The sequence below is a fragment of the Varanus komodoensis genome, unplaced genomic scaffold (genome assembly GCF_004798865.1).
Source record: "Varanus komodoensis strain SLA01 unplaced genomic scaffold, ASM479886v1 scaffold1, whole genome shotgun sequence".
Classification (NCBI taxonomy): domain Eukaryota; kingdom Metazoa; phylum Chordata; class Lepidosauria; order Squamata; family Varanidae; genus Varanus; species Varanus komodoensis.
In genome coordinates, this window is record NW_025335268.1 from 39,302,165 (window position 1) to 39,446,343 (window position 144,179).

The 144,179-nt window shown below is 39.7% G+C and overlaps 3 protein-coding genes across 6 annotated transcripts; 2 read left to right on the forward strand and 1 right to left on the reverse strand.

Moving 5' to 3' along the window:
• The first annotated feature begins 223 nt into the window (after positions 1-223).
• On the forward strand, positions 224-21,473 carry PPIL4 (peptidylprolyl isomerase like 4). 3 transcript variants are annotated; one of them, XR_006413976.1, is made up of 13 exons: positions 224-347; positions 1,900-1,967; positions 2,385-2,449; positions 2,960-3,077; positions 3,732-3,874; positions 4,617-4,713; positions 6,518-6,634; positions 8,289-8,413; positions 10,113-10,179; positions 10,690-10,801; positions 13,398-13,517; positions 14,055-14,156; positions 14,668-14,745. XR_006413976.1 is itself a non-coding variant. In XM_044422974.1 (13 exons), the coding sequence occupies exons 1-13, from the start codon at positions 278-280 to the stop codon at positions 20,682-20,684; spliced, it is 1,440 nt and encodes a 479-aa protein (XP_044278909.1). In that variant the 5' UTR covers positions 224-277; the 3' UTR covers positions 20,685-21,473. The 3 variants fall into 3 exon arrangements, 1 of the variants encoding a protein (XP_044278909.1); XM_044422974.1 differs by lacking the exon at positions 14,055-14,156 and adding an exon at positions 20,460-21,473 and having other exon boundaries at positions 13,398-13,494; positions 14,668-14,803; XR_006413974.1 differs by having other exon boundaries at positions 13,398-14,156.
• A 7,122-nt stretch (positions 21,474-28,595) lies between these two features.
• ZC3H12D (zinc finger CCCH-type containing 12D) lies at positions 28,596-40,921 on the forward strand. The gene is made up of 6 exons (XM_044422962.1): positions 28,596-28,620; positions 29,497-29,800; positions 34,041-34,180; positions 35,821-36,055; positions 37,184-37,290; positions 38,825-40,921. Exons 2-6 carry the CDS (start codon positions 29,499-29,501, stop codon positions 39,838-39,840), a joined length of 1,800 nt encoding a protein of 599 aa, XP_044278897.1. The 5' UTR covers positions 28,596-28,620; positions 29,497-29,498; the 3' UTR covers positions 39,841-40,921.
• Positions 40,922-47,344: 6,423 nt separating this feature from the next.
• TAB2 (TGF-beta activated kinase 1 (MAP3K7) binding protein 2) lies at positions 47,345-111,599 on the reverse strand. 2 transcript variants are annotated; one of them, XM_044423006.1, is made up of 7 exons: positions 111,317-111,599; positions 74,701-74,886; positions 63,634-65,134; positions 51,200-51,360; positions 50,591-50,684; positions 49,862-49,942; positions 47,345-49,416 (listed from the first exon to the last, which is right to left on the reverse strand). In XM_044423006.1, the coding sequence occupies exons 2-7, from the start codon at positions 74,800-74,802 to the stop codon at positions 49,271-49,273; spliced, it is 2,085 nt and encodes a 694-aa protein (XP_044278941.1). In that variant the 5' UTR covers positions 74,803-74,886; positions 111,317-111,599; the 3' UTR covers positions 47,345-49,270. The 2 variants fall into 2 exon arrangements, with proteins under 2 accessions (XP_044278941.1, XP_044278931.1); XM_044422996.1 differs by having other exon boundaries at positions 47,345-49,419.
• Between the last annotated feature and the right edge of the window lie 32,580 nt (positions 111,600-144,179).

A 144,179-nucleotide genomic window follows, 5' to 3' on the forward strand; every position in this document is an offset into this window, starting at 1 on the left:
TTATCTCCTGTCTTGGCTGCTACCATTTAGAGCCGTTGTCCAATCAGACTTAATGCTTAAGAAATCCTCGATTTCTCCATTGCTTGCGGGACGCTACTAAAGGTCCCAAGTCGACCCGGAAACTCAACACTGCGCTTATATCTAACGAGTGAGTCTATGCCAAGCGTATGGCCGCGGGGGTGGGAACTACGGCGGCGCACAGCGTGTCGGGAGTGTAGCTCTTCCTTCCGGTGCACGCCAGCACTGACGGAGGCGGCTGGAGGAGTGTAGGGGCGTCATGGCTGTGCTGTTGGAAACCACGCTGGGCGATCTGGTGGTCGACTTGTACACAGAGGAGAGGCCGAGAGGTGAGGGAGGGACCTGGGGGCATGTGGGCGCGCTCCGGCCAGGAAACATCTGAGCAGCTTCTGCGAAAGTATTTCGTTCCAGCTTTCTCTCTCTGACAGAGTTCCTGAGTTTTTAAGAGCCGCAAGGCAGGGAGAAATTGAGGTGGCTATGGTCCCCCCATCACCAGTAGAGAAGGGAGACCCTAAAGGTTATGAGTTGGATTGTACAACCTGAGAGGTTCTCCTCCCTCCCAGGATCTTTGACAATGTTGCATTGGATGCTAAGAACAATTGTGGCACATGTGTCTTTACAGATACGGCTTCCCTCATGAGACTGCATAGGTTGATCATGCAGGAGCCTTATTCAGATCTTAATAATGCACTATAACATTGCCACTCTCCTTGCTTTTGTTGTTCCTTTAGCAGCACTTTGCTGTCCATGGATTAAGCAACTGACATTTTCCTCACCACTAACTTACAGAACAAGAAGAATGTTAAATCTGTATGTTGGGGTCCAATTAAAGGAACCAAGAAGAGTCAGTTGCAAAAGGTGACAACTTTAATACAACAGATTGGATTCAGGATCTACCTTACAAGGAGGGAAGGACTCCACTCACTGCAACTGATCTTAGGGGATCCATGTACACTTCAGCTTACTCTGCTAAGCATGATCTCCCACCATTGCAGCCTTTTCAGAGGGCTGTAGACCTACTGGCACAGGGATGAGGTGGCAAGGTCAGCTTTCATTAGCTCAATTGTATGTTCCTAAACCTGGATCTAATCCAGTATCTCCCAATGCTCTCAGAAAGGGAGAATATTGAACTACAACTCTAGTAAATCATAGCCAGCATAAGCACTGGTGAGGAAAGATGGGAGTTGTAGTCCAGAAGCATCTGGAGAGCCACAAGTTGCCCATCTCTGTTTTCAGTTGAAGAGAGCTGAAGCGCAAACATGTCAGAAAGTTGCAGTACATCACCTGAAAATCATCTTTAGCCTTACCTATCTGAAGTAATTATCTAGTCAGGCTCCATTTTCCTCTCCTCCTTTGATAGTTTCTACTGCATTAGACTGTAAACTCCTCAAAGTAGGGACAGGACTTCTTGTACTCTTTAAAGCATCACAATGAAAACAGTCATATAGGAATGGACTGTAGTCATTTTTTAAAACTAAAGGGAAAGTATTCTGTATATGCTCTAATGTGCCCCCCTGTATCAACATAACATATTTGTGGTTTGCATTAAGGGAAGAATAGTTTCATATCAAGCTTTGCTCATAGCTTCTTTTATGTTCATACTCTGAGCATCATACTTGAACTATTATTTCATTCAAATGAGTTTTTTATGTTGGCATTTGAATTCAAGGTTATCACTCTAGCCTGGATGTTCATTTTCCATAATCTTCCTGGAAAATTTAATAGTATCACATTTGTTTCCAAAGGCTATTCTTCAGGCTGTTTTAGGTTAACTTTTAAAAATGGATTAGGCTTCATTTTTAATAAAAATATTAAAAATAATAAAAATTATTAAAAATAAAAAATGCGCAATCTGTTTCAATTGTCTTAAATTTCTTGCAGCGTGTCTGAATTTTCTAAAGCTCTGCAAAATCAAGTACTATAATTACTGCCTTATACATAATATACAGGTAAGACTTTGTGGCCAGTTTTTTCTCTAAATGTTTTCTTCTTGAGCATTTAAAGTACAGCTTTAGAAGTGTACGTTGTATGTTAGATAAGTAAGTAAATCTTCCGTCCAGCCATATGCATTGTCTGCTCCATTCAGTTCATAACCTCATCTGTAAAAGGGGAATCGTGGCAGTACAAACCTGTTCATACAGTTGTAAGGACAAATAATTCTGTTAAACCCTTTACAAAATGCTATCTAAGGGCACAACACTATGCAAGTTTAGATAGAACAAACACCCTACAGTTCAGCATCCCTCCAGCCAGCATGCTGAGAATTGTAGGAGTTTGTTTTGTCTACACCTTCTTAGGATTGCTGCCTAAATAATTAGAATGATAAGAAAGATTAAACTTTTTATATGTGTTTTGCATTGGTTCAGAGAGATTTTATCATACAAACTGGAGACCCCCAGGGGACTGGCCGTGGAGGTGAATCCATTTTTTGGTGAGTATTATTAGGTTTCAGTCCTATGTACACTTATCAGAAAGTGAATTCCTTGAAACAGTGGGATGTCTACCCAAATAAACATGAGTTGGATTGAGCTGGTGTATTTAGAAAAAGCTCCAGTTGGAAGACTAATATATCTCATCTTGCCTGCTTCATGATCAGTTATTTCTATACTAACTTGTTTAGTTTAGTCAACTAGCCACTGGTTCTGCACAAGCTGGTTTTCTTTGTGAGAAACTTTTAGGAGCAATTGTGTCCTATACTATAACGTTATTTTAGATCCTTTAAATTAGCAACAAGGCCATGCATTAGAACATTTGTAGACTGGCTTCTTGTTTTTAGTAGTACAGTCATTAAGAAATAAATTGAACAGATTGCTGATGCAGCTGTTGTTCACAAACATGTAGCTATAAATGTTCTTATTAAGTCACTTCATTTTGTATCTCATAGAGACAGAATATTTCTTTTGTGAAATTTTATAACTATTTGATTACTTGTTTGTTTCAGCAAATTGTATGGTGATCAGGCTAGATTTTTTGAAGCAGAAAAAGTACCAAGAATTAAACACAAGAAAAAGGGGACAGTGTCACTGGTGAACAATGGCAGTGATCAACATGGTTCTCAGGTTAGTTATCATCGGAAAAGTTTTGACAACACTTTGGGATAGGGGTGAGATAAACATTTTATTTCATTGTACTGTAATATTTTGTTGTAATGGCTGCCCAGAGAGCATTGTGCTAATGGACAGCTTTTATACAAATTTAATAAATAAACATTTTCCATTGGTGCCACAGAGAATGAAAATACTGGTCTGAAAGGCTATAACTTATGCATGTGGCGAACTTTCAAGAGATTAAAGTGCCTGATTATACAGTCAGTGATCATATTCTTTGTGGCTTTTCTGGTAACTTATGATGATACTCCTCCTTATCATCATCATCTCATTTCTGTACCACCCCATAACCAACTTTCTGGCAAGTTTACAACAAGTATTTACAAATATTTGAGGTTGATTAGACTGAGGGATAATGACTGAACCAAGACCAGTCAGTGAGCTCTATGGCTGAGAGGAGATTTGAGGAATTCAAAGAATACTTCTCCGGAAAAAACAGCAGCCTCTCACTAGCAGCTTCTGGAACTTGCCCTCCAGGGAAGAGTGTATCAGCCACAATGTGGACAGCAAACCAATCCATATAAACCATATAAAACAGATCCTAAAATAGACGAATATCTCCATCATGGTATTAATTATAAATGATTTTACTCTCTTGTCTTTTAGTTTCTAATTACTACAGGAGAGAACTTGGATTACCTGGATGGTGTGCATACGGTGTTTGGTGAAGTTACAGAAGGCATGGATGTATTGGGGAAAATCAATGAAGCTTTTGTTGACAAAGATTTTGTTCCATATCAGGATATCAGGTTTGACTGTCTTGCTTTTCTGTTTTACAGTAAGAAGTAGCATGATGTTAGACGATCTTTGCTGGGTCATATGAAAGGTCCAGCATGCTGTTCCCAACAGAAACCTGCTAGATGTCTCTGGGAAGCCCACAAACAGGCAGTTGAAAGCTCTTCTCTCCCAGCAAAACACGCTCAGTACCAGAATGCCTCTCCCACTAGGCATGCATCCTGCATCACGGCTAATGCATTTTGACATATCCATGAAAATGTCTTTCATAGCTTTTTAAACAAGTGGCTGTGACCTTATTCTATGGCAGTGAAAGCTATAAAAGAATTTTCCATTGCTGCATGAAGTACTTTCTTTTGTCTATCTTGAAATTACTATAAAACAATTTAATAGGATATTTCTTTGTTAGGGCTACATCTGTAGAGGAACAATCAAATGAATGGGATAGGAAAAGAAGTTTTAGCCAAAATAATTTTGAACTCTGTACTAGGATTTGGACTTTCTTCCAAAAGTTGCCAGCTTGCATGGTCCATGGGAACATACAGCAGTTCTAGATGGTACAACAGCATTCTGTGCGCTGCCTGCTCTGACATGCATCCCTGGCAACAAATCTGATTCAGTCCATAGACCCTAGAAGTAATTTACCTGATTGTGAGCGGGTGTGTTTTTCAACAAATGCCTATGGTTGAAAAATTAAATGTCACATGATAGTAACGTGATGAAATACACGCTTGACATACTGCATTTCTTATTTAGGATAAACCATACGGTAATCTTAGATGATCCATTTGATGACCCCCCTGGTTTAGTGATACCAGATCATTCACCAGAGCCTACGAAGGAACAATTGGATGTGAGTGTTGCTTTCAACTTTTTGGATGTTGAAAGAGGGTGGGGTATAGGAGGGAAATCAGGAAATATAAGAATAACCCCAATGTGCATACACAAGTTCTTCTCTTGATGTCTGTTCAACAGATGCAAAAACAAAAGGGGGCTACCACCAAAAAATGGGAGGAGATCAAAATGAGGCGATCCATTTAATGAGTAGCAGGTAGAAAATGTACTGCCAAATAAATGGTTTGAGCTGCAGTTTAACATTTAGCTACAGTAATACTTTTTTCCACTTTCCACAGAGAAGTTTTTGAAAGGAGGGGTGTTTCCTAGAGAGAAACTCATTGTTTTCTCTATCTTCCTCCCTGTTCAACAAGTAATATGACAAAAACAAATCACAACACTTTAGTTAGAGATTAGTGAATACCCCTGATGGATTGGAAATAACAAATTGTGATGTGTAAGAATTCATATTTTCAAGAAGAAGAATGTTAGCGCTGACATAAGTGTCATTTTTGACAATTTCTTCCATTTGTTTTTGGAACACATGGCAACCCACACCCCATCTGCCAAAATATGAAGATATGATACACATACCTGTGTTTTTCCACAGAAGGCACATGTTTGACTAAACCTCAGAATCAGTTTCAAAGAGCAAGTATCTTCACTGGGAAAGATGCTGTTCAAGCCACATTGAACGGGCTCACATGTCACAGCAAGCAACACTGCTCTGTTTCTGTGGTGCACAGATTTTTCCCTCAACCAGCTGGTCAGATGTTTGTATGAGTCCCACAGGAAAGTGATTTCTGTGCTCACCCTCCCACTCTTGTCATGCATCTCAACAAAATGCCCTTCTGCACTGTTCCTCATGAACCTCAGCTGCTGCTGCTTGATTGGTCCACTGAGGTTTTGAAGTGGGTTCTTCCTCTTCTGCCTCCCCAGTGTACCTCTATCTCTGTAATAGGTCCTAGCCACTCCAGCCCTCAAAATGTTTTTTAATTAAACACTTTTGCCACAATTTCCCTCTCTGCATTCATCTACTTTCTCCTTGTTTCAGAGCATAAATAAGGTGATGGCACATTGCTTAGCCAGTAGCAAGCCAATGTAGTGTTCAGGGTGTTAGACTGGGGACTTGGTAGATCCAGATTCTAGTCGCCACTTGGCCATGGAGCTAACTGGGTGACTTTGGCCCAGTCACAGACTCAGCCCAACCTACCTCACAGGGTTGTCGTAAAGTTAAAATGGAGTGCTTTGGATTCTGCACAGGCCGAAAAAAGGTGGCATATAAATGCAGTGTGATAAGAATGCAATGTAATAAGAACAAAAGGAGTTATGATTTGAGTTTTGCTAGGGAGCTATGAGTAGTAGAGATTGCATGGCTAGGCCTCCATTGCTACTCTTTACACAGGACTCTATGGTAGTAAATAGTGCTATTGATAGTAAATAGTGCTTCCAGGTCCAGGCGTGCTAAAGCATGGAAACCTTCAGAGAAACTGTTGCATTTCTCCCTGGTTTCAGGAAACCCAACATACTGTACTAAAATGCTGAGACCACTGTCTGATGATTTGCCAGATCAACAACAGTAAAATTCACCATGGCTTCTTGTGATGTGCAGCTTGGCATGTATACAAGTGCACATCTTAAATTAGAGATGTATTTGCATAAACCTGCTAAAATTCACATACCACCTTGGTGTTAGAGATATCTTTGCACCTGGTTACCAGAACTCTTCTAATCCTGTTTGAGGTTGTAGAATGGTATTTTTGGATACTGCCCAAGGTATGGTCACTGACTAAATATTAAATAATTATTTTTATATAAGACAGAGTGGAAGAATAGGAGCTGATGAGGAAATTGATGACTTCAAAGGAAGGTCCGCTGATGAAGTGGAAGAAATTTTGGCAGAAAAAGAGGCAAAAACTAAGGCTATTCTTCTGGAAATGGTAAGTATGGCTTACTTGATTGAAGTAATACTTTCAGATGTTCATTGGCTTTAGATGAAAATAAATAATGCAGATGCTACACTGGATCTGTGCTCAGGACTGCATGCAAAGATTCAAATTCTGACTCAGTGCGAAAGCTTTGGCAGCTCTTTTGTCTCTTGAAAACAAGAGACATTATCCTGTAATGAGAAGCAAAGACAAATGAGAGCTTTTATGCATGCTAAAAATATTGCATGCGTCATACTTACAACTTCCTGCCCAGATCCGATTAATGAGATACACATAAATCAATAAGCTTCAGTGTGTCTATCACTTGCTGGATCAGGTACCCTGATCCACTTGAAAGTACTTTATGTTTGCAGGCGTAAATCAAATGCCCCCCTGAATCTTTCACTTTACTGGGTGGCCTGTCTGAGGTGGAGTGATAATGTGGGCTCTGATCCAAGTTCTCTGCTCTGATCCCAAAGTAGATTGCTGGCAAGTCCCATGCTGCAGCCCTGAAGTCTCCAGCAATGGTGCTCATGGATAGCAGTGTGCCCATAGATGCTTTTCTCTGTGCCAGCCAATTGCCCCTTCAGATTTTGAGTTTATTCCTGAAGCTGTTTAAGTGATTTTATTTTTAACCATGGTTTTGTTAAGCTGCAAATAAGTGTTGCCCTTTAGCACAGTCTTTATTTTAGTTTAAAAGAGTGGCTTTGAATTTTTGAGCTCAGACCACATTTCTGCCTTTCAGTTAGGCTACTGGGCAGGTTACTTTCCTTCTGCTCTCACTACTTGTCTTCTGGGAAATTAGTGTTCGTTGACCAGCCGTGCCTACAAGACAGTCATTTTATCAGTGGGCAAGTCCTTATGACAGGCATTTTGTGAGAGCACTCAAAAAATCCTTTCTTTGTACCACTCTTACTTTAGAATGGCAACTTGTAAGGCCAGTTTTTAGTCAAAATGCGGCTGTTTTCCATCTCTAGTTTAGTGTAACAACTTGGATTGTACTTTTAGAGTAAGGAGAAGAAACTGAACACCATGACTTTCAACTCTGGCGCTAAGCATTTTATATGGACTTGCACTAGTTGACTGTTGGTTATTTATACCACGGGACAGTAGCTTTCTTTGCATGATAGGTTTGTTGCATGGCTTCCATGTGCCTTTTCTGTTGAGCAGACAAATTTGAGATGTAGCTCCACCAATGTAGCTCCACCACTCTACCACTGATGGCCCAGCATCCAGCTTCAAGGAAGTGGAGAATCTGGAACTAGCCCCTTTATGCATGTAGCCTAAAGATGACTGTTAAGGCAGCAGACCTTAATGGCTAAACATCCTGGTATTTTGGAGCTTAAATGAAGGCCCTTAACATAGTATGTTAAACTGAAAGTGTTTCTGTTAATTAATGAACTTTAAGATGACAGTAGCCTTCCACTGTTTGTCAGTTGGAATCAAAAAGCATTGAAAGCTAAGAGGGTATAAACTATTGATTTTTTACCTTTTTCAAACTTCTGAATAATTATGGGCAATTTCATGTGTGGTTTACATTTTCCCTAACCTTTCCTGTAAAAACATGTTTTGTATGTGGTGGAAACACATCATGTCTTCATGTGAATGGTTAGAGAATCTGTATAAGGTAGAACTATGGTCTTCTCATATCACTTTTCTACTTCAGGTTGGAGACTTGCCCGATGCAGATATCAAGCCGCCTGAAAATGTTCTTTTTGTCTGCAAGCTTAATCCTGTGACAACTGATGAAGACCTTGAAATTATATTTTCCCGCTTTGGGTCAATAAAAAGGTAATTGTAGAACGTCTGTGCAAGAAAAATAAGTTAGCCAATCTTATACAAATCCTTCTATCCCTGAAATGCTATTTACATTTCTTTCAGTCATACTTCTTAAGCCTACAAATTAAGAAGCCTTAGCAGAAAAAAATGGTGCTAGTAGCTTGAAGTGGGGAAGTTGCCATGAAAGCTACCTATCTTTTAGCATCTCAAGCAAAAGCTGTATGTCAAAGACATGGACTTGCATGTTTTTCTACAATGACATTTTTGTTCACTTTATGCTGGATGCCCGTCCATCTGTCCGTCCGTCCGTCCTTCCTTCCCCTTTTCTTGCCTACTTTTAAAATTATTTGTTACTTCTTTCAGTATGTTCAATTTCAGTGTGAAATGTAGCTCATTCTATGAGACAAGAGTTCATAAGTCACCTCTTGCTGGTAAAGAATTTGACATAATTCAACCTCCAGTATGAAATACCTGGTGAAAGACCCTCATTAGACAAATAACATGGTCTTTTTGGTTTTTTAGTTGGGTCAAAGTATTGTGTCCCACTTCATTATGTTGCAATTATATTATTGGAACGATCTGTAAAGTGTAACACACCTTTCTTTTGCATCCCAAATAGTTGTGCTCATGAGGCAGGAAGTACTGTACTGTTATTTATTGGCATATGTACCAATGTGGAGATATATTTAAAGTTTAGTATGCTTTCTTTTCAGGTATATTTGGCTAATCCCAGTAATGTTTGCTGACTCTGCTCGTTCTGCTTAACTAATTCCTATTAGTTTCCCAACCCACAAGACATTCATTTGTATGAAAAAGTACTGATTATATACAACTTCCACTCTTAAGAGGCCTGGATAATATCTGGAGCTGTTTAACACCCATATTTGTAAATTTGTTTTATGCAAGTTTTTATTTTATTTATTTATTGCATTCCACCCAATAGCCCAGTGGGCTCTCTGAGCAGTTTATAATTCTTTAAAAAATATATAACAACCATACAACAATACATTTAAATAAACAAAAATGATAAAACCAGTGCAACAAAAATGGTCAACCTACACCGATTAAGATAAATTGAATACACAGCATAGCAGTGACATAATAAAAACAGTTCTTATCTATTGAAATAGCTAGCAAATTAAAAGATATTCACATGGTGCTGAAAAGAAAACGATGGCGCCAGGCGCATCTCCTTAAACCATGTTCCAAAGAGAGGGTGTAACTGCTGAGAATACCCTTCTCCTGGTTATCACCCCCCCCCCTTCCTTACTTCTTTTGAGGGTGGTTTCCTGAGAAGGACCTCTGCAAATCATCTTAGGGTCTGGGTAGGAATGTATGGCGCTAGGTGTTCTTTCAGAAGTTGAGCTTCTCTACTGCATCTTTTGTGGTTTATTAAAGAGCTCCATATTCCTTTTTTAGACCTTGGTGAGACCACTAATATGAAAGTGATCTGTGTGAGTGGATCTTTTCCTGAAGTGTTATTTGGGTGCAGTTCTATGCATGTTCAGGAAGAAAAAAGTTGATCAGCTCAGAGAAGGCTGCAGCCAGGCATGCTGGGAATTGTAGGACTTTTTTTTTTTTTTGGTCTAAGCACGCACAGGATTACTAAAGAGGTTTCTTATCCATTTCCATTTTAAATGTTAACAGTGTCTGCCAAACAGTTGTTGTTGCCCTGCTAATTCCAGAACAAATTGTTGTGCTAATCTTTCAGCTGTGAAGTGATTCGAGATTGGAAGACTGGTGAATCTCTCTGCTATGCTTTTATTGAGTTTGAAAAGGTATGTGGGTTTGGAAATACGCTGTAACTTGATTGTATTCTAGCTGTGTAAGGAGATTTATCAAATATGTTTACAATCCGTTTTTCTTTAAATCTTTTGATATGCTACCTTACCCAAAAGAAGTAAAGTTGTTTATAACATTCAAAACATTAATTCAAAATCTCCACAGTATTTTAAATCGAAACATCCTTTGTTATGATGTTTAGTCAGAATGACTAAATTCAGATATTTTCAGAATGAAAGTGTAACCTGATACTGAATGTTACGTTTATTTCAGTGTAAATATCTGCAGTGATAGACAGAACATCAGAAGAGCTGTGTTGGATTAGACCAAAAGCCAGTCTAGTCAAGCTGGTTCCAGCAGTAGCTAAAGATAGGTCTCATGTGTTTGGTAGCCTGGGAAGTTCTACTACTTCGTGCTATTGACAGTTATTCCTATTTATGTGCTGATGTGAGATGATGCTTATTAAAATTAATTTTATTTTACCTTTCCTTAAAAATGTGCATCAGGAGGAAGACTGTGAGAAAGCTTACTTTAAGATGGATAATGTGTTAATAGATGACAGGCGGATACATGTGGATTTTAGCCAGTCTGTTGCAAAGGTTAAATGGAAAGGAAAAGGTAATTTTACACTTCATAGCTGTCATTTTTTTATTTTAACGTCTTGTTTGATCGATGTTGTCAGTTATGCCTTAGAAAAAGCACACAGACATCTGCTTTTAATATAGATGGTGTTCATACCTAATTAGAAATGGGTTCTCTTTGCTGTCAGTGTTCTATAAAGGCACATGCCATATTTTCCAAGTAGGTAGTATCTCATATATGTGCTTGTGCAGAATATTAAGCTGGCTAGATAAAATGCCTGCTATGTTTGAAACCGCTTCTCTCAGAGCAGGACCAGAGATGGAGCTGACAAGCAACTGGCATGGGGCAGAGGTACTACTATCTCAGTCTTTTAAGGCTCCTCTGTCAATCTCATTGCCTGAGTTTCTTTCAGGATTTTGAAGGACAACGTACATCATAAGTGAAATGGCCAAAGGACACATGGATGTCCTCAACAGTTCAGACTGCTGTTAGGGTGGTGAACATACAGAAGAGTTCTGTATGCACCTGAGTGTATTCTTCTGCTGTGCTTAAGAATCCAAGCAAAAAGAGATGAAAGACTTCTATAAAAGGAGTTTCTTCCTGATTTTAGTTGAAGATTGGAAACCTTAACAGTAAGCTGTTTGGCTGTATAATAAACAGGTTCTGGAGGTGGCAGGTTCTCCTTTGTTGCAGGTATTTAAGCAAAGACCACATGGCCATTTGTCATGTATGCTATAACTGCATAATGCATTAGGCAGGGTGATCTCTAAGATCCCTTTCAACCCTATTACTCTTTCACTTTTCCCACTTTATTTGGCAAGGCCTGTCTCACTCGTTCCTCTTACTAGTTAGTGTGAAACACTGGATTTACTAAATATTTAGCCACTAGTATTGGCATTCCAGCTTGAACCATAAGATGGCAGTGCATACTTAAAGGTACCCACTCCTAGGTTTTTAGCAGTGTGTGTTTGCTTGTTTTTTGAATGTGTATACTGAAATGAGTTAACTGTTGCTATTACAAAATTAGAAAATGAAATTATTCTGGTGTCAAATGCATATTATAAAGTATAGAGGGTTTGTTAGTGAGGTTTCAGCTCACCTGTACCCCTACCACACTGGTATTACATGGCCATACTCTTCTAGAAAGTGAGCAATGTTCTGCCCAGTAGCAATTGAGTTGGAGAAAATGTGCATGGCATCTATTTTAATACTTTATGGTGTGGACTGGAAACTGATTTTACTGGAAGAAAAGCAAAAACAAAAAATGAAATGCTAAAGCCCACATTCATAGCCAGACTGGTTGCATCCTCCTTCTGAAACTGCTAAACTCCCCATCCCACTCCTCTTCTAGGTAAGAAAAAAGGAGAGGCGAGAAGGCAGGCCTGTTTCTCATTTTGCCTCCATGGGGAGATACCAGAGAAGCAGACATAGAACGTAAGAGAAAGTTAAAGGCAAAACTCTTACTGCCTTCCAAACATTTAGTCTCTTTGTTGGTAGGGAGGAAGTTGCAGCAGGAATCCAAGTGAATTAAGTAATTAAGGTAACTGTACTACTGCCCTCTAGCAGAAGAAGCAAGGTCCTTGATATTCCTGAATTAGGATCACTAATTAGGATATCTAATTAGGATCACCCATTAAATGCCTAGAAGAGTGATATTCAACCTGTTCTGGAGAAGGTTATGTTTCTACTCATTCTTGATCCTGCATTGTCACTAGAGGCACAGATGAACCTGGTGGCACAGAGCACCTAATGCATCCTTTTTTTGGACAGGGATAACCTAGTTCAGGCTATCCATGCTCTAGTAACCTCTTATGTGGATTACTGCGGTGTATGGGGCAGCCTTTGAAAATGGTCTGGGAACTTCAGCTGTTTGCAAATAGGATAGCAGGAGTGCTAACAGACCTGTATGATATTATGCCATGGCTTTACCATCTGCACTGGCTGCCAGTCCAGACCTAATTTAAAGTGCTGGCATTAACATTCAAAGCCATACATGATTTTAGGCCAGGTTATCAGAAGGCTATCTTTTCCCATAAATACCTATCTGGAGCCTAGGAGTGACCTCTGTGGTCCTTCTCTAAGAGGTGCTGCCAAAGGAGGATGGCTCCTGAGAAGAGAGCCTTTTCTGTTATGCCACCCCAGTTATGGAATGAGCTTTCTAGAGAGGCTTGCCTAGAACCTATGTCGTGCTGTTTCCAGTGCCAGGTAAAATCCTTCCTGTTTCCCCAGGTATTTTAGTCTTTCAGTTTCTGCTTGAAATTTGTTACCATACTTTAAATATTTGCTCCTAAACATTGCTTTGATTTTTAGTTCTGTTTTATGCTGTAGTTTTAAACTTTCGAATATATCTTATGTTTTATTTATTATTTGAAAATGTTGTGAACCACTTTGGGAGTGTTGGCATTAGTTGGTATATAAATGTATTAAATAAAATTAAATATATTTAAAATTGTAATTGTAAGGTGTTTTTGTTAGTGTTGATTTACAGAAATAGCTAGTATGTCAGATCTGGCTGGCAAGACAGATGGACTCTTGTCATTGTTCCAAGTTCATGTTGGATTTTCTCTAATATGTTATATTAGGTTTCTCTAATAAGTTTCTCTTGCAAACATATCTCTATTCTCGTAAACAGGTGGGAAGTACACCAAAGATGATTTCAGAGAATATGAAAAGGATCATGAGGGAACTTCTAAGTTAAGTCTGAAGGAGAAGGCAAAGCCAAAACAAGAGTATCCATAGCACCTTAAGAATTGTGCGTTACACTTGAAAAATGTGATTGCTATGCTATAATTTGTGAAGAAAAGCATTCGGGACATTTAGCATATATTTCTAGTTCATTGGAATAATTTTATCTGTCAATTTAAACATAAAATATTTTTAAAATCCATATAGTTTCCGATAAACCTGACAACTTGATTATAAAGGTATTTTATTTTTATGTCAGTGAGTAGATCTTGTAAATATTTACATTCAATCATATAAGCTCAGTAACTTTTTTGGAAGGGCTGGTTGTACTGATATATATATATTCCCTTATTCCCTACATAATTGTGCATGTGTGACCATGCAGGCACATATACATATGTACAAAGTAGTGCTGACTTAAGTCTGACTTGGATTTAAAAATTGCATATAATGCACTGGAAAATTTCTACAAGTGAAAATTTCTACATATTCTACAGACCTTTCTTACTTTTTGTCCAAAACACAAGAAGCACAGTTTAATGTTTGTTAGCGCAGATGGAAGTTTTATGGGATGAGAAAAAATGAGCAATTTCTTTCTTTCCAGCTGTGATTGGAAACACAGTAGTTGACACTAGAAAAAAGGCTTCCACACCAAAACTCCTAATATTTGTATTCTATTTCCCATATGGACTGAGCAGATCATATGGTAAGTATTCCCACCAATGCTGCATCTCCTTGAAGTCTGGTCATACTCTGTGTGGATAGTCTTACTGTACAACCTGGCTGAACCATGTAGGAGAACAATGTTAAATGCTGTTACATGGGCTCAGTGCCATCATCAAGCAGAAACATCTTTTAGCAGCTATTGTGCTCTGTTCGTTATGTTCTATTAGATACAAAATAGAAAATTTGGGATTATTTCTGATTGTGCATGTATGTATGAACAGGATAGATTAAATACTGTCCAGTTAGAATTATATAAATTTAACCTAATTACACAGATGGACTAAAGTAGTTAGTAGTTCAATTCAGTTTCATTCTCCAGGTTCTAATCACTCATATTTATCCTTGATAGTACTGCAAAGTTATTAATTCTTTTGGACTGTACTTGCCATCCTGTTGAAACACCATTTCTGTGCTGATGCGGCCCTCCTCCCTGCTGTCACCTCTCATATGATATAACTAAATTCCAGTTGTTCCTTAACTGTCTGCTATAGCTCAAAATATGATCTTGTGTTGGAGGACAAACTAGAAAAGACCAAAATAAGTCACAGGCACTCTAGCAAAAAGAAGAAGAAACGCCACCATTCAGATGACACTGATGAAGATGAGAAGAGGACCAAAAAATCTAAGGTACTGGACTCACCCTTTCAATTTAACAGCATGTTTTAATGCGTCATTGCTGTTTGAAGGAAAAATAAGGTAAATTAGAGCAGCTCTTTTTAATCTTGCTTAATAATATCTTGTAGTTAGGAAATGCTCTAACAAACATTTCCATGTTGACCTTTTCTTATCCTGCTGCACTCTAGTGCCATTGTATCTTGATGGGGGCACTTATCCCCCATCTCTCTGTTCATTCTTTTTCTGTTTGGCTCGGTATGCTGTGCAAGGAAAAACTGCCCCAGGCTATAACTACCCACCATATTAATTTCCCCAGAGATGTCTGAATCCCATGGATCCTCTAGAATTTGCATGATTTTTATATGCTCCTCACTCCAAACTACTATCATGTTAGAGTTTTCATTGATGTCCATAGCTAGAAAATAGAAATTACATATCTAGAATTTGCCAGTGTGACCATGCCACAAAAACATGGATACAAAGCATGGTTATTATTCCTTATTCATGGGACACTTTATTTAAAACTGTGGCAGTGAGTTCATTCATTAGACAGTGAGATAATCCATGTATATGTGATGACAATGGGTTTCTGTTGTATGTGATAACAAAGGCTTTGAGAACTACATTCATTGCTACAACATCTAACCAGAAAAAAGCCAGAACACAGGACTCTGTACAACAAACCGCAACCTTAAAATGCACATTTTCTTCACGTAATGATATGGTGTGTCTAGTCACTTGCTGGAAAACTGAGGATTTCAGGAAAAGAAACTGTAAAGCAGTTTCTTTACAGCCACCACAATTCTTTCTGCCTCGGCTACGAGGAAGGAGGGGAGGGCACTCTAGGGTTGGAGTCAGGCTTTCTAGGTTAAAACTGAAACTTCAACCTCTCCGGCAGCCTTCTAGACTGTCTAGTGGTCATGATTGCATTTCTATTCTTCTTTTCAGAAGAAAATAGTTCATAATCAAAATAATTAAGTTTTCCTATCTTTTAGGGGAAAAGAGCCCTTGGAGGTCTTTTTCCTAATTACTATATCCCCTCCAGGCTTTAACATCTGTAATGTGGGAAGGAGCAGCATTAATGAAATAATGCCATACTATGAAATACAAAAGATAAGACAAGACAGGTATATTATAGTAGTGAGAGTGCACATTTAGTTGGAAGGAAGGCTTACCTGGACTGAAGATTCCAAGTAAAGAGTTAAACAAAAGAGAAGATAGCTGGTAGATGGTATACTACTAATTCTCCAGTTTTGTCTTCATTAAGTTTCTTTCCACTTGTTTTGTTTCTGATGGTTTTGATATTTCTGTGCTATACCATGTACTTTTCTTTTTCAGCTTTTGACAGTTTCAAATACGTAACTTAAAAATCACCAGTCTGTGATTCTGCTAATCTCCCATTTTTAACTTGTGACTAATATAAGTTACTTTGATTTAACACCAGATTTTTATTTTTATGTTGTTAAAAGGAGAACTACATTTTATAACCATTTTTTGTGTATTTTTGCTTGTTGAGTACAGGCAGTATTTTTGGTCTAAGAAATTTGACTTGAATACTTACAGAACAAGTTTGTGTGTATGTATGTGTTTCTTTTCTTTTTTTTAGTATTGTTTAGGAACTTTGTATGTAAACTGCTGCCATTTTTTACTTAGTCCCATGTACAGCAGAAGTGAAAATCTAAACCTGCTTTAAAAGTGTACATAAACGTGGAAAGAGATTGCATAAAAGTAGAATTAGATTGCGTAAGTACAGTGATGTGCACTGTACTGTGATGTGTATACATCTCACAAAAGATAAAGAGATGGAGAAATTATGATAGGGAAAACCCATGACACACTAAGGAAAGGGTAAGTTTAATATTTTGATCTTTTGGAAAATTACCATAATACCACTTTACTTCTCTATTCTCTTGCCACACCAGGTGGCCTTTGTACCTGTAGTCTAATTATATAGAGTTCAAAAATGAATGATGTAAGCAATTCAGTTCAGTTATAAATTGATGATAATGGGTCTGTTTTGGATCAAGAATAAGCAGAGAATAGGCTATCATGGATTTATTTTTAGGTGAGATTGCCCAGAACATAGTATGGAATGGAAATGTTGTTGAATCACTTGGAAACAGTGACCAGTCTATTAGATTTAATATACAGATAGGTGGAAGATTGCTAAAGAAATCCAACACCGTTGCATTGGCCTTCAAAAGAGGGCAGTTGTCTAAAACAAGGGAGCTGTTAAAAAGGAGTTGAATTGGGGATCCAAGAAGGTTTAAGCCATGGGTCCTCAGACTACGGCCCGCAGGACAGATCTGGCCCACGCAGCTGTTCGCCACACGCGCTTGCTGCACGGCCGGGGAGGTGGTGGCTTGCTCGCTCGCAGTTGGTCTCTGAGCGAGCAAGCTGCTGCCGCCGCCTGCCTCCTGTATGCATGCGCTTGCCGCTGCCTCGCAGTGTGGGCGGGGAGGTGGTGGCTTCCTCACTTGGAGATGGTTTTGGACTCACTGGGAGATCCCCAAGCGAGCGAGCCACCGCTGCGTGTGCCCGATGCCGCCTCACGTGTGCCTGATGGCACCTCACCGGCCTGCGCCCCCAGGCATCCCCACCTCCCTGGCCCATGGCGGTCACCACAGCCTTTCAACTGGCCCCCTATTCAAACAGTGTGAGGACCCCTGGTTTAAGCCTTTGAAATAAAAGAGGCACACTTATTGTGCAAACAAAAAGTGAGGAAAGGTAGCACAAAGTCCAAGAGGTCACCAGCATGGTTACCAAGTAGAGACAAGGCAACTATTAGCAGGAAGAAAACTTCCTTTAAATTTTAGAATTTGTGAAATCTTGCCCAAATCCAGGAAACAAAAGGGGGCACAAGTTTGTGCAATGGGGAAGGTAGCAGACAATACGAGAAGCAAAGAAACATTGCGAAGAGCATATCGCTGAAGAGCCTGGGCACGGAGATCTCTTGTACCCATCCTTCTTGAGAGATACTATGCTCAGCTGGTTTTCCATTGTACAAACAGAGCACCAGACTATATAGCCCATTGGTCTAATTCAGCATGTCCTTATGTTTCTGGAGCTGGTCCCTTCCCTCCTTCCATCTGATTCCAAAAGTCAAAAACAATCCTTTGTTCTTTCATTGTAATTGCACAGATAACAGTTTGGGTTCTAAACCGCCTTCTACCAAAGCTCAAAAGAGAAGCCTCTGCTCATGTAAAGAGGTAAATCCAAAATGGAAGCTTTCCCACAGTCCCTCCCTTTCAGTGAAGCTTCTGGCTCTACCTTGAAGGTGGCTCTTCCTGCTGAATAGTAAGAGGAGTGAACAGAGTAACCCCTCCAGTTGAGCAGCTCATTTCTTGCAGTTTCTTGCATATCTCTTCACTGGGTCAAGGACTGCATCTTGCACCTGCTCCACCTCCCCTCCTGAAAACCCTCCCCACCTTGGCCTGAGAAACTTCACTCAGGCACATACACACCTGAAACTTCACTCAGGGAGACCTTGCTAAGTGGAAGGCTGCTTGTGCACCTGAGCTTTTCCTGCACTCCGCAAAAACCTGGCTGAACAGCATGGTCAGCATTGCACAGGGAGAGGGAATTGCTCCAGATAGGAAAACTCTTGAACTAGTGACACCCCCTGCACAGTCCCCTGCAAAGCAACAAAATCTGTTCAGAAAAGCCCCTCAGCCCCTGCCCCCATAACGGGTATGTGGGAGCTGGAGAAGGAAGCTAGGCTGCCCTCCAACCAATTACAGAAAATGAATGCCATCTTACTACATCTTACAATGGAACCTCTATTCTTTACATTCCTCTTGAAAAGAATTCTGTAAAAAACATTAAGTATATCAGAAGAGCAAAACCAGTTAGAGAGGCAGTTGATTGAAGAATTAAAGGAAAAAAGGAGATAGCAGAGATGCTGAATGAACAGCTACTTGTTTTTGAATTCATGTATTCAGAAGGGCATGATATTAAGCAGATAGATGGTAGCAATTCTCAGCCTCATTGACGAACTGAAAGTAAATTAATCAAAGTGCCCAGATGGTAACTATCACAGAGTTCCTAAAGGGCTCAAATAGGAAATTGCTGACCTTACAAAAATAGGTAGTATATCACTAAGATCAGCTTCTATATCAGAGGTCTGAAGAATGGCCAATGTGAAACCAATTTTTAAAAAAGGATCAGGGAGCAGAGGTTGTGGGAAATCATGGACTGGTTAGCTTAACATCTGTTCTGGATAAATTGTTGAAAGCATTATTGGTCTATTCCAGAATGGCTCTTCTTATGTCTTTAAAATCTCTGTTACACAGAAGAACACAATAGTTTTGAGTGATGAGAATCCACAAGTAGGACATGGATGCCGCAGTGCCGTCCTGCCAGGTGGACCTGCAACTGGTGCATGCAGACATACTGCCACCAACAGGGCAATTTCATTGAGTGGTTTGAACATTGCTCCTCTTTTTCATTTTGAAATTGGATAGGACTCCTCCCATTGCTTCCATGGTTGGAGATGTGTGACATATGTCCATTAGTTCTCGATCATGTTCTCAAAATGCATTGACTTTATGGAAGAACCATATATAAAATTTGTAAAATGCTTTTGAGGCTGACAGAGGCATATAAAATAATGGGTGGGTTTTCATTATGAGTTTTTGTTATATTTTCTGCCAGATAGAATTTTCCAGCTATGGCTGAATGGAATTACTTGCAGCTGCCCTATTTGTAGGTATTTAACTTTGGCCCTGCCACTTTCACAACATCAGAGTCTCGATCATTATTACCGGGACAGGTCAGGCAAAGGAACTAACTATCCAAGTCTTTCAATATCTGCTATTGGTTAATAAACACAATATAAAGCAAGAATGGAATAGGAAACTCGATTGTCCCATTTGGTGTCATCTGTGGATTGTCACATTGGGACCTATGCCAGTTGTGTCCATAGCTCTAAGGCTGTGTCTCATTCAGCAATTTTTTTGTTTTATGTCTATTGAATGCCAAAACATCTCGGCTAATTGCTGGTGATGCAGCACAGCTAATGCTTCTTTTATGTTTTGGCAACATCCAGTACTTGTCTTTTTTGGGGAAGTTATGGCTTGGATCCATTTTGTATTGGAACCATCTTCAATATTCACTGATGTACTTGCTTTTTTAAATTATCTATCTGCTACTTGAGCATTAAGGAATGGTCAGTGTAAATGGAGTTTCTGTGCACTTTTGGCAGCATTAAACAGCATCTGTCCATAATGCAATGTATTAAAGACCTTATAATATTTGAACAGATGATATATGGTTTCACAAGAATATTTTTGACATCTCATCTGCTTTTGTTAAGGCTTATGTATAATTAGTATAAATTAGTCATAATACTTGCATTTCACACACACACACACACACACACACACACACAATTTTGGAACACACAAGTTTGAAGGATTTTTATTTTGTTTAAAAGTGTCACATAACTAATAAAAACTTTCTATATATTTATGTAGAATTAACTGTTAATGCAAGGAAACTGTGAAACCTGTAAGCTTTCTTATTGCTTTCCAGTTGATTGGTAGGTGGAACCAACATGGAAGCAACTTGTCATGCCCAGAATTAAGTACCATTCCTACCACCATACTTATCCTTGTAAACCTGTGCATAATCCATCAGTCACTATATTTCTTTACAATTTGTATAACAGGACCCAGACCGAAGGCACAAAGAAGGCAGCCAAGAGAAAAGAAAAAGCAACAAGCATGACAGACACCAGAGCCGCAGTCGTAGTCGGTCTCAGGACAGAGACAGCCGCTACAGAAAGTCTAAAGACAAGCAGCACGAGGGGCTTGGGGAAAGGGAACATGAAGAGAAGAGGAAAGCCAGAAGCCCTAAGAAGGCCAAGGATAAGGAAAAGTCCAAATACAGGTGAACAAGGACTCTGCCAGCGAGAAGCCCTGCAGCAGGCTTCAAGGCTCCATGTCAGACTGCTTGTCCTGGAAATCCATAAGAGGACATCTTACAGCAGCGTTGTCCCTCTTCATATTCTCCAGATGTGTTGGGCTATAAATCCCTTCATCCCCAGTCAGCATATTGGCGTGGGGGTGATGGGGATTGTAGTTTAGCATCTCTGAAGGGTACCAGCTTGGGGAAAGCTGTCTTGTATTGTGGAATCTATCAGAATTCTGTCTATTCAAAGTTAAAACTTTTGGTTTTTGATGTGAAAATTTATTGAGGCCAAGTGGAAGGTTTCAGGCCACAGCAAAACACTGTTTACAGATCTGCAGCATTTTCATGATGAACACCACCCACCACAACCACAGAAAAGAGCTTTACGTAATGCCATCCCTTAACTGTAGAAAGTACAGTGTAGGCATTATTCTGGAACTAGTAAGGGCTATTTCTCACATGCTGAATTTAATTTTTTCATATAAATTGAAGATTGGAGGTTGCATATAGCCCAATTACATTCATGATTACCTATCATAAAAGATCTTTTTATTTTCTCATGGGAACTTGCTACCAGTTGGGGCTTCCTGTTGCATGTGTTGAAATGTTACAGGTATTCATCACATATAGCATTGTAATGTGGACAGATTTGATTTCCTGTACAAAACTGATAGCTAAGATTTTATTCTGTATGATATAGCTGTAAATCCTGTTGCTTTTGAGAGGCTTTCTAGTACAGGCAGTTATTTTATAATAAAAAATTCACACTTCAGAATCAGGTTTGTGTTTTTATAATATGGGCTCCTTCCTGGAAGTGTTTTCTGTATAAAAACGGGTCTCTGTAATCCCGGCAATGTTAGTAATATCTCCAAACGGTGCAAGAGCTTGAAGTGCCATTGTCACTTCACATAGCAGTGAAATAGAATCCTTTTGAGACAAAATCATATCCTATGGGTGGTTGGATTGATGCAAGAAGAATTAAACACAGCACAAGTTTGTGTGTCTTGTTAATGTTGTAAACTTTTAATGTAAAAATAATCAGACAAGAGTGTTGGAATATGCATTGATTTAGGGAATTTAGTTTTCTGATCTTCCCTTTGTAATTTACTGATGCCTATTTTGCTGAAGAGCAGTGATGTGGTGCTATAGGCAAAAAGCAATACATCGTGAGTTGGAAGAACTGCTCATTCATGTTTGCAAGGAAGCATGCACAGCGCTAACAGAGAAAGGAAATGGCTATTAAACTACAACCTTAGAAATAATGGTTGGAGTGATGGGTTTATTTTAGTTTTGCTATGTCTTAAGATTTTTAAAACTAGATTCTGTGTTATTCACTTGACTTTATAATTAGAATGCAGTTATTATACAGATGATCCCCTAAAATGGTTGATTTCCACTTAAGAACATAAGGAGTTCCTTGTTGGATCAGGCTGAGATCCAGATCGTCCAGCTTCTGTTTCTAACTTCCAGCAACTAGTAGGCAGCTACTGCCTGTGCTTGAAAAACTCTACTGTTCTATATAATGTTAGGAAAGATATTTTGTCCTTTTTGTGTGAAAAATGCTTCTGTTGTTTTTCAACTGAAAGTCATTCCTTTATATGAATTGTTATATGGGCAAGTCTTTCACATTAAAGGAATGAAAGAAAAGTTTTAATGATGCAGAAGTCATCAACCTTAGCTATGCCAGGAACATATCATTCATCCATATATTCTCCACTAAGCATCTGGATTGCTTTAAATTCTCAAGTTGCTGATTCTGAAAGTATAGGAGAATCTAATTTAATTACTAAATTTATACTGCACCTTTCAGCCTAGCAAACTCACAAAAGAGCTTACAGCAAGATATAATATTGTTTTAGAATGATTATCATTTAACAACAAAAGCCTTCTTAACAAACTGGTTTTTGCCATATGCTCAAATACTGGTTGCAAAGGGACCTATACAACACCTTTTAGAGAGATTTCCAAATCACAGAAAATTACATGGTTCTAATAGCAAAACACCTTGATTCTTATGGGATAAGAGAGATTTTTGCCTCCAATTACGTAATGTTCACATTTTCATTTCCATGTATCTGATACAGTTCATCCATTCTCGGTTTGCAGCCTATAAATCTTGAGTTCATCTTTGATGGCTTCTACTATGTGCACCCTTAAGCTACCATGTTTCTGACATTTATTTTTCTAACTGCTTCCTAGTTGAGAAGTCTGAAAAGTGGATTGTAGCCAGCACAAAAAAGACACATGCAAAAAGCTGCACATTTCTAATTCTGCACAGCGCCCTTGGAGACAAAAGAGAAGTGTAGCAGCACCTCCACAAATTAATTGAACACTGGAACATGCTATAAAGAGTTCTCTGCGCCATTAAAGTTTGAACATGCCTACACTAACAAATGTTCCATTAAAAGATAAAAATGCTTCTATAAATGTTATCTGAACTTACCTAAGTCTGTTTTTATGCTGATACTTTCCCTCCTCCTCTTTTTGAGTCAAAGGCTAATGAGTTAAATTATAGGAGCTGCCCAATTAGGGAAGTAAAAACCTTCCTATGGAATGAGCTGTAACTTGCACATTGCACTTTGGCTGATGTCACAGCAATAACAACGTGCCTTTAAAAATAGACTGTACTTCCTTGAGTGAATAAAATCGCAAATGTCCTACTCTGTGAACTGCTGGATACCAGAGATGGCCCAGGCAGTCCAGCATTTTTCTGGTTACTAAAGGAAGGCATATTTTCTGTGAGTACAGACAATTTGTTTTAACTCATTTCAGAAACACACTTGGGTGGGTGAGGAAAAGCAGGGTTTAACCTGCCTGAGGCGGTTACTCCATTTCCCCCCTCCACTTGCTATATTGTACTATGCTGGTGCCCCAGCCTCCCTCAAGGAGAATGCCTTTGAGCATGGGCAGAGTGCTCTGTACTACTAAGCACTTTCTGGAATGCAGGAAGGAACCCAAAGCCAGCTGGTGTTGCTTAACCATGTTCAAGCCAGTCCTTGACCTTGCAGGAATCAAGCTTTCTGATACCAGTTCGTTTTTCCATCCTTGTGTAACAAACTAAAACAATATCCCCCATGTACAAAGTGTTTTAAAATAATTGTAGGCTGGCACATCCCTTCCCCCCTCCCCAAAACAATCTCAGCAATAATTCAGAGGCACAATGATGACAGGCTTGAGAAAGGAGGGGGAAAGTGATGGCTGGAAGGGAACATTGCTGGACTTGTTGGCTGCCATATGTACAGGAAGGTCTTATTTCTCATTCATATTCATATACGTGCACCTAATAAGAAAAGGAACAAGTGAGAAAAGCACACTGCAGTGGTTTTCAACCTGAATTCAGAAAATTGCATTGATTTCCCTGTCTGGGATCAGCTAAGTTTTGCCTCAGAAACTTTGGATGGTGTCAAACTGCCTTTCCCCAACCAGAGTGTCCTCCGGATGTGTTGGAGTAGAAATCGTTATTTTGACACAATCCTCTTGTCAAAAACATGTCATCTTGAAGAAGACCTACAAGAAGTACCTTGCACATCCTGATGGAAAGTGAAGTCAGACTTTGAGTCTCTCTCATTGCCTTGCTCCCTCTGCCTTGTACTTTGCAACTTGCATAGCAGCTGTGCTGCAAAACAAGCACCCAGCTTCTTCTCAGGGTCCTGTTCTGCTTCTATCTCTCTTGCAGCAACATTTCACAGAGTAACATAACCACATGTGGGCACTCAACATTTTGAGTTTCAGAAGCAGCAGAGAAGCGACTGAATAGCACAGAACAGATGGGAGGAAATTGAAAGCTAAAGGGAGCAGCAAATGCAGTTACATGACTTTAGTGTTGGCATTAGAGGGGTGAAATTAAGGGCCTAGAGAGAGTTTTGTAGAGATTATAATCAATGTTTCCAACTTTTTCTTAGTATAGTATTGGGATTGGTTACTGGTTGCACTTTCCAAAATGGAGTGATACATGGGACACTCTAATACAAACAAACCTTACAAAGAACAAAAGTATCTGATATCACATCAAATCAGTCATGTACATGCAGCAAAAGATAAAAATACTAAGTTACTCATAATGGTTTCAGTTCATCCCCTGCCGAAGGTAAGTTAGCCAGCCAGCTGCAAGACAGAGGGCTTTCTCAGTTGTGGCACTCACTGAAGGAATTAACTGCCTAAAAAGGTTCACCTGGCATCTATACTATTATCTTTCAGGAAACAGGAAAAGACCTTTCTTTTCTCCCAGGTATTTTAGAGACTTAGTTCTAGATTTTGATTGATTCCAGTGCTGTTTATTGTACTGAATTTCATTCTTTAATACATTTACATTGTATTTTGTTAACTCGTCTGTGGCAGCTTAGTCATTTGACTTTCTGTAATACACTCAAAGAATATTAGGTATAGCGTGGTGGGAAAATGTAATAGATAAATCTGTTCTTTCCCTCACTTTACAGCCAGAGTTGTCGCCAATTTTCATTGTTGCGTGTCACAAAGTTGTCTCCAAGTTATGGTAACCCAATGACTGTCCTGCAGAATGTCTTATCCTTCAACAGGCATGCTCAAATCTTGTAAATTCATCACTGTGGCCTCCTTTCGGAATTTGATTCATCTCATATTTGGTCTTCTTTTTCTGCATTCAATTTTTCCCAACACAATTGTTTTCTCCAGTGAGTCCTGTCTTCCCATGAAGTGTGCAAAGTATGAGAACATCAAGTCTTGTCATTCTTGTTTCTAGGGAAAGTTGTGGCTTGATTTGATCCAGGACCCAATTTTCCCTAAGCTTTCCTTCAGCACAGTGTTTCAAACACATCAGTTTTCTTAATGGTTCAGCTTAAGCGATCATCCCCACACAGTGATCGGGAATACAATAGTGTGGATGATCTTGCCCTTGGTCTCTAGTGAAACTTTAGACTTCATGATCATTTCTTGTTCCTTCATTGTTGCCTTTCCAAAGCTTCAAATTTTCCTCAAATTTCCTGCCTGTAATCTCCCTTTGAATGATAATAGTGTGAAGGTATGCAAACACTATCACAACTTCAAATTCTTCATTGTTCACCGTAAAGTTGGGTAATTCTTCTGTAGTCATGATTTTTCTTAATATTTAGCAACTGTCCTGCTTTAGAACGTTCTTCTTTCATTTTCTTCAGACGCTGTTTCAATTCATTGTTGTTTATGATGGTATCATCTGTATATCTTAAATTATTGAGTATTTTCCATCAATTTTCAACTTTTCCTTTGATCCTTATGTTCAGCATCCAGATTAACTTCTTTGTCTGATGCCTTCACCAATGAGAAACCATTCTGTTTTTCTTAATTCTGTCCTAACAGTACCTTCTTGTCCACGCCTCAAGACAGTCAACCCTAAGGCACACCCATTTATTTCAGGATCATCCATAACTTTTCATGATCCACAGTGTCTAATGCTTTGCTGTAGTCTATAAAACATAGACTAACCTTGTTCTGAAATTCTTTGGTCTGCTCCTGAGTGACCCTGCTAGGAGACCAGCCTAGTGCTTAGCTGATCCTCCTGGGAGGGAAGGAAGAGCAGGAGATACCTTAGCAGGGAAAACACTACCTTGCTTAGCTAAGAGATAGGCTCTGTTTTCTAGATACATGAACACCATTTTGGTTCACCCCCTACCCATGTGCAGTCCTTATGCCTACAGTCCAGAGATTCTAGCTGCTCCCTGTTTTGGAAATCGTAGAATTGTTTACTTCCTTAGCCTAGCAGCCGAGCTTGCTATATCTCAAAATCTGGCAATACGTCCTCTGTTTATATAACCACAGGACCACAGAATAAATTAAATAAAGAATAGGGTGCTGGGTGTCCAGTTCCTATTATACCTCCAAGGATGGTGATGCATCAGATGGAAGCACTTTTGTTTTGACTGCTCTTTACCTATTAGCACTTTCACCTATTAGCACTAGAGCAAAGCTAACAACTTTAATCAGTTCTCAGTAAGGCAGAGTACGGACCTGCAGACATTGCTATTAGATGCTTCTAAAACAGAAGCTAGTACAGTGCTCAGTAGTAGCTTCCATTTCAGAGGCATCAACTAGCAGCTCTCCCTACTGCTATACACACTGAAAACAAATACAGAGCAAAAGGAAACCACAGCACATGAACAGCAAATGAGCTCATTCTTTCTGCACCATTCTTGCAGTTGCTGTCTCTAAAAGTTGCTTTTTGTCCTCCACTGTTAGAATCAGCCCCCCCCCCCCAAAAAGAAAAGAAAAGAAAAAAAAAACCAAAACCAAAAACACAACAACCCTGTAGCATTTGGTGTGAGGAGGTTGACAGACAGGGAAAAAACTCTTTAAATTATGCTGAGAAAAGAACAGTTTGCACTAAACTGACTGATTTGCTGTGCCCCAAATAAATGACTAATACAGATTTCTTTTCTTTCCCTTGGCCTAAAAGGGGGAAAAAAACCCTCAATCTACATTAGGACAACTCAAAGATTATAAAATAGCATGCAAACGTTTAGGCTCTGCAAAACTCTTCATCAGGCAAGATAGTAAAGCAAAAGGGGAGGAGGAGTCTGTATTTAATCCAGTCTGTATTTAATCACATTCTTAAGAAGGCTTGTGGGAGCATGTTTGCAGACATTCAAGGTAAGCTCTGCCATAGGGGAAGGTCATCCCAAGTCCCTTTACAAATAATTTTGCCTCTGTGGGGTGGATGACCTCAGGGCCATGGCCATCCCATCCACTGGCAAAAAAGTCCAGCCACATCCTGGACATAGTCTTCTCCTTGGCTGAATGCGGCATCTAGAGCGCTGCCCCTCCACTGGCACCACTTTGCCTGCACTGCGTCCTCCTTGGTGAATAATGGTGTGGCACCGAGATAGCAGCTGGGTTTGTGTACTGAAGCCCTCTTCTGCCTGGTCTGTACCTTCTTCTGCCAGTTACTTTACTTTTACTCTCATTTTATTTTGCCTCCTGGGAAATTAGGGTCTTTTGCGAATGGCCATGCCCATCATGAGAGCCATTTTATAAATGAGCAAGATCCATCTCCCCATGAGACCCACTCGGTGACATCAGCTGTGATACTCAAAATTCCAACTACTTATTTATTTAAAGCCTTTATATACCGTCCCATTACTGGTGTCTCAGGACGGTTTACAACAAGCACAAATAAAATAAGATAAAAATGGTACAGCATCCAGGGATAAATATAAAAACCACAATTAAGACCAATTAACAATTAAAATAATGGGAAAATAAAAAATAAACTATGCCCTCCATTTCAAAAAAAGACCAGGGACCCCTGCTAAAGCCACTGTTTCATTCTTTTCTTCAAAGGCTATATGCAATCAGCATGCTCCATAACCTCCTCGCAGTCATAAAGCACTCATGAGTGAGATTAGGGTACATGGCAGCATTGCTTAGAAGAAAGAGACTGCCTTCAAATGGTGCCATGAACAGTAAGGTCTCTACTCTGGCTCATAATCAGGTCCCTCTCAATTCTACCAGCGGTGATTGTATCAGAAAGATTTCCTTTTTTAAATCCAGCACAGACCAGCAACACTCGCTGAACATCCTGTGCAGAATTTTGTTTTATCTTAGAAAGAAGAACAAGAAGAAAAAAGTCATGAGTTGTTTTCATGGGTTGCCAATAACACATTTCTCCAGGATCTCTGGGTAACGTCTGCTCATTGCTAGGCATGTGTAGCATGTCAGAGATGGTATCTGTGCCTCACTAACCACAGTGCACAAACGCAATCCCTTGTCTGGACTGTTTTCAGATGTTCTAACCAGAGATAAGCCTGAAGTGCCTGTTTGCATATGCGTGTGCGTGGCTTGTGCATACCTATCTTCAGTACCTATCTAGGCACACCTGATGTTCTGACGAAAATTGGCTGCCCTGAGGGTATATTTAAAAGCCAGGGGCTTCTTTGTGCTCAGAATATCTGCAGAAAGGCTGGAGTTCTCTGGTAAGTCAGAAGGCAGCTAGTGAGTTCTGATATACTTAGAGCAAGGATTCTCAAATATCTTCAGGAGCTTTGCTTACTCAATAGAAAACTAAAACTCTTTGAGCCTCAGCCAGTGTAAATAAAGCTTGCATTAGAAGGCAACTTGGTGCTCATTCTTCTCAAAGGACAAATTATAGCTTCTCAATCCTAGGAAGCAAAAATCTGCACAGATAGGAGGTCTCTGGAGCCTGTTGGCCCTCAGTTTCATTGGTCAACAGAGAATATACATCATTCCACAGGCTGGGTTGGATCCAGATATAGTCATACTTGGAATGGGACCATTGAAATAAATGGGACTACTTCATTGCCTTAAATGCAATTGATTTCTATAGGTCTACTCTAAGTAGTACTAAATCTGGGTCCAACCCATTGGGAAGAATACATCTCTGCAACATGCTAGGGATTGAAGGCATACACACAAGATTTCCTTTTTAAATGTTAATATATAACAGTTAATATATGACTTTGCAATTTATTGTGGTATTATGCTGACATATTAGCATATCTGCTTATTTTATTAATGATATTTCTATCTTATAAAATTTGTAAAAAAAAAGTCTACAAAATGGATGGGGAGTCTCAACATATGCCCTCACATTCCATGGCAACTACTTAATTTGCATTATACATTGAGGACCCTGAAGGATTGTTGGGTCCTTCAGTATTTGCATTTCCTTGGTGTATCAGCATAATTAAATAGTGGCTTTCTTTGCTTCTCTTGAAAGTGGATGCTAAAAGAGGCCACATTGGATCAACTCTGTTGACTGGAAACATCCCACCGGACATTTCCATTTTCTGAAATACTTATTCTGACAGGCTTTTCATCTCCTTGTACAGAAATGGAAGCACAACAGAGCAAGCTGGAATTTTTCCACAAGCTGGGTTATAGTAAGGAAGAAGTGTGTGAAGTGCTGGAGAAGCTAGGACAAGAAGCTTCAGAAAATGATTTGCTGCAGGAGCTGATTCAGATGGGGACCAGAACCCAAGAGCCCGAGAACCGGACACAAGCTTTTCAATTCAGTCCTACAGCCCATGCGCCATGCGGGGTCTTGCCAGTTTCCCACAGGTCTACCAAGAAAACCAGCGATCCCTCCAGCAATTTGAGACCCATTGTGATCGATGGCAGCAACGTTGCAATGAGGCAAGCATTTTTCCATTTTCTTCTTTATGTTTTAGCTTGCATTGTGATCCACAACTGACCCTACTCTCAATTTAGCAGATTTAAGATGAAACATCTGAACTGTGGGGGATGCTCTGTTTGGTTCAGATTATAATTCCCAATGTTGGTGTGGCATTTCATTAAGCTGAATAAACGAATAGCACTGTGCTTGAAATGATGCTGATGAGATAGAATTTTTTTCTTTGAGGTGTCACACCTGTAATGACATAGTCGCATAAACATTTCATCAAACTAGAGAATCTAGCATGTGTGAATTAGCTTTGCATAAATAATATATAGCAGCACAGATATAAAGAAGATATACCTCACAAGAGAAGTTATATTTTATACAGACAAGAGTGCTTCTCTTTTCTGCCTTCAGTGCTTGGCACTTTTCACTTCTCAAATGCATGAATTCAATTTTCCTACACCAACATCCTGCCTGTCACTTTTTAAAAAGCCACAGAACCTGCCCAGTAGGAAATGACGGTTTTTCGATCTCCCACTTCAGTGCAAAATTGCACACTTCTCAAGAAGATGAGAATTCTTCTTCAGGCAAAGAGGTCTACACATACCGCAGGCTTCCTGCTGAAGAGATGTCAGAGGCTGGCACACGCCCCAGGGAGCGGTGCAGGACCCCCCCCCCCCCCGGCTTCTGTTGTAAGGGAAATAGGAACAAAACGGTTCCGCAGGTATACATACAATAAAGCACTTTAGACCGCTTGGATAGCCATTCCCAGAGGGAAGCTTCCCAGGAGGCATGTCCTTGTGCATGTCCAGACAGAGAAAGCTGACTGGGGCATGCTGGGAATTGTAGGCCTTTGTTTCTGTCCAACCTTGTATAGGGTCGATTCTCCAAAGTTGCCAACTGCATAGTAAGGACTTCCAGACATTTAAAAGGGATAGAATGCCTCTTTCCAAGGAAAACCTGAGCATTTATAGGCCTGTAAAGGAGGATTCCAGTGCAAGAATCCTCAAGAATGCCACCAAAGTTACTTTGGAAAACCCATGATAGTATGTGATATACAATGGATAGATATTCATGCTGTGAATTTACCCCCAGTAGACTATAACTTGGTCTGTTTTGATTGAACTTTTCTGCTTTGTGTTTTACTATGCAGCCAGCAGATTAAATGGTGGCAAAAACTGCTTGGCACTTCTTTAGCAGCCATTTAATTAGGTTTTATTTTATCATTTCTAAGCCTAGGTCTTCACTCTCATTTTCCTGCATTATATAGTACCAGCAATCTGCACTCAGTTAGATGTTAGGTGCACTCAATGATTTGCTCTCCACTATTCATCTTGTGTATATAGCACATTGCATTTTCTGTTTTCTTTTATTCCTGACATTTGTAAATGACTCACTAAATAAAGTTTCCTGAATGGTGTGCAACAGAAAAGCATAGCATAACAGCATTGTACTTTCTACTGCTTATAATTTCCATCACTCCATCAGTTAAAGAGTTACTTCATATATTACTGGCTCCTTCCCGCTCCTTGCCCACAAGATCCTGTCATTAGCATTTCATGATTAGTCCCCTCTGATAAGAAGCATAAAACTAAGGTCAACCTTTTTGTTTACATATTCAAAGAGTTGAAAGTTGTGACAACTGCCTGCAAGTGCAAGAGCTAATGACTCATACAATTTTATTTTGGATAAGCGGTTGTGTAAACAAACGCAAATTTGCCAGTGGCCTGCATGTGACCTGCAGCAAAGGGTTTATAACTGCAGACAAGAGTGACTTTCTAGCACAACAGCTCTGGGTGTGGGCGTGGGAACTCCAATGTAATGTAACTCAGAATATTTTTGATGTGGTGCTTCTAAGGGTACCGGTCCAGAATAGCTTTTATGTTTGGTGGTTGGAAAGGTCCATGGCTATTTGTGAAAGTACAAAGTATATTTTATGTAGAGAAAAGAGTAGAAAACATCATACTGCAGAACGTTGTCTTTATACTGTAAGATGGCCTGGCTGATCGGATTCTCCTTCAGGCAAGGATGAGCAATTTGTGGCTCTCCAGTTTCCAAAACTGGCTAAGCTGGAACAGGCTGAGGGGAGCGCTAGGCCAAAACACCTGGAAGTCTACCAGATGCTTGCCCACCCCTGCCTTAAGGAGACATCCATTTACCTATGCATGGAAGCTTGCAGTCACCTTTAGATCTTAGTATAAATAAACAAACCAAAACAGGATATCCAATCTCCTGATAGCAGAGTCTCATTCACTATCAATCTGTGCAGACTTTGTTTTCTGACTAACTTAGCTCATTGCCTCAATAAAACACTACCCACACACAGTGAGTGGCCCACCTGGGGCACTCATTCACATCAAAATATGTATCCAGTTAGTCCAATTTAATATATTGGACATAAATGGAAGTAAATGTTGTAACATGTTTGGTGCATTGATCTGTTTTACCAGATCGGGTCAAGTGTATTAGCAAAGAGTCTCAGCCATGGCTTGTGAATTAGATGTTCGTTAAGATGGCCATGTATATGTTAAGAACTGCCATGGACATCTCAGTTACACACTTTTCAGAGTTGATGGATAGATGAGCACAATAAAAATAACAAAGAGTATTGTAGCACTTAAAGACTAACACATTCATTCCAGCATAAGCTTTGTAAACACTGCTCACTTGAAGTATGAATACATGAAGTATAGATCGCAAACTGGCAGAGATACATACTTAACCTAGTGTGTGGAGGGCAATGAAAGCTACTGTCAGGAGGAACTGAAATGCAGTGATAATTCTCTTACTCCTTATAATAATGCAGACCGACTGTGATCATTCCTTTACCATTTGCCATTGGCAAACATTGTTGAGTGATAACACAGACAGAATTTCGATGGTGACCTGGTTAACAAATAGATAATGTGATGAAAATACAAACCAACTAAAGATAAAAAAAGAAATACACTTTTCTTCCCAGGCTGCCACTCTGAAAATTGCTCTTAATTTTTCCTGACACCAGCTGACTAGCTTACACCAAAAAAACATGTTGCATGCTTTGCCCCCTTCTACCTGAATCTTAGGCCCAATTTTGCAATGGTTAGACCATAACACTAATATGTGAACTGAAATATACATACTATTGGGATGTTTACAAATTAAATTGTGCTTATAAATTTGTGGGATAATTTAAAGGCCTAGATTATAGAGTAAGACGGAAAAGGAAAAACAAATAAAAACATTCTAAACACCAAAATTTGTAAACATTGTTTGAAATAGTGTGCTGTAATTTTGAACTTAACCATTTTACTTACAGTTTTTGAAGTGTGCATTTTTTTCTTCTGTGCTTTAAAATTATTGTATGCACTTACGGAATAAAGCTCCAATGTAGGAAATGGATATGACAAAATATAACAAAAATCAGCACAGATCCACACTAAATATCAACAGCAGATCCCTGGACTGATGAACTGAATCTACTTTGAATTTGAAACCCAATATTAATTGAATGAACCTAATTCAGATGAGCTGAAATTAAGCTTTCCCTTAGAAATTTTATTCATACTTATATGTCTGGTTCCACACCTTGCTTATAATTCTCCTGAAAGCTGGTCATCCATCAATGAATATTTCTGGGTTGCTGTAATGTGCAAAAATATTGAGCCATAATTCATAATTTCTTAAGGACGCTTCTGATTTACAGGGATATGGAAGCAAAGAGGAAATGGCCAAGATAACTGCCTTCTTCCATTTTCAGACAATAAGCCTATAAAACATCACAGAAAAGAGATGGGTGGGCAAGATTCAGATCTGTTGGGTATATTTTGTTTCTTCCTAGAATAGCCAAGGCCCATCAGTCAGAACCAGGTACAAAGGACAAACATTTAGAATTTAAAGAACAGGGTACCTCTTGGCACATTTGGAAACAGAAAAATTGGTTTCATTACCAAAAGTGAACCAACTACAGAATCCTTTCACATAAATTATTCTTTTCAGAAACCTACTTTAGGGCAAGAAAAGATTTTTAGTTGTTGTTTTAGACAACAGGGTATCAGAAACTCTTCTTAATCTACTGCAAATCACATAGAAATCTATTAATTGATCCTGATCTATCATGTAGATATTGTAGACAGAAATGCTTAGAAAAATGACTTTATAGCAGAAAAAACTTTATAGCAGTAACCCGCAAACATTGGGACGATTGTCGTAAAGGACAGCATACAAATGTTTTAAATAAATAAACAAACATTCTTTTATATTCTTTTTTTGCAGCCATGGAAATAAGGAAGTGTTTTCATGCTTGGGAATTCAGCTGGTAGTGGACTGGTTCACACAGAGAGGTCACCAATATATCAAAGTCTTTGTTCCATCTTGGAGAAAGGAACCAAGCCGATTTGATACCCCCATTAAAGGTAGGCATCTGTATCTGACAGATTTTACATATGAAGTTACATAGTTTTCATGCTCCTGGAAAAAGTGATTTTAAATGCACTCTGGAAAATTATCACTATGCTGCTCCAGAAAGAGAAGATAAACAAAACTGACCAGCTACACCTGAAAGATTTTGTATTATAAAGCACAGGCTGGCAAATACACACATATTCTTCCTTCAAGCTTCTGTTATTTTGCCCAAATAACAGAAGGGGCCTATCTGCTTATTTATTTATTTAAAACTTTTATATGCCATCACCATATGCCTTGGCATCTCAGGACGGCCTGCTTCACCAACAGACACGCTTCTACCCACAAACTATCTTTTCTGCTTCGTATTTATATCAGTAATAGCCAGGTGTCAAAAGGTGCAACACAATGCAGATAGTTAGAGGAGGTTTAGACAGGAAAAAATCTGGCATCTCCTATCATGTCCCAACCTGCATAGGATTACATCCTAAGACTTGGCCAGCAGCTCCTGTCCACTTGCTACTTTCCATTTGCCACTGATAAAAAGAAAAAAACAGGATATAGCCTTTCATTAATTCTCATGCAAGTTAAAGGGATACACATTAATGCAGCTACATTTGGAGTATACCATGGAGGATGTGATTTGAAAATTACATCCGTCACTGTAAGTTGCATTAATTCCCATCTGTCCACCTTATCGGTGATCTTATGCTTCTCAAAGGGCAGGTCTATTCTGCTGCATTTCAGTTGGCATCTCCGTGGACAAAGAGCTGTGTAGATGTCCTGAACTACACCACGGTACATCTCATCTGGTTGTCTCTCCCTTCTGTACCATGCTGTAGTGACCTCTTTCATTGTCATGGGATCCCAAGCCAACTTGTGTTCCCCACTCCATGTTTACATAGTGAATTGTTCCAATTCATAAAGCACTGAGTATGTACTCTTTCAGCATGTAACACCCTTTGATAGCTTATTTCCTATGGGGAAAAATTTCAGGTCTTGGTATTGGTGTGTAAAGCCCTAAACAACTTGAGACCAGGATGCTCAATATTGGAGAGTGCTTCTGTGTAATCCCATTTTTTTCTGCTTAACTGGAATGTGTGCAACTCTAAATTACCTCATAATTTTAAAGATTACAGTAAAGTTTACAGTAGAATATTTATTCTATTTTTCAAAAATGTTTCATGAGCAGTGAATAGCAAAGAAAAAGAAGAATTTTGAAAAATTAAAATCAAGTTACATCAGGAAAACCATGGCTACTCATTCAGGAAAACCATGTTAGATTAAAACATGTCTTTACCAAAGACTGATAACCACTCAGTGATGCTGCTTGCCTAACATCAAAGGACAAGTAATTCTACAGAGAATCAGTAAAAACTTTTCTCTGAATGGATACCAAACAGACCTCAAGTGCATCCGGAATCACCAGGTGCACCCCATCCAACCTGCGATTAAGAGAGATTCAATCCAAATACTTCAAATGTTGCATGAAGTGTAGATTGGACTGTTAATTATCAATAGGTAACTTGATGACAACTTAATTCAAGCAAATTTTTGGGGATTCCTTGCATGAGATGTGTGTGCGTGCACACTTGGAAACTGCAGTTTTCTTCTTGGTTGTTCATTTGCCTCTCTTCCTTTTCACTTTTAGACCAGTATGTCCTTGAGAAACTTGCAAAAGAAGCAATACTTGTGTACACCCCATCCCGCAAAATGAAGGGCAAAAGGATGGTGTGCTATGACGACCGCTACATCGTTAAACTGGCCTATGAGCAGGATGGGGTCATTGTTTCCAATGACAACTTTAGGGACTTGCAAAACGAAAACCCTGAGTGGAAGTGGTTCATCGAGCAACGCCTACTGATGTATTCTTTTGTCAATGACAAGTAAGAGGTTACGTATATGCAAATATCATCCACCATGGGTCACTTCAGTAGTCCAACTAAATGCTAGCATGATCAAATACAGTATTCACTGCAGTCGAATACAGACTTTTTATTCTGCTGGCAGGAGTATCTCCAAGCAGAGATCTGCTCAGAATGTTTCCCCTTCCCTCTACGCCCCTAGCACCACTTACCCCACTGTTTGGGATAAGTGGAGTAACTCACAATCTTCCGTAAGAGATTTTCAGGGACAGAAAGGAATATAGGATGGAGAGAAGACTTGGCACAGATCACTTCCTCCTCCTCCATTCAGCCGGTGGAAATGTCTACTGGATCAAAAGCCTTCTCTAGATAGGAGGAGTCTGTGCAGCTACAGGAGGCTTTTGCTGGATTCCAACTGTTAATTTTAGGGGGAAGTATTCAGATTTTTAAAAGGATGTTCTTTGGCATCTTTTTTTTTGCATTTGTTAATACTAAGTTCTTTTATAACATTCTACTATAACAAAACAGTTGATTTAATTGTATAGATATTGCCTTTTTGACATTTGACAAGTCTGACATTGCTAGACTTGTCATCCTCCTGGAAGGCCTTATTTTCATTCATGTGCACATACATGCACCTAAATAAGAAACAGAGCAAGTGAAAGTATAGAAAAATATGTTAGAACATCTTAAAATGTCTCACTTTGAAATGGGATTTGTAAGTGTTTAACTTTGATTGGATCTTCCTTATTGCTGTTAAGAGAAAGATGCTGAGTTAACCAGAGGAATGGTTGATAGGTAACTGGCTTTGTTATAAAAGTATATTATCCTGTACTATGGTTTCAGAGTACCTGCTTCATCAAGGATTTGTTTTCTGTTTCCAGAGTAGCAGCTGCCTGGTACATCTGCAGACTATTTCTGGCCATGTTTTGCTCTTTTTAAAAGAGGTTTTAAAAAATTCTGGTATGTTCACACCTCTTCCCACCAGTGGAGAAGTTGCACACATACTGGAAATCTTTTTCTGCTAAGGTTTTTGCCTGAATATCATGCTAAAGTTATGCCAAGAATCTCTAATGTGAACTTGAATGCCATTCAGAAGAAAGTGTGGGGATAGCTGTATAGTAAACTCCGATCATTTTATTTTTTTAGATTTATGCCTCCTGATGATCCATTAGGCCGACATGGACCTTCTCTTGACAGCTTTCTCAGCAAAACGCCACTTCTGCCTGAGCCAAAATGGCAGCTTTGCCCTTATGGTTGGTTTTATTCAATGCTAGGCACAGCTGCTAATCTATGTGTCTTTGGGAGCCACATTGAGAGCAATTTCAGGCATTATATCCACCTTAGGACTATCACCAAGTGCGGCCTCCTTGGCTTTCACATCAGCTGCTTTTTCCTACCCCCTTTTTTGTCTTGTTTATCTGTCTTGAGTGATGAATTAGTTCAGGGCAGGGTCACAGAGATGGTAGCCGGATTCGGGGGATGACATATGAGACAAGATTGAGGGAGCTGGGTTTTTCAGTCTGGGGAAGAGAAGATACAGAGGATCTTATGGCAACATATATGTATGTGAAAGGACACAGTCCAGTGGGGCAAAGCTCAAGAAACTGGGTTTCAGGTTGGGTACTTCCTGATGGTTAGGACCCCCAGGATATGGAATAGGCTTCCATGGGAGATGCAGGCGGGACGGGGGGCATCAGTGAGGATGTTCAAGGAAAGATTGGACAACTACATGTTGGGTATTACATAAGTGTTGCTGGCTGGAGCCGGGGGTCAGACTAGATGGCCCGGGAGGCCATTTCTGACTTGCTGTGCTGCTATCAAGGGTTCTGGAGAGCTCAAAAGCTTGCACAGTATTTTGTGATATTTGAGTTGGTCTAATAAATGTGTTATGCTAATATAGATTTTAGCTAAGACTGGCGCCTGCCTTTCATGCTTTGAGTCCAAAGTCAAAATAGGCAAGTGTGCATCACTTGCATGCAGAGATGCTCCACAGCAACTGTGGCCTACAAATCTTGCCAGAGAGGAATTGTCTGCAGTTCCTTTTCTACATCACCACACAAGTATATAAAGCAAGTGCCTGAGTCATTACTCCTCACCAAAGCCTGCAAACATTCAAAGCTACACTTAAGCTCTGCTGCAATGGCCTACAGCAGATGCTGCTTTTGCCCTGCCTGGTGAACCTCATCAGACAGAGACAAAACTTGGATGCTGCTGCTGATAATTAAGCAAGGCATGAGCATATACTTTGCATATCTTGTCACTGAAGGAGTGGCCTGTGGTAGCAGGATTCTGTCCTGGACATGTATTGGCAACTGATTAGATAGTTGCTTTCTCACTGAACTTGCTGACCTACCTTCAGTTACTACAGCCTCACATAGGAGCAGCTTTTGTTTCTGAGAGTGACCAGAAAGAAGCTAAACAGGTTCTCTTTTCTTTTCTGATACTATAGCACAGTAACAGCCCTAAGGCTGCCAAAGATGTGAGTTTCTGAAAAATGCCACATTCTCCTTTTGCATTAGTTGTTCTATAGATGCATTTTAAAAAATAACTAGCAAGATCTCTTTCTCTGCTATACATGAGTACATCCGAAGTATGCTAACCTGATCATCTTTCGATAACCTACTGATGGATTCCAATTAATGTACTTGCTATCGCTTAGCAAATTGCTATCACTTAGTTCATTGTATTTTGATTTTAATGATTCTAAGTCATCCTGAGATGCCATGGATAAGGGATGACATATAAAAGGTTTAAATAAATAAATATCTACTCCTTTCCGTCCCTCAGACAAAAAATGCACATATGGCATCAAGTGCAAATTTTACCACCGAGAGAGACTGAACTGGGACCATCTCTCTGTAGCTGATGAGCTCCGAGCCAAGACAAAGTCCTTCTCATTTGCTCAGAAAATAGAAGACAAGAGGATGGGGACAATCTCCGTAAAGATGCAGGATGGATATATGTCAAATTTAGCTGGTCCTAGAGGCACTGGCATTATTGGCAGTGGGGGCAGCTCAGCAATATTCTACACTAATCCCCCAAATCAGGAAGAAGAAGATACCAGAGGTTCAACAAGTGACTGGCCAAACATAAATCAAGGCAACTGGCAACCTGAATTACAACAAGGCCAGCCAAGCCATGCAGAAGCCATGTCAAAGCAACCCACTGCCTTCTCCATCAGTGCCAGGACCCATTCTGGAAATGCTCCTTCAGGACTCAGTAAATATGAAGACCTGGTGGGTGATCCACGTGAGGATCACCATCTCAGATACAGCATGAGTTCGTCTCTGTCTCAACATGCCCTATGCTGGGACTGTCCTTGCTTACAACTGTGCAATTTTCAAGGTTGTTACAGGATGCAAACACCAGCAGTACAGACTTCACAAACACTTTCCTGCTCGGTAAGGCAGGACTTGAAAGCCCAGCCCGGAGAAGAACATTTCTCTATAGTGCCTTCAGCTGTGCCATTTCCATATGGCAAGCCTGGAGAGATGCAGTATGCTGAAAATTTGCAAGCCAGCTCTTATGACCAGGTACTTCTCTTGGATTCCAGCTCACTTAGAGCAGTAGATCCTTACACATGTCCTTCTGGTGCTGGCTCCCAGCAGAACTTAGCTCTAAATCCACCTTTTCAAAAGCAAGTAAACGTTCAACAAACTGTATGCTTTGGCTTCCCATACACTGGGACAGACCAGTCTGTGTCACCTGCCTGCACTGATGTTATCGACATGGGGAATTCAATGCCATTAGTTCAAAGGTATTGGAACTTACACAGCAGACCCTCCAGCAGAAAGCCAGAGTAGACAGAGAAGTGGGGCCCCGTGTTATTGTAACATTCCGACAACCGCTCAACTTGTATAAGTCATTTGGTGGGAAATGAAGCAACATTTATACAGCTTGACTGAGCTTTAAATGTATTCCTCACATCTCCCCTTGTCCCATCTCTCTCTTCTGACCTGCTGTCCCTGGGAACAGCTTCTTTACTGTCAATCCATCAACCATTTTGAATTTTCCTTTCAGTCCTTCTCACCTGGCCACGTTTACTACGAAGCCTTCCCCAGACCCTGACAGCTTCATATTTTATTATGTAATTCCAGTAAACCTCCTTCTACAGCACTGCTATTCCTTTATCAAACCCTGAAACATTCCTTCAGAGTTTTATTATGTGTGTTAAGCTTTTATAGAGATTTATGTTCACTGCTTTAACAGTAGTGTGAGAAAAGCCATGAATTGCAAAGGTGGATGACAAAGGCTGAGGAACAACCACCAAGGGCTTCTAGCAGGGCTCCACGGCACATCTCCATTTCCCCAACAGCAACATGAGCAACTTGCCTATGGCTGCTTAAGAAGTTGTGAAGCACCTTTTTCTAACTTTGGCTAGTGCACGAGTTGTGATGCCTCTTAGACAACTATGACCTTGGCACAGTTGGTAAGGCCAGGTAAGGTAACTAAGTTATGCATTATACGTTGGGTTGCTTCTGAAAAACCTCAGAAACTGCAACTGGTCCAGAAGGGGGAGGCAAACAGGCCTCACTGCAGCCCTCTATACAGATCATACTGTTCCTTTAATGTATGAATCAGGAGGAGAACTTTTTCTGGATGATGCCCCAGTCGTATTCTTCCCAAACATATATTTTACCTGGTGCCTTAATTTTGCCATCTTGTAGGCACTAAGGTGAATTTTTCTGTATTCTCAAGTGTTGCATGGGAGAAAAAAATAGTACCACTTTTATTTAGCTGCCACCTTTTTGGCAATTTTGTCTGTGTATGTTTCTTTACTGTGTGTTAAAACCTCTCTATATCATTCATGCATTGGTTTAATAATGTACATATCTGTTGGTTCCAGTGAAAAGCCTGAGAAAACTCTTTTCAATAAAATGCAAATAAAGAAATAACCTACACCCCCCCAAAAGCATCTCATTTGTCCAAACAAATACGTCAGGGAAGAATACATGCTATGACAGAAACATATGACTCTAACCTCATTTTTTAAAGCTTCTGCACCAAGACTGGGCAGTGGGAGGTGGAGGGTCTAGTTCAAAATGGGACTGAGGTATGACCCTTTCCCCAAATGTTCTGCCCACAATAAAAACTGCCCCTCTGCAGATGGCAAACAGAAGAAGGATCTTCTTGGTGTCTGTCCTTAAGGTGTGGAATAAGCTTCCCGGAGAAATTTGCCCGGCACCAACTTTGCTCTCATTTCAGCACCAGGCAAACTTCTCCAGATCTTTTAAAAGTTAATTTCAAATGTGCCTCCCCATCCGCCTTCTGGAATAACTAGTCAGGTTTTAATGCATTTTCTTACAGCACAACTAGAGTTAGATCAAGACACTGTATATGTCTGCACATTCAATAACAGCAAATGCATTTACATGTTTTTTCTTACAAGGAATCCAAGGTAGTTTCCATGATCCTACTAGTCAGGTCACAATGGCACTGTGGGGTAAGGTTATACTGTGAATCAGTGGCCGGACCGAAATCACCCAGTCAGGTTCATGGCTGAGCGGAGACCAAGATCCAAATCTCTGAGCCCCAGCCCAACACTCCGACCACTACACCGCATTGACTCTTTACTTGAACTTCCTTTAGACTGCACTGATGCAGGGAAATGAAAGGGGCCCATTCAACATGACACCTCTTTCCAGTCATGCACTGCAGGTCTGAGAGCACCGAGGTGAAGGTTCAGAATTGGAAAACAAGAATATAAACATTCTGATACTATTGAGCGTCAACTCAGCAAAGGGCCTCTTTTCCAGAACTCACACACATATGCACATACACAGAGCTACAGAGCATAAACTGAATGTTATATATTTGCTGTCTTTTTTGTGTGATGCTACTGGAATGGAATTCTAAGCTTACTTTCTGCAACCCACCCCCAGTAGCTGCATGCAATTTGGTTTAAAATAGAAAGTGCAGTACCCATCTTCAGCCACCTGGTGTCACTCTAGTTATTCTGCAAATAAACTTTGCATATCTAGAGTGACATTCGGTGGATGATGTTGCAGGGCTGAGGCCTCTTGTACAGTCAAAGGCTGGTCCTAAACTTTAATACATGTGCAAAATTGCAGACTTGTTTGTGTGGGGTGAGGGCACACAGTAATGGGTCTGATGGGGGGGTGGGGAGCAACTATTGTTGAAAGCTGAAATCACAATGAAATATTAATACAGTATTATACACTATTGCAATATAAATGCTTTAAGATGCGCTCTCTCTCTCTCTCTCTCTCTCTCTCTCTCTCTCTCTCTCTCTCTCTCTCTCTCTCACACACACACACACACGAGAGAGAGAGAGAGAGAGAGAGAGAGAGAGAGAGAGAGAGAGAGAGAGAGAGCACGCGCGCGCGCGAGCAGGTCCAGTCCGATGATTAGGCGGACAGGGATGATATATGCTCAGAGGAAGCTGCAAGGTTTGGAAGGTAGAACTAGTGCCAAGCAGCCTCCCATGTGCCCTGAATCTATCAGCTGCTTTGCTACAGTGGAACATGTTAGTAACTAGTGAGGGGAGAGTCCAGCCTGCTTTTGCAGGTGAATAGGAAAGGGAGGGTGAATAGGAAGGGAGGCATCTTGAGCTCCATCTGCAAAATGTCGGGACTTGGCCTGCTTTTGCTAGTGCTGTGCCGATCTTATTTTTTACAATTCTTGTTCAATATGAAAGAAAATAGATTGCTTTCAAAACAAACTTTAATAGTAAGCAAAATTTCAGAGAAATTCTCGTGTTTTACATTGAGTTTCACATGCTTACCTTACTTGGGACATAAGGACAAGTGTCCTGCTCTTTCTTCATTTTACAATCCTCTGTTTATGCTTCCATTAAAGCTCAGGGGAAAGCACCATGAGATAATCCTCACTTTCCAATCAGGAAGCACAAGCAGCTTCTGAGGCTGCAAAACAATGGAGAGATGTGTAATAAACACACTCACACAAAGTATCCTCAATTACCTGACAGTTACCTAATAACACACCAAAATAAACTCTGAAGCACCTGGAAAAGCAGCAGAGAAACAGAAGCTCCTTGCATAGGGAAGAAAACCTTAGGGAAAGTGGAGGATTATTCACAGGTTTACACCACTGGCTCCACCTGCATTGTGGTGGATGCAAGACAAGGCTCAGCCTGACCACATCGGTGATACTGTGGCCACTTGCTGGGACAGCACAAAAGCACCACCACCAGCACAAACCTTACACAAACAAGAGGAAGCTGTGCTACAGCCTGTGCCAGTGGTGAGCCCTACCTGTGAGAAATGGTTGCCTGGAGAATTTGCCTGAATTGTCCCCCCAGCTGCTTTGCCCACAGACAGGGTGGAGAATTTCCAAGAACCATCTGTGCCAAGCAAAGGGGAAATTCTACTCAAACAACCAAGTGGCTATATTTTACACACCAGAAATATATCTTTGTGTTATTGCAAGAGATACAGATGGGGCATCACCATAGAGAAATAAGCTCTTAAACTAGACAGAGAGAATACAGACTGCATTCCTTCCATTTTAAGTGAGAAGGGTGTCTGTGATGAAGTCAGTTTCCCCTACAACTGCAGATCTGGGGCCCAAATGTTCCTTCAGTCCAGACCTGCCTGAGAAGAACCAGCGCTGGCTCTGACCAAGATCAGTCAGCCACTAGAGCAGTGGTCCCCACACTTTTCCACACTGCCATCCTCTCTTGGGCGACAACCCTGGCATCCCCATGCCTCTTTCTTTATTGCATCTACTGCAAATTTAAAACAACCAACCCCCCGCCCCAGGTCTTTCCAGTGCTCCCAAGGGGGTGGAACTGCCCACTTTGGGAATCATGGCACTGGAGTATGCAGGACCTTCAGATCCCTTAATACTCGTATTCCTGATGCACGGAGTTTTCCCTAGGCCACATCCTTCCAGTTTGCAGCACTGCAGGAGCAAAGAGTCGCTCTATGCATTCAAGTATTTGAAAAACCAGCTTCCAATCATATTCTCAGTGTGGTTCACAAAAGGAATAACATCATTTAAAATAATGTAAATATGAACACATAGCTACATAAACAAATACAACAGTCAGCAGGAATCTTTTTTTTTTTTAAAGCTTGGTGTTTTGTTTTGTATTTGCCTACTGTCAAACGGTATTCCACTGTAGCCAGTGGGCTCCATATGGTGCTTGAATCAGCAGCTGCAGAGCAACCTAGACAAGGTCAAGGACTCCAGTGCTGACCCCCCAAGGTGTGACCAGTTGAATCTGTGCCATCCTCGCTTTGTCAGTTCAGTTCCTGCATTTACCCTCACAGAAGCCTATTTCCTGGGCAAGAGACGAGCTGGTCTTGCAGCTGCTGTTCTTTTTACCAACAGAAACATACCCAGAGCTTGCAAGAAATCCCCCCCCCCCCCCCAGAATTCCAAGCAGACCAAGCAAATGCTGAAGCTGGTCATCAGGTGAAGGCAGCACCAGGTGCACTGCCAGGTAATAAAGAACACAGTGTTCTGTTGCTACACTGGAGGGGCAATACAAAGCTGATCTACCCGAACACTTGTGTTTGCTCCACTATTCCCAAATAGGAAAGAAATCTATCTGGAAACTTGCACGTTGATCTTGAGTGAAACAGGGCTGCAGCTTTATTGATGCAGCCAAACCAACCAAGTGACCCTGTTTTAAAATGGCACAAAAAGCCTTATCACATCGAGCAAGTCCCATTTGCTTGCTTAGTTTTTCTGCAAAATGGATGGCCCTCATGCTAACCCGTGCCAGTCTTTCAGCTGGGACTGCAGGTTATAGCTTTAATGGGTGAACCAAAGGTTCTGTATCTAGGTTCTGTAAGTTCATATATTTTATATTGCTCAAGTTAGGGATGGGGAACACCTCTTTTCCAAGTTTCTGAAATGGCTGACCAAGCAGCATGGACATACAAATTCAGGATCTCCTTGGTGGCCTAATTTAATCTGTGGCACTTCGCATTAATGTGAGTTGGAAGTACAGAATCCTTTTTTGCACTCTGCAGACAAACATCATAGTCCTACACATCAGGAAAATATCTTGATGTTTTGCACAAGCATTACCAAGGCCTCAACCAGATATGGGATCCTCCAAATAATTGGAGGCTTAATTTAATACAATATTAAAATGTATTTCAAATTCTATGAGTAAGACGCACATCTCTTTTGAGAGTAAAGGAAGAGGCTACAATCCTAGAGGTATGTACATTGAAGTAGACTCCACTGAACCAACCATAGCTTACCCTTCAGTGAACAGTAAGAGCCTAAACTAAATTTGTTTGTAAATTCTAGCAATTCACAAGCTTTGGGTTGCATCCAATGTTGGTCTAACTTGTATCCCATTTATTTCAGTGAGTCTACTCTAAGGACTAAAATGATATTCAGTCCTTGACCATTGCGGTCCATGTACTGAAGTTGCCAGCAATGTGCTTTATGTGGGATTGCCCCTAAGATTAATCTGGAAGCTACAGTTGGTGCAAAACACAATCAGGTTAGTAATAGAAGCTTATCACCAGCATACTACACTTACGCTAAGAAAATGGAAGTTGCTGCCTAAATAGCACCAGGTCAGGTTTTGGTACATGTTTACAAAGCCCGACACAGTTTTAAGGCCAGAATATTTAAAAGATCATCCACTTGGTTGCTGCGTGTCTCTGGGCACATCCTATTCATGGTACCCAAGAATTCAAAAATTCTAGTCAATTATAGTTCAAATAGAGCATTTAGCATCATGACACCAACTCTCTTGAACTTCCATTGTAAATTAGGCAGGTGCCAACCCTTCTGGGTTTTGGTATCTACTAAAAACTTACCTTTCCCAGGATGGTCATCTTTCCTTCTGTATATTGCTTAGAAAGTTCTTTAATATAAACCATGTGCACACGTTAATACATTCAGTCTACAAATTATAATTGCATTTCAAAATACCAGCACAAACAGGCAATCTAAATGATGGTATAATAGAAAAATCTCACAGTGCTCCCCTCTCAAATATGTAAAAGAAATGCCAAGGGAGGGGCACATATATTGTTGTGGGTCACAAATTAGTAGAGTTTCCATTAAAAGACCAATTCCAAAGTAGAGTGCATTGCACTAGAAGACTGTTGGCTCTTTTCTTCCTTTTCAGTATTTTAAGTTCAGAATGACATTAGGGTTGCTGAGGGTACAGCCTGCTCTACAGCAAGACATTGAACTAAACCACAGACCTCAACCCTATTAGATGTAGGACAGCCCTTTATAATGAGACTCACTTCCAATTCATAACCATGTGTTTTTCTTTTCCTTATTCTACCCTTCCCATCATCATCATCATCAACAACAATAATAATAGGTACAACCCACATCAGGTTAGGATGTGGGTCTAGGGCCAGTTCAAACCCCACACATTAGAGCCTTTCCCAACTCAGATTCCAGCACAGAACATCAAAACTATTATGGATTGTACTTAGTTACATCAATGTCAATGGTCTATAGAAGGCTCTGGTACCACAAGGTACTTTTATAACCATTTGATCTACAGTCCCTGCTGAAGTATTTCCATCTGAAGCTTAAGATTCAATGCAATACCAATTTCATTTCTCTTCTATAGATACTGCTTGAAGACATGATGGTATCAATTGCTTCAGCTGAAGAAAGAGCAGAAAGAGAATGCTTCTATATGTAATGGGAGAAATGGGCTCTCCTCCCATAGTAACCTGAACCGCAGCTACAGGACACACCAGTAAATCCTAAATATATGTTTTAGATTCTTTCAGAATGCTAATGTGGGTACAAGTGGTGCCTTCCATTTGAACTGGAAGCACTTTACCTTATAGTGAGCAACTTGTGGCCTTCCCGAAGTTTGGCCTACAACTACCATGATCCCTCAACTATTGCCTGTGCCAACTAGGGATTTTGGAAGTTGTAGGTCAGAGCATCTGGAGGACTATAAATTGCCCACCACTATAATGATAAGATGGCATCCACCCCACTGCTTCAACGTACTATTGTTCTGCTCCCATATTCCCCTCATGAAGGGCTTAATTGTTCAACCCTCTCCAACCTGATGCTCTCCTGATGCTTTGGACTTCCACAGGCCTAGCCAGGATAGCTGATGATCTGGAATTGTCACCCAAATCATTTGGAGGCCATCAGGCTGGGAAAACAGCTGTAGACAAACTGGAGCAAATAATTTCGCCAAGGGAAAGAAAAGCCCCAAGACTGTCCATGCAATCCCATTCTCAGAAAAAAGTCTAAAGACCAATTCAAAACATTGTATTTACAACATTTTGGAGCACAGACAAGTCAGTTTACATTCTTCTAATATAAATGGCTGAATGTATAGTTGCTACTAAGTTAAAAAGACACAAATCCAAGTGTTACAATATATTTTTTAATTTTTATAAATAACTTATCTGTTACAAAGACAGTTTTACCCAGCTAAATCACAAAACCATCAACTCAAGATATCCAAATTAGGTTTTATTAATAAAACAGGTAAAAATTGATTTGTCAATCTTCACATAGAACTGCAGATGAAGCTGAAAAACAATGCTTCTTTTTTATAAACAAAATGCATTCAATGCAAGAACTTTGCATCTACAGTCTAATTACTTGGGTCATTTAATTCCCACATTTAAAAATGCAAAGTCTTTAAAATAAAGGCCTTTGTGTATTCACATAGATCACTTGTAAAATTCCTGTTAGAAGTGTCCACTGGCATTTATATTTACAGTGGGTGACAGTCTACTTTCTCTCTTGCTACATTTAGGCTGCAATCCCAAACTCACTTCCTTAGAAGTCCCATCGACATCAATGGAACTTGCTTCTGAGTAGACATGTATAGGATTGCACTGTTGATCACTCCCTTCTGCTTCATCCTAAGAGATGCTACATTATCTTGTAGTATGCAAGAGAACATATGTAAAACACATATTGGCTTCAGTTATGTTTTTCTGACCACTTGAATGCTTAAAACACAGAGGCCTATGGAAATAAAGAGATGCTTGGTATTGCTTCAGTATTCAAGTCTGCTTGGTTTCTCTCTCCCTGCCTGTATTTCAGTTTGTTCTAATTATTGCTATTCTCCACCAATTCAGATTTAGAAACAGGCTGTCAATTACTGACAGCATTACTATGTTATGCCACTGCTGCTGTTTTGTGTACTGTAGGTACTTCCCCAGCAATTACCTCCTGAAGAGTTTTGCAAGATATCCAGCAAATGAAGCAAGCATATTCAGATGCTGATCTGCTGGTGGGCTAAACATATTTTAACTTTGGTTTTCTTGTGTCAGGCAAAATATTATGTCACCCACCGTAAAAATCAGGGTACCGAGTGAACTATACGCATAAACTCCAACTTTTCCTGCATTTTGCAGTGCTGCATCTGCAGGTCTTCACAGATTATCAGCATTTACAAGAGCAACATACAGAATAGGCAGTGGAGAGCTATTTTGTGCATTGTTTATCTTTAATGCTCCTATTTTAAGGCACTGCTTCTTTCAGATCAAAACTTTAAAAAAGGGGGTCATGATCGTGCGTAATCACTTAAAAGGAAAAAGAAAGTTAACAAAGACCATTACACTATACATTAAGAGGTACAAGAAATAATAAAAGGTGAAGAAAAGTAAGTCACTTAAAGCAGGCTCTAGAGCTATGTACAGTAGGAAAAGTTTTGGGGGTATTTCACTGTGAATATTGTACAGACAAAGCATGCAGTTTTCTTTTTCATCTTCAGACGATTGTACTAATTTGCATCTTCACAGAGCAGAACTGTTTTCCAGGAAGACAAGGTGAAGAGTACCACTAATTTGAGAAGTTCTACAATCCACGGGCCCTACGTGGCAGCAAACAGTTAAACACACCTTCAATTTCTTTCATTCCATTTCCACCGTGAATGTAGTGTTTCACTGAAAGCTTTACAAACAACAACAAAAAAGCTATCAATCTAATTCCTTCCCTTGTCAAAATTCAGTAGTGACATTTGTGGAGAAAGGCAGTTGGGGAATACCCAAGCACGGAAAATGGTGAGAGTTACTGGGGTTCTGGTAATACTGTACATGATTCAGGCAGCTGGCTACTGAGTCTTTCAAGGAGATTACCTTCCAGCCAATGAATTTCAGCTGCCTGCAGCACAACACTGAGGTATTATCTCTGTAGCATGACATTTAACATTAGTAATAAAACTTGTCACACATTCAATTTTACAAAATCCTATGCATAAATGATTATTTATCCCAAGGAAATGACACAATAGTCAAAGGTTGGATTTACAGAAGATAAGTGAGCCTCCCTGGCTCAAAAATGCCTTGGCATTTCACACTGTTCACAACGGTTTAAAGCGGGATGATTTAAAAAAGTACAAGCAGTACAACTCCACTGAGCTCCCTCATCTTCCTCTGTATCTGGTACAGTCTTTGGTGTTTTGACAATGGACCTTTGATCTGCTGGGGTGAAAAGAACAATGATTATTAGGAACAGCAGAAGAGACTGAATTCTATGCACTCTTTCCCAGCTTTGTATGTAGCAAAATTGTGTATTAAATGTTGGAACAGTATGCTAATTCTTTCAATGGTTATGTTTTTAAAATGACAGTTCACCTGAAAAATGATTCTTACCCCTACACTTTAGTCTAAGATAACCCCTCAGTCCCTATGTTTCAAAAGTGAGCAGAAATTAAGTGATCCAGGAGGTACAAAGGACAACTCCCTCATGTGTCCATGTGTAAGTGACAAACAAGAGAGACAATGAACACATACAGTAAATGGATACTAGTTACTTGCATACTACAGAGCTTTGATAACTTGATGAAGTGATGCTAAATAGGTTCAAATAATGCTTTAATTCCAGAGATAAGTTAACTCGGAGAGTAAAAAATTCCAGTAGTACCTTTGGGCTTTGGTGGCACAGGACCTAGAAATCCAATATTGTCATAAAAATTATGAATGGCACTGGGATTAAAATGTGGTCCTGAAAAAAAAGGAAACAGCACAATGAAAGGAAAAGTTAGTGCAAAAGCTACATTTGGAGTGGGAAAACAAGCCAATTTTACATTACCACCTTGCTGCCAACTCCTTCACTAGCTTGTAGCATTTGTGGTGGTGAGAGAAGAGTAACATTAAAATGTATTTTTCCTATCCCAATTCTGAAGCTGCTTCAGAAGAAAGGGCACTTTCTCTTCACACAGGGTCCCTTTTGATGGTGGCTAGTATCTATAATGAACAGTCACAGCTTTGCTTCCAAGTAAAGGCATTTTAGCAAGGCATCCTCATGAGCATAAGCCCTGCCCTAAGCTTTGTTTTGTTAGTCATCTTAGCATGCGACTGCATCGTGTGAACTATACTCTTAAGTTTCTCTTAGTCCTCAACTGATTTTCTTCCTTACCCATATTTGTAGTCTTGATCTTTTAGACACAAAGATTCCCAAAATTAACAGAGACCAGGGAAACATGCATCCCCACAACACCTGAAGCTTGGGTGTTTTGGTTGTTGTCATGAAAATTGTCAACAAAATCAAACCAATAAATTAGCCATCACACTCTGTATTCTATAATCCTCAAACCTTCAATGTTATTTACCTGAATAGGCAAAAACATTATTCATACTGAAAGTACAGTACCTCTAGCTTGAAATAGATCAATCTCTTTGGTTAGGCAATCTATGTCTATCTGAAGCTGTCTGTTACAACTTCTTAACTGCTGCATTTCTTCAAGCTGGAAAACATAGAACAATGCTGTCTATTAGATTATTAATTTAAGGTCTAGGACAACAAAACTTAGGAACAGGTTGAAAATGGTATGCCACTCATGCCATCATCACATCCCCTAAAGGCACAAGAAAAGGCTATTAATTCACATAAGGTGGCTCCTCTAGACTAATTAAGTATTTTGGAATTTAAACCAGTTACTAGACTGACCAGAAAACTATCTCCTGATATAAGGAAAATAACATTAATTTCTCCTAGTTGACAGACTTAGAAGATATAGATCTCTGAAGATAATGTGCTGCATTTCTTTTTCCTCCTTTTCCTAGCTGACTGACCTAAGAATAGTCAAATGCAGACTAGGCTTGATAATACCAAAGATGGCAGTTGTCTGTGAAACTTTTGAAACTAACAATTGAAAATATTATTATTTGAGTTTCTAATTATTCTCACAGTTTTAAGAATGCCCTTTCTTTGTGTGTATAGGGTACCTGGCAAACAAAGTGTATTTTCAATATGACTTACTGACGGAATTTGGGAAATAGAATTTGATCTTTTCAGCCGCCTTCGTGTTAGATTATTCTCCATTTCATTGACCTCCGATTTTAGTTTATCCAGCTTTTTCTTCTGAACCTCAAGTTCTCGTTGAAGCCGTTCCATCCTTGCCTTCTGATGTACTAATAAGGCTGTAACATATTAGAAGAACACTTTAACCAATTTAGTGTTCTCTTCGCAACTTCATTTAACAAACTGCAGTTCTAAGATAAACAATTCCATGAGAATTTTGTCCCATATTAAACTTTGAATGACAAAGATCCCATATGTTTTTGTTAGAGTACACAGTTATCAATGATATGATATCCTATAAGAGACAACCCCATATAATACTTACACATGTACAACTAATGATTTGGTTGGTGGTTTAAAATCAGCAGATAAAGTCTAAACACTTCCTACTTTTACTTCCCTAGTTAACTTCCTTGTTAACAGTTACTATAACTTCCTACTTCCCCGATCTGCCTTCTGATGAACCATCAGAACTAGCAATGACTGATCAAGAAGGGGATTGCGGGGTGGTCGTTGGACAGCTTAGTGAAAATGGCAGCCAGTGCACATCTGCTTATGCCAGTGGAAAACTCCATGTTGGCCATAATTAGGAAAGGAACTGAAAATAAAACCACCAAGACCATACCCTCCTTATACAAACCCTTGCTGCAAATGTTCTTGGAATATTGTGTGCAGTTCTGGTTGCTGCACCTGAGAAAGGACATTACTGAATTGTACAAACTGCAGAGAAGATCAGATACAGTGATGAACGGATTGGAGCAACTACTCTATGAGGAATGGTTACCAAAACTGAGATTCTTCAGCTTAGAAAAAAAAAAGTTAGCAAAGGAAGATATTCTAGAGGTACCTAAAGTCATGCATGCTGTGGAGAAAGTGGAGGAGGAGACATTTCTCTCCCTCTCTTCCATAATAATAGAACCCAGGGTCATCCCATGAAGCTTATGGGCAGGAAGTTCAGGACAGATAAAATGTACTTCATACAGTGCTGGAATTCACTGCCACAGGAAGTAGTGATAGCCCTCAATCTGGATGAAAGGGGATTGGGCATATTCATGGAGAAATCTATCAATGGTTACTAGTCTTGTTGACTATGTGCTACCTCCGTTATCAGAGGTAATATGCCTGTGTACACCAGTTGTTTAGGAGTTGAGGCAGGCAGAACACTTCTACCCATTCTGCTTGAAAGATCAGGCAGTTGTTTTGCCACCCTGTGAATTCAGTGCTAGATTGGGTGAACCACTGATCCATGTTCTTATTCTTATCCTCTGACTGAGGCTCTACCAGCCTATTTCCTTCACCTCTTGTCTCTTCATATCAACTTTCTTCACTTTTTTGCCCATCATTTTCCAATGCACTGCCTAGTTCTCAGTATACTGCCTTACTCTTCCTTGGTACAATGTTCCTTAACTATACTACCTCATGCATTTTCCACTAACCATTTCAGGTCACAGCTTTCTTGTTCAACTACCCAATCCCAGTTCCTATCAAGAGTGCACAGTTAATCTGGCTCTAACTGCTGTCCAAGTCTCTCTCAGTTAAAATAAATATTGAAAATACTGATTTCCAGCACTGCTTCTCAGACTCTTTCCTATTAGCAATGAAAATATCAGTCACAGCCATATGTGGTGTTGGGTGGGGAGCTTGCCAGGGAAAGACTACTTTTTGCTTAACTGTATATACAAAGTATTTTCTTACATGATCCTTCGCTTATTTATGCTAAATATTTAGCAAGTTCTTTCATTTGGTACAACTGATGTAAAATCCAAACAACTTTTTGGAACTATTAAATTGTTTTCAAATAAATTTGTTGTTGCTACTGTTTAAATTTAAGCTGTCTCTGCTTCAAACCAACAACACAAGCCTTATTGTTACTGTGAACAACTTATTTGAAAACCATATCCTGTTCAAGGGCAATATTCCTGCTGTGCTGAGCTCTTGTAGCTCAAAAGAAAACTGGAATTCAGAAGCCTAACAGTATAAACTTTAAACTCATCACTGATCAAAAGAACTATAAAAGCCATTTTATGAAAAAGAAAAACTTTTAATCAATTCAAAATTCATTGAATTTTCAACTAATTCGTTTTGTTCCAATTATTGTATTGTTTTATTTAAAATCACTCTCTTTTAAAAACTCTGGTTAATGCTCAGGTGTTATTTCAGTATACATTTGTAAAAGTAACTGTACCCATCAAGCAATTTTATTTTAAATATAAAATCCAATTAAATGGTAAATTAGACATATGTAGCTTGGTTACTAAAAGCAAGTAAAATACAAACTCAATTATGGGTTCCTACTGAACGAGCTGACACCTAGTGAATAACTGCAGCTGCACGGAATGTGGCCAGATTCTCAGATTTGGCCAAATGTAATGTTACATACAGCTGATATAGAGATTTATAGTACATGCAGCACATCCTGACTGCTTCTTATGCCATGATTCAGAATCATTAGCATACAAATCCTTATAAGTAGTTGATGAGAATCAGAAGAAATAATGAAACCTAACCTGTACAAAAGACAAGTACCTGAACACAAAATAATTTGTAGGTTGATGCATGCATCTATTGGCACAAGTTTTAAAAATACTGTTTAAGAAGACATGTTATTGCTTTTAGTCTACAGCTTAATAAATATTAAAAACTAATCTATCTTAAGGTAGAAATATATTACAATATCTTTGTTTGCTATGAGAAAGGCAATTTAGTGCCACTAATAACACTGGTTGAGTTTTTGCCCCTCTCAACCTTCAACGAAATAAAGGATTTTACTCTTACAGGTGCATGAAAGTATATTGTTAGCTGCCTAGGAAGGCCTTGGCAGTTATAGATGGCCTATAAATACACGTATAAATAGTCAGTCAGTCAGTCTAAAAATGAGATATGAAGGTGAGTTATGATAGGAATATGCCTATTTGAAATATGATTTTGAAGTTTTATCATTTTGACAGGACCCTTATTTATCCAGAATCAGTGTCTTGAATTAATAGAAGAGGAAATAAGTTTCTGAAATGGGGATCACTTTTTTCAGGAACAACACACATTTTTAAAGGGTTTTTGGGAACCTTATCGTTTGGCAAACAGCAGCAGCAGGCACTCTTTTAAAACTCAGATTAAGATGCAACTCTTTTCTGAAAATGCCATTCCATCCCCACTCACCTTGCCCTGCATAATGCCAAATATTGTTGGGGGATAGTTCAAGCTGCCATTTTTCCACCACAATACTAAGTACAAATCTGTCCTCAGGACACCCTGGGGAATAAGTGGTAGTAACTGAGAGAAACTCCATAAGTGCTAAAAGAAAAGAAGTTACTGCTGCCAATGAATAATCTACCTACAATAAATCCTTGCAAGAAGTACCCCCAGAAAATAATCAAAATGGTCTACTTACTAATGGGGTAGCTATTTTATACAGGCGTTTTAGTTTAACATTATCTAAAATAAGCTGACCTCAAGTTGCCCACTATAAGGTAAAATGCTTCCAGTTCAAATGGAAGGCAGCACTTGTGTCCACATTAGTGTTCTGAAAGAATCTACCACATGTATTTGGGACTTAATGGCATGTCCCGTAGCTGCTGTTCTGATGCGCTGGTTACTTTGGGAGGAGAGCCCATTTCTCCCTTATTTATTTTAATATTGCAAACATCAGTGAGCAAGTGCATCTTCACAGTTGATCCACAGTAGCATGATCTAAAATATAATTTAACATATAACCACTTCAGAAGCACTCTACTGATTTCTTGGCTCCCACAGAAAGTTATGTCCAAGAAATGCACCATCGAACAGTGGTGTTCTAGACTAGAAAGGGTTCCTTAATGAGAAATTAAAACATCAGTAATGGCAGACAAGCTCCCTGAAAGAAAGTGTGTTCACCATCATTGCTCATCACTACAGTGCACCAGTAAGGCAGTGCACAATGTGCCTAATGGCACATTCTCAGTTCATGTGAAACAGCAATGAGAGCCAATAGTCAGGATCCAACCTACCCCTTGTATGAACATATCTCAAAACCTTCTACACAGTGCTGGACAGGTGTATGTGGAAAATGCTTTTTGAAAATGCAAAGTCTGAAAGCAACTGTTAAGCATTATCTACTGTATCCAAGTAAAAATAATAAAATTTATTAATAACTATGTTTGGGTACACCCTTTATTTATGCATGGCACTTTAGTTTAAATCCACCCTACAAGAGGGCTTACATATTCAGGCAAGAAAATGTAAGTGAAGTCAATGGTAACTTGCTCCTACTTGCCCAGTCACAATTCTAGGAAAGCCTTCTCTGTTAAATGAGTTATCACCACGGCTGCTGGAGTAAGAGTTAACTATTTGGAAAAGGGGCAGATTTATGAATTTAGAAATAAAAATCAAGGTATATGATTACATGATGCTAAGCATCGTAACACTTCTTTTACAATTCTCTCCTCTGTTACATATAAAATGCTAGTTTCTTTGGTCCTGCTGTCTGTACCACAGCCTGATTTCCATGTAGCAGTGACCTGGAGACAGGCCTCCCCACCCTATAGAATGCTTTTTGCTCTGCCATACATCAGGTCTCAGCAGTGGCATGTTTCAGGGATTAAGTGAAAATGCATGGTCATGATACATGAAACATGACTTTTTGACAATTTTTTTCTTTTTATTCTTTTGTAGACCAGTTCAGGATTTGGTTCAAATGACAAGTGGTATATAAATATTACTACTAATCACATTTTAAAAATTAATGTTTCCTACAGAGTAGAATAGGACTGTACTGCATACAGAAATTAGTTGAAGGCTCTTTCAGAGAAAAACTACTATTGAATGAAAGTCACAAGTTCATTTTTTCAGATAATTTACATGTATATTAGGGGTAATGAGTTGCGCAAGATCAAGGCTGGGAAATATCTAACCCTAACCTCGCCAACCTGCTGAGGTCCCATTCTGTTTAGTAATGTTACTTCTTCCCCCCTCCTTTTTTTTAATGGTCTCTCTCTAAAGCTTCTATCTCTTATGGCTATGGTGGAAGCACTGAAATTGAAGACGTCAATAAATAAGAAAAGCTCATATAAACAAATGCTTTATCATGCTGGCTCCTGTGTAAATTTAGAAAATTACAGATACAGGCCGCATGGAGAGCACGGAGAGACGGACTGCTCACCCCCACCGCCCGGGAAGACCTGCCGCCGCGCCGCCCGGAAGACCATTGCCGGCACGCTGCCGGCCGCCTGCCGGCCGCCTGCACCACATGACACCACCTGGCCGGCACGCGCTCGGCGCGCCCTGCTCTGCCCCCCTCCTCCGGCGCAGGTGAGAGCTGTTAATCACAGGTCGGTGTGTGTTTTCAAATGGCAATCCGTCTTTCAATGAAGCCCATGGGGAAGTGATGGGGAATGTGCCTGTGATTATCAGGAAGTTTTCCATGGATCAGTTATCTGTTAGTTGATCAGACACATTTTTTTTAGAATCAGTGGATATTTGAACAGCATTACCTTCGTGTATGAAGTTTATTCTTCAAAAGCTACTTAGTCCACTGTGTGTTTGATTTACCGTACAATAGCTCATTTTTTGTCAGAAGTTTTTTTCTATTATTTACTAGTAGGGCAGTGTGGACATTACTGGCTTTTTTTAGATTTGTTACTGAATTGTCTGCAGCAGCTCTTGTATAACTGATGTAGATTGTGGATTCCTTCAATAATTCCACTAGTGACTAAGACAGTGAGGTGATTGTGAGCAACAGAGCTTCATAAATTCTGACTCTAGTGATGATGAGTTCTATGGGTTCAACAAAAACTAGAAGAGTACTTGAACTTTAAAGTCTCTCTTTTGTTAATGACAGTGATGATGGTTCTTAATGACACTGTTGACTGCTGTTCACTTTACAAGGTTGAAATACGGTATTACTGTATTCTGTTATAGTTTATTAAATAGTTTAGTAAACCATTTGATTCAGAACATTTTTTTCTTGTTTTCCTCCTCTAAAAACTAGGTGCATCTTATGGTCAGGTGCATCTTTTAGAGCGAAAAATACGGTACCTTATAATATGTACTGGTTAAAAAAAAAGTCCTGAATTCTACAAAGCCAATACATAGTTCTTATGTAAATAGCATTTTGCATCCTGACTATTGCATCTTATCCACACAATATTCTGGCAATGCGACTATTAATACCATTCAGAAAGGAAAAGGTTACCCAATTAATCTCTCTTTTCAGAAAGCAAGAGTGAGAAGTCTACAAATGTGATTGCCTGATTGCTAATGGCTAATGAATACAGCAAGATAAACCAGGATTCATCCTGAAGTTGTCCTGAGTGTCAGAGCAACAGTCTTGCCACCTGGGTCTCTTCAGAGGTCAATGCAATTGTATGTAATGACCCTCGTCCCTTTCCTAGTTTGACTGAAGCTATGCTGAGCTTTGGAAGCATTCAGAATCAGAGAAAATTCTTATTGTGCTGAACTTCTGAAGCAACACTAAAGAAGGTTCCACCCATCCTGACTCTCAAAGGGGACACAGTGATTCTGGCAGCAACAAGATGAACTGCCAAAATTTGTGGAAGTCTACTGTTTAGTTGACTTCTACAAGCTACTAGGTAAGGGAGAACAATTCAGATAAACAGAGAGGTAGAATCTCACTGTTCGGCAACATATTTTGTGGCATGCCTGGTTTTTAAGACAACCTGCAGTCACTGTGGTTCTCAACAAAATGGGGAATACACACTCAACAGACAAATTGTTTCAATTATTGCTAACAGTGGGAGAGAATTAGTGTACACTTCATCTTTCCTAAGCTTCTTTAATACACTAAAAACAATGTACTATTTTTTTTACCAGGGAATACCTTTGAAATAATTTTACAGAAAACCTGCAATTTCAAATATAACCCTTTTGTTGTAAACTCATACTTTCGCGCTGCATTTTTCTACTACTATGAGCATCTGTTTCTTATTAATAAGTAATCTGAAACTGATGGAGTATATCAACTGTCATTGGTAAATATGAAGATGTTTTTTAAGCCTCAAGAAATGTGAGGATATCTGCCAGCTGTCACACCTGCCTGCATTGAGCACATGCAAAAGTTGCAATATGCCCTACAGATGAAACCCAATTAAATTATTTTGAACCCACATGGATGCACTGAAAAGACTAATTTAATATAGTCAGTGCATTAAGGTTCAAGAAGAGATTCTATAAACAGCCTTCCTTCCATAGTAAACTTTTAAGAAATTCCCACCTTTTAACACTTAGGCTTCAAGGTTCAAAGACATAAACTCATTATACTGACAACCCTTATAATACAGTGGTACATTGGTTCACGAACTTAATCCATTCCAGGACTCTGGTCATGACCCAAATTGGTTGCGACCCAAGTTAAATTTCCCCATAAGTTTCAATGTAAATAAGGTTAATCTGTTCTGTAACTATTTTTTTAAATCAGAAAAATGTGAAGCAAAGTGACAAATAACAACAAAGATTGCGGCCATCTCCCCTTCCCCGAGCGCGGCCATCTCCCCGCCCCTCAGCACGACCGCGATTGCGCCCATCATCCCTGCACACGCCTGTTATCCCAGTGTGCTGGGAGCGGGGGAGATGGGCGTGAACACAAGAGCGCTGGGGGAAAGACGGGCATAAAGGCGGGCGCGCTCAGGGGGGAGATGTGTGTGATCGTGCTGGGCAGGGAGATGGCCAAGATTGCGGTTGGGCTCCTGCAGGAAAGATGGGCGCAATCATGGGCACGCTCGTGCAGGAAAGATGGGCATGATCTCAGTCATCTCCCCCCTGCCCCCAGCATGATTGTGGCCATCTCCCCACTCTGCGGGGGGGAGATGGCCATGATCACAGTCGCTGCCCAATGCAGAGTTCACAACCTGAGTCAAAATTTTTATGAAATTTTTGTTCACGACCCTATTTGGTCATGAACTGAAGCGTTTGTGAGCCGAGGTACCACTGTATTAGGCTACTGCTGTTATGAGGTGGTTAGATGGAGTCACTGAAGCAGTCAATGTGAGCTTAACTGGACTCCGGGAGATGGTGGAGTACAAGAATGCTTGGAGGAATGTTGTCCGTGGGGTCGTGATGGGTCGGACGTGACTTCGCAACTAACAACAACAACTGCTGTTACATCAGGGCTAGGCCAGCTAATGCTCAAAATATCTGGAGGACAACTCTTATGGTCAATCACCAGGAATTCCAAGAATTGTAGTCCAAAACACAGAGGTGGGTACCAATTTAGCTATTGCTGCTAAAGTTTCGGAAACTACTTAATATTCTAAATAAGGATGCTAATTAGATGCTATGTGTCTTGCTAGCATGGTATAAGAAAACTTTAGATTACACTGATTTTAAAATGCATATTAGTTATAAACCTGAGCAGGGAGCTTTCTTAGCCTTTTAAACCACTATGAAATTAGAAGATTAATGACCTTACCTTGTGTCACTGTGTTTATAAAAGAAAGTGCAATTAAGTAATGGTCAGTCAGTTTGATTCCTAAGTATAAAAATAATCAAACATGTGACAGGACAAGTGAAGGACATAGATCTATGCTACCATAATGGAAATTCTAGTCATAGAGAAATTTAGACAATCTTAGCAGCACTCTACAACCAGCAGTTCTCAAATCTGCTTCCTTATCTAGATAAACAGTAAAATCACAAAATGGCTGTAATGCATATATTATACCAATAGAAGCAATTATTTTGTATACTAGATATGAAAACCTCAAAGACAGTTAGAGATTGCCACTTAATCTAGTTCTATTTTTAAATTAAAAATACTGAAGTTTTATTAGACGTTTTAATAATAAACACCTTATAACATAGAGGGCTGGACTGAATCCAGAAACTACTTCCTGTGGATAGAAGGAGGCCTTCCATCCATGAGAGGATTCTGATCCAGCAGAGGAATCCCACTGATGGAAAGAAATGAACTTTGCTCATTCTCCCTTCTCCTGCAGTCCCCTATGCCCCCTTAAAACTGCTCTGGAGGTTCAGGCTCTGTCTGGAACAGTGGAGGACAGTGCACTGGAGGCTGAAAAGAGAAGTGGAAGGCAGTGAAGATTATGTCCATTCCTTTCTTGGGGCAGGAACATTCTGAGCAGAATTCTGCCAGAGGAAAAGCAGCTAGACCTGAACCACTATTTATTGTGCTGTATTTATTTAATTTCTCTACCATCTAATAGCCAAAGCTGCTTCTCTTAATTATACTCTTCTTTACACAGAAGTGAATTTCCTTAATATTTAACTATTAGAAAGGGATATAGTGAAAATCCTGTCAAACTTGACTCTCTTTATGTTAACAGGAATCAGGCTAATAAATATTATTACAATTGTATTTCAGTGACTAGTATTAGATGCCAAACAATTTTGTGATGGCTCTCAAAGTCTTTTAATGTATTAAGTATTCTTGTTTTTGTTAGCTCTCTGTTGCATTATATTTGTGTTATTATTTGGATATGTATTCTCATAAAACTATAATTGTGCTATAGTTTAAAAAGGTATTCTAATGGATTTCAAAGCTTTCACAAATGGCTCTTTATAACTAATGCATAAACTGACCTATATTTTTTTAAAAAATGATAGTGAATGCTTTAGATATTTTGTACAAATATTTATACTTTTAACGTTAGACATAAATGCTTAGAAACATTGGGACTATTCACACATAACTGTGGCAAACCATGGATAATTTACATTCATGATGATTTACCATGATGCTACGCTGTACATTCTGCAGTCTTTTTTTAATATCAACCCCTGATCAGGCTAAGTTAGAGTTGCTATATGAACATCCAAACCTGGACACTATAGGTAATCAACTCTTCCTTGCACTGGTGCCAGTCACATTAAAGATGGCAGTTCTTCAGCCATTAAAAAGCCTAAAGTAGACCCAAAAGCCATTGACAAATATAGGACAGTTGCTAATTTCTCCTTAATGGGCTAGGTGCTTGAGCTGGTGGTTGTCAGCCAACTCCAGGCATTCTTGAATGAAAATGAATATCTAGATCAATTCTAACTGGTTTTCAGGTCTGGTTTTGGAATGTAAACTAGCTTGGTCATCTCATGGAATGACCTTTGTCAGGAAAGGAGTGGGGACTCTGACCCTGTTGATTCTTTGTGACCTCTCCTCGGCTTTCAATACCTTCAACCAGGGCATCTCTTCTAAATAAGCTATCTGAGCTGGGAGTTGGAGGCATGTCATTGCAATGATTTCACTCCTACCTGGATGGCTGATTTTGGAAGTTGGTGCTTGGGATTATTATTGATCCATTCCTCAGTAGTTATGTCATGGGATGCCACAGATACCTATTTTATCCATGACGCTGTTTCACAGCCATACAAAACCACTGGAAGACGCTATCTCAAGATACAAGCTCAAATGTCAACTATCTGTGAATATTTGGCTCTATCCTTCATTTTCATCAAACCAACGTGGGCAGTGGGTGTTTTGAACCAGTGCCTCAGTGTTGTAATGATCTGGATGAGAGTCAATTAAGTGAGACTCAGTCCAGACAAGGCAGTGGGTCCGTTAGTGGTAGTATTTTACCAGGTAAGTGATATTCAACCCATTGTAGATGGGACTGCTCTTCTCTGAAATCAGGTTACTAGTGGCACAGATGAGCTTGATATACTGGACTCTCTTTTACCACTTAGAATGATACACCAACTATATCTTTCTCGAAACATAAATAGCCCAGTTACAGTTATCTATGCGCTAGTAACATCTCATTTGGATTACTGCAATGGAGCAACCTTTGAAAATGGTCTGAAAACTTTCTTTGAAAATGAAAAAAGGATATTCATCAGAACAGAGATTACCTTAAAAAAAAGAATAGTTTCAGATCACTGTAGTAGGTGTGAAATGAACTTACCAGTTAAAAAAGTTAACGATACACCAAGATATTCACCTGCTTTCTGCATCTGAATGGTTTTATTATATATATCATACATTGTGTGCTGTTGTTTTATTGAAGTGATTATGTTTGTTATCGTTATTGTTTTTGTAAACCATCTTGAAATTTCATTACAATATTAGATGGTTCAGAAATGTTTTAAATAAATAAATAATAACAGCCCTTTGGCTTTTAACCCACTGGCTTTTAAACCAATACATTCTGCAAACAGCACCAGAGTTAGATCCTAAGTGTTAAAGATCTTAACTGATACTTTGTATGGTTATTTCATGCATTTATATGATCAGGATATTAAAAACAAGTATTTACTATTTTCAGACTTTTAAGATTTAGTCTGCAATCTTGTGCAGACTTACTTTGGGAGTAAGGTCGCCTGAACAGACAGAACACAGGTTTGGGAGTTGCTCAGATAATCAAAAGGAATGACAATTTCATTATCATTTGAGATCTTAGTGCATTGGAAGGCAGATAAATCAACTACCAGTGACTATTCTGACAGTTACAAAACATTGTCATGTTCTCAGCATATAAAGTATTTATACATAAATGTAAGATTCTCTCCATCCTTCCCACCCTTTTTTACATATCCTTCATGCTAGGATTTTTATCCCACTACTCTCCTCTTTGAAAATTCCAATCCAACCTCTACAAAATAATTTCCAGAGTGTTGAGAATAATAATCTTCTACTTATTTTCGCATTTCTGGAGTCTTTTATACTTTGGCTACTGTATGGGCAGGTTGTGTCCTCATCAACTAAAGTAAACCTTTGATTTTAATTTCTGTTCAGTAACTTGTTAGTAAAATCATGTTAAGATTTTTGATATAAAGATCATAGTATTTAAAACAGCAAAAAGCAGCCATAACACACACTACTGTAAGACATTTATACAGTTTAAAAGTAAGAGTTTTCAAATGTAAGCTTCAACTAAAACTAAACTCTTAATTAAGACATGCCTGCGAATGATTTATCCCCCCACTATGACATGTCTTCTGATTAAAATTAAAAATCTAGAAGCTCCTTTCAGAATAACAGATATGAATCCATCAATATTCCATGATCATGAACAGGACAGTGTCTTCTAACTAGCTAATTTAACATAATGGGTTGTACCCAATGTAATTCCTACTTAGAGCAGACATACTTTGGGCTTAGGTTAGACTAACATTAAACTAATATCAACTAATGTTAGTCTAGCCTAAGTTACACTAATATTCCCAAGTATTCCACATGTCATTGCTACCCATGGAGACTCTGGCAGCAAGATTTTTAATGTGTCAGCTGAAAAATATTTAGAAGGCTTATCAGAGTATCAGGAAGTGGTATGATAATAAAACTCTTGATCCAATAACTGGTTTCTTACATCAAACTGTTTACTTGTATTCATCATTTATTGTACACCACACAGAGAAAAAAATGCATTTGCAAGGTGTTTATAAGTAGCCTAATAAATAAAAATTAATTGAGCAAGAGAACAAGGAAGAGATTTCTATAACTTACATAAAAGTATTACCTTGTGTATAGGCAGCATCATCAGATCCCATACTCAGTTTTCGTGCCTCACTAATCCTATCGACATGTGCTAAAACAGGGTCAGTAAGGTGTTGGATACCTTCCGTTTCTGCAAAGTGATCAGGAAGGTTTAGAAGATTTGTAGGTTCAAAGGTTGGGGACACCACACCTGGTGAAACTGCAGGGGGCTTATTTGGAGAAACAGTAATTTTAAAAGTGTATTTTGTGTTAGGCTGTGTTACCACCACTCGGGGAGAAGTGGCAGTAGCATTGTTGCCCATTGTTCTGCTCTTGGGAGGGTGGTGGTGAATAAATGCAGGTCCCATGCTTACTTGACCAGACATATTCCTAGATGTAGCAGAAACTCCTGGGTTGGTTGATATAAACAGTGTGGGCTGATTTCGTACAAGCTGCTCATCTCCTGTAGAAGCATTGGCTGAAATGTAGACCTTAGGTTGGCTTCGTGTGATTATTTCATCAGTACTTGGGGGACTAGCTGCTATGTAAACAGTAGGTTGATTTCTATTCAAAGTCTGGCTGTTGTTGGAAGAGGAATTTGATGAACGAGAGCCAGTTGAACGCAGTTTTGATGAATTGTTTCTTTGTGGTGGTTCAAGTTTGATTTCAATTTGGTTTTTACGAGGTCCTGTTGAGATATTTTGAATATTGTATTGGCTCTGGGTGGAGGAAGATTGTGAATTACCAGATGAATGAACAGAAGGTGGTTGTGGAGTAGTAGGAGAACTTATAGGCATGTAGACATGGGAGGTCTGATGGCCTTGCTGGTTCGGCTGCGTTGACTGTTGTGATGAGGTATGTGGTGAGGAACTGGTTGTGGGAACAGTTGTCCAGGAATTTGGATGTGAGGGCTGGTAGTTTTGCTGAGAATGCATAGGATTAAACTGAGACGTCCAGCCTGGATTTTGCTGACTCTGACGAGCTGTACCACTTGCATTGGTAATATAAGGTCTAATATAGATAGAATTGCCTGGGACATTGTTTAATGGAGGTACACCGTGTATGTGCAAAGATGTGGGTGTATTCCGACCAGGCTGAATATTTGGAGCTAAAGTTACCATAATAGGGTTGAATCTAGGTGTTTGCTGAGCCAAACCAGATGCTCCTTTGCTGCCCAAATGAAATCCAAAATGCTGTCCTGGATTAGAAGTACTAACAGCATTAGATATGCCAAAGAATCCCTGTGGAACTTGCACTGGAGCTGACTGTGGTTCCTGATGAAACAGTTCACTGTTGGACTGGCTGGTTTGAAGGTGTCCATCACTAATGCTATGAGTTAAAGTCCTACTTCCATTCATTCTACTTCCTTCTCTTCCATGGAGATTCACATTCTGTGACTGCAAATCCAAATTAAGAGATGTCATGTGATTTCGTAGACTGGGGATCCCAGGATCATCTGAAAAACCAATGTCTCCTTCACCGTAGAGATACTTCGTGCTCTCTTTAGAGAGAACTGCACAACAGGCATCCAAGTTATTATTATTCTATAAGAAATTACAAAAAAGGTATTAGTAGAAGTCATATGACTGTATCACATTTAATGGACACAATATTTATTTCAGAAATATGGCTCTGTATGAGGAATGGCAAAACACAAAGAAGGAAAAACAAGAGGGAGGGGGAAAATACCACACTAAATTAAAAGTAGCTTTCCTTTTGCTGGCTGGAGTTAAAGAGCGAACTTGGGTCTAAAAAGATAGAAAGTGATGAAGGTAATACATGATGAGAACACAGAAGGAGTTAATTATCTGCTTTTTTGATTTATATTACTGTAATATAATGATTTATATTAACATGATAAACCCAAATGATGAGTGTTAATATTTGAGAAGAAAGATTTAATAGCAAAAACAGATGTCTGCAGACTCTGAGAAGAGAAGACTATCAGAGAAAGAATGAGGATGGAGATAGCATGGAATCAGATAGACAAACTATGCTGGTAATAATATATGTACTACCAATTTAGCCATCAATGACTTAGAGGCAGGTGATGTTAAGCTCGTGTCATCATGGAATGGGTACGTTTGGCTCCAAGGATGCATGTTACGGGACATAAGTCTTTGATAGTTAGTAACTGTCTCCCACGCACACCTCAATTGTCCTTTAAGCATGAAAGTGTACTCTCTTTAGAAGGGACAAATTTGTATTCTGAAGATGCAAGCAAGTAGATATGCACCCTCTAATGGCAATTCTCCCCGTCAGTAAAGCTGGGAGTATACTTTGTACTCAAAAGATCCTAACAAGATAGCACTGAGATTTGGAAGTTGTATATCCTTAGAGGCTAAATTCCCCTACAACTTTCAGTAGAAGTGGAGCCAGAGGGTACCCACTTCCTTCCCATACTATGCATAATTTATTGTCTGTTTTGTACACTTAAGCAAATTTTATGTTGATACATATTAAAAACCTAGTATCCAGTTCTTATGAAGATGTGATGGCACCATTAAGCTTGCACAGTGAATGCATGTAGTATTACTATGTAATACTGCATAATGCTGGTAAGCAAAGAATATTGGTGACATCTGAATCCATCCACCTGAGACTATGAAAAGTTAGAAGCATCCAGGAGTTTTGAAACTTAGTTTCTGAACTAATTCATATAACCAGAGCAGACACCATGCTCCCTTTAGTTAGGTGGTAGAGAGTTCCAAATTCTCAATGAGTTTGTATTCAACTTCCCTTTCTCTCCTACTAGAATTTCTCTGTCCTTTTCATTTGCAAATCCAAGTATACTGCACGATTATGTCTGCAACAAGGTTTTCCTGCTTCTAGAAAGTTCTGGATAGTTACAGGGCAATCCTTCCACCTTTCCTTCCTTCCAGTAAGTCCCCACTCTGTCCAGTGTATTTTACATGAAAATAAGTGTACATTCATTAGAATTTAAGGAATAGATCCTGTTTATTATTTTAATGCATCAGAAAGAGGTTGAGATCCAGCTATAAACAGGTAATACTGAAATGCTGAAAGAGCAACCACTTTGGATTATATTCTGAGATTGTATAGCAGTTTTAGCAAGTTGCAAACTAATTGGCAGGTCCACATGCCATTCCGCCCTGGCAGTAAGCAGCAGTAGGTTGACTGTACCCAAGTGATCTCTGAAAAACCCATGAGTTGTTACTCCCTACTTCCCCCATGGTCCCCTCAAAGATGTGGCAGGTCAGGGCAGGGTCAACTTGTTTGTTCACACCATGATGATGAGAACTTTGGCTTGCTGTGACCCCCCCCACCCTACTTCTTGGACATCATGAACAGCAGTATCTGAACTGACAGCCAGTGACAACTCCTTTAAGAGCCGAAGAAGCAAACTGGAAGGACCGTCAATGGTTGGCCACAAGTTAAAACCACTATGCAGCTTTACCTGCCTAATTTCCTAGGGCATGCCTATTGTCAATGTCCACACCATGGTCATTGACCCAGAAAGGCCACAAAGAGGTCTATTTTTCACTTTTTTCTCTTTTAACAAGTGTCAAAAGCTGAGCTATCAAGGGAAAGCAAAGCATGAATAAGCTTTCCTTGCACAAGGAGGTGTCCATTATATTACTCCCTTTGCAGCAAGATCCTCTAAGCATTTTGGCCAGACTTGTGTGTTCTCAGTGCCCTTGTCCTTTTCCACACTTTCCCAAGATTCTAAGTTCCCAAGAAGGTAGAAAAGTCTAAGGAACCCCCTTTAAAGAAAGCATGGAGTCATCAGATAGCAGTCAAAATCCTGGCTTCCTTTTAAAACATAGTTTCTGACAGAGTGACTCAGAGATCGTTTAATTGGGGGGGGGGGGTCTGCATGCACATGCATATGTCCCTTTTCAAACAAATCCCTTATTAGCCCCTTGTCAGAAACTATTTTTTTTAAAGCCTGAATGTTTTTGTTTCAAAATATTTTAAGACTGCTTTTTAGTGTAAAACTGCTTGTTAAGGTAGGAAAGCAACAAAAATTAATTTGCCATTCACTTATGGCAATCAACATACTCTTTTGTTTTAAGGAATAATGCTCTGCTGCCCTTAAACAAGCCACCATATAGAAAACATTATTGATTCAAACAACAAAATGTTTTGTCACCTTGATTTGTCTCCTACATTGGATTGAGGGTTTTGCAAACCCAAACAGAAGTCAGTATGTTTTATTTGTTCCTTTTCCTAGTTAGTACCCATGCCCATCCAGAAAAAAATATATCAATTCTGAGCAGGAAAACACTGATTTAAATCAGTATCTGTTCTTGCTTATTTAGACAATTTTCATGTTCTGAGACCAACTACCTCTATGATTTGTAAAATTCTCCTAGGGCACTCCCTCTCATATCTTACTATATCTCATGGAAAGAGCCTTGGTTCATGATTCACAGTTCTATCCCAATTTCTTCCTCTTCTTCAACCAAGCCTCAGGTCACAAGCTGACCACCTATGGGGTTATTCCTGCACACTTCTCCTTGGCTACCAAAATTCTGAAGCAACACAAAGGTGGTAAACATCCTCCAACCTCCTCCCCAGCTGCTGTAGGTGAAGATGAGGGCTGTTCAACTTCTTGGCACTTTGCTGCAATGACGGGGGGTTTTTATCAAAGGAAGATACACATCTCTACCCTCCCTCATCATTAGGACTCCCACCCCACCCTCCAGAAACAAATTTTAGACACACACAGAAGGAACTGTATACCACTGCACCTGTATACTAGTAGAAAAAATCCCTCCCTTACAAGCCCTGAATAAGCTCTGGGAAGTTTGGGGACCCTCCAGACTAGAATTGTGAAGTGTCTGTGGAAAGGAGAGGAAGTCCTAATATTTGTGTGAAAATAGGCTTGCAGACACTGGAAAGAACCATAATAATAATAATAATAATAATAATAATAATAATAATAATTATTATTATTATTATTATTATTATAACATTTCTATGCCGCCCCTTGCCGAAACCTCGGGGCGCTTCTATTAATTGAGCTTCTATTCTGAAATTCTAGATGCATGCCCTAGGTTGCTGGATTTCTGGCCTTTTAAAGGGGCAAATTTCATATTACAAATGTAAATATGTCTCGTATTTCAGTTTTGTCTAGTACTTGTGTGCCATGTGCTACATGTGTACCAAATTAAACCTTTCTTCGTGGTGCACCCTGAACATCCCTTTAACTTAAACACACATCCTGTCTACGCATATCTAACATGGGATACAGCTTCTTCCAATTCCATGGCTCTCTAGCCAGCAAAAGACCCTTGCATTGTCCATCCCCTTCTTTTCAATAGCACCACAATCTTCTCATCTTATTTTATTACAGATAGAAGCTGGATTTTCCAGTATAGTACACTGTATGAAGGAAAAGCATCTTTTTTGCCTTTAGAGCCATAAGTTTCAGAGGAAGGGTTTTACTTTGATGGGGAAAGTACAGTATAGTATAGAAATCAGTAAGTACAGACTGGAAGGCACTGGAAGAGAGCCAGTGTGGTGCAGTGGTTAAGAGCATGGGACTGGGACTCAGGTGATCTGGGTTCTAGTCCCCGCTCGGCCATGGAGCCAACTGGGTGACCTTGGGCCAGTCACAGACTCTCAGCCCAGCCTACCTCACAGGGTTGTTGTTGTGGGGATAAGATGGAGGAGGAGAATGATGTAAGCTGCCTTGAGCCCTTTGTAGGAAAAAGGCAGGATATAAATCGAAAAATAAATAAATAAATGTCACAAAATGCTGGTAAAGATTCTGCCAGTTACTGAACTGAGGAGACAATTTCCTCTGAGGCAGTTTTACACTACCCCCCCAAAAAATACACCTCCAAGTATCAGGGCAAAAACACATTGGGCTTTATTACAAATCATCTTTCCTAGCATCTTGAGATGCATGCTCTTTTTGTAAAAAATATCAAAATTAGACTATGTGACCTTGTGTAGTTTTGCACACTAAAAGAGGGAATAATTTGACCTGTATTCCAACAGCTCCTTGCTAGATTTTATTGTAGCATTAAAAAAAATCACTTTAAAGAAGAAAGACCAGCAAGGACTTCCTGAAGACTGCAGACCTGAGCACTAACCCCACCTGCTTTGGCCTCTAAACAAGTCTCATCTTGTCAGCCTTTCTCCACGGGTTGGTTTTGGGGCTGGTGGATTGGAGTACTTCTGAGAGTTGTTTCAGAGACTGTGTAGTGTACGGAGAAGGACAACTCCATCAAGGCCAACACCCCACACCTGGTGGGGAGACAGAAATATATCTGCTGGCCAAAAGCTGGGTGGTACCACCCCAGCAGCAATGACCCTAAGGAGATGACATCAAAATGAGTTGCCCCTGAGGGAGCTGCTTGAAGGGGATGCAAGGACAAGGGCCCCCACTCTAACACTGTTGTTCTTTCTTGGGTTGAGGGGGGAGTCTTTCCCCTGCATATAGGCCTTGGGTATCTGCAGTGAAGGAAGCAGATGGGACCAAGTGGGGGCCCCTGATGGGAGGGCAATCAGTGTAATGACAGGTAGAGGGAGATATGGCATTGGGTGGAAGGCTAGCCAGTAAGGGGAATTTGACACAGGCAGTTAATGATTGTGCTGTGTGCTGGTCTTGCTCCCAACCACAGGTTTGGTGATTATCCTAGCAGCCTGCCCTCAGGTCTCTAGATGCTGCTTTTAAATACCAGATAGGGTCTTTCTCATCCATGTCTCAACAGAGGCATGCATAATGAAGATCTGGGTAGGTGGAACACAGGGAAATTAGTCATTTCTAGGTCTGCCCATTAGTATACTTGGTACAGCATCAGGGAAGTCTACAGGGACAGGACGGGGGTGCTGCTATGATCTATAAGAATTCTATCCCTCTCCAGGCTCCCTCTCCAACCAGAATGCTTGCATCTGGGCCAGAGGAAGAAATTGGGGATTCTGCTGGTGAACCATCCATCCTGTGACCAATAGTCTCCCTACCTGAGTTGAGAGGGGTTGTCTCATTTGTGATGTTAAAGTCCCCCATACTGTTGGTTCTGAGGGATCTTAACATCTGTGCTGAGAGCACTTAACTGGGACGGCTCAGGATTTCATGGACTCCATGACATCCATAGGATTGCCCCACAACATGCAGCAAGGCACACTAGATCTGTTTTTTGTTTTGTTTTTTTTTTCTAGTTGGGTGTGGGGATAGTGTTCCTTTGTCATGGTCAAATTACTGCCTGCTGATATTAAGACTAACAGTGACTACTCCCCTCTGCAGGAGTGAAACACCCATTAAGATGCTCTTGCAGTTAGTTTCCAGAGGGCTCTGCAGGGAACTTCTGGTTGATATGGCTGGCTGTCCTGCTGGATCCCTGGTTGATCTCTGGGACACAGAAATGGCCTAGGCCGAGGAAACTCCTGAGCATACTCCCTGTAGTAGAGCTCATATCCTGAAACTGAGTGATGAAACAAATGAGATGGCTAGAATGCAGGCAGAGGAAAACTCCTAATGGATACAATCAAGACCTTACAGTGTATGTCTATACTTAAATATACTTGAAGGCCGTGAGAGCAACAAAGAAACAATACCTGACTGCTTTCATTCAATCTTCTCTTTGCCACCCAGCACAGCTCTATACGGTTGTCCAGGGCCTACTACATGCTGGCCCAAAGGACATCTTGCAGCCATCTAAGGTCCTGTAACATATTTGCTAGGCACTTTCAGGACAATTTCTATAGCTCCCATAGCCAAAGCTCCCAGGGTGGCTTAAAGTACAATATATAAAAATACAGTAGATAAAAACATTAAGAATTAAAACATAATTTAAAAGAACAAAAAAGAACATTAAAAGACAATCAAGACAGATCCATCCAAGATTAAAAGAAAAGCACCTAGCTAATCATCTTAGGCCCCTGAATTACCACAGATGTTTTAAAGGCATCTGGCAAAGAGGGCTATCTTACCCTCTTACCCTTACAATCTACCTAGTGCCAAAAAGATGGAAAATTTGGTGCCAGGCAGACCAAATGGGGAGCGGGGGGACCAAAAAGGCCCTCTTCCTATTTACTACCATCCCAGCCTCTAAAGGGTTGGCACCCAAAGGAAGGCCCAGAGGATTAGCATACTGTCCAGGTAGACTGGGGCTGGGAGAGGTGCTCTAACAGGTATTCTGGTCCTAAGTCATGTAGGACTTTATAAGGTTAAGACAAGTATCTTGAATCAGGACTGGAAGTAGGCAGCCAATACAGGCAGTCCAGAATTGGTCTTATGTGTCTGGACCTCCAGGTCCAAGTAATTATTCTGGATGCCACATTCTACACCAGCTGCAACTTTAGAACCATTTCTGAGTGTGTTGCAGTAATTTAATCTTGAGATTACAAGAGCACAGATTAGTGTAGGCAGGCTATTCCTGCCCAGGAAGGGGTGCAGCAGGGCCACCAGCCAAGCTTGGTGGAAAGCACGCAGAGCCACCAATGCCACCTGAGCCTGAAGTGATAAAGATGGATCAAGGAGCACCTCCAAGCTCTTCCAGGGGCAGTGCAACCCCATCTAGAACAGGCTGAATACCTCCCATCCAGGCAAAGGAATCACCCATCATCAGTCTTGACTGGACTGAATTTCAGTTTGTTAGCCCTCATCCAGTCCATTATCACAGCTAGACACTGGTTGGGCACATCTGCAACCTCACCTGCCAACTATGAAAAGGAGAAATAGAGCTGCATGTCATCAGCATACTGATGGCAATGTGCTCCAGATGACTCCACCAACTGGTTTCATGTAGCTGTGAAATAGCATAGGGGACAGAACAGACCCCTGAGGAACTCCATGCTGGAGAACCCATGGGGCTGAACAGAATTCCCCAAGCACCCTTGGAGATGGCCTTCCAAGGAGTGGAGCCACTGCAATGCAGTGCTGCCCACTCCCATCCCAGCCAGTTCTCCAGAAGGATACCATGGTTAACAGTATTAAAAGCCATAGAGAGATCAGAAATATCAACAAGGTCACATTCTCCCGGTCTCGCTCCTGGCATAGGTGATAATACAGGGCAACCAAGGCTGTTTCTGTGCCAAAACCAGGTCTGAACTCCAACTGAAATGGATGCAGATAAGCAGTTTCATCAAAGAGGGTCTGGAGTTGGCAACTACCCTTTCTAGAACCTTGCCCAGGAAAGCAATGTTTGCTACCAGCCTGTACTTTTTCAATTTTTCCAGGTCAAGAGAGTGTTTCTTGAGAAGCAGTCACATAAGGCAGGATGGGAGCACTTCCTCTTCCAAAGAAGCACTGATGACTTCCCTGGCCCAGCCAGTTATTTTTTCCTTGCTGGCTTTTATAAGCCAGGAAGGGTGAGCAACTAGTGCAGAGATGGTTGCACAAACCTCCTCAAGCACCTTGTCCACATACTTGAGCTGTACCAACTGAAACTCATCCTGTAAAACTGGACTACAGCAGGTCAGATATGCTTTCAAGGAGTGTCTGGGGCTGGAAGAGAGAGGATTGAATAGAGGCAGTGAGGTATTGTTTCTTTGCAGCCTTTACTGCCTCAAAATATACCCCATTGTAGGTACATGCTAGGTTTTGGTTGCATTCACTGGGAGTTCTCCATCGGTACTCCAGTTGTCTCCTACATCATTTCATCACTTTCAACTCTGGCGTATACCATGGAGCTGTATGAGCTTTACAACAAAGAGGGTGCTTAGGAGTGATCGTGTCCACTGTCCGGGTCATTTCTGTATTCCACAGAGAGACCAAGGCTTTGATAGAAGCACCAGCAAAGTCAGCCAGAAAAACTGCCAGAGCCATCTGGCAATCATCCAGATCCATTAGCCACTGGGGGCAGACCATCTTTATCTTTCACATCCACCAGGACTTGGGATCCAGTGTTATAGCAGTGAAATCACATGAGATACCCAAGTTTTACTGGAGGAATTCTAGTTAGTACAGCTCAGGGATGTTGACAAGGTTCTTGAACAAGCAAAATCACATCCATACTGGATCCTTGCTCCCCGCTCCCCCCATTAATAAAAGCCAGCAGGGAGGGAACAGATGACTGGGACAAGACTCTCCAGTATGAGGTTCCTTGTCCCCCATACTATTCAACATCTACATTAATCAATTGAGTTGGGCCATTTGGAGTTTTGGAGTGTACTCCCCTCAGAATGCAGATGACATGAGGCTTTTTTTCTCCTGGAGCAACTGTGGAAGTACTTAAGAACTGCCTGGCTATGACAATGGATTGGATGAGGGTTAACAAACTGAATCTCAATCCAGACAAAACTGAGATGCTGTGAGTGGGTGGTTCTTCTGACCAGATGGAGGGAATTCAACCTGTTGTAGATAGGGTCACACTCCCCTTAAGGATAACAGTTGGGAGTGCTCTTTCAGCCATCTTTGACACTTGAAGCCCAGATAGCATCAGTGGCTTGGAGTTTCTTCTACCAGCTTTGGCTGGTGAGGCCCTTATCTGGACAGAGATGGCCTGCTATCAGTAATCTATATTCTGATAATCTCTAAACTAGATTACTCCAATGTGGTCCATGTGCAACTGCTCCTGAAGACAGTTCAGAAACTGCAGCTTGTACAAAATGCAGCAGCCTAACTACTAGCAGGGACCAGATGGTCAGATCATTGTCGTTGTTGTTAGTCGTGAAGTCAGGTCCAACCCATTGCGACCCCATGGTCAGATCATATAACACCAATTCTGGCCTGCATGCATTGACTGCCTATATATTTCCAAGCCCAACTCTTAGCTATTTATTTTAAAAGTTATCAGAACAGCTCTAGCGTTCCCATTGGAGAGCCATATAAAAAGGTGTGTCAGATTCTGGATGCTTGTGTATAGGGACACACCACAATTACAGTACAATCAAATGGTAGAAGTGGTAAATTCTTTCTGTGAGGACCTTATGAAACAGATTATATATGTTTCTTAAATCTGTGGCCAAAGTAAGTTAAACTAAGGTTCAGGGAGTTGTGCAACCAGGGTGAAATAAAAATGGCTAAAAATGAATAGAAAGGAAAGCGAAAGGTAATATAAAAAGTGGGATTAAGGAAAATATCTATTACAGGAAATTTACACATAATAAGTTAATGGGAAAAACATTAAAAGCAACTTTACATGTCTCTACTAGATTAAAGTGCCTAGAAAATCAACAACAGCAGAACACTGACCTGTAACATGCATCTGGACACAACAACTTCAGGTACCTCTGGAAATTTTTGGCGCAGGTCATGTAAAACCTGATCATCAATTTGTTGGCTTCCTTGGGCCATTCGTATGTTGCCTGGTCAGGACTTTGGTTCAATAGGCAGTTCTAGGCCTTAGTGCGAATTAACCATCGTCTCTTCAAGCATTTTCTGTAAAACAAAATGTGAAAAAGTCTATTACAATAAAATGACTTATTTGTTTAAACTATTTTGTTAGGTTAGTCATACCTGCTAGAAATACTCCCTTTTACCCTGTGAAGAGAACCACATCACTTTTAGGATGGATGGACATAGTACAACACATTTAATCAGAGATGGACTATGAAGAACCTATGTTGCTAAGCTTGCCTTGAGTATGATAGAAAGAAATTAACCTGTGTGTGCAGCCACTCTACTGACTCCAACTGAACATTATACCACTGGATATGGGCAGGCCTCAACTTCCTAACAATCATGATTTGAAAACCACAGAAAAGCCTGTGAATCCCTAAAGTTATATGCATCCATGGGCAACAGTGCATCCCTATCCACAAGCATAAAACATGAAAATGGCTTTTCAGCCATGAATTAACATTCTATTTGACTTGGAAAGATGTTTAAAGTTTGGGTAGGGTAGCTTATAGCAACAAATCTTTAGATGATAGCTCTCTAAGGGCTTCAGTATTGCACATTTTGTTTTCCATACTGTAGGTTGTAAACTTTGAAAGTAATCCACTGTTGTGACTATTCTGATTCAATGTGCAACTATGGTATAGGCACATTGTGGGAGCTCTTACAAGGAGCGTATAAATTGAGCCTACCAGAAGCACTGTACTATTGCAGAACAGCTCATTTTTGTCTGATTCTAGTCTAGAAAAGCTCTGGAAGGGCCAAATCAAACAATAAATGTAGGCTAACTATTAAAGTGAGCTCTTTATTTATTACATTTATATTCTACCTTTCCTCCTTCCAAGGAACGCAAGGCAGCTTACACAATTCTCCTCCTCCCAATCTTATCCTAACACCAACACCAACACCAGAGTCACTGTAAGGAAAAAGTGGGATATAAATCCAATAAGCCCTCTGAGATAGGTTGGAGTGAGATGGCCCAAAGTCCATGTTAATTCCATGACTGAGTGGGGACCAGAACCTAGATCTCCTGAGTTCCAGTCCCACATTCTTAGCCACTATACCACATCGGCTCTCCAGACAGGATTGAAGTAACAATGGTATGAGGGACAGCTGAACCAGAAAGAACTGGTTCTTAATGCAATGGCACTTCATCTAAAGAAGCAGATATACAGGTTAGTAATGCTTAAGGGGTGGCTGGTCAGGAGTGTTTTTTCCCAGCATTATTTACTTCTCCAATTGAACAAGCTACAGTTATACAAGGCCTGGTAACTTCCAGAATGCATTGTAATCTCACAAAACAAGGCCTGGAAGATTTGAATTGTCCAAAATATAGCAACAAGAAGTCCTGCAATTTGGCCATATTAATTGTACTAATGTCGTATCACTCGCTCTGGGTCACAATCTGTTTCCAGGACCAATTATCTAGTAGTAATTATTTACAGTCCTAAATAGTTTGGAACCTTGATAGCTGAAAGACCAGATTTTCCTCCAGTAACCTGACTCATCAGAACAAGCCTTGCTGCATGGCATTTTGACTAGATAAATGTGGAAGACAGGGACTTGAGATGAAACCTTCTTCTCAGCAGTGTACAGATGTTAGAATTCGCTGCCCTGAAGATCTAGCTATCCTCTTCCTTGAATGCATGTTTGAGGCCAGTTGATTGTCATTTCTGTTGTACTATTATGAATTTGCTGGTGTTGAATTTTTTGTGCTCCACAAAACCCTTTTGTTTACTGTTTTTCTTGTATTACTGAAGGCTGCAATGAGGAGTTGGAGTGGAAGATGTGAGATAAAATTATTGTAACATGGCATTCTATGGAAGGACAGGCACAGTGGCAAAGAACTGTGTGTACAGCCAGAGATTCGCATTATCTTTCTACTACAACACTAATCACTGCCAGAGATATATTCTGCTGATTTGCTGAAGCAGCAGTTTGTTTTTTTCAACTCTAAGAACTGCTACAGCAAAATATGTTCTGGCTGAGCATGCTGTTTTCCCCATATACATGTGCACCACTTCTGGATCTGTCTGGCTTCAGTTTTCTAGCTATCTACATCATACAAGAGACTTCACAAAAAAGCCAGTATTTATATAGATGTTATATGACAAGGCATTTTTAATCTATGGCTTATGGAATTACCGCACTTCCATTTTTTTAAAACCTCCATCGTTCCCAGAAGAAAGGTTGATCAATGAGAAACTGGAAAACTGATCCTATTCTTGGATCTAATCAGTACAAATAGCACCTATTCTTGGTCTAATCAGTACAAATACTGCAATTAATATTCAGGACAAATTACTGTACAAATAAGTAATCTTTAAGATGCACACCATCTTCTGCAGTGCTTCTGAATAAATTACTATTGCTATTACCCACTTACAGAAAATATTATAATTTTCAAGAAAGCTTGTGTTGTTGCTGGTGGTGACTGGCAAAGCTGAAAACTTTAGGCCTCAAGGCCAAAAGCAAAGTGATACAGTATAAAAAGATCTTCAGTGAAAATTATCAATAAAAATAAACAAATATCAGCTCTTGAATAACAAGGTAACTTTTCAAAACTATAATCCTAATTTTGCTAATATATTAAAATGTTATTCTAGATACACCCATAATTGCTCCAGTTTGTCCAGAAGCTGTACTATATAATAATATCATCATCATCTTCTTTAGTACAGAATGTTTGCACACAGATGAACATGTTTTCCAGGTAGCAATCATGGTGCCTGCATTTTCCAGGTGCGAGTCCACTGTTGCTATCATAATGAGTGAACCACAAGCAAAGGCATACAAAGCACGTTGGCGTGTTCTGACTGCAGGTATTCCCTGATCCCTTATTTGAGGACTGATTAGGAAAGCTTGTAATGCCATTTAGATTGTTTATCATTATCATTTACTACGTCATATTGTGAGTGAAAATGATGAAGATTTTTAACTACATAGCAGCGTATTTCACTTAAACAGGGCAAATGATCATGATGGCTAGGAAGTACAAGAGCTGCAATCTTGGGAAGTACTGGAGCTGGGATGCTGCCGAGCACAGGAAGGCTAGGCTTAGCACAGTACTGAAAAACCTGGTCACATAGATTGCCCTCAACAATTAAGCAGAATATGCAGTAACAAGCTGCTCCATGTGTATGGATGGGCTCAGGATCAGAAGTGAACGTTTCATCAAATAGCACCAAGCACACAGAGTAGTAAATTAACAGTACAAACCATAAAAGAAAACATCAACTTGTAAAGCGTCTGTCTGTCTGTCTGTCTGTCTATCTATATCTTGCCTATTCCCAGTGACTGGTACACAGGGCTATATATCAAGACTTAATTTCTTTATATAGATGTAAAAGCACTATCAGCTTATCCTGGAAGATTTAAACAATATTACTTCCTTTCAAAGCAAGACATATCAGTACACCTATCACCACAAAGTCTCATTCTCAAAAGTCTGGTGAACATAGTTTCTTTTAAAAAAATATTTTCATTAAAAGGTAGAATACAGAAAAAGAATACCAAGGGATCTTACACAAATCTTACACATTATATCAAGATCAAAACATTTCACAAAGTTTAGTAATGAGTTCTTCTACAGTCAGTTAAATAAATTAGTACTTAATTGAAACTCATAGAGCAATTATTCTAATTTGTATTTCTTAATGCTGACTTATTTAAAATTTAAAGGAATGGAAAGTAACAACGAAGTATTGTATTACAATTGTAACTCACTAATGGCATTTTTACAAGTTCCATCAAGTAAATTGTATATAATAAGGTTTGCATTTATTATTAAATTCTTCAGCTGGTGGTCTATTTAGGTAACTAGTTAGTTTTTCCGTAACTGCATATTCAGCTAGTTTATTTTTCCAGTCTGCTTTAGCTGGGCAGTCTTCTGATTTCCATTTTGATGCTATCACATCTCTAGCTGCTGCTATCATATAATTAAATAACTCTACCATATTCCTTGACAGAGTTTCTGGTACAATACTCAGTAGCATATTCTTTGCATTCATAAGAAACTTAATTTTCAAAATTTTCTGTATTTCTGTATGCATTTCCTTAATTTTTTAAAACTTTATAACAAATCCACCACATACGGTAAAAAGTCCCATTCACTTATTTTTTCAACTCTAAGCATTTATATGTTTATTTAAAGCATTTATACCACTTGACAAAGCTCTCAAAATGGTTTACACAATATATTTCCAGCACTTTCCATTATAATTCTTATCCATTTTCTCAAATCTTTTGGTGCAACACACCAACAAAAAACATATTGGACCAAAGTTCTCTCAGTGCTTGACTAGCTGCAAATTTTATATCCTTCAGCCACAAAGTGTCTCTTTGACAGAAAGATATATCCAACTTATCATACTTATTTTAACTTGTTCAGTTTAATATTGGAATAATTGCTTATACATTTATCCTAATAGGTGAACTTTTCACTGTATAACCAACCTTTCAAATTATGTTTCTTATAGTATCTTATCCTTTTCCCTTAAAAATAATTTCCCTTTTTAATCTTAAAACTAATTGGAAGTAAAGAAGCCATACTTTTTCCTTCATCTTTTAATTTTTCCAAGGCTCAATTCCTCCTTGTTGATCAATCATGCCACCATACATTATAAAAGCATTGCTTTTCCTCAAATGCTTATCATAATATGCATCTATTGGAGACATGAGAGGAGAAATCGGAGGGCTGATTCTTCTCATAGAATACCAAGCTCTTACTAACCATCTCTAACCATGACTACTGTTTTGGGTTAAAGATTTTTTGATTGATTCCTTAGCAGATTAATGATTATGTTTTCCTTCTTCCCTGGTGGGTATATTTCCAAAAAGGGCAGCTAGTCAGGAAAAAGGTGATAGTTAAGAGGGTGTCTAGCCTTAAAGTATTGGGAGTTAATTTTCACTGAGGTTAATAATTCAATAACCTATATCTTATGCTGTTGGTCCATGCTTTCTATAAGGAAAAAGATGCTTTCTTAAGAGCTAAATGTTCCTTCGGGCTGCCACAGAGAGAGAAATGGAAAGCACTGCTGCTCTGCTGGCTCTGCTGAGAGAATTGCTCCATTTGGCTTATTCTCACTGTAAAATGTTTCCATACCAGCTGCTCTTTATAATAACTTGTGTAACCTTAACAACTAGTCCTGAGTTTGCTTGTTTTCTTTTTCTCTCCTCGCACTTTTCCTCCTCAGTGTCATATCTTTAATGTAAACTTGAAACCAGAGACTCTCTTGCTGTTATCAATCTTAAGTATGCTGCCTTCGGAGCTAAAAAGTAGCATAAGAAACACTTATGAATAAATATTTTAATAGACTGCTGTTTGATTGGCCTGGGCTGGCCTACTCAGCCAAACCCAAACCATACCAGTTCCACCTTACCCAGGTCCAAAAGACAGAAACCTCCCTTCTGCAAACAGCAAGGTCTGTTTGAGGGAAAGACCAGGCACCTGATCCTGGCATTCCAATGTAGATGACCTGCCTGAGGTAATCTCTAGGCCATGCACGGGCATTTATACAATCTCCTCAGTAAGTAAACTGTCCAGGTGCCTAAACAATTAGAATCTTCCAGCATCCAGCTCAAAGCCGGGGATGAGCCATTCCCGAACAGTCAGCAAACCAAACCAAACCAAACCAAACCAAACCAAACCAAACCCCACCACATTCCTCTGAACTTTCCACCCAAGCAAGGAGGACAGGACTAGAAGAGTCCTTCTTTCTACTAGAAGAAAGCCAGGTACACAGGTGCTAGAAGCAAGTTTCCCAGGAAGTAAGGAAGTCTGATGAAGGCCGAAGGGAGATGGCCAAGTTTCTCTTACCTAGACAAGCACTGCCTAGCAATGGTGATTCATGCTCTGGTAACCTGCCGGTTGGATTACTGTAATGCGCTCTACGTGGGGCTGCCCTTCAAGATGGTCTGGATACTTCAGCTGGTACAGAACAGAGCTGCCAGGCTGCTGCCAGGGCTCTACCAGCTACACTGGCTTCCAGTCCCAATTCAAGGTGCTGGTTTTAACCTATAAAGCCCTGAACAGCTTGGGACCAGGATACCTGAAGGAGAGCCTCTTCTTTTACATGCCCTCACATCCCTTAAGATCTGCGGAAGAGGCTTTGCTATGGGAACCCTCTTTAAAGGAGATAAAAAGAACTACCCGGAGCAGGGCCTTCTCTGCGGTGGTGCCCAGATTATGAAATGCGCTCCCTGGAGAGGTGCGCCTGGCACCAAGTTTACATTCTTTTCGGTGCCAGGCTAAAACCTTTTTGTTATTTTTAAAATTAATATTTTTATTGTTAACAGTTTTTTTGTTTTTATATAATTTTATGGAATCTGTGTTGTACATTTGTGAGCCATCCCGAGATGCCGAGGCATGTGGTGACGGCATAGAAAAGTTTTAAATAAATAAATAATCTGGCAATAACTGTTTACAAAAATTAACCACTGTTACTTCTTAAACTTTTGGCCAAACCACATTCACATTTTAGATGTGTGAATAGATGTGCGTTTTGTTTTCCCCTTCCCAATAGCAGTCATAAGGGGATATGAGCAGGACTGGGATCCCTCAGCATGGTTTCATCAAAAAAATCCCAGTCAAAACAGTATTAGTTCCCAAAGGGAAACTTTTTAGGTACTATTGGAAATATCTCTCTAGGATGAAGAGCAGTAACTGTGAAGGAGAGGTGGTTTCAATTCAACCACAGGGCTAACCCTGTCCCCCACAAGCTGTTACTGTTGTGGGGGGGGGAGTAGGATGCTAAAGACATTCACACATTTAAATGCCATTTCTGATTTGGCCCCAGTTAGTGGGCACACAAAATTCTAACTTTCAGTTAGGATAACTGCACTGCACTGACTATAGAACATTATAGTTAACAGCATCCGAACAGGCTCCACATCTGAACTGATAGTAAGGGGGAACAAACTGAAGGGCACAAGATGATATTTCAAATAGCCTGTATCGGCTTTGCCTGACTTGCCACCCTCCACATGTGTTCAACTACAACACCCATCACCCCTTTGTATATGGCTAGATGAGGCAGCACACTGAGAACCTGGCTGGGCACAGCTGATCTCTATTATTTTTAAGGGTATTGTCTTTCAATGCACTAGCCTCGTATTACTCCAAGCCTTTGAAGAGAAGGTGGTATAAATTATCCTTTGTAAATATACATTTGGAGGGAGGTAATAAGAAATATACCAATTGTCCCCAATCTGGAACTCTCCAGATGTTCCCATTAATCCCAGTCAGCAAGGCAAAGGTAGTTTTCTAAATCGTCAGGAGAGCATCAGGCTGGGAAGAATGATACATTTTCCAAGAGCCAGGGAGAATTCAAAGTATCTCCTTCTAGGAAGTAAGAACTAACATATTATTAACATACTAAGTAGCATCAAGCAATGAATGGTCTTTATTTTAGTTTGGTTAAATACTTATAACCTGAGGATTTTGTGAGGATTTTCAAAGAATTCAAAAGGTTTAGCATGTAGTTTCAGACAGTAATTAAAGCAGAGGTTTATACAAAGGCAATCAATGCTGTCTAGCAATTTAAAGTTAAGAGGCAACAAATTGAGTAGATAGAAAAAAATCTACATATCTGGCAGACCATTTTTCTCTTAACAGCAGAACATAATGTACCCACAAAACTAGTATTTACCAAACGTGGCTAAAAGATCAAATTACACCTTCTTTGGCTTTCAAAGAAGCAGTGAATAAAGAACGCACGTGTTCCAATACAAAAAGCCACAAGGTTTTAAATAGTTTTAAAGAAAAAGCAAATTCCTATTTTACTCACAGACTTACTCACATTTAAATATTAGTAGGGTCATTTTATTTTATTTCTGCCAAAAAGTTCTGTATTGCATTTGGAAGAAGCCTGGGCTTGGCTCTGAGTAGGTCTACAATTGGAGAAACTCTATGGTTTGGGGCAACCACCAAGCATGCCTTTCTACAACTTTGTTATATAAACTTGGCAGAGATGGTATAGGTCAAAAGCACACATAACTGTTGTCTGTGGAGATTGAGCTGACATACGTGGGAGCTGCATAATGATTTATACAATAAAACCAGCACCTTGACTTGTGCCTTAGTGGCATAGGAAGCTGGCCCACCTAGCCCAGTACTGACATCTCTTCAGGGTTTCAGGCAGGAGGTTTTTCAGCCTTGCCTAGTGCTTTCACAGATTGAGTTTGGTACCTTCTATAAGCAAAGCATTTGCTGTACCACTGAGCTAAAGCCTCTTTGAAGTCTGACATGCCAGTGCAGATCTTGAAGGCCTTCTGCCAATGTGATTCCAACAATCCATATCTAGCTGAGGAAGCAGTACTGCACTCCACTTCATTCAAAACAACCCAATGGGCATTAGGATAGTTCAGATTCATAAACAGAGATATGAAAGAAGGTTGCTTAAAGCTACTATCTACTCCTGAATTACTGCTTGCCAATGGCAGCCAAATTATCAATGCTTGTCTGATTCCTATCCCTACATAAAATAGAGATCAATGTTCGGCATCAACTGCACTAATAGCCAAGATAAATCTCATGCTTTCCAGTTTACTCAAGCAGTTTGCAGAGTTTTATTTAGCATAATGTCTTTAAAATACTATATAGAAATATTATGGCTCTAGCTATTTATTCATAAGATGTTACAACTAGTACTTCTGTCACAGCAGCTATGTGCTAAGGTCAGGACAACTTCCATAAAATCTAGATGAAATTATGTATCTATCTAGGTTACCAAACAAGTTTCATTTCAGTGTTATTTTATTTTAGTCTGCAGGAAGTCTAACAAAATAACAATAATGTAGCTAGAATTTTCTTGTAGATATAGACAATAAGTCAGAATTTTTACTTCACACAGCTACCATGGCCTATTCAGTTAGCAAATGGTGATGTTCTACTATGGAGTCTAATGTGTAATTTTATTTTTAAATTATGCTTTATGTTGTATTGGGAACCTATGAAAAGTGAAATAGTTTTATATAACAGCACAAGCCATTGGTGAATATATTTTCATAACCAGCAACCACAAAGCAAACACAGAGGAAGAAGGAAAAATTCAATCAGGGAGAGTAAAATGGGGCTTATTAGAACCAAGGAAAATTCACAAAGTAGTCTGTGAGCTTTCAAGTTTCACAGAACACTTAACCTAGAAAGAGGTAGGGCAAGAATTTTTTTTCTAGTGTAAGGCCACAAAAGTAATCTTCATTAGGCATAATCTGCATTGTTACTGCTGACAATGTTCCAAGTTGGACAACATTGAGGTAGACTTAAAAGTTTCATTTCCTATTCTGTTTTGCTTTTAAAGTAAATTTCTTTCCAGCAAAGAATGAAAATTGCATTCTTTCCATTAAATAAGTCACTACTATACTGAAAATGAACAGTTGGTTATATTAAATGAGGTGGCATAGTTAATTCCTTATGTGGAAAGAAGTTTATTTCAAACATCTTTAATATTGTGGCTTTCTTTATCCGACAAAACTTTTAGTCTTCTGGCTCATCATGAAGGAAACTAGCAAATGAACAGGCCTAAGGATCAAGACACAGAACACCTCTAGCTTCAAACAGACAGACTCTTAAAAAGGATTTTATGCACAATGCTCACTTGCACATAAAATACACCAATTTTTAACTAAGTTAATTCAATTCAACCACTCCTTTTTTTAACAAATATAACTTTTTATTTGAAAACAATGTACCTGAAGTTCCAGAGTGCCTTTCTCCATTTTTACAAGACAGGAAACCCATAGATACAAGAAGGGTATAATGAAAGTTCAAGAACTTACTTGCTCTAAAGTAAGAACTCATACATTTTTCCAAAATAAGAACTCATTTTCTCTATGCCAAACCTGTGAGATTTAATTTTCACTAAGAAATTGCCATTTCAGGTAGCACTTGGCTGTTCACAGTCTTTGTTCTTCAATTTGCTGTTGCTTGGGGCAGGGAAAATAAGAGGAGGAACACATCCCTATTTCCCAGAACACTAGCTTAATGTTCACTGTCTTGCCATGCAGGCAGTTTTGTTTCCCGGCAGTGCTAGGCAGCAAGACTTTCAATGTAATCCAGCTTTAGTTGTCTACAGTTATAAATGACTACTTGGAATGGAATGGCTGAGAATAAGCATTTCCGTTACACATTCCAATGTATACCCCAGTAAAAGTCACTGGGTTGAATCCAGTGGTGTCATTCCACTGAGGGAAGATGTTCCATCAGCAGTTCTGGAAAGGGGGCAATTCCTTCACCCTTCCACATAAAATCTGCTTCAGATGATTAGGAACTCTTTATGGGTGGTGTGAAAGATGCAAGGGAAAGAGAGAGAAAAACAGTTTTGTTACTTTAGCAGGTTCTTTCTATCGTAATATTGGATTTAACCCATGCAGTGCACATGTTCAACATTTGAGCACTCCCATGGACTAATTATCTGCATTTCAAGTACAGATGGGGGAGGTAGCAAAAGTGCTTGTCAGAACCTGCATAGCAAGAGAGTTAGAAACAAAGGCAATCTCGAGGCCTGTCCAAGCTGGATTTTCCCCTTTTTGCCCCATATGGTTACCTACTATTAAGTGCACTGTAAGAAGGGTTTAAGGAAAGCTGACAATATTCCCCACCTCAGGACACATGAGAACCAGTATGGTGAGGTGACTAGAGTACTGGACTAGGGTCCTGGAAGATCTGGGTTCTACTTCCCACTAGGCCATGAAGCTCACCCATTGAGTTTGGGCCAGCCACTCACTCTCAGCTTAACCTACCTCACAAGGCAACAGTTTGGAGAATAAAATGGAATGGGGGAGGACTATGTAAGCTACCTTGAGTTCTTGCAAGAAGAAAAAAGGTGGAATATAAATGCAATGTAATAATAACAACTGCCCAAAGGAAAGGATCTCCATTGTTTTTATGTTACTCATATGTCACTTTGATAGGATTCATATCCTGAAGCTGTCAACATGACTGTAATAAATAATGAGCATGTGCATATGGATTAATAGCCAAATTTCATGAGATCCACTGACCCCGCATTACTTTCCATAGGCAACCCAGTGCATTTTAAAGCATGGCCCCATATATTCTCTCACACTAGCCAATTAAGCACAGCTGGATGACAATAAGGGAGTACTGTTCAGGGATGTATACTTTCTTGACCTGATCTGCTTCTCTTTCAGAACAATTTCTCAAAGAAATGCAAAAAAACAAACAAACAAAAAAACCCTTTTCCAAGACTGCCTGCATATTTTGTGAGAGTCTGATTGTCTGCTAAATGCAAACCCCATTTATTCTAGACCAGGTGTAAGCAGAATACAACTTTTAGACAGCATACTTTGTTTCTTACTAAAACTCCAAGATCCACCAACTGGAACCTAGTACAAAAGATATACACTTAATTTAAAATTTGTTTGTCTACCAGAAAGGAATGGAGCTCACAAACCTTGTGCACAAAAAGCCATATTGGTCCAATATGGCTGATTATCAGGCCTGATAATATAAAATATGCAGACTCCTCAACAGAAGCAGTATGGGTGACAATACTGCTATCCAAAACTAGTTTAGTCATAGGAATATACTATCAATTGCCAGACCACAATGCTCCAGGCGATTCTGAGATGGAGTATGAGATCAGGGGGGCCTCAAACAAAGGCAGAGCTATAATAATGGGTGATTTCAACTACCCACACATTGGTTGAATAAATGTATGGTATAGTTGTGACAAAGAGGAAAAATGCTTTGATGGCCTAAATGACTGTGCCCTAGAACATCTCTTCAAAATGCTTAGAGACTACTCAAAAGCAGAATAATAAATGCACAGATGGTATGCATATCAAGAGTCAAGAAAGCAATTAAAAAGAAGGCTTCCTTCAAGAACTGGAAAACTTGTTCAAATCAGGAAACAACGGAAGCACAAACTTATGCAAAGTAGATGCAAGAAAAGCAAAGTAACATTTGGAGGCACACATGACTAATAACATCAAGGTCAATAATAAAAAAAATCTTGAAATATAGCAGAAGAAACCAGCTAGAGAAACAGTTGGACCACTGGATGATAATGGAATTAAAGGAGCACTAAAGGGAGATACAGAGATTGCAGAGATTTTTTTTCATATCCTTTCATAGCAGAGGATAGAGATCAGAAACCTGTTCCTGCACTGGTGTTTTCAGGAAAAGGGTCTGAGAAATGAAGGCAGCTAGTAGAAACAAAGGATTAAATTCTTAATCTTATTGACAAACTAAAGTTAGTAAATCATTAGGCCCAGATGGTATCCATCACAGAGTTCTTAAAAGACCTCAGATATAACAGTGCTGACCCTCTTACAATATTATGTAGTATGTTCCTACATGGTTCCTACATTCCCTAAGTACCAAAGCATTGGAGTGGCCAGTGCTGCAATCATTTTTAAGAAGGATTGGGGGAAAATGTGAGGAATTAGCAGCCAGACCCAGAATACCTGTTCTGGGTACATTGGTTGAAAGTGTTGTTAAAGAGAACAAAAGGACAAGTTCTGATTATATGGCTTTTGCAAAGCTCAAGTCATGCCTCACTAACCTATTAGAATTCTTTAAGTGTTTCAATAAGCAAGTGGACAAGCATGTGATCTGTTAGATAATGCTTAAAATGCCTTTGACAAAGTCCATCATCAGCAACACCTGAATAAACTTCACAGTCATGGAATGTGGAGGGGCAGAATCAGTAACTGGTTAAAGAACAGAAAGCAGAGAGTGTGAATAAATTATAATTTTTCCACAATGGAGGGGTAAACAATGGGGGCTCCACAGGGTCCTGTATTAGGTCCCACTTTTCAACCTATTCATAAATAATCTGGAATTAGTAGTAAGCAGCAAAGTACCCAGGTTTGCTGATGACAACAAACCATTTACCGTGGCTAAAACCAATGGGATTATGAGGCACTCCAAAACTGTATCTCTTTAGTCATTCTCTTTAAGCTGGGACAGCAATTATCAAAATGGCAAATGCAGTTTGATATAAGCAAGTGTAAAGTGATGTATGTTGGGCCAAAATAAATCCCAATCTCAGGTACAGTCTGATGGGCTCTCAGCTAGCAGTGATTATCAAGCAAGGAACCTTAGGGTGGGAGTGGGGGACAGTTGGGGGCATGAAGATGCTTACCCAGTGCACAGCTGCTGTGAAAAAAGGCAAACTCCGTATTAGGAGTAATTAGGAAAAACATTGAAAAATAAACTGTCAATATTGTACTTTCCTTATACAAATCTATCTGTGACTGCTCTTAGAATATTGAGTACAATTCTACTTACTGCACCTTAAAAAGGATATTAGAAACGCCTTTTTCCCTATATGCCCTCCCACCCCCTAAGATCGGCAGCAGGGGCCCTCCTCCGGGAACCCTCTTTGAAAGAGGTCAGGAGACAGAGTACTCGGAGGAGAGCTTTCTCTGTGGTGGCGCCCCGACTATGGAATGTGCTCCCTAGAGAAGTCCACCTGGTGCCGTCATTATATGCTTTTTGGCGCCAGGTCAAGACCTTTTTATTTGACCAATATTTTAACATAAAGTAATTTTAATTGTATGAGATTTATTTAATTTATTTTAAATAGGTTAGTTTTATGCTCAGTTGTGGAATAGTTAATTTATTTTATTTAGGATTTGAAATAATGTTGTAAGCCGTCCCGAGACGACAGTGATGGACAGCCTACACATTTTCTAAATAAATAAATGAACAATAAATATTAGTGAGTTGGGAAAACTGTTGAGAAAAGCAACTAAGATAATGAAAGGGTTGGAGCAACTTCCAATGAGGAACAGTTAGAATAAACAGATTTTTTAGCTCAGAGGAAAGGCAAGCAGGGGAGGGGGCATGATAGAAGTAGCTATCATTATACATGATGTAGAATAAGTGAAAAGGGAGACTTTTTCACTCTCCTGTGATACTGGAACCCAAGGTCAACCCATTAAGATATTTGGTGGAAGATGCAGAACAGAAGGAAGTACAGAACAGAAGGAAGTACTTCACGCAATGCACAGTCGAACTATGGAATTCAATACCATAGGAAGTAGGGATAGGCACCAATATGGATGGTTTTAAAAGGGGATTGGACAGATTCATTAGGGAGGGGGCTGTCAATGGCTACTAGCCCTGTTGGCTATGTGCTACCTTCTGTTATCAGTACCAGCAGTACCAGTTGCTGAGGAGCTTGGGCAGGTGGAACCCTTGTAACCATCCTGCTTGAGAGATCCTATGAGCAGCTGATTTGATACTATGAGTACAGAGTGCTGGACTGGATGGACCACTGGTCTGATTCAGCATGCTTTTCTTATGTTCAGATAACACCCTTGAAGTTCAACTTACAGCTTGGTTATAAAAAGTATTTCAAAATATATCCCATTAATAATTATATAGTTATGAATGGATAACTTTGCAAAATAAGAGAATTTTGTATCTTGAAGATCATGGCTTGCAGATGGGTTGGCATGCTTATATGTGGTATGAAAAAGCTTAGTCACATGGGTCTTTTCTGAGTCATTTTATTAGAAGATCTCTAATGTCAGTGTGGGAAAAACTAAAGTCAAAAGTGTATAATAAATTACCAAGATGGCTTTCACCTATGGAAGCTTTTGTATATCCAAATGTATTGAACTTTGAAAAGATCATAAGATATGACGATATCTTGGATAAGGATGGTGGCCTAAAACTGGAGCAAGAAATACAAGAACAGGGACTTAATATTTCCTGGTAGTATAAGGTGCAGATGCAATTGAGATATGCTAAAGACTGTAAAACATGGGGGTTTTATAAAGACCTAACAGAGTTTGATCAAGTGATGCTTAAAACAGATGAGAAAATTATTAAAAGATTATATGATTTTTTACTTGACAGGAAAATGGAAGGGGAACAGGTTAAGGAAACTATGATAACATGGGCACAAAACTTTGGATTTAATATTGAATTAGAAAAGTGGCAAAAACTATGGGAAACAAACATTCAAGTAACCTTAGCAACTTCGTATAAAGAAAATTTATATACAATGTTCTATAGATGGTATTTGTCACCAAGTCAATTAGCTAAGATGTTTCCAAATATGTCAAATAGATGTTGGAAATGTAAACATAAAGTGGGTACTTTCTATCATATGTGGTGGACTTGTGATAATGCGAAAAAGTATTGGATTAAAATACATAGATGGATGGAGGAAATATTACAAAAACCCTGTGCTTTTAAACGTGAAGTTTTCTTGTTAGGCATCATATCAGAAGACGTTAACAGACAGGAAATGAACTTAGAGATGTTTTCAAATGATTATAAATTGATTTGAATTTGACTTTAGAATATTTAAAAAATATGTAGTAGGGGGTTAACTCAGTAAATCCGATGTATGTGATGGCTGATGTTTTTAGTGTTGGTTTAAAATTTTAATAATTTTTTTTTAAAAATACTTATATAGTTACAAACATACCTACAAAAAGCGTATTTTCAGGAAAGGCAGAAAAAAGGTGCCACAAAAGACGTTGCAGAAATAGAGGTACCTTCTAGGCAACCTAGAAACACATCTCACACAATTTTTAAAAAATCCACAATATTTATGCATTAGAGTCAACAGTGGATGACCAAAAACTGATACAGAGAAGAACCCAACAGAAAGGTGGTTCAGGACTTTCTCCCCTTTTCCCTAGGGTAGTCTTTATCAAGGTCAGACCCCAGTGCTATTTGCAGCCATATATAAATGAAACTTTAACAAATAAGTTCATAAAGAAAGTTTAGAATTAATATATTTGAAAATTATCCAAAATATGTTTCTCCAGACAAAAGTCTATTAGAAAATATTTTAAATGATCAGAGACTAGAGTTTTCCTCTACTTAGCACTGAAAAGTATACTTTAAATCAATGCTTCAGTGGTCAACAGTCCAAACCTCAATGTAAAGTGAAAGAACAATACTGCTTTTCAGAAAAGAAGCAAGGTCATTCACTCATCTTGCATCAGACTTAAAGTTACTCTGGCGCAACTAAAATGTATGCAATTAGCCATAAATAACATTAGTTGCATCACAGGACAGAAAGTAGCATGCTAACTGCTGTGGACAGCAATTGGTCAATTTGGTATCCCTTGCTCCTTTAGTCTGAATAGTAATGTTCAGAAATGTATCTGTATACTTATTCAGGGGACAAGTTTTTAAAAAATATATATAAAAAGTGGACCCAAGTGTCACTTTCCCCCATAAAGTTATTTCTAGGTAAGTTATTAGCATGCACTTTCCAGTATTTGCATAGGATCACAAGTACATTTTTGCTTCAAGAAACTGCTAACTGAAAGGAAAGACTGAGAAATTCTCAGTTGACAATGGCTAAGGTATAATTTATCTGAAAATAATAAAATGCTGCTCATAATCCACTGAAGTCACTAACCAGAGGCAAGTACAAGAGATTCTGAGCCCAGGAATTTGTTCTGAGCACTTGAACTGAGTTTACAGATATTCCACAAAAAAATTTACTCCATCACAAGTATCTTCATTTCAGTATTGCTTTTGGAGGAGTTGGTAAATTTGTTATTGTTAAAAAATACTTTAAAATGCCCTTACTACTGCACTTTATGTACCCCAGAAACAAGCTGCAACCATCCTTCTTCAAATAAATGCACATTTTGCACATACACATTGCACATCTTTATTTCTGATTAAACATCTGTGAAAAGACACAACCAATGTTTTGGAATCAATCATTAACAAGGGAGGTACCTAAACTTATAAGCAAAACCCAATATCCTAAAAGCGGAGGATGACTGCCTAAACTCACTCAAGTCCTGAAAGTCTATTTAGTCTCTTTGTGAGATAACCACCAATGAATTTACTTATGCCAATTCATTTAAACATGTAATCAAAGAAACAAATGATTGAAAAAGTGGGAAAAGATCCAAATTCATTTTATTCCTATAAAATTACTTTACATGATTTGTAGTAAAATTGCACACCTTATATGAAGACCCATGTAGTATCCAAAAGTGGAAACCTTCCTGTACAATGGGCTTTCCCATCCCCTTTTCTCTGCTGCTATCTGCACCTTGTATAAAGGTCTTACAAGATTTGGAGGATTTTCAGAAGAGGACTATGGTTAACAGGGCAGAGCTGGTACTAGCCAGCTCACAAATACAGATGCAACATGCACATAAAGACAATATAACATGACAAAAAAACTAAGAGCACTGGCTGCCAAACTTCTATCAACTTTGGGATGAACTTTCAGTAAGGTTAAAGAAGATATGTAGTGGAGACTATTTAAGTATTATTCTATCTCAGAAATGAGGTTAACATTCTAAATATTACCAATTCCAACTTTCTAAGACTTTCCCAGTAAAAAAACTAAATTGTGGTGTTTACAGACATGATTTTAAAATGTACATATGATCTTTTGTGGTGAGACAGGCAACTATAAGACAAGGCGCTGTAACTTCAGGATATCCTTTCTGTGGCACAAATAATATGCTAAACATTAGAACTAAATATATACTTGTATCAGCAGGTGTATCACTAAAAACAATCCTGCAGGATCACATGGAAAGTCCACCTAGCCCAATATCTTGTTTGCTTATAGTAGCCAACTACTTGGAAACCCACAAGCAGGAAATTAAATTGATAATGTCCTATCATTGTTGCTCTCCCTAAAGTGAAAGCAAACTCACTAAAAAGCAAACTGTCTTTGAACCTGAGGGTTTGATACAGGTATCATGACAAGAGTCACCCAAAGAACTGTCCTCCATGAATGAGTCTAATCAGCCATATAGCCCTCAGTAGCCCTCAGCACACCCTGTAATGGATAATTCTCTAAGTTATGTATATAGTGAATCATTTTCTTATTTTTGCACTGGATGATCTGAGTTCTAGTACTATGAAATAGGAAGAGAAACACATCTCTATCCATTTGCTTCACATTAAGCATAATTTTATAAAAGTTTCTCACTCTACGCTTATTGCATTTCAAATCTAAACTACAAGTGGCACCCAATAGGATAGTGCTGCTAACAGAAATTACATTAGGGCACTATAATCAATCGTTACCCAAAAACCCAAATAGCATTTGCTGGAACAAGGTATTTAACTGAAAAATCCATTATGCCAGCACATATTATGGATGTTGCAATACAGGTGAGTGGCAGGGTTTAATGAATGAGTGGGGGGCTCCACAGATCCATCACAAGCAATATACCAAGGGTCCACTAGCACCTAGCCCTGACCTTGACAATGTACATGAACTGGCACAGATAATTCTTCCCCTAGACACACACAGTGAAAAGTTTCTCTTGCCAGGCGAATTTTCTTTGCTTGTGCTATGTCTCTGGTGGTTTTCCCAAAGCCTTTTGAAATAGAGGCAGCCAAGGATGACATACAGCCCACAGGTTGTTCATTCCTGTTCTATATGCTTGAATACTGAAGATAAAATTATGCTATCCACCCATTTAGCCAGAACAGATGTTAAGCTAATTAGTCTCATTTCCTAGATTTCCCCATCTGAAAAAAAAAGCACAGTTTAAGTAGATAACCATTATCTTCCACAGTAATGACACACACAAGAATTAATTTAGCTTCTCTGCAATTCCTATACTTTCTCATTTGCACACCTTGCTAAGTCTGCATACTTTACTGTTTCCAATGTATTTAATGGTACCAATATTGTTGGTCTTAATGTGCTTAATGATACGCTCCTCATTTTGTTGTTGCTGCAACTCTTATTATCTACTTGCACTTTTGCCAAAAAGGGTCTGTGTGTCGGGGTCTGTGTGTGGTTTGAAAGAAGTCTTCTTGCATTTTATAGCTTCCTTGACTTTGTTTATTATTTTATAGCTTCCTTGACTTATGCAGGGATCCACTTGGACCGGATGGTACTTTCCTATTTTGTAAGATGCATCCTAACTTGTGGTTTTTATAACCTCCAAATACTCCGGAGATTTGACCCTTTCAACTTCCTTTTACCAGTTCTCTCATTTTTAAGAAACTTCCTTTTTTGAACTTGAATGTAACGGCACTCAATTTTCTTCAAAATTGTCCCCTTCATTTAAGTAAGATTTCAAAACACTGTGGCAACTGTTCCCAAGCAATCCAATATCAATTACATATAATTCTAGGTCCAGGATACAATTTAGGATTAAGTCACAGTAGCCTTCTTTTCAGCTGGTTCTATGGCCAATTAAGGCATGGTCATTTAGGAATCCAGAAGTTCTGTCTATGTGAGGTTAACAGAAGGCACCCATTAATACAATACTTTCTGCTAAGAACTCTTCCCTACTTTCTTTTCCATATTTTAATATCATAATACTGAACTATTTTGGGAATGTTGTACTACCACTGACAGTGGAAGAGTGGGCTCCTATTACATTTGAAGCAGACAGAATCAGCACACAGAATGTAGGAAAAGGCTGCAATGAATCTCATCAGAGATCTCTGTAGAATTTTGCTCTAAATTAGTGCATTGTAAGATCAAAAGAAAAATGATCTGAAAGGACAATTTTATAAGAAATTTGACAGTATTTTAATTTAACAGAATATAGTTGAAATTAGACATTCTGTTTGCTATTTTTAAAAATCCTGTAATTATTATTTTACAAATTCTTTAAAGTACTATCTCACTTTGCTCTTAAAGAGACATGTATTATTCTTTTAAAAATTGTTCTGCTTTTTGTTTTTGCAATAAATTAAAAAGCTATAATTTTATAAATAACCTAAGTTTAAAAAACTGGATGTTCTTATAAGTATCTTTGTATCAGTAAATAATTCTAAAAGAATATTGCATATTTTTTCATTTTCCCCTAACATTTCCAACCTCTTCCCCCAACACCAAAAACACACTTTCCTTCCAAATTTCCAGAAACCTGACACCTCTCTTGGTGGGGAAGAGAGAGGCCTTTCTCATTTATGGCAGAAAATCCTGAAAATACTCTTCTCCTGGAAGCTCATTTGGACCTTTCAATTTTTGATTAAAATCATTAACAGTGTCTTCACTATCAGTGTACTGCCTCCCTTAATTTGTCTATCATTTTTGTTGATACTGCCTGGTTCTGCTGCTGATACTGATTTTGTGCACTGCGCTGCCCACCTCAACTTTTTAATTATGGAAAAAAGAAAATACAAATAATTTCACTAAACAGACCAAAAGCCTATCCCACATTCTGTTCTCACGGTACCCAACAAGATTGCTGTGGAAAGCCTACAACCATGATACCAACAGAATAGTGCCTTCCAGTTATGTTACTCAGTAACTTGTGTTCAGATGTCTCATCTCTCCTTGAATTTGTCAAATTTCCTCTCAAACCCATTCAAGTTTGTTGCCACCACCATACCTTATATTACTGAATCCCATAGTTTAACCATGTATTATGTGACAGATAATGTAACAGATTCCCTTAATCTGTTCTGGATTTTACTTGGTGACTCTGAATTCTAGTATTGTGTGAGAGAGAAAATAAACCACCACCCACTGCCTCCATACCTTGCATAATGTTATAAACGTCTATCATCTCCTGGCTTACTTTGATTTTTTTTTTTTTTTTTTGGGGGGACACTAAAAAGCCCCATATATTCTAATCTTTCATCATGGAGGAGTTGCTCTTGTACCCTGATCATTTTGGTTGCTCCTTTCTGCATCTTTCACAGTTCTACCATATCCTCTTTATTCGCATTGGCTCTTGATTCCAAAGTTTCTATTCAGTCATATGATGTGTACCTTGACTTTCTACCTAGAAAGTTAAGGTGCACATCATTCAGCATCATGTCCAATCTATGCTCTTCTTTAGAACAAATCACACTATTTCCCCTATCTTAGCTTAGGATTTTCTAGCACTGGCACATACACATGCTGTTCCCTCCCCCAAATGTTTCTGACTGTGCATTTTCCCATATGGCCCTTTGGCATCTTCCACTGACTTCAGGTTTTACTGTTCAGTCATCACCTATTTGTATTCCCACCAGTATCTAGTGAATCAAGAACATTTTCACAAAGTTACACTAGGAATTACCCATCTCAAATCAGACAGTTCCCAGCTCCATGTTGGCTTTCCACAAGAAGTCAGTTTAAAATCATCCCTGACACATCTTTGATGTTAAGTGTCAAAAGTTTGCTTCCATTCTGGTTCAACTTAAGTCCATTCTTTTTGCACAGACCTGGTTACTTCCAAACTATTCCCCAGTGTTTAACAATCCTTTCTTCCAATGCTATATCATATATGTATTGAGATGCTTTAGATTCACCAATTGCGCTAGCTCTGCACACTCTGCTCCTCAGAGTGATATCTTCAGTATGAGACTCTATTTTCATCATCACTTGAAGTAATGGATCCTTCTAAGCAATCTTTATCATCCTCCTTGGAGTGATGACAGCCTACTTCCTGAGATAGTAATTCACCATGACAGCATAAGTGCTATTACCCTGAGACTGGGAAGCTAACACACCTACAAATGCCATACCCTCCAAGCTTTGCAAGTACCTCTAAGTTAGCTCAAGCATTATCCTCAGAGGACTAAACATGTTCACTGAAAGTGAACAATTAAACCAAGCATTTTCCTTCACCCTCAGTCTGGTAAGCTAGAAGTCACATAGTATAATTTAGTTGGAAGAGACCGATAAGGCCTTTAGGTCATTTTCTGTCCAATGTAAGAGTCTAACACAATGGCTGTCCAGCTGCATCTTGAATGTCTGTAGTGGGGCAAAGCCCATGACTTTCCATTGCTGTACTGCTCTAACAGTCAGGTAGCTTTTCCTGATGTCCAGCAGGAATCTGGCTTCCTGTATCTTGAGCCCATTATTCCATGCCCTGGATTCTGGAATAATCAAGAAGGGATCCTAGCCCCATTCTGTATGACAGTGTTTGAAGTACCTCTAAAGTATTTGAAAAGTGCTATCACATTTCTCCTCAGTCTTTTCTCATGGATAAACAAGCCCAGAATTTCCAGTTGTTTCTCATAGGGTTTATGTCCATTCCCCAGATCATCTTTGCTACCTGCCTCTGAATCTTTTCCAGTTTGTCTGCATGTTGGTACCCAGGCCTAGACATAGCATTCAAACCTAACAAGTGTTCAAAAGAAGGAAACAGCACTCCAATGGTTTGAAAGTGATACTTCTAATTAATGCAGCCTAAAATAGCATTTGCCTTTTTTGCAGCTTAACCACATTATAAGAATTATAAGATCCTTTTCACTTGCAGTATTGTTGAGCCTAGTATTCCTCATCTTGTAATAATGCATTCGGTTTCTTATTCTAGCTACAGAACTCTGCATTTTTCCCTGTTAAATACAATTGTCTTGTGTTTGGCCCAGTGTTCCAACTTAAGATTTTTCTGAATTTTGTTCCTGCTTTCTGTGATATTAATGATCCCAATTTTGTGCCATCTGCAAATTTGCTAAGCATTTCCCTGCACTTTCTCCTGGAAATCATTAAGAAGAATGTTGAAGAGAACTGGGTCCAGGACTGAGTTCTGTGGTATCCCACTTGTGAACGTCTCCTCAGTTTCAGAAGGCGCCACTGATGAGCACTTTTTGAGTCTGATTCTGTAGCCAGCTGTGGATCCACCTTATAGTTTTTATCTAGCCCACTTTTAGCTAGCGTTCTAATCAATATATTATGGAGATCTTTGTCAAAAGCTTTGCTGAAATAATACTAGTCAAAAACATTCCACAGTACACCTGGAAGACAGCATAACCATGAATTCTATATACAAACCATTCTGATTTGTATACTGGAGAAATGCCTATACTTAATGGCTAGACCAGTGTAACTTAGGGCACAGGTTCATAGCTTGGGAGTGTTCTTGGACTAGCACAGCTTTTGGATTCTCAGGTGATGGCTACTGCCAGGACAGGAGTGTGTTTTTTTTGACAGTTATACTGGAAGAAAGAGACACCTGGCTACCATAATATATGCCTTGCCAATTCTAGATATGACTGCACTAGTGCGCTCAATGTGTAGCTGCCCTTGAATTTGGTTCAGAAAGCTGCTAAATCTTGACAGATACAGGTTGCAGGAACATACTACACTTATTCCAGCACATTTGCTTTGGCTATCAGATTGCTTGTGGTGCTCCTTTAATAATTTTAGAGTAACCGAATATAACCAACTAATAACTTTTATCAAGGTAAATGGATTAAACTGGAGATCATAAAATAAAAAGGCAAGAAATCTAGAGCATTCCAAAATATCTCTTTAAGGATTCTGGTTTTGACCTTAGATAATCTCAGTCCCAAGCATGTTTTCCTGTATGATGGTTTCATGTATTTGAAATAGTCAACAATTTCAAATCTGCTAGGTATTTGAGATTTTAGTGGAGATCCTCACTTTGTATTAATTTTCTTAAGTGTGATGTTCATCCATTGTATGAAAAACCAGCCTGAGCTCAATTCATAAACTTATCTGCTCTGCTCCCAGATCTGTTTGAGGTAGCAGTAATCTTTGCCCCATTGGTGTGACAAAGACAGCCAGAACTGGCTAAGTGAGGAAAGAACAGCCGGGGGATTCTTTACCTGCCAATAAGCCAGTTTTTATTTTTTTAAAAACCTATATGATAGAAGCAGTTCTGTCCCAGAAATTTTTATCACCTCATGGTCTGTAAGAGGCACAGGTATTTGAAGCAGAGTTTATATTATGAGGCTTGTTATCACAAAATCTGTTCTATTCCTTTTTTTGTTAGGAGGAGAGGTGATTCCTGGGAGTGGTGGTTCTTTTGCCCTACTTTTAAAGCAACCAAAACCTAAGTAAACAGTAAGAAAGGGATGAAGAAGTTCTTCCTTTGTGCAGGGATGCAGAATCCAGATGGGAAAGTTCACTACTGCTGAAATTATAAACTGATTATTTAAATTTGTTTGTAAGCTACCATGAAAGTCCAACTATAGAATATAAGCCTGTCAAAAATAGTAAGTGTTAGAGACTAGATGAAAGAAAAAAGTAATTATAAAAGACAGACATTTAGTTCATACCAATTGAGACAATTAAAAGCAGAAGTGCTAATCCTTGCCTCCTAGTTTAGGGGAAGAAATCCAAGTCTATTATTAGATGTATATACCATGCATCTGCTGAGTAGTGTAGAGTGGCATATGTCTTACAGGCATATCACTTTTTCTTAAATTTAAAGTAGGATTTCAAGTGAGGATATATGACATCCAAGCTGAACTCACTAAGTATTGCAAAATGTCTAGCTATCAGTATAGTTTTACTTGCCTCAGACATCAATCATGCCTAGACTAGAGGTACATGAAAAACTAGCAGCTTGTTCCTTGGAAGTAAGGGAAAATACCGCTCATGAAATTTGTAGCATGTGAAGCTAATGAAGAATACATACCCAGATACTGAAAGAGCAGACATGAAGACTTGATGGGAACCAAGTATTCTCACTGAATTGAATACTATGCATTACTTTACATACATTAACATTTTACATGTACTTGTGATGCTTAAAAAGTGTTGGTTACAGTAAATATTCCAAGGAGGCATTGATGACTCTGACTACTGCATGTACACATAGTTTCAGAAATGATCAAGGTTTTAATAAAGCTTTCTGTACATAAATCCTGATAGAATCTTGGGTCTGAATTTGGCAGGACAGCTACAGTCTCAGTGCAAGGTTCAGAATGGTGCAGATTGAAGAACGAATAGCTATAGAGAAACCAGATGTTCAACCACCTTGTCTACCCCCATCTCCTTTCCAGGCAAGATTGTAAGCAGACTGGCATCTGGCTGAGCAATCAATACGTGAATATGTATGTTATTTTACTTAAACACAACAGCAACAATTACAAACTTGAAGTTGTCTGGCCCTTTACCATTCTTTAAAGCTACATAGTTCAGCCCAGTCAGTACTAAAAACAATTTATCTCAGTTGGTTTTCACCAACCAGAACTGGCATAGATCCGATACACAAATGGCCACCTGCATAGCCTCAAGCACATGCTATGCCTCAATGGGTTAGACTGAAACTAATCCAGATATGCAGGACAAGAGGATCTCCAATAAATAACAGAGTGCAGGGTATCTAAAACAGAAGTTCTTATTTGAGAAAAAAAATCCAGCTGAGTCTGCAAACCCTGTCAAAGCAAGTGAGCAACAGCTCTTGTGAGGCAACTCTGGAAGGGATGTGGGAGAAAGGGATCAGCTTAAAATCACAATAGAAAAACGCATGGTCAAACAGGGCTCTAGAATGCACTGGAAAAATATTTTCTCAAGTCCTCATTTCCCAGCCCACACCTAAGAACACATTTTTCCCCTCAACAGACCATGGTTAAACTATAAAGAAACGGAAGAACACCCAACCTACTCCCCTGCTTTCCATATATAGCAACCACTATCCCATGAGGAGCCAGTGCAAACTGTAAACTGAACAGTTTTGGGAAGAGCACTTGCCTGTACACAACAGCCATGCATAGGCCCAGTACAATTTTGTCACTGAATGTCAAAATTATTTTCCTTACATACTGTACAATATCCTTGAACACAAAAATGCAACATGTCTTAATAATAGATAGTAGTACATGCCTCCTCCCCAATAAGAGGCATTTGCTGTTTTGAAAGAAGTTTTGATATCCTTTAGATCAGGGGTGGGCAATTAATTTTCCTATGGGGCCACATGAGAAACTTTGACAGTTGTTAAGGGCCAGACCAATACACTTAAAGCTCTGCTCAATATATATCTCTATAAAAACAGTAAATGAAACATTACAATGATACAATGAAAATGTGGAGCACAGAACAACATTATTTAATGAATATTCACAAAAACATTAACATTACATGAAAAGCAATAAATTCAATTCAATTTAGCAGATCCTTCAAAATAAAAGCAGTGCAGTTGTATTGCTTGCATCTATATTACGACGATATATATTTGCATTGACTTTTAATTTGCCAGTGACCTCATGAGGGCAAGTCAGAGTCAGCCACCGGGCCGGATGTGGCCCGCGGGCCGTACAATGCCCAGGTCTGCCTTAGATCAACTTAAGAGATTGCCATTTCTAGCTACCTATTGCATATCAAGCGAAATATGGTAATAATGTATGTATGTATTTTTAAAGACAGTGCCCTTTAGATACGATTTCCTGATCTAGGAATTTACTGTACGTTTTTCTATGCATCCTGGAGGCAAAAGGCCTCACACATTTACTCAGGTAAGTCCTTGGGTTCATGGCTTCTATTAGCAGCACTGGCTCCTACTTTTCCTGATGATTATAGTGCTTGTTCCTTCTTCCTCCTGTTGCCATTGCTACTGACTTTCCCTACCTATTCGTAAGAAATGACAGCAGAACCTAAGGAATTTCTTGAAAAACCATGTCACATAGGATAGCATACATTCTTTCAAAACAAGCCCTATAGCTTCCCACACAAGCATGCTTACTCACTGGTGTGGTCCAGCAGGAAACTGTTCGGAATGTTACCTGATCTGTTCTAAAACTGTGTCTCACTGGATCCAGCAAATATCCAGAACATTTTACAAGAACTGAAAAGCTCATACAGAAACATTTAAATAAGCCTGCATATCAGATATGATATATAACTATCATCAAGCACGATTACAGTTTAGCTTCCATGTTTTCATTATGAGCTTGCAATCAGGCTAGGCTCATGTGGATTTCTTTGCCTAGAAAAAGTGTCCTGTTTCCTTATCTTTCATGGGTAAGCTTTGCCTAAGCAAAGTCCCCAGTAACATACTTGTAAACAGAAATTTGCCTTATTTGATTCTTGGAAAAATTACATCTAGATGATCAGTCAGGGCAGCATATAAAAACTCAGAAAAAGTAAGCGGGCATACATGATAGAGATGGATAAAAATATGCATGAACAGCGAGATATTTTTCCTCCTTCTCATATAATACTACAACCCAGTGGTCATTCAACAAAGCTGTACACTGGGAAATTCAAGACAGATACTTGTTCACATGGTGGGTAAACTATGGAATTCACTACAATAAGGTACAGCAATGGCCACCAACTTAGATAGGTTTAAAGGGAATTAGATAAACATTTAGAGGATAAGACTGTCAATGGCTATTAGTCATGATAGCTATATACAGTATATCACAGAAGTGAGTACACCCCTCACATTTTGTAAATATTTTATTATATCTTTTCATGTGACAACCCTGAAGAAATGACACTTTGCTAAAATGTAAAGTAGTGAGTATACAGCTTGTATAACAGTGTAAATTTGCTGTCCCCTCAAAATAACTCGGCACACAGCCGTTAAGGTCTAAACCACTGGCAACAAAAGTGAGTACACCCCTAAATGAAACTGTCCAAATTGGGCATTATTAGCCATTTTCCCTCCCCGGTGTCATGTGACTCATTAGTGTTACAAGGTCTCAGGTGTGAATGGGGAGCAGGTGTGTTAAATTTGGTGTTATCGCTCTCACTCTCTCATACTGGTCACTGGAAGTTCAACATGGCACCTCATGGCAAAGAACTCTCTGAGGATCTGAAAAAAAGAATTGTTGCTCTACATAAAGATGGCCTAGGCTATAAGAAGATTGTCAAGACCCTGAAACTGAGCTGCAGCATGGTGGCCAAGACCATACAGCACTTTAACAGGACAGGTTCCACTCAGTACAGGCCTCGCCATGGTCGACCAAAGAAGTTGCATGCACGTGCTCAGCATCATATCCAGAGGTTGGCTTTGGGAAATGGACGTACGAGTGCTGCCAGCATTGCTGCAGAGGTTGAAGGGGTGGTGGGTCAGCCTGTCAGTGCTCAGACCATAAGCCGCACACTGCATCAAATTGGTCTGCAGGGCTGTCGTCCCAAAAGGAAGCCTCTTCTAAAGATGATGCACAAGAAAGCCCACAAACAGTTTGCTGAAGACAAGCAGACTAAGGACATGAATTAGTGAGACCATGTCCTGTGGTCTGATGAGACCAAGATAAACTTATTTGGTTCAGATGCTGTTAAGCGACCACCAGGTGAGGAGTACAAAGACAAGTGTGTCTTGCCTACAGTCAAGCATGGTGGTGGGAGTGTCGTGGTCTGGGACTGCATGAGTGCTGCCGGCACTGGGGAGCTACGGTTTATTGAGGGAACCATGAATGCCAACAGGTACTGTGACATACTGAAGCAGAGCACGATCCCCTCCCTTCGGAGACTGGGCTGCAGGGCAGTATTCCAACATGATAACGACCCCAAACACAACTTTAAGACGACCACTGCCTTGCTAAAGAAGCTAAGGGTAAAGGTGATGGACTGGCCACACATGTCTCCAGACCTAAACCCTATCGAGCATCTATGGGGCATCCTGAAACAGAAGGTGGAGGAGCACAAGGTCTCTAACATCCACCAGCTCCATGATGTCATCACGGAGGAGTGGAAGAGGACTCCAGTGGCAACCTGTGAAGCTCTGGTGAACTCCATGCCCAAGAAGGTTAAGGCAGTGCTGGAAAATAATGGTGGCCACACAAAATATTGACACTTTGGGCCCAATTTGGACAGTTTCACTTAGGGGTGTACTCACTTTTTCTGCCAGCGGTTTAGACATTAATAGCTGTGTGCTGAGTTATTTTGAGGGGACAGCAAATTTACACTGTTATACAAGCTGTATACTCACTACTTTACATTGTGGCAAAGTGTCATTTCTTCAGAGTTGTCACATGAAAAGATAAAATATTTACAAAATACAAGGGGTGTACTCACTTCTGTGATATACTGTACCTCCAATATCAGAGACAGTAAGCCTTTGTATTCCAGTTCCTGCGGACTATGAGTGGGAGGCTGCTTACACTCATGCTCCGCTGTGCGCTTTCCTATAGGCATCTGGCTGGCCACTATGTAAGGGAAATGCTTAATAGGGCTTTTGATCCAATCCACACAGCTAAGTTCTTATCTTTAACTATTAGAAGTTTGGCCTTCTTCTGGGCTTCTAATGGGCCAATAACAACAAGCATATGCAGAGGCCAATAGGCTATTAAAAACATAAGAAAAACTGTGCTGGATCATATCTATCTAGAGCAGCACTTTGTTCCAAGTGATTAATCAAATATCAATGGAAAACCTATAAACAGAAAATGAGCAAAACAACACCATATTGGTCATGTTCTACAACAAACAGTATGGATAGGCATATTGTCTGTGGTACTGGAGGTACTGAAACATTCTGTATATAAATAATTCCACACATTTGCAGGGCTATTTTATGTAGCAATATATTCTCCTAAAACATCAATCCCAGACAGAAAACCTCTGCCTCCAACTAGATGCACACATATTACAGATTCCACAAAAAAGAATTTTTTGCCTAAATGCTTTCGTAAACCAGTTTTATACAAAACTGTGAAGACAGCAAAGAACTAGATCCATAACAACAATTAAAATGTACTAAAATTTGAGTAAAATTAAGTAGCTTAGTATCACTATACTAAGGCTATAGTATTAAGCAATATACAGTTTCCTGCGACGTCCAGTGAATCAGCCTGAATGAATTATAGACAAGATTGCAATTTAACAAATTCTCCTGTACAAACATGTCAATTCAGAAAAAAAGACTGTCAGCCAGATAACTGAACATGATAACGTTAAAGTATTAATGTAAAAATTAGAACTTGAGTATTTTCTTTTATCACTGACATTTTTCACAAAGATGCCATACTCTGTGGCTTCAAAACAGAAATTTTATTCATATTAACTACTATTTCCTTGCAGTGAAAGTGGACTGAATTCCACACATCTTCTTAACAGGACTGAATAAGTTTTAAATTGCTTATCACTAAAGAAAGTGAAACCTGATCTGCATGTGTACTCAGAACAGAATGGGTAAAATTTTCCATATTCTTATTAAAACTGACCATGCACAACTGTTTTACAGGAGCATAACATTGCTTTATTTCTAAGACAAACTGATTTTCCTTGTATTTGAGTCAATTGTTTCTAGAACTGTTACACCATTGTATCCCTCAAGAAATGCATTTTTCGCCATGACTTTCTGCCATTTTGGATGGGAAACTTTAACACAGAGTGACAAATATTGCCTAAAAATACATTTTATCACACACAGCTTTATGAATTATTCAATATGTAGATACAAGTACATTATACTGCCCATTGACTTGACATTAGTTACATTTAATTTCCCCCTCCACCAATCAGTATATAAGCTATACCCAAGTTATGATCATGACAGTATTGGAAAGTGATTACTTAGAAAGTTATTTTACTAAGATAGATTAAAATAAATAGATGTAAGTGAAAAGTTGAATTTCCAACAAAACAAAAGAAGAAAAGTTCCAAAATGTAGTTAGGTAATACCTTTATTTGGCTCAAAGAAAAAGATACTGCTTGATTGTAAACTGTTTAAAAACTCCCAAAAATGCCATCCATTTTTGGTTGCTTTGTCCTTAAATAGTATCAAATGGAAGTTCTACCTTAAACTAATGCTTGCAATTGATATTTCTCTGCAAAGTTAGACTAATTATTTCTTCTGACATCATCAACAACAAATGTAATACTAAGCAAGAATTATTTTGATTTTGCAAGAACTTTGCTGGTTCTTCTTTTACAACAGATAGTACCGAAGTAGTAATAAAAGCTCAGCCACAGCTTATGCCATGCTGGAGTAAACACATCTCAGTTTGGCTATTTAAATATTTGCACTTTGAATATAACTGAAAAGAACATTCAAACTTTGAATCACTGGGATTTTTTTTAGTTCTATTTCCTGTAAAAACAACTACAGTGACAGAATGTTTAATACTATGCAACTTTAGACAGAGTCTATTCCTCACTCATGAATTTGCAAGTAACTCTGAAATTCTACCATACCTTGCATGGCAATTCATTCTAGTCTTCTGCAGGATAATTCCTTATGATAAAAAGCACCTTACATATTCATTTATGTAGATTTTAACCTTGAAATACTCTCAGTTTAACATTTCTCTTAACTATACTAATATAAACTAAATTTTAAAAGCCCTATTTAAATAAAATGGGTTTAAAGTGTTCCGGCAGTGAGTTTCTAACCCACCATTATGAAAGTTGGGCATTTCCTGAGAAACTTGAAGGCCTCCCAAGTTTACACCTATACTCAAAGAAAGAATGTAGTAAAATTCCTAGGAAGGTACTCTCTGAGAATCTAGTCTCCCATTCCCCTCTCCCCAGTAGTTGCTCATTCTCTGCAGGGGTTCTGTAACTATGCCTTGTTAGCAGTGGACTAGCTGCTGAGTTACTGGAGTAGGCTTCATGGGTAGAACACTGAGTGGACAAACAGTCTTCTTGCTTTCCTCCAATACTTAAGAAAAGGAATATGTAGAAATAATCAATCAATTAGCTGCAGTGGGGAGGAGCTCAAAACACTAACAGCAAGTTAGTACTAGTTGCTAGTTATAGTGGTGCACAGCTGCTGGAGAGAAAACTGAAGGTGTGAAATAGACAAGATGGACCTGTGCTGGGAGATTTGCAGAACTTCACAGAGCAGAACATTATCTCAGTGACAGGGAAAAGATCCTTATTAGTCCAAAGACCAAGTAAGCCTGCTTAGTAACTGAATGATGAGGCCTTGCTTGGACAACATGGAAGGGCAAAGGAGATAATAGGCTGAAGAAAGCCTTCAGATGACTGTATTGAACAGCATCACCACCTACAAAGGGGGGGGGGGTGAAAAGAGCACACATGCACCCCAACCTGATAAAGCCGCCCAAGTGGTGGTGCTTAAAAAATAGTGACAATCACTGATCTAATCAACTAAGTAGAAAATAATGAAAATTTTATTCAACTGAAAAGACTTTAGGGACTTATACAACAGACAACATAGTACACACAATATTGTCTACTTTTTAAAACTTTGTTAAACACATGAAATTGGCATCCTCTATAGCTAATATTAAACGTCATGCTTCTTCACAGAATTATCAAATATAACTTCTTCATAGGTAACATTGTGCAACATGGAATCATTCACAGATAAGAAAATAATATTTATAAAAAGAATGCTAATATTATTTCCATGTAGGAAATAAGACATACAGAAACAAATTTACATGTTTATGACAAAAGTAACTCACACCTCACACACACACATGTAACATTTCTTTTTAGGAAATTTTTTTTTAGGAAAAATCTTTATCTTGTTAGGATTTAAAAAAAAATTAGCCTGCATGCTGCAGCCCTTTTTAATTGCTTTTATACATGTTTAATTCATTGGGTTTTAATGTGTTTTATTCTGTTAATACATTTTATGCATAACCCTAACCCTATAAATACATGTAAATAAATAAAATAAATAAATATGCCCTCAATGTAGAGAAAACTTTGCATATAAAGCTTACCCAAACACTGGCAGCATACATCTGGAAATCAATATGTTACATTACTTGTTCAGCTTGTGGGTTCTTAATATTCAAGTTTTTCTTTCTCAAAAGAGTATGTTGCTTACCCTCATTTTGCACATTTGACATAGTGTTAGATGAAGTACTAAAAGAGATAGAAAAGAGGAAGTGCAGAAGATACCACTATTTAAAAACACATGTTTTATAGCTAAGTCTTTGAAAAACAGCTGAATTTGATGATTTTTAGATCTAAGCTCTATTAACCTCATTGCAGAGCTTTAGGGGACATCAGTGAGATCAAAAAAGTATAAATTGTTGGATTATATACAGGCCTCAAAAAACTGCAGTCTGATCTGAAAAACTCTCTCTCCTTCAGTCCCCAAATAATGTAGTTATTGGGACTGGTTATTAGTATTTAATACTGATGAAATTCAGTGTTGCAATTACTGTTTACACAGGTTTAATGGATGCAGTCTGAGAGAAAGTTTTCAAGGCTATGTACTCCTTCAAATTAAGCTCTGAACCTCAAATTAAGATCTAAGCATATTTCAGATGTATTGCTGAATAAGAGCCCACATATTTCTTAACTGTACTCAACTTATGGCTGCTTAGAGCTGAAAGGGATTTTATTCTATGCCCTCCTTTGTTAATACTCAAGTCAATCCATATAGCAACATTAATGAATAAAAACAGTAAATTTATATTGCAACTTAAACTTAAAGAAAGCTATGTTTAAGAGCAACTTGTTTACCCTATGGTTTAAGAAAGATACAGGAAACAGGAGAAGCAACAATTACTGCTTTACAGACTTGGGTCAACAATACTAAATTTCCACTCATAATGGAAAACTGAAATCCTTTGCATTTAATAAGTTCTACACAAATAAAATTGATCCAATCTCTTCCAAATAGTGAAAACGAATTCTGACTTTACAGAAGGATAAAGCAAGGAAGAGACTGATGCTTCTATGAAAATACAAGGTCTTAGTATTGAACTCACAATAGCCAAGTCAGATGCTGACTACTGATAGGACCTCAACTAAAAACAGGGCCACTGAGAACAGTAGTAAAGTATCAACATGCTCAAAAGAATTCCCATTTTTTTCAGAAGTACAAACAAAAGGATCAACAAATCCCAAACACAGCCAAATGAGGCCTGAACATGCTCAGTAGCCACTGAATCCTGACTGCCTGTTCAGTAGGAATCAAAAGCTGTGAGGGAGAAAAAAAATGTAATGGAAGAGGACATGGCTAGCTGAACTTGAATACTCCACATTGAAACATTTTGTTGCAAGTCCCAATCACTGACCAAGTTCAGGTGACATGCTCCAACTTGTCACGGGTTCCTTAATTCAAAATGGATCATGATAACTATGGGTGAAAAACTGCATATACAACCTCTACTTGAGGTTGTCATATTATGTGAAGCTGGCTATTGTGGGTTATGCAAAGATTAGCAACCCTATGTCATGCATGCACCCTCTCGATGGGTTAAATATCCCACAGAGGTCTGTCATATCATGTGAAAAGCCCCATGATTACTATCACTTCAGTAACACGGTAATGTATTACTTCCAACCTTTTCTAAATTTGATACTATTTCTAAAGGAATGATGCACATTATGTTCTTAATTAACACCCATACTTACAAACTATATGCAATACTGGCTGTGGACCAGAACAAGGTCTAAACATTGCTTTACACTGTTTTAAGATATGCAACTGTACATGAAGAGTACAGATGCACTGATTTATTTTAAAAATAACCCCCCATTTAAATTACTTCAAAACATTTGTATATAACCTAAGAAAACCAGTGTTCACACGTCATCAACCACAACTTTACCCATCCTGTATCAAAAAGTGACAGCTTAATTATGATTCATCAAAATTAACGATTGAAAACTTTACTCTTAAGATTTTTTACAACTGCTGAACTCCAAAGAATACACTTGAATTGGCAGTACGATAAAAGAAGCAAACCAGTTGTTTCAATAGAAATCACATTTAGCTAATTAAAATTAACTTGAACAAGGAAAATATTACAATCTAGAAATATAGGCATGAACCCAATATACACATATTTGCAACAAATCTTTTCACCCATAAACAACACCAGTAAATTTGGTATAAATGCAATGGAGCACTTCATATAATGGAACTAAGTAACATTCCCTCCCTCAATACCATTACCTTTAAAAAAAGAGGATTTGGTGCATAGACTTAGGCTACAAACCCATCCTCACTAACTCAGAAGTAATTTCCACTGAAGTCAGCAAGGATTATTTCTGAGTAGACATGTAGAAAATTGCAGTATTACAGCACTACTGTTATTGAAGTTATCTTTAAGAACTCAGTATAAGGAATGCAGCAGGTTAAGGACAAACTATCACAACTGTACAAGGCAAGTGCTTCCTTGCTTGCTCTGCTGGACCTCTCAGTGGCTTCCACTACTGTGATAATGGCGTCCTTCAAGACTGTTCCCAGGATTACCACTGGAGGGTGGAGATAATGTTGCTAATTCTTCCTGGAGTCTAAGCAATGGGGGACCTACTGCCCAACCTCAACTTTATGGAGATTTTCAGGGAAAACACTGCCCAGGGGTTCAGGACCATCAATACACTGATGACACCCAACCATAACTTTCCTTTTCATTACAGTCCAGTGGACATTTTTAACTAGTGTTTAGGAGCAGGGAAGGATTGGATGTGGGCAAATGACATAGCTGATCATCAGAGAGACAATCTATCCTTGGTTGCACTGCACTCCTATTTATTATTTATTTATTAGATTTCTATCCCACCTTTTTTCTTACAACGAACTCAAAATGGTTTATAGAATTCTCTTCCTCCTATTCTTCACAACAACAACCCTGGGAAGCAGCTTGGGCTGAGCATCTGTGATTGGCCCAAAGTCACCCAGTTGGTTCCACTGCTTAATGAGGACTAGAACCCAGATCCCTTGAATCCCAGGCCACACTCTTAGCCACCTCACCACACCAGCTCTTGAAGAGGTAGGTTCACAATCTAGGAGTGCTTTGTTCATGGAAGCTGGAAATGCCCCCCCCCCCCCCGCCCAGCTTCGATTCCTGGAGAGTGCTGATCTGATCACTGTTATACCTGGTCACATACAGATTGGATTATTGCAGCAAACCCTTCAATGGCTCTTGGAAATGTGAGCTATTGAAGATGCAGCAGTAAGAATTTTAATTTTTTAAGATTCTGCTATTACATCAGCTGCTTTTCCTTCTGGAGACCTTAAAAGTCCAATTTAAAATGCTGATTATTTCTCAAGTCAAAAATTTCATTGAGTTAAGATATGTAACAGGATGCACCATCTCTCAGATAATCTAACCCTGCTTCTGGAGAAATCCTACTCAATATCACTTTGCTGACTTTGGAGTATGGTGCTTGCTTATATGAAGCACCTTTTCCAGTGTCCAGACTGGCATACTCTCACTATTTCATGACTTTGCAGCATCTGATGAATATCATTATGTTTTATAGGGCTTTTGGTCTATGACTGAACTGTTTCTTTCCCTTTAATAGAGAGGGTGTGCTATGTTACTTAAATATCTTATTCTTAAACTAAATTATCAGTCATTGCCACCTTGAATGTTCCTTAAATGGAACGGAAAATGTAGAATATAAACATTTTAATAAATATCCAAGCTAAACCACCTAGATCTATCAAAACCGGACATTTTAGGACTCAAGAGGGCACTGCCCATTGGAGAGGGAGAGACCAGGAGAAACACAAGCTGTTATATACAGCCCCCAACCAAGAACTTGCAAAGGAAATATATTTGCCACTCCTCCAAGACTTCCCCAGACGGTGGTCTGAGACCATGCCTTCCATATACGGTGAGCAGTTCCATTACTACATCCAACAGCTTACAATCCTGGATCTGGGTTCAATCCCAACTCATCCACAGACTAACCAGGGGACCTAACGCAAAGTTTGCATTCTCCGCCTCAACTTCTCACCTATAAAATGGGACCACTGCCACCTTGCCTCACAGACCTCCCAATCTGGTCGAAAGCAACAGTGCTCGCAAGCCACCCTACGGAGCGTCTACCAGTGCCACTTCCACCCTCGGGATTTTCCGAGTTTTTCCCTTCCCCGGGGAAATGAGGCCGGAGTGGGCCCAGCCAGGGGAGGGGGATACCCAGTCCCTCCCAGGCCTCTGGGCCGAGTGTCTTGTAGGCTAAGCAGCAAACCACCATCAGGCCCGCCTCGGCGGGAGTAGCCTTACCCTTCTTCTACACCGGCTCCTCCTCCGCCTCCCACAGCTGCCGCCGCCGCCGCCGCCACCTCCAACCGGCAAGGCGGACACCTCGGAGCCGCCGCTGCCGCCTCCTCCTCCCACCGCCACCGGGGGAGGGAGGAAGGGGGGTTCCGTGCTGGTGCTGCTGTTGTGGCGGGCAGAGAGGAAGGGAGGGCTCGGGTAGGCGGGTGGGTATCTTGCAGGCGCCGCTCCCGACCTCGTTTGGAACCGTTCCGGCTTCCCAGTCGCTCCCGTCCCTCCCCCCTCCTCCACCTCCTTCTTCTCTCGCTGCGCGTCTCAGCCAGCCGAGTCCAAATCAAAATAGTGTCACACAATATGGCGGCCACTCCAGTTGGCAAGCCTCGCGAGATCTTGCCCCGAGTGCTAACGGGAGAGCGGAGAGGAGGAGGTACGAGTTAAAGGAGAGAGGGGCGGGGAGACCCTGTTGCCTGGGAAACAGCTGCAAATGCTGAACGGAGCAGGGGTAGTTTGACAGCCGTATGGCCTCTGGCAGTGGCCCCCGGGCAGAGTCCGGAGGGATCAGCCAGCTCTCTTCGGCATTGTGTTTCCTCGCAGGGAGCACTTCCTTACAGTGGGAGCTCAGTGAACTTCCTCGATCATACTATTTGTCCCCCTCTCTCTCTCTCCTTTGCCCCAGTTCCTCCTCCGGGCTAAATTCTGACTTGCCCTCCAAGTAATTTAAATCTAGCGTATCAAATGAAGGGGGTGGAACTTGAACAACAAAATCGGAGTACGCTGCAAATAATACTCAATACAGATAGGAGCTGAAATGTGCAAACCATCAAGCACTCTTCCTTTACATCAAGTAAGTACGGGATTCTTGTACGATGGACAGAGCAAGCCAATTCAGTTGAGAAGGAAGCCATTTCCAAGCTCTTCCGAATACTTTTTGGCATCTGAAATAAAATATTTCTTTACAAGCCTCAAGGCATTTGGAATGTGAGAACTCACGGTTGTTGACCAAATAGTCCGTGTCCTGGTGTGCGTTTGTTCAAAAAACGCAACAGGGGAAGGTTTTCTTTTAAAAGATTTATTCTTGAGAATAACCAGCTAACAACGAATCGTTCCAGATGGCGCACCTGAGCGGTCCTCAGTTGGCCTTTTTTACAATGATCATTAAAGGGTTACACGTAATACTTTCCAATAGGTGCAGAAGTAAAAAGTTACATTGGCGTGATCTTTCCCACTTGCATACCAAAGAAGATGCCGTGAAGGGTGGGGGGGAGTATGGGGTGCTAGTACACAGAGGATGGGGAGGGCTGGTGTGAATTGCCCTTTGTCTGAGCTGCTGTTATCTGTCAAGTGCCAACTAGCTTTCTCTGGAATGGTGCCTGGTTAATGTCCGCTACATTTCAAGGATGCACACACACTGATTTCTAAAAAAAAAAAAGGGGGGGGGTTCTCAGGCTTGGTTATGTGTCAACAATTGCATGATTATACCTGTGTAAATCATACCTATTGATTTGTACGTCACGGTGGAGGCATATTGAAAGGAACAGCCATTGGGACTGCACTGGTGCATATTCAATAGCCACAGGAATCTGAATGCACTGAAATGGCTGGGGGTACCTGAACAGTGATCAATATGAAATATTAGGAGTCCCACTGTCCAGTGCACAAAGGGAGACTTCCAAGCATTCTGCAATACTGACATCCCAAGTTCCTTCTGTCACATTGCAACAAACATGCCATTAAGAACTGTAAGTTCAAAACTATTTCATCAATCATCACATAGGTCGAGAATGGGGAACCCATGGGCCACCAAAAATTCTTGCCCTATGACTCCTATTAGCCATGTTCACTGGACATGCTGGCTGTGGATGGTGGGAGCTGGATTCCAACAGCATCTGGAGAATTGCAGGTTCTTCATCAAATCCCTCAACAGGTAGCTGCAATGTTTCCTGATGTGTTTGAAAAGACTTCCTTTCCTCAAGAGCAATACTTCAAAGCTTCCAAATGAAATTCAGAAATTTCTGCTTCCAACTCATCGTTAAAAGGTCAATCAAGTTGGAAGTTCTTCTGAATGAAGTTAGAAGTACTTTAAGGAAAAATAAAAGAAAACCCAATGGTAAAGGGAAATATAATCTGATTAGTGTTACTGTTGATTTAAGCTGAATGGAATCTTTGGACTAGGCTGTGTCAGTTGCTTGATTTGACAGTTGGATCTAGTCACAGACTAGAATTATATGTTAATTCCCACTCTAAAATGTGTTTGTGTTGTTACTTTAATAGCGTAGTTGTAGTTCTTGATACAGAAACGCAGTTTAAGAGCACACTATACAGACCTGAACAACCCTTATTTGGGTTATAGCGTGAAAGGAACAGAAAAATAGTGGACATAAAAAGTTTATTCCTAGCTTTCTTATGCCTTTTCTTTCAAGAAAAAGAAGGCAGGAAATATAATTATTTCCAATAGCAAATGAGTAACTTAACGCAAATCTGCTAAATAACCAAAGCAACTTCTCTAAACTACTGCATCGGTTGGTGCAGTGTGAGTTCTCTTCTGAGGCATGAACACAACCTTTGAGAAATACTTTGTACTGAATAGGAAAGAAATAGGAATATCCCATTGTCAGAGCGGGTCAAGTTTTGAAATATGTTTGTCAAAACTGAAGTTAAATGACTTCAACCATTGAAAGATAAGCATGGATAGGGCAGGATAGCTTGCCCATGTTATTCAGAAAGGGTACACATAGCAATACTATTATTATCACAGGAAAAATTTGCTGAGATAAGAAATGATTATAGGAATTATTTGTAGAAATAGCTGAGAAACAAATGTAGATCTAACTTGCAGCAGAGTGAATACATTTGGAAAGCATGGGCACATGAGCACACCATCAGAAAAAATTATGGAGTCTTGATGCAAAGTCCACCAAATTACAGCCAATCAGGTAGCCTGACTGGAAGCTGGAACTTAAGATTTTTATGAAGAATGCTTTGGCAAAATGGAGGCCAATGATAGAAAACAAACAGTTGCTTGTTTAGACATGGGTCTATCATTATCAGTATTTTGCTTCTCCTAATCAAAAAGTACTTTCCATAAGAATAAATTTGTATTCTATATAACATAAAATGCAAATACACAATCACTAGTTAATAATGCAGAGATAAATTCCACCTTTTAGACTCAGAGCAGTTTGTAGTGTAAGCAGGAGAGAGTGTTTTCCAATTAGTAGTTCTACATTTGCCTGTCTCTCTCTTGTTGATGTACAGTAATTGACTTGCTTGCTTATTGTTTACTGGAAGTATTTAGAGGCCACCTTTCAGGGCCCCCACAAGGCAGCATACACAATAGAGAAGATCCATAGATGCAAAAATAATCCATCAAATTAGTATAAACTGCTAAAAAACAGCACACAAGCATGGCATGCATCATAGGTCTAAACAAAACTATAGAATTTCAGAATTCAGAAAGAAGAAGAACAAAAGCACATAGTCTAACTTTACAATAATCTAATCAGGGTTCATTCATGTCAGCATGTGATAAATCCCACTGAATGTTTTTAGACAGGCTGAAGGCAAAGATGCTGACTGGAAAATGATAGGTTTATTATTTGTTCATTAATAAACAAATAATGTTTAAGTGTTTTTATTCTGTTCCTCAAGCAAGTCCTGTGCCAGAGCTGCTTACATATAATCAGTAAAACAAGACAGTCCCTTCCCTCAGCCTCACCATCTAAAAGACATACAAGGAAAAAGGAAAGTAGCAGCAAGAGGGAGGAATAACTCTTCCACATTTAATGGTACTACTTCCACCTCTCATTTACCTCAATACTACCATTTTCATTCTCACTCTCTCTGAATATTGACAAATAACACTGGCGCCTTGAAATTGGACTATAAGTAACCTGAATAAAGTGGGAAATGTTTCTTTTTCTGCAGAAAATAAGGATGATAGTGTCTTAGTAACCTTACAGAAGAGTTTAATAGACCCATAGGTAAGACTCTCAAACCACCAAGCTGGTAAAAGTTCTGTTTAAGCCCACAGAACTTGCAATTTCATTCTGCTACAGAGTTTAAAACAGGTACATGCCTGAAATTCTGCTCATCTACATTTTCCCACAGATTTGGATTTCCAAGTCACCTATTCTTCCAAAGTGGAACCAGTGCATTTCATGCATTCCCTGTTCAACAGTTTATGTTCCGGATTTTGCATAGCGTTCTATACTTGTCCAGTTTGCTACAGTTTTCAATTCTTTCAAGCCTTTCTCTTTTTGGTTTGGCACAATGTGCACCCACACACACATTGATAAAAGCACCACAAGAACAATCTCAGACTGATTATGTCTAATTATGGTTGCATCATTATTCTTTCCCCATGCATGGGAACACATTTTCCCATCATTAAAATGGCATAACTCAATGTGACATGAAACATGCATTTTAAAAAAGATGGCTTATCCCTGTTGATTTCATTTTGAAGGAAAAGAAGTTCATTTGGTGTAATGGAAGCGCCCTTTCTTATTAGAAAATGATGCAAATGATCTGAATAAACTGAAATCTGTGACAAACTGCAAATTTTCCAACTTCAGAATGTTAGAAATTCTCCTAGAAAAACCAGATTTCTAGAGGACTAAAAGACAGGGTGAACCTAAAGAACAGGAATGGAAATGAAGATATCCAATTATTCCTTGTTCAAAACAGCTTTGTTGTAATTTTAGAAAAGTTATTTAAGATGCTATGGTTAATTTAAAAGAGGGTGAAGAAGACACTGCCTTCCCAACGCTGTCAGACTCCAGCCCCCCTCAAGTCCAACTAGCATGGTTAATGGTCAAGGATGATGGGAGTAGTTGTGCAACAATATCTGGAGGGCCAGTTCTTCCTCACCCTGATTAAAACAGTGCTTTCATGCTCTCTTTTTCTATTAAAGGTAGATATACCAGAAGCAGAGGTTTCATTAATAAGTCTTAAATTGCAAGCCAAAAAAGGAAGATACCTTGAACTGAGTCAGACCATTGGTCTCTCTAGCCCAATATTGTCAAAACTGACTGGCAGCAGTCAGTTCCAGTATCTTTTTTAGATCCAGCTGAACCTTCCCCATGTTGAACATGTACTGTTGGTGATAAGACTACAGGAACATGTTAGTGTATGCAGAGCCATGCTTGAATATTGTGTCTATCCTAGCCAATGATTTAGCAGAGTGTATAATAATGTAATCTCACCAATTCCCTGCTGCCTCTCATCATGTGGTATTTCCACTTTAATATATATAGGGAGAAATCCTTGGAGGGTCTCTTTCATTCCAAAGGGAAAATAGGTTCAAATGACAAAGACAAAAAAAATTGGCAGAATGGTGTAAAGTATTCATAAGCCACAAATAATATGAATTGGCAAAAGTGCTAATTAGGAAAGATTTTAGCAGAACTGTTTGCATTACACAAGAAGGCATTGCACTGTATATTCTTAACTCAGCCGAGAGCAAACCATTTCCTTTTGGAGTGACATGTTGGCTTAAGCAAGAGAGCCTTCTTTAAGTGTGCATGTTTAGAAAGGAGAAAATCCTACAGGCCCCAGCATATCACTGCCAGCACATCAGACTTCAGAATCATCCTGTCTGCAGGCTGTGAAATTGGAAGGCATTTGGTAATTTTGTGGGTGAAAGGTGAAGTTCAGACCACCTATCACGTGTGTTTCAATTGTCTTTATTATTATTATTATTTTTATTATTATAACATTTCTATGCCGCCCCTTGCCGAAACCTCGGGGCAGCTTACAACATGATAAAATACATTGAAATGCAATAGTACATAATAAATTACCATTAAATACAAAAATACAAAAAATACATTGATTTACAAATATAAAATTAAAATTATCAGTATAAAATAAAAATATAGGAGGAGAAAGAGAAGGAAGAAGTTGCCCTGGCCAGATCATATGTTTTAACAATTGAAATGATGTTTAAATAAAAAGGTCTTTACCTGGCACCGAAAAACCAGTAACGACGGTGCCAGGCGGACCTCTTTGGGGAGTGAATTCCATAGGTTGGGCGCTACCGCAGAGAAAGCCCTCCTCCGGGTACTTACTCTCCTAATTTCTTTCATGGAGGGTTCCCGGAGAAGGGACTCTCCCGCAGATCTCAAAGGGCGGTCGGGCATATACGGACGTAAGCGCTCGTTCAGGTAGCCAGGACCCAAGCCGTTTAGGGCTTTATAGGCCATAATCAACACCTTGAATTGGGCCCGGGCTTCAATGGGAAGCCAGTGAAGCTGACGGAGGACTGGAGTCATGTGAGCATAACACCCTGTCCCCGTCAGCAACCTGGCAGCTCTATTTTGCACCAATTGAAGTGTTCGGACTGTCTTCAGGGGAAGCCCCACGTAAAGCGCGTTACAGAAGTCTAGGCGGGAAGTCACCAGCGCGTGTGTCACCGTCGCCAGGCAGTCATACTCCAGGTAGGGGCGCAGCTGATTAATCAGCCGAAGCTGAAGGAAGGCCTTCCTCGCTACCGCTGTCACCTGAGCTTCCAAAGAAAGCTCCGGGTCGAGGAGTACTCCTAAGCTGCGGACCTTATCCCTAAGAGGGAGTGTTGCACCATTCAGGACCAGGTCAAATCCACCCTCTCCGAAACCCGATCTGCCAACCAACAGGACCTCCGTCTTGTCTGGGTTGAGTTTCAGTTTATTGGCCCTCATCCATTCCCTTACCTCGGCCAAGCACCGGTTCAGCACAGCCACTGCCTCACCTGGATTAGTGGAGAACGAGAGGTAAAGCTGGGTATCATCAGCGTATTGATGATTCTGCAGCCCACACCTCCTGATGACCTCTCCCAGCGGTTTCATATAGATGTTAAATAGCAGAGGGGATAGAATGGAGCCCTGTGGTACTCCATGGCATAGCTGCCATGACGTAGAGACATGGTCCCCCAGCACTACCTTCTGGAATCGACCATTGAGATAGGAGCGGAACCACTGCAAAGCAGTGCCTCCAACCCCCAATCCCGCAAGTCTATCCAGAAGGATACCATGGTCGATGGTATCGAAAGCCGCCAAGAGGTCCAGAAGAACCAACAGGGATGTACTCCCCCTGTCCTTCTCCCTGCACAAGTCGTCGTACAGGGCGACCAAGGCAGATTCAGTATTGTACCCGGGTCTGAAGCCGGACTGAAAAGGATCCAGATAATCAGTTTCATCCAAGAGTGCTTGGAGTTGTCCCGCCACCACTCGCTCCAACACCTTGCCCAGAAACGGGATGTTGGCCACAGGTCTATAGTTAGTGGCCATCTCTGGATCCAGTGACGCTTCCTTCAGGACCGGTCGTATTACCGCCTCCTTTAAAGGGGCAGGCACTTGACCCTCCCTCAGAGAAGCGTTAACCACTTCCAAGATCCAGGTCCCAATCCCGTGCTTGGAGTTATTTATTAACCAAGACGGGCAAGGATCCAATAGGCAAGTGGTGGGACGTACTCTTCCAAGCACCTTGTCCACATCATTGGGCCTCAATAATTGAAATTCCTCCAATAATTTTGGACCAGAATCAGAGACCTCTGATTCATTAGTGGAGTCCAGCTCGTGACGAATCTGAGCGATTTTCTCCCTGAAATGCCTGGCAAAGTCGTCACAGCGGGCCTTTGAGGGTGGCATCGGATCTTCCTTAGGACCCAGGCGAACCAGGCCTTGCACCACTCGAAAAAGCTCCGCCGGACGGCATTGTGAGGAGGCAATGGAAGCGGAAAAAAACTTCTTTTTCGCCGCCTTCACCGCCACAGCATAGGCCCGATAGTGGGCTCTCAAATGTGTTCGGTCAGATTCATCCCGTGATTTCCTCCACCTACGCTCTAGCCGTCTCCCAACTCGCTTCATCGCCCGCAATTCAGGTGTATACCAAGGGGAAGAGCGGACTCTGCCCGGTGGGAGAGGACGCTTAGGAGCGATCGTGTCCACAGCCCTGGTCATCTCTCCGTTCCACAGTTCGACCAGAGCCTCGACAGGAGCACCAGTCTTGTCAGCCGGAAACTCCCCCAGGGCCTTCCGGAATCCATCCGGATCCATCCGGCTCCAGGGGCAGGCCCATACAATCGGGTCCGCACTTTTATAGAGGGAGAGGCTGCTCTCGAGCACAAACCTCACCAGGAGGTGATCTGACCGTGACAGGGGAGTCAAACATAAGTTCTTCACCCTCAGGTCATCCTCTTCCTGCCCCGTCATGAATACCAGGTCCAGAGTGTGTCCACGTTCATGGGTCGGGCCAATGACGTGTTGAGACAGGCCCATGGCCGTCATAGAGGCCATGAAGTCCTGAGCCGCCCCGGTCAGTCCAGACTCGGCATGGAGATTGAAGTCCCCCAGGACCAACATCCTGGGGGTCCTCAACACCAGGTCCGAGACGGTCTCTGTCAGCTCAGATAGGGAGACTGCTGGGCAGAAAGGTGCACGGTACACCAATAGAATCCCCAATCTGTCTCGTTCGCCCAACACCAAGTAGAGGCACTCCAGCCCTGGTCTCAAAGGGACCGGAAGACCCGTGAGAGAGATGGAGGCTCTGTAAACCAACGCGACTCCCCCTCCCCTCCCTTCTGGGCGTGAACAGTGTTGAACCATTGTCCCTTCATGCCTTTTTTTCACTCTTCTTTTTTACATTTTAGGAATAATTTGATCACATGTACTGATGAATTATCAGAGTTGACATTCGTCAGTGTTCAGCTCCAGAGTCAGCAAAAAGCAGGAGGCTGAAGCCGCTACATGAGGACAGATTCATCTTGCCTTTCTTGTCTGCATTAACACAAAGGCGTCATATGGCATTTCTTACACTGATGAAGCTCATTTTAATTGTCATATTTTCTAAGGGCACAATCCCTAAGGGCATGGCTGCTAGATGTTGTCTATACAGCCAAGGGATAGTTGCAGTTCCTCCTCTGACTTCAGAGCACTCTCCCTTTGCCCTTGCAGACAGCCTGGTTCTTTCCACACTGTCTGCAGCCCTATAGCTGCAAGAGCAGGTTCAGAGCCAGTGTTGGATATGAAGAGCAGGGGATTAAGACTCTGCCAGGATCCAAGGAATTCCAGTGGTACCTCAGCTCCTTTTGCTGTGCAAATCTTTTGCAGGTCTGGAGAAGCATAGAGGCAGCACTTCCCTCTGTACTCCTTCAGCCCCTAATCCTCTGAGTTCAGAAGGTTAGACACAGCCACACTGGATGTCACTCTTAGTCAAAGTACTAAGAACTTCAGCAATGTATAATGAACTGGAGATGTTTAGGCAGTTTATCCTTCTGTGAGACTATATTACCTGCGTGTCCCTATTTCCATCTGTGAAATGCTGGAGGGTGGAATTTTGCCTGCCTTGGCTTGGTACCCTCCAGCTTCATTGGACAGCAACAGCCATCATCCCCAGCCAGCATAATAGGAATCCAACACATTCAGAAGGCAACATTATCAGAAGAGGTGAAGACTGGCTACAATAGCATTTCTGTTTAACCACAAGACACCAGATTTAGAGTAAGGAAGCATACATATATCAAGCTTTAGAGAACCAGACCATTAACTATAACAGAGGGTTCCCCTGTTCCTGAACAGTCACCTGACAGCAGCCAGTTCTGTCAGGGTATATCAGAGGGAGGGAAGTGAAGCCGAGTTGCTCTATCAGTGATGCTGCAGAAACAGCTTCCTTTGACTCCTCCTCTCTGACCCATTTCTATCCCAGCTGGTCCTTATTTGTAACTTTAAAATTGGTGCCTGAGTTTGCTTGTTTTCCTTTTTCCTCCCTATTCCATTTTTCCTTAGTGTTGTGTTTCTTTGATCATGTTCTCTAAGCCTATCAAGCAGCCTTTTTGGCTAAAGAGTGGAGTAAAAATGCAAGAATGAAAAAAAGAGAGAATACAATCTGAGTAATAAAATACTGAACAATTCTCCCTTGAGTTTTCAGTATCATTTACTTTAGCAAAAATATGTCACACACTGATATTTTTTTCCAAAAAAAAAATGTACATTTGGCCATTATCACTTTTTCTGGCTAAATTAAATTGAAGAGCAGGAAACATGATAAAAACATATGATCCTTTAAACATGTCCCTACCATTTTTAACACTTCTATAGAGCATTAGATTTTTGAGACTGAAGTTATAAATGCCATCTCTGTTTGACTGTCCCAAGAACTGTGTTTTTAGAAGCTCCCTTTCTTATCTAGTTCTTTTATGATAAGTAGTATTTCCCCTATACTCCTCACTAGTCAGATCTCATCTGGATTACTGTGTCCAGTTCTGGACACCAAGAATTAAGAAAGGGTCCAGAGGACGGCATCAAAAATGATCCAGGGTTTGGAAATGCTGTCCTATGAGGAGAGACTGAGGGAACCGGGCATGTTCAGCCTTGAGAAGAGAAGACTGAGGGGGGACATGATATCCCTCTATAAGTACCTCAAAGGCTGTCCCAAAGAGGAAGGTCAAGTTCTCACTGATACCAGAGTGTAGGACACAGAATAATCAATCCAAGTTGTAACAACCCAGATTCAGGCTGGACATCAGGAAAAGCTTCCTCACTGTCAGAGCAATATGGCAGTGGAATTAGCTGCCTAGAGAGGTGGTGGGCTCTCCCACTAGAGAATCATAAGGAAACTGGACAGCCATCTGAGTGGTGCAACTTGGTTTCCTGCAACAGCAGGAGGTTGGACCCGGGAGCCTTCATGGCCCCTTCCAACTCTACTATTCTGTGATTCTATGATTTCATACAGAGGCTCTCCAAGAGGAAAGAAATGACTTATGATAGCTTCAGGGTTGACATACTACTCCCTTGTTCGAGGGGCTCTCAGCCCACTCACTGCCCCCTTTTTGCTCTCCAGTGATGGTGAAAGTTTCCACACCCTCAGGAATGGGGTCAAGGGTGTGCATGGTTGAGCATTTGCCAAGCTCACACCCTATAGAAACTCACTGACAAGATTTCCAAAGACTTGCTCTGCCTCTTCACCATTGCAGCTCTTTGCTTACTCAACTCTCATTTTTGCCCAGACAACGATGGTTGTGACAAGGAGGCACAGGATGCCACTGCCTACTTTCTCCCTGGCATTCTGCCTATCAAACAAACAAGTGGTAGCAATGATGAGAAAGGGAATGAGGAGCAAGAGTAGCTGGTGAGAATGGCAGTGGGAAGGTGGACTCGTGGAGGGAAGGGACCTACTCCAGTTTCTTGCCCATGATTTTGGATGATTTTTTTTTCTAAATTACAATGCTGCTTAAACTTTGGGGCCCTTTATCCCTTATTAATATTGTAATTGTTTACCCACTTACATGGGAGTAGTGCAATTCAAGTGAGTAGTTACTTTTGAGTAGACGTGTGAAATGGCACTGTATGTTATTTTTTCTCTTATCAGATTTTGCCTTCACAATGGGTTAATTTTAGCAGCAAGCAAACAAGCACATGAATATGAGTTAAGTTCATATAGACTGACTGTACTCCTCTCAGCCTGTTTTTAGTGAACAACATATATCATTTCAAAACAAATGAACATGTGCTTGGTTGATGAACAGGTTTAAAATCTTTGATGAGTCAATAAAACCTGTTTTGAGATGTTTCAAAAAGTGCTGGCTCCTTTGAAGCAATGTAAAAAGATCTGCTCCTGACAGAGGATAAGCTGTGTGAATGGCCGTTCCTGTCCTCTTAGATGGTTGCAGTCTCATCAGGTACATTTGCTGCTAGGAAATGGTGAGAGACCTGTGGGATTCTAGTGTAAGAGAAAAGAAAATGGATTAGACACAAAGTACTTGAACGTACTTTCCAAATATGTAGTATAGTATTAGTATTTTCTTTTAAGTAAATTATTTCAACAGCCGTTGGGGGATTATTAAAAATATTCAGCAGAATAGCACAAACAAAATAAGACACAAACTCACTGGCACAGAACTGCGTTTATAGCTGAATGTCTAGAATGAGGGATGGAAGAATTTAATTTTGGAATCTATCAAGTTACACATTATTTTTAGCTTTTAATACTGTCTGTTTTGACCCAAATGCAGTAAAAAAGTCTTCTTTTAACTTGGATGTCCTATGCAGAATGCCATTAGGAACAGATACTATAAACTAAGATTGGCATAGAATTTCAGGAAGCAGAGACTGTAGCATATTTTTTTTCTGAAATTAGTGAAGTGCTGTAACTTTGGTAAACCTTTTGAACAGAACCAAATAACTTTACTTTCAAAAATATTCCTAACCTTCTAATACATCACAATCATGTAATAATCTTTAATAGCATAAATATTTCACCAGCTACATTACCGGTTTATCTGGAATGTGGAAGATATTTGATTCCCACTTCCTTTTGTACCTACCTCTACAGGTGTGAGTGCTTGTGAGTATCCTGCACACCTACAGCACTTAAAAAGAACAGATGAGTATATCTCTTAACCAGTGAACATGCTGGTTGGAGATGATGGGAGTTTGGAGGGTTCCAAGTTGGTGAAAGCTGCAGGCTTCAGTATTAATGGTGTGTGTACATAAAGAAAGTCAGTGCTTGCTCCAAAAATAAGGAAAATTGGTGGAAAGTAAGATACATGTAGGAGCTGATTCTGATGCTAAAACAGGTTCAGGACATAGTAGGATTGCTATATATAGCAGCCACTGTACTGAATGATAAGTAAACAGTTTTTCAAGATAGTGTTAATTCAGCTAGCTTCCTTTTTTGCCTGTAATGCACAAAATGTCTCTCGTTCATTGCCTCCTGTGTCTCTAGCGCTTGGCTCATTCTGTTTGTTCCCCCTGCAGTGGTCACATTTAAAGCCCAGAGATCACAGGCACACACAGTTAAAAGAAGAGCATATTGTTTTCCATTTGGTTTTGCTGGGGGTGGTGATGATGGTAAAGGCTGGGCTTCCGCCAAAGGGCACTTCTACATATCTGGCTGCAAATAGACCACTTGGAGCCAAGCAATGTGGAGCCTTAACTAATTTCAGCATTCACTTAATCTAAATTATTTATGACGCTCCTGATGTAGGCTCTGACTTAATATATATAGATACATAGCTAGATCTCCATGTTAAACCAAGTGTTCTAAGTGAGGACCCAAGCCAAAATAAAGGACTAATTCTGCATGCAGTGTCAATGAACACAGCAGTTAAAAGGGCAGTGACTGAGCCTTACACCAAGTGTGTGATATATTCAGAAAGGCCAGAATGAGGAATTTGCCATTTTCAAAGCTAGTAAATCATGTTCCTTAATGATGAGAAACTTAAAATTTTCACATAAGCAGCTGAAACAACATCAGAAACATTTTCTAAAATTACAGCCTGCTCAAGCACTACCATTCAAAAAGCACTGTGAAGATAGCCCATCTTTTCTTTCTTATTTTTTTCTGGTTAAAAAAGGACAAACAAAGCCGTGGAAAAGATTGAATGACTTCAAATGGAAGATGATGCCATTGTCCATTTGAAATTCCATGATTGCCCTATAAAATTTCATGATTGCATTAAAAAAAAAAAAAACGAGTCTGGAAGCAGTCAGGAACTTTCTGTTGCACTGAAATTGTTTCCTAGTGGAATCTTGAGCAGGAACTCTGCAAAGGTCAGAGTACAGAGAAGCTGTGCTTTTTTTTGTCATAGAATGCACCGGAACAGAGTTCTGGCACCTTTGTTCGACAGATTTTCCAAGTTTTAAAAGTAATTTTTGAAAATTTGATGTTTGGTCCATGTTGATTTGAATTGCCTTATCGAGTGTAGCAGGTCGGCGGCAAAATAATTAAAACGGTGCATGCGGGCTGCTTGTGTGTCGAATCCGATGCGTGCGTGCTTCATCCACGCTGGTTGTGATGGCGCTGCTCAGCTTGTTGCGCTGCTAGGTTTGTGATTGGTTGTGGGGTCGCGCGCTGAGTGCTTACTAGGGGTGGCAACTGTTATGTTTTGTTACAGAATTGACGTGTGTGCGTGTGTACAGTGATTGACTACGTGTGAAAGGTAAATAATTTCATGAGTTCCGGCACCTTTTTTCTTACAAAAAAAGCACTGCAGAGAAGCAATATAAAGGTTCCTATATTTTTTCTTTTCATATGGAAAAATTACAAAAATAGGGCAGCGCTTCCCAAATGTGTCAAAGTTCTGTAAATGTAATCTTTTGGGACCACATAAAAGCCAACTTCAGCTTTCAAATCTCCCTTTCCTCCTCCAACAGAAAACACAAGACTATCACATTAATAGTTAACACTGAATATTCTTTAGGGTCAATTGTTGAGGTTAATTTAGGTATAAATATGCAGCATGTACTTGAACAGAATTCCCTTCATAGCAGCTGCCTTCACTCTGGTGGCTTCCAGATATATTGCCTGAAAATGATGAGAATTGCATGCAGCACACCTGGACGGTGCCCAGTTTGGGGAAGGGTGAATTACATGAAAGAAGGGAACCATTCTGTCTCTCAGTGCATGGAAAAGTAATGGTACCATTGGACTGGTAAAAGAAAGAAAAAAGCTAGTAGAAGTGGAGGGGAAAGGCTTTCCTTTTGCTGTCTACCATGTTGGGATGGAACCCACCTGTGAGTTGAGGTTCAGAAATTTGAAAAGCAATGTATTAGGTATTAGGCATAGTAAGCAGCAAAGCAAATGGGTTTGTAAGAAAAATACAGAACAGAATCATTCCCAACCTCACTGATCAGATGTGTTCCTAAAACCAAGAGTGGTGGCAGGAACTCAGGCCTGTTATGTGAAGAGATGTAGCCTGGTCACCAAATTTTCCAAAACTGGGGCTTCAAAATCTGTGTCCCACAAGAAGTTACTGCACTTTGCAGTAACTTCTTGTGGGTTGTCCACCCATAATCCTAAAGCAAGGGAAGTACATTTTAGATTCCTGCTGAGGAAAAAATGTCAAGAACAGCCTAAAATCTAAGGAATGTTGTGGAAGCAAAGAAGGGTTTCAATCATGGCACTACTGATCCAAGATCTGAATCTTCCATCATTGCTGTTTAAGTTAAAAACATCCAGTGAGGGGGATCACCCAGATTAAGGTTGTAGTGCTGAGGGGGAAGATTTCATGCAATTTTCAGTAGAAACTCTTCTTCTATTTTCATAGAAATAGCTGCACTATGTCCAATGCATATTACTCTCAAGTAGGACTGCAGCCTAAAATCATTTCCCACTTGAAATGTATAGGTATCAATATGCTTTCCTAGCAAGACAAGGACTAATAGCAGTTTTGGGATGAGGAGGTTTGGCTTGGCAGTTGTGGGAGCGGGGAGGGGGACCACAGGGGAAGGAGTTCTAAGTACCAGGTCCCCTAGTCTGTCTGTCTGTCTGTCTCTCTCTCTCACACACACACCAGTGTCTGCTTTTATTATTCTTCAAAAGGAAGAAGGCCCCAGTTTTATCTAATTGTAGCTTGACACTACAATTAGAGATCACAAATTATGCATCACTGCTGAGCTTTGCTTTAAACACAGGAGCAGCAAGCACAAGAAGAACTTTGCCAAGACTAGCAAAATGGTTGGGATTATGCATACTCCTATTCAGACATGCTAGTTGATTCTGATCTCCTACACTGCTGTAAAATGGACATTATGTCTTTCCTTGAAATACAATAAAGGAAAATGTTCTTGTGCACATTGCTTTATTTAGACCACATATGCCTTATCTTTTATTTTAAAAAGGGATTAAGGTCCATCTTACAATATGCGCCTTGTGATTTAATGCAGTATTCCAAGCAAATGTAAGCAGCCGTTATATAATAAACCTCACAGGAAGGGGAAAACAACTTTTCTGTTCATTATCTGGAAACCTATTAAAATGTACCCGAACAACCCACAAATTATGACGGGTTTCCTTGGGGAGGATAAGAACCTGTTCTCCTTGCTTTTCATGGTGGTCAAGAGATAAAAGATTCTTATAGCTACTCAAGTAATTTTGCCTGAATTTTAGGAATACTTAGGTTAAGCAGGGCAGCTAAAAGCAGGGGCTTGCCTGGCCCCCTGTTACCATGACTGCTTGACAAATCCATTCTACCTGCTGGGAACCACAATGCATGCCTTTTTCATATTATCTTTCTGTCTGCTTTCTTGTTTAGCAACTCAGATCTCTGTAAGATTATCTCAGAGTCTCCACTCAGAACCTCCTGGTTGCAAAACCTCTCTAGCACTTTCATCCAAATATAGAGCAAAAGTTTGGGGGGAAAGAATTCAGAATCCATTCACTTGCTTCAGGACTGTCAGTTTCTATCAGCGTGTACAACCCACCCAGGCTTCTTCATGCAGTTATTGTACATCAGAGCATTTCCACATGAGCCTGTTAATCAGCTCCATCTATTTTCAGTTTCACTACAGAATGGAGAGTCAACACTTCCTTTCCTGTTTTCCACTACATAACTTCAGGATGGCACTGTGGGATTACAGAACAGTGCAAATGCACAAGAGGAAATGGCATTTGCTTTCATTTTCATAATTAAATGGCATATTTTCCATGCAAAAAAATCACCAAAAGTGCTGGTTAGACACAAAAGTGAAACTTCAGGGCTGCAGCATCATCCCATAAGCAACTGTGTATAAGGAATGATCATTCACAACAAATGAGTGAGAAAAATACTTGTGCAGGGCCAAACTAATTCCTACCATGTGTTCAACATCAGGTAAGCACAAATCTATGCACACAAGCTCCCTCTATGAAGACAGAAATGCTTATTGGTTGGGCTTCTTGTCCCTGTATAGGAAACCCTCCACAGTACCTCTCTTGAGAAAGTGCTATCTAAATTTCCTGTTTAAACTACTCATATGTTCTCTGATCAAATAGATAAGGTGTGTTGGTAATGGCTACCAGTCAGCATCTTTCACTATAAAAAAGGTTTAAAATAACACTCTATTTAAATAAATGCTTTTGCTTTCCTTACAGTGTGAAAAAATGTGTGCAACAATAACAAAACCCAAGATAATACAAATAGTTTAAGAATCTGGCTGTTGTAACACGGAACAATTTCCCAGTATTAAAACTTACATTTATGCTTTAGAATAAATTCAGGATAAATCTGTGTCACATCAGAATAACCTCAGTGATAAGATTACCTTTCCAAAGCTTAACTATTACAGCATGAAGTGCCTAGATATTAACCATACTATGTAATGGAGGTCACTCGTAAAACATTCACTAGAAACTCCATTTGTATGGGACCACCCTGCTCTGTACATATCCATGCAGTCACTGCCGACTGCCAGAAGGCCAAATTAGGCCTTCTAACTTTCGTCAAACTCCTTGGCCATATACATTGTAACAACAATTTTATCTGGCTAGTTACATCTAAGAGTATATTATACAGTTATTGTCCTGAAAAAACACAAGAATTTATAAATTCAACTCCTGTTTTCTTTTACTGCAGAACAGGGACGGGATTTCAATGTGTTTTTATCTAGTTAGAATTTGGAAATTTCACAATTAGCTTCCATTAAAACAGATTTTAAGCAGTAAACTTAGGAGGTAGATGGCGAGATTTTGGGCCTTTCTACATTCAGGGGCTTAACCTGCCACTTTAGCGTGGCTGCTTCTTCCGTTTTCATTATGGAAGAAAAAAAGATGTGCCTTTTACACATATTTTCCCATGGGATTTATATTTCTCTTCCTTTCCAAAATGCTAGTAGTCAAGGTAGCATTTTGATATAGCCGCAGTATAGCAGTTTTGCAAGACTACATAAGGCTTTTGTTCCGGTTTGAAACAGAATACCTTATTATCCCCCCTCTTTAAAAAGCCACATGAACGGCTGGAAAACACAGAAGAGGGCCTGGTAGAGGACAGCTGCATGAAAAGGCTTTGCAAACCTGTAAACTTCCATGAATTAGGTATCATGAGCACACTCATGTAGAGAAATCCTTTTTCCCACTGGGAAAAATGCAGTCCATTTGAAGGTATAGGACTCCATTACATTAGGCTTATTTCTTTGTAAGCAATTAGGACTGTTTCATTAGACCAAACTGAGATGCCTTGACTCCATAGAGGAAGCCACAACCTTGAATTTGCAAGAGCTGAGCAGGGCTGTCATGAATAGGATATTTTGGAGGGCTTTCTATTCCTAGGGTTGTTGTAAGTCAAAGATGACTTAATGGCAACAACAACAAAGCAATTAGGTGAAATCACTTTGCTGGGCACTACCATAGTTCCAGTATTTCCAGGTAAGGTACTTTCAAGGGCTAGAACTGCAAGAGAACACAGATTTGTAAAAGCATGAGAACTGCTATAGAGCTATCATAACCATGCTTGAAGAGAACTAAGGGTTACTGTATTCCTATGCCTGGGATCCAAATAAGTACAAATGACGGTCTTGTTAATTTTTAAGGCTGGTACCAATATTATCAATGCATTATATAATGAATACATTAATCTTTAATACCTAAGGTTACCCAGTAGCACGGCTAGTATGTAGTGATACTGCATCATTGGTCTTCAGGTACATTAACACATGGCATCAGCTCAGCTATTTACATTGTATATAACTAATGTGTTTTTACAAGCATAAGAACAGTTAGGGGTGTGGTAAGATTGACAAATGCATGGAGAATAACAGGAGAAAATAAGTCTTAGAAGTTTTTTCCTGGAAACTGCAATACAGAGGCTCAATATTTAAGTCATTCTCAGTCTCCTTCATGTGCTGTAAGGTACACTGGGGCTATGCAATTGCTCACCAAATGCGTAAGTTTTCCTGACACTCCCAAGGAAGATGCCAGATGCTGACGGACTGTTCTGAAGTTCCTATTTCAGCCTATACACATTTTTCAAATAGTTCCAACTACAGATTTAGGTTACCAGCATTCATTTATGTACACCACATGCAATATAAACCATGAACCAAATTAGAAATTTCAGATCTTTCTTCTCTTAAGGGTAAAATATAGAGTCAAACATTTATCCCCCAAATTGACTTCCCCCCTTTTCTAAAAGAAAAATTAAACAGCAATTGTAGCAAAAGCAAAATAATTCTTAGATTCTTCTGAAACAACCAGAAGTGTTGATGAGCAGCTTAAAGGAATTTTTATGTTCCGTAAGACATTTGAGCACAGCAAATCAAATAAATCTAATGTTTATTAACAGCTTCAAGATGGGGTGAGAAACAGGCAAAGCTCTTTTCTTCCCATCACCATGAATGGTTATCACTTGCTCTGTATCTTGATAACTTGTTGATTAGTAAATTACCCAGATTCCATTTGTTGATGGATTGAATAGATATTCTGTAAAGGCAGAAAGAAATTAGTTGATGGCTCCATACATATGGATATAGGTAATGGCTGAACTGTAATAGAGAAAGCCTTCAGTACCCATAAACTCCTATGTAGTCTATATAGCCAGAAAAGCTATTGCTCTAATATGGGGCAGTGAGTTCATCATACTTCTTTGATTCTGTTATGCTTATTTTGAAGTATGGCTATGCCCTGTTCCTATTAATTCACTCTCCAACTATATTGGATTAGTAAACTTTTCTGCACATGACTATTAATATCTCTATCGACTTCTGATTTTATTGTAGAATTGAAATTGGAGTGTTTCCTTTCTTGATTGTCCACTTCATAACCTCCAGGTGCTACAGTGCTGTGGTGCAATACTGCAATTACAGAAGCAGGAAATTACCTTTCCTTTTGATTTCAAAACAATACCCCATTTTCTCTGCCACATAAAAAAAATCTGGCAAAGTGCAAAGCAAAACTGGTGGATCATGATGTTGTAGGAAAAACCCACAAACAATTGCAAGCCAGGTAGGTAGATTGTACAGAAAGGCTTGGTATGTGAATGGGGAATTCCTGCACACCTGTGTTCCACTGAGTCTACGGATTGTTATTCTTTGTGCCTCAGCTGTGCCTCCCTTGACAATACAATGCTATACTCCAAGTTTCAAGTGAGAGACATCAGAATGTCCCATTTTGATATTTCTCAAGGATTCAGGCTGTCCTTGAACTAGGCATACCAGATACCAGCTTTCTAAATACCCCGTGTGTGTGTGTCTGTGTGTGTATAAATGGGGCCTGGAATAAAATGATGTCGTGTGCTCAGGATTCCATCCACACCCAACATCTTCCATTTTCCTTCTCCCCCATAACCATCAGCCAGTGTTTTGTGCCCACTGATGTTCAGTCCTCATTCAGTTGTTTTGGGGAGCTTTGCCCATAGATTTGCTGTACTTCTGTAAAGCCAGGGGTTCCTCCAAGCCGACTGATGCTTCCCTTGCAGATGTGCATTTTGGCTACATAAGAACCAGCCCTTGGATAACTCATATTAACATCAATCAAGTTACCACTATTATCATGTAGTATATAATTACAGCCATTGAAATAAAATATATAGTCGAAGTAACTTTTTTTGTGGTTAAAACATATATTGCTAGAATCTCCGCAATAGTGCTCAAAGACACCACCTTTGTCCACAGATACCTCTCCTGATACCTGTCAGGTTCCTTTTTTTGGTTTGATTTTTGATTTATATCCTGCCTTTTTCCTGCAAAGGGCTCAAGGCAGCTTACATCTCCTCCTCCATCTTATCCCCACAACAACAACCCTGTGAGGTGGGTTGGGCTGAGAGTCTGTGACTGGCCCAAAGTCACCCAGTTGGCTCCATGGCTGAGCAGGGACTCGAACCCAGATCGCCTGAGTCCCAGTCCCAGCTCTTCACCACTACACCACACTGGCTCTCAAGGTTCCTTGTTCTTCCTGATTTTCATTTTATTAAGATTTTTTTTAATTGAAAAAATATCTTGTGGGGAGCTGGCATGCTGCAAAATGAAGTGGTGCTCTTCAGTTACATCTTTATTTGGGTTCAGAAGAGACATAAACTCTCTTAGACTCCAAGATTCAAAATTAAGCCCAAACCTCAGAAGGGTACATCTAATCTGTCCATTTGCATTACCACAGAAATTCGTGTTCTTGTATACAGAGCCTGATAGGGGCCCACAGCCATCAGTGCAATGAAATATTTTCCTGCTATTCTACACTTGTAAAGAATTACTACTGACTTGTTTCTAGATTGTTCCAAGCCTGGAAGCCTTGGGCAAGTTACTTGTCTTCCAGGACATGACTTTTGTGGCCGCCATTTTGTGAATATTCCCCCACACCACCATTACAGCCATTATATGGGAGTGCACAAAATGCTCCCTCAAAAGTTGCCCACCAGTCCAAAATGTTTGGGGACTCCTGATATATTGGTACCCACAGTTTTCATCTTAGCAAGTGAAGGTACTGACATAGTCAGATTGAGCACCAGCAATTGAATGTGAATTTTATTTGTATTTATTTAGACAATTGTCCAGTTCTTTTCACAGTGTATGCATAGGGTTGAAATGTGATTGTCTCAACAAAGCTTTCAGTGGGATGCTATGTGCATCTACTCAGACATAAGTCTCATGAAGCTCAAGAAAGAATACAGGTGATATGTAAGATTGCATCTTGAGGCCAACTGGGATTGTAGTTGGAGGGTTACTACCTTCCATCACACTGAATGTTGTGCAGATTCAGGACAAATAGAAAGAATCTATAACCTAAGAAGGAAGTTTGACCCAATCACTAGGCAGATTTTGAAAGAAATTTTATATTGGGAAATTTTCTTTACTTTCTCTGAAGGAGGAAGATGATCATTGCAACAGCATTACATAAGCCAGCTATAATATGAACTAAAAATAAATCCTATAGATAATAAGTTGTGTTAGGAAAAGAACCTAACCATAACCTAATCCAACCTTACCATTAATTCTGATGAAAAACAAGACAATGTTTTATCGTTCAGAGTCCATTACAGCTGCAATTTCCATGTTATCTGCACTGAAAATCATCTGATATTTAAGAGTTACTTTCTTGTTTGTTTAAACTAATGAAACCTTGGTTGGCAGACTAAAATGAAATATGAATCACTTGCCCAAAAAGTTAAGCTATGCTGTGATCAAAATTATCAATCCTTCCTTGCTACTGCCAATGGTAATCTTTAGTGTGCATCTAAGAGATCAGCTTAATTTTATAAACCAGCAGGACACTGGTAATCTGTCAGTTTCTAGAAAACAGTTTCCAGTCTCTAAAAAACTTGGATACAATGCTTGATATGGGCCTACAGCCATCAACACAATGCAATATTTTTCTACTGTTCTACAGTGATTAAGAATTCCTTCTGACTTGTTTCCAGATTGTCCCAAATCCAGTAAGGCACAGCTCTGAACAAATTTTCTGAATACGCATAGTGTCATAATCTATACATATCTGTATAGGAGTAAGTTATAAAGTCTTATCCTATGCATATGTACAGTGGGATCTTGGCTCACAAATGCCTCAGTTCACGACAAAATCAGGTAGCGAACAGAAATTTCATAAAAATTTTGCTGCAGGTCATGAACTCTGCATTGGGTGAGGATCACGAGCACACATGCCCCCCCCCCGCGTGCCTACCCCCGCCCCCCCACACCCCCGCCCCCCCCACACCCACCTCCCACCCTGCGGGCACCCACCTCCCTCCACGCGCCCGCGATCGCACCCATCTCTCCCCCGCCCTGCACAATCTCTGGGGCGGGGGAGATGGCCGTGATCTTTATTGTTCTTTGTCACTTTGCTTCAGATTTTTGTGCGTAAAAGAATAGTTGCAGAACAGATTAACTTTATTTACATTGACCCTTATGGGGAAATTTGACTTGGCTCGTGGTCAATCTGGGTCACAACCAGAGTCCTGGAACGGATTAAGTTCATGAGCCAAGGTACCACTGATTCAGAAGTAAAAAGGTAAAGGTAAAGGTAAAGGTAAAGGCTTCCCCATGACATTAAAGTCCGGATTCAGAAGTAACTGCCAATGAATTCAAAAGGAACTTTTTCCTAATAAGTGTTTATAAGGTTGCAGTTTGTACATAAGTTCAATCATTCTTTGGAGTAAATATGCAGAGAATAAGCCTGTCCATATATTTACTCTAATGGTTACCTGTAAAATGTGTACAGAAGAGGCTGGATCAAATACTAGCAATGAACCCAATCTTGAGCTTCCTTTCTATTTTTGAAAAAAAGGGTTAATAGGTTTTTATTTTAAAATATTTTAGGCTGCCTTGAAGGATAAAACCCTTGATAAAGTGTCAAGATGCAGTGCAGTGCAGTGGTTAGAGCTCTGGACCAGATCTCAGTAAATCTCCATAAATCTGTCTTCGATTCCCCACTTTGCTATGGGTGATTTTTGGACCAGTCTAACCTATTTCACAGGGTCATTGTGAGGATAAAACTGTGAGGATTAAGTAAGCTGCCTTGCAGGAAGAAAAAAAAGGCAGGATGTAAACATATAAATCAAGTTTCATTAATGGGGTACCTTCCCCTAGGCCAGTATAAGGCATTCCAAATCTATAGAAATAAAAATGTCTTTGTATGCTTGTGCATGTATCAATCATGATCAGTTAATATAATCATACCCTAAATTTTAGGATATATTTACACCAAGTAAGGTTTCTATCCAAAACATCAATGTCCTGAGCAGTGGGAGAGTGAGGGATTTCTCTTTTTTCTTTTATTAAATTATAGTACCAACTTGTACATTCCACTTGTCAGGATTGATTTAAAATTTACAAATTTGGTGATCATGTCCATCTAATTACATTTGGTGTTCTTTATTAATTAAAATGTGCACATAATTAGATATGTAGTTTATACAGATATACATGTATAAATGCATAAAATGAAATAATATTGCATATTTAAATGTAAGTAATAACAACAGCAATTTAATAGAATATTAATTCTGAATACCTAATTACAGAACGAGATGAATCAGAATTAGCACAGTGGCATAGACCAACACATAACCATTTTTTCAGAAATCACCAAAGTTTTGTATACTAACACACAGTTATTGTCAGATACTGAGGCATGTGGTGTTGCATACATGTGTGTCTGTGCATTCTACTGAAATAATATTTTATTTTTGCAAACTTATTTAAGAAACAAGATGCTGTGACCACAGTTCATCAAACACTACAATCACAGGGACAATTACACAATGTGGACAACTGTAACTTTTAGAACTTTTTAATCCATGTACACCTTTGAAACAATATATCTATGCAGGCCACATGCAATACTGCCCAGGTACACAGGACCAAAACAGAAATGTGACATTAATTTTAGATCCTACAAATGTCTGTTCTGCACAAGGTAGTCTCAGGTTATTAGATTTAAATGCATAGAAAGGTATGTCTTTATACCTACAGTGCTTTTGACAGCTTTCTGGGCAACCACAGGAAAGCAGCTTCAACTGAGACTGACTCCAGCTCCAACATGTTGGGAAACGCAGGGCAGGTCATGAAAGGAGCATCTGGCTCCGGTCCTGACCACCCTGGTAGACTGCCTTCCTCACATGCTGCTCAAGAGCAGTTCCTGCTGGCTGAATTCTTTCCACAGAGTTCTTTGCAAGCAGCTTATTTCTGGCCTTGTCCAAGTGAGAGCAGGTGCTTGTTCAGTCGTCGAACAGTATGACGAACCTCTCTGCAGTTTGCATAGTTTCTTCTGGAATTTTACATGGGGCACATGCCTATCTTAGCAGTGCATCAGTAAACTCTGGCAGAACATCCTACCTGCACCAGCCTTTCATCTTTCCTTCCCCGGTCACTGTTGATGCACTACCACATTCTGTAAGTTCATGGAATGCTGAAAGAACACCTGACTTCACTGACCCCGGGCCGCTGGGTATTTCATGAGCAGCCAGGTTATAGAAACCATCGTAAATCTAAATGCCATCCATAGCTAATGATCGGTGAGAAGTGTCTGAGCCACTATAGTGGACAACACTGAGCCATCAGTGCCAGTAGTTGATACAGATATCAACCATAGGTGTCTCTGGCACATACTACGTACAAGCACATACAGCTATCTGTTTCTTCAAGGTGGCATAGAGCAATTAAGTTCATTAAGAAATTCTGGTGGTATAGCAAGGACCTGATCCCCTTCTCTTGACAAGTTTGTTGGCTCATCAAATGACTGGAGGAGCATTTTGAGAGAAACCTCAAAGCTCTTGGTTGTTGCTATTGACATCAATTAAGTTCTTCCAGTTTCCTTTTCCAGTTTCCAACCTTACAACATGCTGTTGCACTCCCTTAGCTTTGATTGCATTTTTCAAAAAGCCTGCTATGAACATCGGTGTACCACACCTGTCTACGTTTGATTCATTTCAAAGTAGACCTGAGAAATGCTGAGTGAAACACAGAAGCACTGTGTGTATCTTTAAATGCTTTGGCCATAGCAGTACTCAGCGTCTGAATGATGGTATTATACATACAGCAATATGTGGCACCAGACACTCTTCCAGGCATTTCATTCTCAGACAGTGAAGGAGGACATTCCTTATTTCCATGTTTGAAGACATCACTGAAATTCTCATCCTGTGACTTGCAGATAGTATACAGTCATTAAGAGCCATCTTTCTGTGACTTTCTTATTATTTTGAAGAAAAAAACTGGCTGTGCAGTCAGTCCACAGTTGCTCACATTCCTATGCAACTTGAGGCAGAAACTAATTAATGGTAGGGAGAATAATTGTTCTGAGTAAAATTGCTCTCAAATTTAAAACCTGTCAACATGCACATTTTAATATACATGTGATCAAAATGGACAACCAAATAATAACGTAACTTGAGCAATAGTGTGATTTCCAGAATATACTTCTACATGACTTCACAGCATCAAATCTTGATCTACAATTAGAGAAAATTAGCTCTCAAACATGTATGCAAAGCTTCCAAGATTCTGGACATTAAGGTGCCATAGGTGATAAAACTGGATCTTCCTCCAGATCAGAAATGGTACAATTACTGAAACACCTTAAAACTACACATCACTTGCACAAATTGTTAGCACTATGTTCCAATAAGTAACAGCATGTTGTTGTTGCTAGTTGCGAAGTCGCGTCTGACCCATCGCGACCCCATGGACAACATTCCTCCAGGCCTTCCTGTCCTCCACCATCCCCCACTTAAGCTCACACCCACTGCCCCAGTGACTCCATCTAGCCACCTCATCCTCTGCCTTCCCCTTCTTCTTTTGCCTTCAATTGCTCCCAGCATCAGGCTCTTCTCCAGGGAGTCCTTCCTTTTCATTAGGTGGCCAAAGTATTTGAGTTTCATGCAGCTCAGGCATAGAAAGAGTGTTTTCTTGCATGGGAAAGATGGGCAAAAAACAGGAGCTGCATTCCAGCATTCCCAGTTGTCTTAAATACAATTATTAATTGAACTGGGTCCATTTTTAAAATATATAAAGCAACAAGCAGAGTTGCATAAAGCATGTCTTTCAAATTCCAAAACTATTTTAAGTACTGTGTAAATATTTTGTTCAGTTTTTTATTTATTATAAAAATAAATAGTTAGGCATAGTTCATATTGTGTATTTAATTGTGCACGGGAACATTGCACCCTGCTCCATTTTCCAAAGGTCCTGTTGGTCCTGCTTCCTGGCTGTCAGCTTTTGGCCCTGAACTCTCAGGATGGGATGCAGCTTACCTGGCAACCCTTGAAAGGATGCCATGACAATGAGAGACACTAATGCTGCTGCTTTCTTCTTTCAAAAGGGGAGCTGTGCAATAGCAATGCAATGGCTCCAGATTGATAAGGGATGCATGACGAAATACATCGCTGTCTCCTTAAAATTAGGTCAAGACTTCATATGACCTGCTTCCTACTTTCTGGGGTACTCTCAGAACCTCTGTCCGTAATCTGTAAGAAATCCTGGAGAACAGCTGAGGTCTACTGTCCTGGAGACCTGCCAATGTGGTTCCAATCTTCAAAAAGGAGAAAAGAATATCTCAAGAACTACAGATCAGTCAGTCTGTCTTTGCTATCAGGAAAGATTAAGAAGGAGTACATTTTTACAAGTCTTGCTTAAAATGCAGTGATTGCTAGAAGCCACATGTGTTAAAAAAGCAAACCCTGCTAAAGTACTCTCTTTCCCTGCTTTAATAGGTTACTGTCTTAGTGGATTCTGGGAATGCTATGGATGTAATTTGTACTGATTTAGTCAAAATGTTTCACAAAGTGCCCTATGGTTTTTTTGGTTAATAGGAGAGAGACACCTGGTATAACAGCAGAATATGTTGGGAATGTACCTGGCATGGAGCAGAGCATCCATCTTATCCCTGTATTTGGACACGGCATGACACATTCACTGAGCTCCTTACCCTGATCACCTATGCAGGAAGAGATTCAAAAGACAATATTCACCAAACATTAAAAAATTATATGCCTTAAGCTTAAGGAATTGCAATCAGGAAATAAATCTGAACATCAAAGTTGTATGACTCAAACTGGTGCTAACTGTGTGTCTCAGATGGAGCCAGAATTGTTTTCCTTGGGTGCCTTGTCTCAGCCCTGTAAAAACTTTGGTCGTGAAATCCAGTATGGTGTTCTTAATGATCTCATCTTGCTGATAGCACTCACTAGGTTCCTGGGTTCCCCTGTACTGTCGGGATGCCACTTGGCGTGGGATGATACCGGCTGTCCGACCAGTTGTCTGGTTGCAGTCATGGCAATCCATTGGCTCTTGTTCCTTTCCTAATGCACTTTAAGCCATGGAATGATTCTGGTTAACAGTTCTGCCATAGAACCTCACTGCTCATTCCTCCAGAGCACTTGCCTGAAGCAGGGAGCCTCCCTATTGCTTCTTCTGCTGCAATCCCACAAGTTTACTTGCAAGCCATTCCTGTCTTCTGGCAGATCAACCCAGGGTGATCTGTCAGGACCCCAGAAAAGATCTTTAAACTCTGCTCTATTTTCTGGAGGTAGTTTTGCTACAATTCATAGCCTCCACCCAGATGCCCTTTTTCTATTGAATACCTGCAGGGGCATGTATAGGAATCTATTGACTTTTAAAACCGTTTTATTTACCCATCATTTTAAGGGATTATAGATGGTTTTTAATATCAACAGTCACATTTTGTTTTTGTTTTTATTGGTGTTATGAATGTTATTTATCATTTTGTTATTTATTGTTTTTATTGTTTTAATTATTATTGTTTGTATTGCTATTGTAATTATTATTGTTGTAATTATTATTGTCTTAATCATTGTAAGCTGTCCTGGGAGGGTTTTTTTCTGTATAGGATGGAGTAAAATTATTTTAAATAAATAAATAAATAAATAAAAAACAAGATTTAGCTGTGTTCACTCCAAAGCTAGTTACTGCCATACATGAATGCCACTAGCTTACATAGTGGGGATCAAGGACATTCTTAGGAAATAATTGTGGTGGGGGACATGGCATCTAGTCCGTAGAGGTGCACAGATTTTGGATTGCCAAATGCTTCCATGCATCCAACAGGATTGCTTGAGCCTGCATTGCTAGATTCCTGGTTTCAAGTCATGAGATGTAATTGTTCTGTTTAATTCTACCTCAGCAGGATCTTATCTGAAGAACGGTCTCTAGTTCTGGGTGCTGGACTTTAAAATATGTAGAGAAATTAGTTTAAAGGAGGACCAAGTACATGGAAATCAGGAAGGCATGTCCTGTGAGGAAACCAGTTTGAAGAAGAAACTGTTCAGATGGCGGCTTCATCTAGCTTAGAACAGACAGGGGAGTGAGGACATGAGGACACTCTTCAAAGCCTGGTTCTTTCCTGCCCAAGAAAGCTGGGCTGGTCCTAATCGGCTTAAGACCCAGGCAAGGAGATTTGGTTGAACATGAGGCAAATCGTATTGACAGTAAGGGCAAGTAAACAATGCAACACATTTCCTTCTAGGAGGTGCTGGAGGTCCTGAAGCAGAAATTGGGCAACCCTCTGTTAGGCTTGTTCTCCCTCTAGGTTTCTTGTGTGAAATCAGGTTAGACTAGATGGCCTACCAGACAACCCTCGCCCCACCAGCTCTAATAAACTTATTGTTAACCACCTTGCATGGCTTATTAGACCACTGTGGCTTATTGATCACCTTGATCACCTTGTGATCATATGAACCAGGTCAATGGCATATTTCCATGTCATGCTAAACCATCCTGGCACCACCCTTATCATGCAATCAGCTATGGTGCTCTTGAAGGCTATCATGCTTGGTTGATCCTCTCTCTTTGCTTTCTCCCTCCTCAGTCCCCGCACAGGTATTCCTGGAGGCACTTAGTAGGATCCAGTTGGCTTCTCACTCCTTGCTACCATCACAATGCATATGCAGAGACTGCAAAAACACCTTGATAAGCATCTTTTGTGATCCCTATTTTGAAAGCCACCGACACCCTGAGCAGCACCTGGGAGTGGCTCCCAGTAGTTGCCAGAACATTGTATAAAACTGTGCAAAAATTGTGCAAAAAAGCACTTTTTACCCCTGTTGTGCAGCTTCAATCCTCTGCAGATGAAGGATTTTCAGCCTTGGCTGAAGCAATATGCTGGGGGTGAGGATTCCGCCAAGCTGCAACATTGCACAATCTCTAGCAGAGGCTCCAAATTACTGTCCTCCCTGTGACTTCTCTTGACAGCTGTCAAAAGATGAGCTACCCAGAAAAATCAAAGGTGTAAATTATCTTTGCTCACGAAAAAGGAGGTGGTATGATTTATAGCCCCTTCGCAGAAATATCCTCCAGTTCATGTGCTGGTGTACATTTTGCATCTCTCCCACCCAAGTCTCTAGATGCTCCAAGAAAGATGTTTGGTTTGCTTATTTTTCAGGGTGGTTGGATTGCAAAAACGATCCTTGATGGAAAAACTACTCTGGATTTTGGACATCATGCTAAGCCACCCTGCAGCAACCCACAATAACAACCCACCATGGTAAACCAACTCATGTTGTTCCTGAACTAGTATGGGGAATAATGTACATCCAGAAAATACTGAAATACTACCCAGTACCCACGTGTAGATCCCAATGAAATCATAGGCACTACTCTCAAGAGTGTTTGTCTCCACATATCTATCATCTGTTTTGTATGTTATGGCTGCAAAATGTAGAGTGCACTATGCATCTCATTCCCAAGACTTGCTTTTCTTGACCATTTCTTTGAACCAAAGTTAGCGCTTCATTAAACTACCCATAAGTTCCATCATGTCAGCTTCATCTACACTGTAGAATATTCTTATTCTGCTTTTTAGGCCTCTGACTATTTTTATTGTAATGTGGTTTTAAGATTTTATTGCATTATATTTAATTGTGGCATATTTTAGTTCTTACATTTTCTGTTTTCCAGCCTGGTATTATAGAATGAAGGATGGGCTAAAAATACTTTCAGTAAATATATAAATACACTATTCATTGGGTACTCACATAGTACCATTTGCCAGTCAGGTCCCTCCAGATGTTTTGGACTAGAATTCTCATCATTGCTGATCATTAGACATGCTGGCTGGAGTTAATAGAACTTAAAGTCCAAAACATCTGGAGAGCACTGGTTGAAGAAAGCTTTCCTATAGTATCAGAATTCTTCTTTTCCTCCTCTTTCTATATGAGGAGGGCACACAGTTCTCTGTGTGGATATTCAGGGGTTTATTGATTTATTTCTATTATCATTGTTATAATATGTTTTTATTTGATTGTAATCTGCTTAGAGGGTCCTCAGGCCAATCTAGTGGAAATAAGTTTTAAGAATAAATACATACATTGTGACCTAAATAATAATACAGTTTTTCTCATGCAGGGCATACCTTATGTGGATACTTTTATTTGATATTGGTACAGAAGGCAACAGCAACTAAATCAATTTTATTAAAATTTATGAGGAAAGGCTAAGTGCTTAAGGAAGCTTTTCTTCAGCAGATTGATAGTTCCATTTTCTTCCCCTTGTCATATTTAAGCATGAAACATTTCCTTGAATCACACACAAGAATATAAATAGACATTCAGCTTTCACAAGAAAGAATAGCCAGTAGCTGTAGTGGTGAAAGATTATTATTTGAAATTTAGATAAACCCCCAAAGAAAAATAACTATGTGGATTTAACCAAGGAGAAATTGGAATCTGACAGTCCAGCCAATCAAAACTCCGAATGTTGACATTAGTAAAAGACTTGCATATCCTGTTCAGCAACATTCTTATATCACCAGTCAGCATGAGCCTAGTGCAAACGGGTCCATTCATAAAAATTAGTTTCATGCTGCACAGAAAAAATGTGTTGCAAGACAATATGATATTATCTCTATCCATGCAACTTAAAAAACCTCTTCGTATTCATATATCATTTCTTCTCTAACACCCCATATATATTTATCTTTTTCTCTGTTTCTTTCCCTCAATCTCTTCCTTTCTTTCATATTAATTTTAAAGAAAGGGTCCCAGGATGAGTATAGAGGAAGTTGTGAGATATACACAAAAGGACTACATGAAATATTGCACTGTGATTTGGAGTTTCAGAATGTGCAATTCTACACCAAGGCCACCAGAAAGGTACCAAGCAAAAGTTCAAGTATATTCTTTGCTCTACTGTGATTTTGTTTCTTTTAAATGATTTTGGATAAGTGAATTATAATAGAAAAGAATTATGGTGCAACTATTATTACAGCAAATCCCATTAATTTTGCAGAAACCTCCACACAATCCACTTTATTACCAAAAGGGACCCATTTTCTCATAATATCACCATATCAGATTTTGTAGAAGATGGACAAAAAAGAAAAGTTGGCAGAAAAAAATCCTATTTATAGTATCTTGGTACATGTATCTCTGTACTGCTGTTCAAGCAAAACAGGAAGACCATTACTTTCATTTGGACTGTTATCAGCTTCTGGATGCAGATGCTAGTGAGAACTGTGTGGTGTTTTGCAGCATATGAGCATTTAATCCACATTATAGTTCATATGAATACATATATATATTCATATGTTCAGATATGTATTACAGATCCCTTTTTCTTTTTCTATTCATTTTGGAAAAGCTGCTTTAGCAAATCCCCTTGCCAAATTCCTCAGATCTGGAGCAGTGAGAAGGCATGGGGCAGGGAACGTTTTATTCCTTTTCCTCCCACAGTTTCTTCGGTCCAAAACCAACCTAGGTACATTCAGCATAACATCAGTGCTTCTGTGTTGGATCATGGCCTTTGTGTTCCAGAACATTTGAATCTCTGTCCAAGTCTCAGTCCCACAGTATGTTTTTCAAGTAGCCATTTAGCAGGATAGATTAAATATTTTGTTATCCTTAGTGAAGGGTGGAGTAATACCAATATATAGCCACACAGTTAGAAAAGAGTGAATTTCCATGTACACTTTTTTGTATGATGTTGTACACTGTGCACATCTGAATGAGTTAGCATGTGTTTATTTTTGGTGGTGATCTCCAACTGCTTTGGATCACAAGAAGAAAAGAAAAGAAAAGAAAAGAAAAGAAATCTTTCGCAATACCACCTAGATTAAGCCCCAAACTGTGCATGGGAATTGACTTACATAAAGTAACCATAATTTGGAACTCTTGGAAAAGCGACAAGGTCTAAACTTGCAGCTTAAAGGGTTTCAAATTGAGTGCTTGCTAGTACTTCACAATGCTGACAAGAGTGACAGGATTTGGATGCTTAGAATAACTTATTTTCCTCTCTTATAGGTCAAAGGGGATTCTTGAAAGATTTGAACTTCCTTCGAGTATCGTAAAATCATAGGAGGGAAAGGAGCCCTGGCTCAGTGTGAAATAAGCAAATAGTAAACCCAGAGGAAGATGCCAATCAGATTAGTGCAAATCCCTTTCATGTTAAGGAATAGCAAGGCTCTGAACCATTTTGAGGAAAGCAGATAATGCAGATAAGATCAGAAAGTCCTGGCATTCAGTCAGAACATGCAAGCTAAAGAATGTGCTCTGCCTAGAGACAGGGGAAAGCCATCTGCAAGCGAGGCAGTCTGTGGCGCACCTTCTCACCCGCTGCAAGCATCAGGGGTGGTGCAGCTTGCCAGCACCACTGGCGGAACTTGGCAAACAGGCCTTGAGGTGCACTTCCAAAAGCTTTTCCTCCCCTCTTGGTTCTGCACCCTTCTCCGCTCTGCATCCTCTCCTCAGAACAGTTCTGCTTAG

Excerpts from the sequence above, each read along its gene's own strand:
- ZC3H12D (XM_044422962.1), top strand. The coding sequence starts at position 29,499 with ATGGAAGCACAACAGAGCAAGCTGGAATTTTTCCACAAGCTGGGTTAT. Across the intron at positions 29,801-34,040 it reads GGCAGCAACGTTGCAATGAG|CCATGGAAATAAGGAAGTGT; the intron begins GCAAGCATTTTT and ends CTTTTTTTGCAG. Across the intron at positions 37,291-38,824 it reads ATGGCAGCTTTGCCCTTATG|ACAAAAAATGCACATATGGC; the intron begins GTTGGTTTTATT and ends TCCGTCCCTCAG.
- PPIL4 (XM_044422974.1), top strand. The coding sequence starts at position 278 with ATGGCTGTGCTGTTGGAAACCACGCTGGGCGATCTGGTGGTCGACTTG. Across the intron at positions 6,635-8,288 it reads AGGCTATTCTTCTGGAAATG|GTTGGAGACTTGCCCGATGC; the intron begins GTAAGTATGGCT and ends TTTCTACTTCAG. Across the intron at positions 10,180-10,689 it reads CTTTTATTGAGTTTGAAAAG|GAGGAAGACTGTGAGAAAGC; the intron begins GTATGTGGGTTT and ends AATGTGCATCAG.
- TAB2 (XM_044422996.1), bottom strand. The coding sequence starts at position 74,802 with ATGGCCCAAGGAAGCCAACAAATTGATGATCAGGTTTTACATGACCTG. Across the intron at positions 49,943-50,590 it reads TGATCTATTTCAAGCTAGAG|GACCACATTTTAATCCCAGT; the intron begins GTACTGTACTTT and ends CTTTTTTTTCAG. Across the intron at positions 49,420-49,861 it reads TGTGCCACCAAAGCCCAAAG|CAGATCAAAGGTCCATTGTC; the intron begins GTACTACTGGAA and ends TTTTCACCCCAG.